Genomic DNA, 144,179 nt, shown 5'->3' on the forward strand with positions numbered 1-144,179 from the left:
TTTCCGGTCTCCAAACCAGACAATTCATATCGTCTAGTTTTGGATTACCGACACCTTAACTCATGTTGCAAAACTTTTGCAGTGCAAAACTCGCATAGTGCTGCACTAATGAATAACATAGTGCGCAAAAAATACAAAACAACATTAGACATCTCTAATGGATTCTTTTGTCAAAACATAGCACCAGAGAGCAGATATTTGTCTGCATTCTCAATAAATGGCACTCAAAAACAATTCTGTCGGTTAGCCCAGGGGTACAAGAATAGCCCAGGAGTATTCTCAGCCAGAGTAACAGAATTACTACAAACGTATGATGACGAAGCATTATCGTATGTCGACGACATATACTTAACAGATGATGACTTGGAGACTCACTTGAAGAGAGTGAACACCATAATACTTGGGTTCGCAGCAGAGGGTTACAAATTCAACTTTAAAAAATCCAGAATTGCCCATCTGACAGTCCTGTTCTTAGGATATGAATTATCAAGTGAAGGCAAAAGCCTGGCTGACAATTTCCTAGAGAAATGTGCCGTACTCCAAGCACCTAGAACACTAAAAAACCTACAGTCAATTCTAGGCTTCCTAAATTTCGGAAGAACTTACATTGCAAATTACGCAGAAAGGGTCAAACCCCTTTATGATCTGATAAAACCAGATTTTAAAAGAACCAATTGGACTCAAATACACACAGAAATTCTGAGATCCTTACAAACAGACATGTTAATTAAAACAAAATTAGAAACACGTGATAACACACGCAATCTTGTGATTCGAGTCATCCCAGGAAGATGCGGATTCACATACCTGACCTCTAATGAGGGAGAAAAGGTACCAATTGCATTCAAATCACACTTGTACACTAATGCTGAAATGAAATTTAGCCCAGCGGAAAAAATTCTAACTGCAACACAGACAGCTATAGCAAAAGAACGAGCCCTGGCACAAGGTAAACGAATAATAATCGTGACACCGATACCAGCCCTAGAGGCGGTAACAAAGGCAAGCATTCCGAATGCTAAAGCGCTACATCCAAGGTGGATACAGTGGGCTAATTCTCTTGCTGCAACAGACGTAGCATACGAATTTGATCCTAACTTAAAAACACAAGAATTTCTCCAATATGAATTTGAATGTCCTCCGCCGACCGAAATTCTGCCTCTAGAACATTACGGCTGTATAATATATACAGACGGATCAGCACAACCCGCAGTGGGGGGTAAGCAAGCTTACAGTGCTGCGTGCGCGATTGTTAAAGGTCGCTGGCACGAAGGGAAATTTAAACCAGCTAGTACTAAAACACAATCTCTAGGAGATTGTACAGCTCAGCGAGCTGAACTACTGGCGTTCAAGATGGCGCTTGAAAATACCGATCGAGAATTCCCCACACTCATAGTGTGCGATTCGTATTATTGCGTTCAATCTTATAATGAATACTTGCAGATCTGGCTTCAGAATGGCTTTAAAGATGCAAAAGGAGGCACAATCAAGCATAAAATGCTCTGGGAACAAGTAGTTCTATTACAAAAAGAACTACCAAAGACTCACGTGATACATACGCTGAGTCATCAACGTGATGGCGTTCACGTTGCAGGGAATTCATTGGCTGATGAGGCCGCGAAGGCAGCTGTGCAAACGGCTTCCGTAGCTGCCATCACCCGGTCAAAAACAAAAATAGACAGCGAAATATTACAGGCTGTAAGCGCTACAGAAAAGGATTCGATAGAAACACTCCCGAAAGGCTTTCCAGTAAAATACTCATACATAACTGATGCAAACAATGTTCCTTTTGCTCGAATCCCTGGAGTGGGGGATAGGGCAATTCCAAACATGGAACATAGGTTAGGACTGATAATAGCGGCACACGAAGGGCTTGCTTCTATACATGCTGGCGTCTCAGCCACAGTATCATTATTAAAACAGAGATACTGGTGGCCACAAATGAGAAGACAAACAAGGAACTATGGGGCAGATTTATGTTAACTGGCGCATCCCCAGGGATGCGCCAGTTAATGTGCGCCACAGTGCGCCACAGCTCCGCCACCCATGGTGCGCCGCATTTACAATGCGGCGCACCATGGGGCAAAAACGGCACAGATGCGTGACGCATCTGTGCCGTAAAGGCGGCGCATTGCTGGAGTTGCGTTGCAAGCGCGACGCAGCTCCAGCAAGGCTCGGGGGGTGCCCTATCTGACCAATGCTGCATCAAGACCTACGCCTGCTTCAAGCAGGCGCAGGCTTTTGACGCAGCATTGGCCTGAAAGTGACTGAGTGAAATCTTATAGATTTCACTCAGCCACTTTTGCGAGGCGCACCTGCCCCGGAACGCCCACCCTGCGCCGGAACGCCCACAAGCGGCGCAGGGCTTTACAACGTGACGCATCTGCCTAGATGCGTCATGTTGTAAATCGTTCGTAGGGATGCGCCACGTTTACGTCGCCTTGCGTGACGCAACAGCGGCGTAAACGTGGCGCAAGGGCCTCATAAATCTGCCCCTATGTTTTAGAATGTGAAATATGTCAAAGAATGAAAGTATCAACGGTGAGACGTCCAGCGCAGACGCCCCTTCTAATCTCGGATAAACCATTAGCCTGTGTTTACCTAGACCACTGTGGTCCCTTACAAAGGGATGGTAACTATAAATATATCTTGGTTGCAGTGGACTCATGCACGAGATTCATATGGATGTGGCCCCAGCGAACGGCTGACGCCAGAACTGTTATAAAAGATTTGCGAGTCTTTATCGGCACATACGCAATTGGAATGCTGCATTCGGACCATGGTCCTGCTTTTAGCTCTAGAGCTTATAAGGAGGCCATGGTCAGCATGGGCGTTACATTGCGGTACTCTTGTCCATTTCACCCTGAGGGGAACGGAATTGTTGAAAGAAAAAACCGTGACATAAAGCAATCTATAACGGCAAAGGTATTAGGTTCGGGAGCTGGGTGGCTCAAACATCTAATAAGTGTCCAACGTAGTCTAAATAACTTGCCAAGAAATTCTCTGAAGGGATTCAGTCCGTACGAATTATTATTTGGAACTAGGATGTTAATCTTAGACCTCGATAGTCAAACTTCAGTGGTGAAGGAAAAAAGCTTTGATATCAAAGATCGCTTGGCTATTTTGCAGGACTTAAATGAAACAAGAAAAGACCTGAGCAACATAAAGTTGAAACAGCAGCCAACAACCACTGAAGAACCACCACCTGTCCCAGCAAGACCTGTCTGGATTCCAAAAGTCGGGGATCTAGTCAGAGAAAAGATCGCGGTAAAGAAGGAATTTGGGCCTTCTTACAGAAAAGCAGTTCCTGTCTTGTCTGTCAACGGGACAAGATCAGTTGTACTACCGCCGCTTGCTGGTAAAAAGGAGAACCGAGTTGTATCCATCGACCTGGTAAAACCACAATCATGTGGCCGATAACAAATAGTAGGCCAAGTGGACTCCCGATAAGTAGGAGAACACCAAGATTTGCTACAAACACAGAGGTTCAATCTAAGAGGCTAATCACATTCGAAACGCCTACAGATCTACAACAAGGACTATGCAACACTGCAATGGAACTTAGACCTCTGAAAACCCAAATAAAAACATTTAGCAGAGACACACCAATCCATAATGAAGTAACAAACGACTATGCAAGAAACAGTAATCCTGAAGCAATTGGAACAATTGACAGAACTGCATCCGGCTACTTCATAAACTTCGATGATTCCTCTGAAGGCTTCACTGAACCAAAAACACAGCCATCAACAAAAACCTTTAAAGATAAAGTTAAAGTACTTTTGAAACAACTGAAAGAAACATATCTGATTTCTCCAAGGATTGAATTTTGGGTGGGTTTTGGTGCATTTATCCTCATACTTTGGCTCATCATGATACTAACTTTGGGACGCTTCATTGAGGGAAAATATGCTAAAATGGACACAGCAAGTCAGAAAATCAACTTGATCCTCAAACCACACACATCTTCACACGTCAAGAAAAGAGAACTTTCTTCAGTCAACTTCACAGCCAATCCTATACTGGGTGGGGTAGCATGGGACAACACTGACTACGAAATCTATGGTCCGGTCCGGTTGAAATCCTGAAATATCCACACCAAATTAAGATCTCGTTGAGTGACTTTGTAAAACCAAGCTCATTTGCTGATGATTGGGACTTTTAAAGTATAAATAATATGATGTCTGACCTAGTGATGTCTGCTAAATTTACCAAACATGATTATTTGCAGGGTTCTACAAATTATGATAGTATGTACTGCTACAACCACTATGGTAACCATTTTCTACATAGATCTGCACAACCTAGAAATGTTTTAAATTATAATCAATGGGAACATTGTGCAACCCCTCCAAAAGGAAGCTCAAGAACCGTTTACGACAAATATTCATACTTTTCAGGTTTTAACATAACTAATGCTGAAACATTTTATTTCAAATTGTCAAATAAGACAGGGACAAAGACCATGATAACAAACACGAAATTGATATATTCAGACTCATTCTTTGAACAAATGAATACTTTTGGTTTTGATTATTGGGACAAAAATGTTGAAGTAAAGAGTGTTTGGGGTACAAAAGAATGGCAAGTACAGGGTATAGAATCTTTGTTTAGAGCCTGCATGATCCCAGAACAAATTATATTTTTAAATGACACTGTTCAACAAACTACCTGTCTTGGCTTAGCCAAAATCAAAGACTTAAATAAACCGTCTATTCCAAAACCAACAATGAACAGCAATAGCTCTACAGATGAAGAGATAGACGTAAATTATGTATTAAACCAAAACAGAACACATCCTGATTGGAAAAAGTGGTTTATCTGGCCCACAGATACTAATAACTGTCAAGACAGATTCCTGAACAAAACACAGGGGTTCAAAATGACCAGGCCAGACCCTAGATATTCCCAAAGACAACACCCAGGAATAATAACCACCTACAGTGTGGGCAAATTATGCCTTCAATGGCTACAAAACTTCCACACTGGCAGAAATTAAGCAACACCTAACTTTACTTACTGATGGTGCTGACTTGCGTGATTTCATTATGGGACCGCGCAAACAGCGTCAAAAACGTTTCATAGCAGCCTCTGTATACGCAGCATACAACGAGGCCTGGAAGGTTACTCAAATTGAGACAGCAGAAAGTATACGGGAAATTGACCGTATTAATTTGGAAAAATCACTTTCTGTGGTGGACAATGGGTTAATGACTCTGTCCTCCAGAATTTTTACTCTGTACAGCATTGTGTCTTCAGCAATCGACATAATATCACAAGACTTACTGTTGTTACAACACGGTCAGTCCCAATTGCGTTCTATTGTACAGCTTGGCTGGACGTTACAAAATCTGCGTTCAGGCTATGTGCCTTGGCGTTTAATCAACACAACGTCACTATTCAATATCTTTAACCTTACTGATAAACAAATCAGTATGGCACAAAAGGGTGCTGATTATACAATCCTGAGCATTGAGAAACTCGAGAGATTACCAGTGACAATGTCAGAACGACATGTCAGTGAATGGATAATACATGGGATAATTAATATTCCAATATCAACCTTCAGGTTTCAATACTGCCAAAAATATATACAGGCTGGCATGTACGAAAAATTGGGAAAAGGGTACATTAAAACAACATGGAACTTGCCCTATTCGCATGCATGTGTCAGTAATAAAGGACAGAAAGTGTTTCTTAGTGGCAATAATTGTGCGATGTCACTAAGCGGTACACTTCTGTGTAACGGAATTAGTTTGCATGGAGCCTGTGAAGGGAACTCAAATAACCTTTCATGTCACCAGCTAGGCACACCTGCTACTGAGATAGAATCATTCTTTCAAAGACTCTATAATGGGAGTTACATTCTAATTGTGGACCGCAGATGCTGTAGTCTTATGCCCGGGACTCCTTATCTCGTAACTACGACTGCGAAGGTCAAGTGCTGTGGACGCTTATTGTTCCCCAGCTCCCTTCCAGACAGGGAGGCAAGGGCATGGCCCAACTTGAAAATTACTTCTATTCGAATAGATACTTTAAGCAGAATGAAAACAGTGCTTCTTCAGACGCCGACAAGGCTCACGTCATCAAAAGAAACGTATGATCTCCTAGTCGCAAGGACGACTGCAGAGATACATTCATTGTTATCAACTAATTCCCCCATACATTTCGCAGAAATCCTGAATGAAATCTTAAATATTTCTGATACCAGTGGAGTCTCAAAAGTATTTAAGACAGTATTTTCGATGGCATTAACACCATTCAAAGCCATACTGGGTATTTTTCCAGATTTCGTCCATTCGATTTTTGGCGGACTTCCCCTCATTTTAGGACTAATTGCAGGAATCCTATTCTTAGTCCTTATATTTCGTTATGGCAAACCATGTCACAGACAAAACACCTGCGACAAGGGAAGAAACAATCCTAGCCATTGGATACCGGGACCGGATATCAAACATCCTGGGACTATCCCGGCTTAGAGACCTGAACATGACTTGGTTTCTTTCATTTCGACCAATGTGGCATCGATGAGTTTTACCTGTATTAAGGTGCTTGCTATGCGGAGAAGAATGCGTGTTAGACACCTGTCTGACGCTACAATCAGATGCGCCAATGGATGCAGAAACATTGTTGAGTCCGATAAAGGCTCATGCTTTGTGCTGCCCTCAACGGCTACCAATCCTGATGACGGCATTCGTGGAAGCTTCACCAGTACGATTAAGGGGTAGTGAAGTTCAAGATGAAAGCAGCATCGATCAGGTACGACCTTCTGTCAGCGATATTAATCAAAATGTCAATGGAGACAATCATGCGCACGAATGCATGGTTACACCTATTTCTGAGTTAGTGGAACTCTCCCAGGAAGCTGTTGACAACTTTTTCGAGAGTCTAAATGATATGATGTTCTCACCAGAGCAGAAATAGAGACTTTTGAGCAAGCTCGTACATGGCGTTCCCTGAATTTGACCTTCAACTAGAAAAGCAAAATACCATGAACAATTTTCCCTCCAGTTCACGGACAGCTATTTTTTCAGCAGCCCCCAAATATTTTTGCATATTTTTCGGGATACTATCTTCTGCTTAAAGTAAGAACTATTCTTAGAGAACTAAAATTTCTAATTTTAGATAGCTTATAGACATTAGCTGCCCGCTGGTATGTTCATACTTATTTTATTCTGTGATGGAATGGTCTCGAACCTTTTTTTCTGTATTAAGAGCCATTTCATGTGTAAATTCTCATATACAAATTAGTGATAATGTATAGATATGCGTGATTACTTTAACATTATTCTGCAGCTTGAGTGCATATATTACATATGACTGTTTTTTCCGTATATTTGATAATTTCAAAATGCATTTATGTATTTTGGGGTGGTAAGGTATACACGATACTCTACAGTATGTTTTACTATGCATAGATTAGTAAATATGTCCATAGTTAGCGTGGAGTGGGTGTGATGTATTCCTATAGGTTCTGTATCGATCCCCCTATTCCTGACCCTATTCTGGTTAACAAACTAACAAGTTAACTAGCAGCCATCCCATGAGGCAGAAAACCCCCATGATGCAGGAACCGTTATCTGATAAAGCCACACTACGGCACAGGAACGTGTTATCTGATTAGGTCATAACGCTTGCCATCTAATTAGACAAGCGATATTCCTCCAGCCCCTGATAAGGCATACGGAGTTCTCAAAACAAATCAAACCTATGACAGACCTGGGAAAAACCCTGCAGCCATTGTTTTGATTTCCCCGAGAACTTCAGCAAAAGAATGTGCTAACGACCTGGTCGTATGACATCCTTATTGACGTATCTATGTCCATCCTTACGTCAATCTCTGCACCTTAAAGGTATAAATATTACCGATATTGCCCTATGCAAACACACGCGGTGGTGACGAGATCGGAGCAGCCAGACTTGCCGAAGCCCAGAGCAGAGCAGACCCCGCTGGCGCAGCCCCGCCTTCTTGACGCGCTGAGAACGTGAAGCTGCCTATTTCTCCTGCCGAGAAATCCAGCTCCGGCGCTTCCGGGTAGCCCTCGCAGGCAGCCTGGAATATCGAGACCAGAGACGAGAGATACCATCCCTCATTCATCCTAGATTCCAGGTACAGAACTGAATAACCCCTTGCAGAGAATTCTTTAGTCAGTCACTTGGCAAAAACAAACTTAACTTAAACTGTAACTTTCTATTCCCGCCCACGTATTAGACTTAGGTCAGGTACACGGGGTAGGCGCAGTTAGAAACACCAGTTGAGTACGATTAGTCAAATGTATATGTGTATGTAATATATTTTATTCATTTTAAACCTTCATATGGCTTAGAAACCATATCAATGTTTTTACAGTATTATTTTATACTTCTGCATTTAATGTATGCACTTTACTTAACCATAAGTATTGCAATAATATCGATCCATTTCTCTTGTATGAGAAAAGAGACTGATCAATAAATAACATCTTTTATTGAACACGCCCGTCTCTTCCTTTTCTCTACAATCTGATGAGACTAAGAATGCACGTACTGACTGAGTAAAATAAATTGCCTTTTGTTCACACGACTCTAGAGATACACTCTTGATTAGGGGAGAGCAAAGTTTTTTTTTTTGTTTTTTTTTAAAGTGCAAAACATTTATTGAGCATTACCAGGAGTACACAGCGTCTCACCAACAACCCGGAGGCCGGCCGCTATCAATGCAGACATAAATACAAAACATAACAAATGTGCATGAGTGCGATAACAATCGCGGCAACCAGTACAATTAAAGCGGTAATTGCAGCGTAGTTACAACGAAATCTGTGAGTCTTGCAATTTTGAAAGTATTCCTTAAACTTTATATGAACAGTAACATGTGCAATGTCCAAGTGAACTCATGTAGGAGAGGGGGGGGGGGTAAACAGGCATAATGGGTGTATCAGATCGTGAGGGGCACGTGGCAGGCAGAGCCATACAAATACAAGTGAAGGGAGAGGCGGGTCTCCGCATCAGAGGTGGTAGGTCGTGTGAGACCCGGGGGATGCCACTATGGCCTGGGCGTCACATAGAAAGCTATGAAATGGGGAGGCCGGGGGAGACAAAGAGGGGGGAGATGGGGAGGGGGGGGAACTGGGGAGGGGGGGGGAGGGGTGAGGGCAGGGGAGGGAAGCAGCGAACACAGCATACCATATACGTTAGTTCAGGAGCTGCAATGGGAAATCAGAAGAAAAAAAAAAAAAGCCTCACAGTACCTCTACATCCCAAACTCAACTGCTAGCACCTTCGTGTGGATCAGTTATCAAATAACATTGTAACGGGGCCCAGATGTCAGTAGGCCTAGAAGTAGGCGGCAGTAGCTCGGAATATGTTTGCAATTGTTCCTGGCAGTACACCATGTCACTCATCCAATCCTTAAACTTGGGCGCCCTTCCCCTCCCCCATCTACAGGCCACCCTGGGTTTAGCCAGAAGCATAGCCAGCGCCACATATTTGCGGTGAGCCGCCTGGAGAGGCGCAACGTACCCCAGAAGTGCTACCAATGGGGACGGATCAATCGTCATGTGAACCATTTTGGATAGTGCCTCAAACACTTGAGTCCAGTATATGGACACTTCGGCACAGCCCCATGCAAGGTGCAGGAAATCAGCCCCTGGGGCACCACACCTGTCACATGTATCAGTAGGCCTAAGCTGGAACCTGTGGAGGCGCGCTGGAGTGTGATATAGCCTGTGCAGGAATTTATAATGAATTATCCTATAACGGCTGTTAGAAGAGATGCGCTCGGTTTGTTGCAGGCAGAAATCCCATTGGGTGTCTGTTAGAGTTAAGGCTAGATCATGTTCCCATTTATGCCTAGCAGGCAGAGCAGTGTAGGTCATGTTAGCCCGGACAGATTTATATAGTGTGGATACCAGTTTAATAGGGTTGTCCTGAAGCAGCATGTTTTGCAGGGGAGGAAGCACTGGGGGCTCACAGGGGAAATCAGGCGTGACGGCCTGTAGCCCGTGTCGGAGTCTGATATAGTAAAATACGTCAAGAGGTGTGGGTTGTATGTTCCCGTAAAATTGATCTCTAGTCCGGAAGACGCCGTCCAGATACAGGTCCCCCCATGTATTGACGTTTAGTTTCCTAAGCAATTTTTGAAATCCAGCCTCCTGCAGGAGCGGAAGCTGCGGGTGGTAGGATAGCGGCAGCCGTGGCGCATAGAGGAAGTGCAAGTCAAGCTTAGTAACGATGGAGCGCCATGCCGTCACCGTGCTTGATACCGTGGAAGGAGTCTTGTCCCTACCTTCAATCCGGGAGTAGATTGCACCTTCGATGGGGACTGGGTGGGCCAACCAGTGTTCGGCTGCCAGTTGAGGCATATATCTCTGCTGGCGTATCCAGAAATACGCATAGTGGGCCTGAGCTGCTCGGTAATAAAGCTCAAAGTCAGGGACGCCGAAACCCCCCTGGTAGAACGGTCTGACCAGGATGTCCCATTTTAGTCTGGGTGTCTTACCACCCCATATTAGACGGAGCAATTCGGAGCGTAGTAATCGAAAGAAATGGGAGCCGGGGTGAAACGGAATGTTCAAAAAGAGGTACAAAAACTGAGGGAGTATAACCATTTTAATCAATGAGGCACGTCCCGCCATGCAGAGGGGGAGCGTGATCCATCTAGATATATTGTCACGTATCTTGTCCATTACGGTGCCATAGTTGGCACGAATTAGCTCCTCTCTATTCTTTTCTACATGTATGCCCAAGTATTTGAAGTCCCCTGTGCTCCAGGCTAGTGGGAACTCCAGCGGAAACTGACTTGTCGAGGCAGTAAGAGGGAAGATACATGACTTCCTCCAGTTAATTTGAACTCCCGAAAGGGCACCAAACCGTATGAACTCTCGAAGTATGGGATGCAAGTTATCGCTAGGGTGGCGAACATAAAGGGTGATGTCGTCTGCATACATAGAGACGAGTAGCTGTCTCTGATAACAACGCAAAGCACTATCCCGATGACGCTGCCGCAGTTTAGCAGCCAGAGGTTCAGTGGCTATGGCAAATAGAAGGGGGGACAGGGGACAACCTTGCCTCGTCCCTCTGGAAATCGGGAAGGCTGACGACAATTTCCCATTGATGAGGACTCTGGCCTCCGGACGTGTATACAGTAATTTAATCCAAGATATAAACACAGGTGGGAAGCCCATTCGTTCAAGAACCCCGAACACATAATCCCATTCGAGCGAATCGTACGCCTTGGTGGCGTCCAAAAAAATAGCCGCCATTGGGAGGTCTTCGTGTACGGAGTCATACACCGAGAAAAAGGTGCGGAGATTGTGTGACGTCGCCCTGCCAGGTACAAACCCAGCCTGATCAGGTAGTATCAGAGCTGGTAGGAGGAGGCTGATGCATGTTGCAATCAGTTTTGCGAGTATTTTAACGTCACAATTTAACAGGGACAACGGTCGGTAGGAGTCGCAGCTAGAAGCAGGTTTTCCAGGTTTAAGCAGTGACGTAATAAGGGCAATTCTCATGGAGGCAGGGGGATGGCCCACCTCCAGCGCATCCTCATAGACCTCCCGCAGTACTGGCGCCATGAAGTCAATAAACGTTTTGTAGAACTCAATGGGAATGCCATCTAACCCAGTGGCCTTACCCGATTTCATGCCCATGATAGCCTCTCTGACCTCATCAAGTTCAAAGGGGGCGCTCAAGAAGTGTCTCTGCGCATCGCTCAACCAACCTAAGGAGATATCTGCCAGATACTCGTCCAGTGTGAGCCCACCATTCCTGCTAGAGTTATACAGCGTACCATAATGCTGCACAAATTCGTTCAGGATTTGGGTGGTGTCCCTGAGCACCAGTCCCTCAGCCGTTTCCAGTTCTAGTATGACCGTCGGCGATCGCATCAGTTTGACCGTCGCCGCCAGCGCCTTTCCAGGTCTCTCGCCTTCTCCATATCGCCTGGCCACCCAGTACTTGTTCCTAAACTTCACCTCGCGAGCAGCCTCCTCAGAGAACTCCGACAATTTCACACGAATGGTAGCAAGGGTCGCACTATCAGGATTAGTTCTAAGGCGGCTCTCAGCACTACGCAGGTCATCCTCTATGGAGCGCAATCTAGCCAGTATGCTCTTGAGTACTCCCGAGCCTTTTGAAATACATAAGCCCCGGAGCGTGGCCTTAAAGGCGTCCCATATGGTCTCAACGTCTTGGACAGAGTCCTTATTGCGTTTAAAGAAATCCAAACATTCATCCCGGAGTTCCTCTTGGAATACCGAGTCCAATAACATAGAGGGTTGCATACGCCACGCCGTTACTGGGGGGCCAAGCTCAGAACCGGACAATGTAATAAGAACGGGGGAGTGGTCGGAATATGTCCTGGGGAGGTGTGACGCGTGTATAAGCGCTGTGTAGAGTTGTGAGGTTAGGAGGAAATAATCGAGCCGTGCCCACGACTTAGCTTTTGCCCTTAAAGTGTGTACCCTCCCCTCTTGTCCCGCAGTGTGAGCGCCAGGCATCAATGAGATTGTTATCGGCAATGGTCTCTCTAAGGACCTCTCGCCCATTGGTATAATGGTGTGGGGCAGGGTGCGACCTGTCCAGAGGGGGGTGTAGGGTCATGTTGAAATCCCCTCCCCATATGAGGTGTTGTGGCCCTGTCTCAACTATCGCAGCCCATAAAGACATGAAGAATTGCGGGTCATCCGAATTGGGTCCATAGCAACATGCTAGCGTTACTGACATATGCCCCAGTCTGCCCCATAACAAACAGTACCTCCCCTGTGGATCAGCCTTGGATCCAGCTAGCTGAAATGGTGTGGATCTCTTAACTAGAATGGCTGTACCTCTCGCATACGAGGAGTAATTGGCGAAGACCGAGTGAGAGGCCCACCTACTCCCAAATGCGCATGATTTGTGGGGTGCAAAGTGTGTTTCCTGGAGGAAAGCGATGTGGACGCTATGGCGATCAAGGTAGCTCAATATTTGTCTCCTCTTCCTATGGTCCCCCAGCCCTCTCACATTCCAAGTGACCACGTTTAGGCGCGTGTCATCCATGTAATAGCGTAAAAGAACAACTGTAGAAGTAAAGTGTGTAAGACGGCTAGGCAATCCCCAGCAACAGACATGTCATTGGTCAATCGGACCAGGCCATCGACACCCCACGGGACCATAGAATGGTACATCAATGAAACGCCTCCATCCCTCGTGCCACCCCCCAGCCATAACCAACGTGCAGCACATCCATCCCCTCCCCACAACCCCCAGTCATGACTAAGAAGCCCTCCATAGAGCAGACAATAGAGTTCAGAACACAGCATGCACATGTTAAAACTCGAATCCCAACAAAATTCCCAGCATCTTCCCCACCCCAGCCCCCCCTCAACAGTCCCAACGGCCAGCCGTATCTGGAAAAGGGACAAACAGTTCTTAGTACTGAAACATACAGTGCGAATGGTCCCGGCTCCTCTAACGGAGGCTATACTTCGCCTAGTGCAGGTTCGATTCTCCCGATAAACAGTCCACCACCCCCCACCCACTGAAGCCACCCCAACTAGCCAGCACCTTAGTCCCGCCCCCCACCCACAAACTAAGAAAAAACTAGAAAGCAACCAGTAAACAAGAATCCAAGTAAATGTCCTTGGGGAACACCCAGTAGGGGTCATCAGAGGTGCACGTTCCACCACCCCCAGCTATCCCACTCCGCACAAGTCCACCCTTGGGGTCTCCATCCGGAGCAGAGAGGGAGTAAGGGGGTGGGGGCCTGGCATACATTACCGCCTGCAGTTCAACACCCATCCGTGGCACCCCAGAGGCAGCTGCAGCCACCGCTGAGAAGCATGAGTCCCCCTCAGCAGATAGGGAAGTAAGGACAAACCAATGAAATGTAAGAACAGTAACCGCAGAGAGCCGGTAGTCGTCTACTCGGGTTCCGATGCATGTAGGTCTTCAGCATCCGCAGATCTTCTGGGCCGTTTGGGCAGAGTCTTAAGGTAGTCTTCAACCTGTTGCGGGTTGAGAAAGAAGTGTTGTGTACCCTGGTGCGTGACACGCAGCTTGGCCGGGTACAGGAGAGCATAGTCAATGTTCAAGTCCCGAAGTTTCCTCTTAACCGCAAGAAATTTCCGGCGCTGTTCCTGGACTACTGGGGTAAAGTCTGGGTAAATGGAGAAGGGCACGCCATCATATGTTAGGTTCTGGTTCGCTCTGGCGGCTCTGAGCGCCGCATCTCGATCGCGGTAGTTGAGCAGGCGCGCAATGATGGGCCGTGGTGGAGCTCCAGGTTTTGGCTGAGGACCAAGAGAACGATGTGCGCGTTCCACAATAAATTGACTCGATAGTGCGTCCGCCCCCACTGCTGCCGTTAGTAGTTTCTCGATGTAAAGCTCCATCTTCCCAGTGTTGGTCGATTCGGGAATGCCCGTGACGCGAACGTTGTTTCGCCGGCTCCTCGCCTCCAACTCCTCGTTCTTGGCAGCAATCACCCTCAGTACATTGTCCATCCTGGCAAGGCGAGTGTCATGTGCCGCAGTCGTATCATCATTTGCCGATATCCTGCGTTCTGCCTCAGTTATGCGTTCTTCATGGACGTCCATCTTCTGGGCTATTCCGTCCATCCTAGATGATAGCCGATCCACTTTGTCAACCACTGTTGCGAAGCCCTGGTGCATTTCTTGCAGTATGGTGGCCATATCCGGGGTCAGCGGGGCTGATGTCGAGGCCTCTGCGATCGGGCTTCTGGGTGGCGCTGCGTCCCCGGTGTGCCGTGTCACCTTCTTCTGCGCCGCGCTATCAAACTGCAGTTTGGGTTGGCGACTGTCAGGTTTGCCCATGGTGGCAGCGAATTGTGGGAACCCGCCGCGTCGAAGCGCCACCTGCACTGCTGCCGGAGGGGAGCTGGAAAGGAGATGTTAAGCCCACACTATGAGGCACAGCGGTGCCTCACCAGCAGCCGAGGCGCCAGACGTCGGCGGGCGGCACAGCAATACCCAGCGGTGTGGTCCGCAGCAACAAGAGGCGCAGTCCAGGAGTAGGCAGAGCACCAGTGAAATAGCGCGGGAAGTGCAGCCAGAGGCGCAGCGCCTAGAGGACCATAGGCAGTGAGTCCCACAGAGTTAGCCGCTTATCAGTATACCGGCAAAAGCAGTCTCAGAGGTTGTGCATAGGGTGGGACGTCAGCCTCCGGGCGGCCGGACCTCCCGCAGGTGTTTGCAGCTAGTCGTTAATGGCGCCAAAACAGCGTGCCCAGTACAGCAATTGCGGAGCGCTCCGGAGCGCGAGTCTCGCTGGAGTCCCACAACGTCTCCTCTCCCGTGTTACAAGCAGGACGTCTCGCCGGTAGCACGTCGCTTTCGCTTGTTGACGGCCCCAGCGCCAGTCTCAGTCGCACCGTGCATGAAGTGCCCGAGGCCTACCTGCATCGTGGGGATCCTCGGGCTCGCGCACGTTCAAGCGCCGGCTCCAGGCACCGTCACTGCAAGGCTCACGCTGGCCGAGGGACTCCGCAGGTCATAACTCCGGGGCACAAGGGAGTAGAGCCATAAAATTTTCACCGAGTGTAAAGAGTGGCCCGCCGCCCCTCCGTGGGGATTTTCAGGCGGGTGCGTGCAGGGAAAGCAGGATAAATGAACGGATCTTCATGCCAGGCAGCTGGAGCCTCACGTAAGTGCGGCCATTCAGCAAGTGCGCCCTCTAGCGCCCCCTAGGGGAGAGCAAAGTTGTCATGTTCTATGGTTGTCAGAAACTAAATCCCTTCTTGTCTATCCAGGGAGGTTCAACTCCTCCTTGCCTATTCGAGAAAGTTTCTAGTGAACTCTGAGCTAGCTGGCAAACCCAAAACTTTAAGTCTAATATCGACAGTAGTAGACCTAGTTAACGTCTGGTCTAGGCCTATACTATTGAAGGTATTATTCCAATGCGCAGAGCCTATTGGGATAATAGGAACTACACTACAAGAGGAAACAGAAATGTAGAAGGCATACAAGCATAAGAATTATCCTCAAATTAGCACCCCACCTTGTTCCTGGGTACTTCCATCCATAACTCACACAGCACACCTTGAATGTTCGATGAGCACCCTGAAGTCTCCACCAGACTGCTAGGTTGCAAAAGCAACAGGAACACTACTGCGGGGAAGTCAGGGTTCAGTAACATGCACTCTACTTCAGGAGAACCTGCTATTGTAAATAAAGTCAAGAACAACAGTGCAAAATACCCGCACTATGGAAAAGTAAAGGAAAAATCAGGAGTGAAGAAAACATGCTCCCACCACTTATCTGACCCTGAACATTACTCACTGTTACGTCACAAGAGCAAGAGTGAATCAAGACTTTGAAGGTTTACTTGGAACACATTGACTTTGGTTCCCCCGTAACATCCCCTATCACCGTCTGGCAGCTGGCAATGAAAAATGAAGCGGACAATAAGTTGTATTCGGCAACCGCATGTTACCAGGAGGCTTCAGCTGAATAAAAGGCTGGCAGACGCGGTACCAACTGCCGAGCCCAGGCATCGGAGACACAGCAAGGAAGGCAGCCATCTAGAAAACACACACACTTCTCATGCAACAGTAGAGTAAGGGTGTAAGGGACAGCCTATGTGTACCCCTTACTTGAAGGGCCCATCCTGCCTGATGCCACCATGACATGTACAGGTGTAGTTTATGTTTGTATTGTGTGACTATGTGTGTTAAAGGGGTGGGGGTGATGTTTAACATGTCTTTTATGTTAACTGTATAGCATAGAGCAAGCAAGGTTTAGGTAGGTTAAGGTAGTGTTACGATAAGTGAGTCTAAGATAGGTAGGTTAAGTTAGTTTAGGCTTAGTTTAGATAGTGTTAGTGCAGGGTAGGTAATTTTAGTCAGTGAGAATAACATTCATATATAAAGGCTTAAATAATTTATGATTAATTTAATAATTTACTGCGTAAGAGTTGTCATAATTGCTTAGGTTGATTTGAGTACATGATGTTGGAATTCCCCGCAGTGTTTATAGGTATGTGTAAGTTTGGAAGATGCCTATGAACAAGAAGTCAGTCAAAGTTGCAATGGAGTCACTTAAGGAATCTTTAACATTCTTTGGGCATTGTAAGTTGTCCTTCTTGTGTGAATGGACTCACAGCCCAACAAAGATAGTCACCTACTGTAGCACTGTGTGTGAATGTTATGCTACATCCATAGTAGGGATGGATGTCACCCCATATTACCCATTCATGGCTGTGTTGGAACACACACTGGTTCCTGCCACTTACGCACTCACCCTTGCATCATTGTACTAATACATCCTTGTTGTTTGTTGGTTAATAGCCATGAAACTGGCCAGACCTGGCCAGAAACGTAAATCATCTTTGGTATTGAGTACTTGCTAAGTGTGGCACTTCCTGCATGTGAATTTCTGCAACTACTTTCTAAGTTGGAAAATATGTAAATGTGACGCTTCCTCTTAGCCTAGCGATGTGTAGGTTGGCTCCAGGCTCAGTGCTCTGGCTCCTATATATTGTTATGTGTATGTAGTACAATTGATCTCATATGTGGTTACACTCACACTCAATGCGTGTGAGGCCTCTCAGAGGAAAAGGGATATAATGCCTATACATATCCCAGTCTGCCAACTACACCATTTATCATTTGACAGATTATCCCAAATATGTAGTAGTTGCAGGTCATGCTTAAAAACATCCAAGGTGTAGCACTGAGCTTCTACATCCTTGAGTGGCATAGGCATGATGCTATGCAGAAGCAGTCTCTGGTCATTAGTATCTGCATATTGTCACTCCATTCATAATGATAGTACTTATAGGCTATCTCGAATTTAAGCATTGAGGCTGACATGTGCAGGATGACATTATCATGATAAATGAGCAAGATATCTGTGGATGTGTGAAAATGTGTTAGTGTCTCACATGCCTCACAGGACCCAATTTGTGCAATTCTGCAATTGTGTGATTAGTTGGCCTTTCCATTGTGTGGCACTCAAGGTACAGATGCGTATTGTCACACCATGATGCTCAATAGTTCATAGAGATTTCCCACATGATGTCATGGCAATGGAGGTACATGATACCTGACCATGTCCAATAAGAGCATGTTAAAGGGACTGTAGCATAATTTCCTTGAGATTGTAAGAAGTGGTTTTGGATCTGCACATCCACCAATGTCTTTTGGATCTGCACATCCTCCATGGTCTAGTTAGTCCTATCTGCAACATGCATATAAATTGCTGGTGCAAGGTAGTACATTTTTTCACAGGTGTTTATAGGTTATTTAAAATTAGCATTTCTTGCAGCAACAACCCCAACATTGTTTGAGAGCCAATGGATATCCAGACAATGTCCATGGGGATACATGTCATGTGACATGTCAAGGAAAGAAGTATTTCAGTGACGAGGACATCCCAAGTGCCATTAGGGAAGGTAAGCCTCATCAACAGTTCACAAATGAAGTAGACACCTGGACACCTAGCTTGCCACTTGCCTGTGGCCTCCAGTTCCTGCTTGTTCCAGACTGATCCAGTGACACTACAGCTGTCTGGGTTATCCCTCTGCGGTTTTCCCAACTGGGTTTTTCCACTCACCATTCATCCCATCAACAGAAGCCTAGTCCAACCCATAACCTACTTAATTCAGGCTGCAGAGTCGTCAATCAATCAATCAGTAGTTTGAGTAGCGCTGCTACTCACTCGTGAGGGTCTCAAGACGCTGAGGGGAGGGGGGGCTGCTGATCTGTCTGGGTGTGGAGATTCAGTCGAAGAGCCAGGTCTTGAGGTCTTTCCTCAGTTGGGTCAATGACCCAGATTGCCTGAGGTGGAGGGGCAGTGTGTTCCAGGTTGTGGATCCATGGGAGAGAGGCCTGAGTGAGTTGGGTGGAGCGTAGATGTCTGGCAGGTGTGTGGAATGCGAGGCCCTGGTTCAGATATTCTGGTCCTGCATCGTGGAGAGCTTTGTAGGCATGTGTGAGAAGCTTGATGGTGATTCTGTTGTTGATTGGGAGTCAGTGGCGTTGTTGGAGGTGTTGTTTTATGTGACTGCGGCAGGGGATGTCGAGGAACAGTTTACCCGTGGCGTTTTGGACATTCTGTAGTTTCCAGAGTTGTTTCTGCGTGACTGGTGTAGAGTGCATTGCCGTAGTAAAGACTGATAATTATCGGTGCCTGGGTGACCGTCTTTGGGAGCAGGCAGAAAATGTGGAAGCAGGATGAGGATACTGCATTGATATGTCGGTTCATTGTTTTTTGTTTTTTTATAGATTTTCTTTTTATCCTCATTCACCTCAGGGTCTAGTGTCCATTACTACAGCCCTCTTACAAAAGTAAAAGCCAACCAGCTAAGGGCATCCGACAATAAACATATCCTTCCCTGCTGATATCTCTCTCTTAGGGTGATTGTTTCACACCAGCAACTGCTTTAAGTACAAACGGGGGCGCTGCAGCCAGAGTAGAGAGTTTTTCAGATGTAATCATTGGACAGATCTATATTTCATATTTCATGTATCCTCATTATCCCTTACCCCCCGACACCCTACATCCCCCAGCACCCCAAACTTGAAGGGGCTTCCAGAATATTTTCCTCTAAAAGTCATTCCCTAATAATTTCAAATTCAAATTTTATTTATTTATTTGATTTTGTGCTCTACTGAGAACAACAAATAGAATAATAAAACAATAGGATTACATTTAATAGCAAAATTGTGAACGCTTCTCCTAATACAAATTTTAAAAAGTTTTTAAAAATGTAAACAGTTTATAGCATACAAATTCATTGGGAGGGAATTTAAAAGTGGAAATCAAACTCTGTACATTTGTAGAGTTACACTTTGTTTGAACTGGTTTTAAAAATCGCTTTCTGGTGGCAACTACAGTAGGGTTAGGACAAACAAACAAAATATGCATCAGATATTGAACTCCTCCTTTACAGAGGTCACATAAGGTAGTGGCATTATTGTTATTTGTCCATTTGCAGGTAAGAGATTTAAGAGGAAGGATCCCAAACCGGAGTAACATCATACAACGCCGGGCACCGTGTCTCTGAGTGTACAAAAGATATTGTTGTCTTTGTTTGAATTCGATTGACTGAGCATATAACTTATAACAGTGTAGTTTTGTGCAGTGCTGGAAATCGAGATCATAGCTGATCCTTGGAGTCAAGTGTTTTAAAAAAAGTTTTAAATGTGCCGGGGTCCAGGTTTTCAGTAGGTCAACTGTACATTCTGACAACTTCAATGCAAATATTAAATTTCGATAGAAGACGTATTTAACAGATCCTTCATCAAAGATTTCCAGTTTTAGTAGAGCTCTTAAGGAGCCTTTTTCAGCATGTAAAATGTTATACGACCATCGGATGATACTAGTGATTCCTCGAGCGAATGTACTAGTTAGAGAAAACTCAAGGCGCAGGGCTTGCACAGGTACAGATTGAGACATTTTGGTTATTTTTCGAAGGATCTTGCTTTCTTTGAGTTGTATTGAATGCCTATGATTTATATGAATATGCTCATGGGCGTATGAAAGAACTGGAGGGATCGTAATGCTAAAAACCTGTAAAAGGGTTGAAAAGAGCCTATACCCGGTAGAAGAGTATAATCTCTGTAGTGCCCCAGCATGAACATCAGCTTTGTGAGCCAGGTGCTGAAGATGGGAGGGATTTTTTAGGGTTTGAGTAAAAATACGTCCTAAATAAGTGAATTCTTTCAGTATTTCTAACGATTGACCTCCCAAGGTCCAGTTATAGTTAACGGATCTCTTATTTCCTCGAAAAGGAACTATTTTTGTTTTTGTTATGTTAGGAACCAAAAAATGTTGTTCTGAATATGACTCAAGTGCGTGCAAGTTCCTTTGGAGGCCAAACGGAGTGAGATCGAGAACAGTATGAATTTTTTGTAGTGATATTTTCGGAGGAAAATTAGTTATCTGCAAAAAACAATCTGGGAGGTCACTAAGGTAAAGGGAAAATAATAGAGGAGCCAAAAGGCACCCTTGTCTTAGGCCATTTGATGTTTTAATTGGGGATGTGAGGCCCTTCTCTTTCCCCAATAATACTTGGCATCAAGTTTCAGAATGGAGCAATACAATTATATGCAATAAGTTATCTGGGATTCCCAATTTTTTTAGCTTGCACCACAATGTTGGTCTGTCCACTCTGTCATTCCTAATAAGTCCATCCTAGACATATAGAAGAGAGACTCCAACCACTCCAAATACTGAGGTGGGATACTTCCAACTCATTTACAACAAATTTCTCTTTTGGCCAGTAAAATTGCATAGAACAGCAGATCTCTAGAGATGCCCGTAAGACGTTCCATTTCACCAAAGATGATCAGTGATAGACTAACCTTGATTTGCAGACCAAAATACCTGATATTGTTATTTCCACTTCACCCAAAGCTTCCTGATTTCTGGGCATTGGTAGAACAGATGGACATCCGTCGCTTTTTTCCAGGCCACATTTGGCACACATGGTGGGTCTTCCTTTCCCCATCTTTGATAGCTTTTCAGGTGTTATATGTGCACTGTGAAGTGAGAAAAGGTGGTGCCTTCTTAAAAATCAGCTTGACAATGCGATACTTGCCGTCTATTTTCTAACTGCTCCCTCTGCAAGTATCTTCCCCACAACTCTTCTACCAAAGTGAAATCTCCATTCAAAGTATTGCGTATTTCCCAGTACCAGAATGAGAATTCCTTGTTTCCAGGTGGTTTTACAATCAGTTGATCTTCCAAATCATTTCCCACACCCAACAGCAGTTTTCTGCTTTGTTCCCAACGTTTCAATTGTATGTATTTAAACTTTGAAAAATTGCCATCCATCATCGCATTTAGTTTTCGCCATGGTATAAGACTACCGTCTCATGTCAAATCACCCCAGGCCCTTACACCTGCGTTTCTTACCGGTAATGCTAGTTTATCCTTAAGACACTCCGGGGTCCCTGGTGATTCCCAGATAGGGGCACACTGAGAATAGTAATCTAAATTTGAACGTCATCTGATGTAGTACCATATTTTCGCCATTGCTTGCAGTACCTTTAGTTAATTTTTTTTAAGTACTTCGGGTCTCCAAATTTAAAAAGGAAGCCATTTACATCCGCCTTACTTTCTTTTAGCATTGCCAGGAACATAGTTCCCATTTCTGTTCCGTCTGGTGTTTTCACAAGCATTCTAGAGTTTGTTAATTGCTTTTTAACATCTTTATGGCCCCTCTGGCGGTGGTGGCGGAATCCTTTGGCGCCCAGATCATATCCTATGCTGACGATACCCAGCTTCTGTTCACGTGTGACAGGGGCGGGGCGTCCGACGGCACACGGATTAGGGACTGTCTAGGTGCTGTCTTTGAGTGGTTCCGGCGGCACGGCCTAAAATGCAACTCCGACAAATCGGAGCTGCTCTTTTTTGGCTGTACACCTGATCCCAGCTGGAAGGCCTGGTGGCCACAGGATATGTTTCCCCCGGACAATGTCTCCTTCAAGGCGAAAAACCTTGGAATTCTGATTGACTGTGACCTATCTTTCAGATCCCATATCATTGGGCTTTCAGGGAAATGCTTTGGCATTCTCAGGATGCTTAGGAAGTTTCTTCCTTTGTTGTCACTCCACCACAAAAAAACCATCGTGCAGGCCCTGATAGGGTCGCGTTTGGATTATGCGAACGCCCTCTACTTGGGCCTACCTAAATATCTTTTGACCCGCCTGCAAGTGGTGCAGGATTCGGCGGCTCAAGCCATCTTTGGGCTCCCGAGACGGGCCAGCGCCGCTGAGTTACTCAAAGCATTACATTGGCTGCCCATCCCCAAGAGAATCCTATTTAAAAGCCTGACCTTGGCCTTTAAAGCCCTTCATGGTGTAGGCCCCAAGTACATTGGGAAACGCCTATCTTTCTACCTGCCTAGCAGGGCTTTGCGGTCAGCTTCTTTGGCCAAAGTGGTTGTGCCTGCCATCAAGCGTTCCAGAATAGGAGGCCAGTCATTCCGTTATCTGGCTCCGCGGGGCTGGAACGAGCTACCTCTGTCTCTAAGAAAGGCTAACAGCCTTCTCGTTTTCAGGAAAGAACTGAAAACTTGGCTCTTTGCTTAATAGTAGCTTTGGTTCTCCTCATTTTTTAGCTGCTGTGTTGTCACTCTGCACTTAGTTCTCTTCGCCAAAGCGCCGGGATGCTCTTGGGAGTAGCCGTGCGCTATAGAAGAAAATAAATAACATAACATAACAACATAATTGGAAGGCCCGGGCATTAAATTGTATATCCGGAATCGATAATCCTCCTTTCATTCTTTTTGTCCGCAGCTTTTTAAAGTAGATCCTGATCCCCTTATATGCCCAAATAAAGGCATTCAATGCCTGTTGGATTTTATCTATAGAAGATTTCTCAAACTGCAGGGGTATAGTGTTAAATAGGAAAGTTAGTTTTGGAAATATCACCATCTTAACTAGATTAACCCTCCCCAGAACTGTTAGGGGGAGATGTGCCCATCCCTTCATTAATTTCACAATCTCTCTAAATATTTTACTCAAATTTGTTTCTGGGATTTCATTTATATCTTGAACAATTTTTAACCCCAGGTATCGCATTTCCTTCTTGATCAACCGATTCTCCTTTCTCTGATTCCATACCATAACCTCTGTTTTTTCCTTGTTTACTAGGTAACATGACACCTTGCCAAATTCTAAAGCCAACCGTATAATAGCCGGCAGAGCTACCTCAAGATCCGAAGAGAAAACCATAAGGTTTATAATGCTAACTTTCTCCCCCATTCCCCCTGAGAAAAGGGAGGGATGTAGGTTGTCATTCTAAGTTTATGTGCAAAAGGCTCTATATACAATTTAAACAAAAGGGGGTAAAGGGGGCAGGCCTTTCTTGTACCTCTGAGTATTTTTTAAGATGAAGATAGGTTCCCATTCACTAAAACTCTTGTTGAGGGGTTTGATATATTAATTGGCTTGCTCTACAGAATTTACCTCCAAGCTCATACTGTTTCTGAACGGAGAACAAGTAAGACCACCTCACCCTATCAACGGCTTTAGAAGCATCTAATGTTGTTATTGCTAAAAGGGTTGCATAAGTTGATGCCAAATCAATAGCTCCTATTAACCCACATGTTAACTCATGTAGATACCATCCTTTTACGAACCCCTTCTGATCTTTGTGTATCACATCAACAGCTATCTTACTCTGTCTTCCTGCCATGATTTTTGTAAAGATTTTATAGTCCGAATTCAGGAGAGATATCGGTCTATATGATTCGCACCTGGCAGGGTCCTTTCCTGGTTTAAAATTAGGGTAATTATAGCCTCATTCCAAGAGTTAGGTAGTTGCACTCCTTGATCAAGAATCTCTCCTATCATTCCGGTCATGAATGGGTTTAACACCTCCTCTAAACGTTTATACAGCTCCACTGGTATACCAACCGCCCAGCAGCTTTACCCCCATTGCTGACTGAATGGCCATACTGACTTCGTCCTGTGTAATACCCTGGTTTAAGATCTTTTGCTGACTTACATCTTAGGGTTGGCTAGAGTCTGCTAACCATCCCTCAATCTCCTGTTCTAAAGGTATCTTCTCTTCAGTCTATAAAACCTGGAAATATTCCTTAAATGTCTCTTCTATCTCTGTCTCACTCCTCAGAATATCCCCAGACTGCTCCTCATTGATCTCCTTAATCTGGTTCCTATTCTGATCCATCTTGATTTTCCAAGCTAAAAGCTTCCCTGCCACTATTAATCTTAATGAAATCACTAACTTCTACCTTTAAACTTTCCATTATTTCCATCTCTGCCAGTATGGTACGATCTAGTGTCCACTTCTTTTCCATAAACATACTAGTATCTTTAAATGCCATTATTACTGCTGAATGATCTGATAGATGGGCGACCTTATACACAACATCAAAGATATCCTCTCTAAAACACCAATTTACTAGAAAATATTCAATGCTTGATCTGTGCCCATATTTCTTATTGTGGAATGAGGTGCCCTGCAGATTTCCAACTCTCCCTCTCCAGTGATCACACAGAGCATATTGGTTCATCATATCTTTAAAAAAGGCTTGTGATTTGGGTGTAGGTACAGCTCTACTTTTATTTGACTTATCTAACTTTAGATCCATTACCACGTGAAAGTCTTCTGCCACAATTACTGGGCCTCAAAACTCTAATAAGTTTGAAAACATGCTTTTCAGTGGCACACAGTCATCGTGATTTGGACCATATTATCCTACTAATGTTAGTGGTTTATCCCTTATTTTTATGCTTGCTATAATCCAATACCCCCCTTGTCCGTTCTCATATCTGATATGCATATTTTTGCTTGTTTTTTCACCACTATTGCAACCCCTCTTATGTTTGCACTCTGGTCTGTACATATTATCTGTTGTACCCATCTTTATTTTTTAAATAACTCAACACATTCCTTCTTTACCAGATGTGTCTCTTGTTAAATCAGAATCTGCGCAGGAGTCTCTAAGGTATTGTAATATCTTGTTCCTCCTCCCCTTAATGCATAGCCCATTAACATTCCATCTTCTAAATATTATATATCTTTCTGAGGTTTTTGAGGAAATTTGTATAATTTTTTACCATATGCTACCCACGCAGTGCTCCTCCCTCCACCCTTCCCTGGAGAACCCACCCATACTTCTTCCTGGGCCTGATGTTAGCCCAAATTTCTTTCCCCGCACTTCAAGCACCCAACACCAAGGACCATTGCCTGTCCGTATATGTCTATACATGTCATATATGTGTCCCCCTAACAGTGAAAAATCATCCTAAGCTGTAACTTTTTTTTTATATACATATCATTCAGCTTCCCACTCCTCCTGCTCCTCCCTTCTTAATGGCTTCTAATAAATCGTCTTGCCTCCCTTGGACTTCCTCTCATGTGCATTTTGTTGTATGCATTAGTCTCAGGGATGTGGGGAATTTAAGCTGCGCAGTTACCCCAACTTTTTTAATTCATCCAAACGGTTTCCCAACTTTCATTGTCTATCTAGGGTCACCCGTGATAGATCCAATCTATTTTCAAATGGGAAGTCTAACCCTCTTAGAATTTACGATTTTAATGCGCCTAGGAGGATTTTTTCCTTTAGGGCATATGTCTGAAAGTTAATGAGGATTTTCCTCGGCTTGACTCTATTTGGATTTTTCCTAAAGGGATCTCTGTCTACTCTCTGAATGTATTTTGCAATGTCAGCCTCACTTTCTTCGATCTGAACCAATGCCTTTATCAATGACACTACATACGTTTTCAAAATATCCCCCTCCTTCCCCTTAGGAACGTTCAAGACACACAAGCTGTTCCTTCTGGAGTTATTTTCCAGCTGTTCCACTTTCTCCTGCAGCCCTTGCTCATCCCGACGCAGCACCTGAAGCTCCATCTTATTAATATTTAAATCTTTTTTCAATTCCTCCACTGTAGTTTCAAGTGTTTGCGTCCTTTCAGATAGTGTGTCCATTTTTTTTCCAAGGTCTCACAGAAGCCACGTATCTCCCCTTGATTTGCTTCTGATACTGCAAACCATTTCTTAATATCCATAATGTGTGAAGAGAGCATTGCTTCTAGGGAGCTAACCGAGGTCTCTAAGTTGGTTTTTCCTTCTCCCCGCTCACCCCCTTGGTAGCTTGGCATGACCAGGCAGGCTTTTCTCAGAGGCAGTGTGTAAAGCATTTGTGAACACATACAGTAATACAGTGAAAACACTACAAAGGGACAACACAACAGTTTAGAAAAATAAGTAATCTTTATCTAAACCAAAACAGGACCAAAAAACAAAAAATCTACAATACAGTATTAAAAAATAAGGCTTTCAAATGGTAGAAATAGTTCAATTCAATGGCAGTTGTGAACTTTTCTCACAAAGTTCCTTGGATGCGTCATGCAGAACAAACAAAATGGTCGTAGGGAAGGTGCTGCATGGGTTCCTTACATTCAGGGGAGGTGATGCGTTGGTTCCTTACTGCAGCGCTGGGTAGATGCGTCGATTACTTACTGCGTGGGGAGTTGATGCGTCTGTTTCTGACTGCGGCCCCCAACGATGCGACAGTCTTGCCACCTCAATGCGATGCATCGATCCAGTACGATGCGTGGTTTTGTGCAGCCGCACAGCAAGCTTGCCTCGGAATCGGTGCGGCGATCTCAGACTTCGGAGATCGTTACACCTAATGTGTTGTGCTGCAGATTCTCGAGCCATGGCAGTACAATTTACTTCCAAAGAGATGTCTGATTTTCTGAGCCAGTCTGGCATTCTTCATCGGCGTGTGGCTTTGTATCACCTACAAGCCAATGGTTTCATTGAGTGCACTAACCGTATACTTGTTGAGTGTGTTCAGTATGCTGTTTCTTCTGGTGTTGATATCAAAGAAGCAGTACAGAGCATGTTGTGGGCACATCACACAACTCTTAGTGCCATCACTGGTTCCAGCCCCTTTGTTTTACTTAGGGGTAGGGAAGAATCTTTTCACATGTATCCTGCTTAGAGGAAGAAGTGGGGTTTGCTGTCAAGCTGTGGGAAGACTCAGAGGGATACTGGAATGCAGCCTCAACCTATGGACCCAGATGTGGCAAACTTCAAGTCTAGTGGGTGTGGGGGGGATTGGGTGAAGATTAAGTCCCCCCTAAATGTTCCCCAAGGGTTTGTCCAAATTTGGTCCCCCTGTTAAAGTGGATGCCACTTTCCATTTTGCTGTAAGGGTCAATGGGAAGAACTGGTGGAACGTGTCCAGGATTTACAAGATTCCCAAGAGGGTTGTGTTGCAGTTAGGTCTCATTCCCAGCCTGCTCGGAATAGACCAACTCTTGAAAAGAGTTCTCCGCAACCCTCACAACTTACCAAGTCTTTTTTTGAAATATGTCCCTCCACTCAGGAGTGGTAGGACAAGTGTTCCGCCAAATTATTTGAGTCTCTAGTCCTTACTATTGTGCTGACCCTGTGAACTTGTATCTTTGGTTCTGTTATCTGTTTTTAGCCAATGTTCTCTTCCTGGTTCTTGGTCATTTGTCATGTACTTTTGCTCTTTTTGTTTCTTGGTTATCTTCTTGTTTGTTTTTTGTTGTTGTTGTTTTTTGTTCATTCTTATTTTGTTGGTTCCCTGGGAAGAGAGGAGATGTTGTAGTAGTTTCTCGTGTACTTACTTTCTATCCACCCTGTTCCACCTATGATGTTACTGTCATGGTGATAGAATGTGATAGGTTGAATCCCAGGCTGTCAGTTCCTGGAAGCTGTGGAGATGAACAGTCAATAAAGTATGTGCTCTTTCAATTACCTAGTCTGGTGTAATCACTAAACATTGTTGATTTAATCAGCCAGCTATGTGGCCTTTTCGTGACTGACTCAATATATTGACCTGCTAAAATGACCTTCATTAAACATCTTCTTCATTGACCCTTTTCCAAGTATACAAATGTGTTGATGAATTTACAAAGTTCCTTCGCAGATGAGTCCCTAAATACAAACGTTCCATGATGTGACCACTTTCCAATGAGGCAAACTCTGATCAGAACTGACTGATGTCACTCTGAGGAAATGGTGCTGTCGGCATTCTCTAACTGGCAAATAGCCCTCTGTGCCTATTCAATCAACACATCTGGATTAAAGACCAATCCCTCCTCATTGGCTGGTAATGCTAAATTGAGAATCTTGTCTTGATACTCTCTCACTATTCTGTATATACTCTTCTTCAGGTCCCTCCAAAATTTCCATCTAGAACTTGACATTTTGGGGTCTATTTCTGGGGTTGCATACTTTTGCCAAAAAGAAAAATTTCAAATACACGCTGTGGTGTAAAGGCACAATCTCTGTCATTTTGAGTAACAAGAATGATGCAAAATGTGGGAACCACTCAAGATTGCATCAGCGTTCTGAGAACTATTGGGTCCTGTGATTTAGAGAAGAAGGCGACCCTAAGCTTCTGCAAGGCATTTATATGCAATGCGTTAAGACCTGGCCTTAGCTTTAGTGGACCATTGAGGGAATGGCTCCTCAGTTCCTGCCTTTCCAATTGGAAGGGTAGAACTGGCCACTTATGTTCAGAAACCCTATGGTCAGTAAGGTGCTCTGCCTTTAGGCGATCATCAATAGGCAACAGGAGGGATAAATGGTTTGATGTACTAAGGTTTGCAGCAAAGCATCATTTGTGTCATTTTACTGGCATAAAAAATGAGACATTTTACAGGATAGCCCAAACATTACTTTTCAGATCATAGTCATCTTTGCCTTCCCAAGATTTTTAAGCTACATAATTAGCACTGTGCTGTCTCTGGAGTAGCCAATATTGCACATCATTTTCTGGTTCGAGTTTAGTTAAGATAGGACCATTGTAGTGCACAAACAACAAGTTGTTTACTCTGTCAAGACCTAAAACATTAATCTTTTTGTAACTCAAGAGTGTGGATTAGTAAATTTATTGAACCATACCATGATCTGAATTTCCTATGCTAAAATCCTCGTAAATATTCTCAATCTCCTATAGTAGGTAAAAGTAGCACCATTAAAGTGGATACTGGTAATGTTTGATATTCACAGCACATTGATCCCAATACCTCCGGGTGCCCTTAATTGGCTCTTTAAATAATTAGGAGCTAATGCATGGTTCCACATAGCAACCAATGTGAACAAAAATGAGGGAGCAAAATATACAAAGAATTCACGCAGCGCAGGTACTATGCTATATTGAGTGAAAGGGTAGAAAGTTGTACAGCGCCATATTTATTAAGATATGGCACTGTACTGCTCTCTCCCAGGTCTGTCGTACTTTAGATTGCCTGGCACCAATGCACACATCCTTGCACCACAAAGCAAGGTTGTGTGTGTGATGTCAAGCATTTGTTTTGTACTGAAGGAAACCCTTCTTGTACAAACTATTACACTTTGACGTAGTTTAACACTTATCTAACTTTCTAACTTTGTATATGTTCTGAACAGTATAGCACACGTGGAGCTAGAAAGAATATGTGAAAAGAAAACTTGTCTATAATGTTACACCTGTTTCAGGAAGGCATCACGTTTTTCTACAAATCCCTGTCTACTGATGTTAGGACATGGGATTTGTATCAAAACCTAACGAGTGGTTGTATGGGAACGCTTATGTACCACCCATGGTACCTCCCCTTGATGCAACGGCAAGGCAGGGTAAATCGCTACTTGGAGTTACTTTGGGCTACTTTCCAGGGCAAAATTAATTTCACACTGAAAGGCAAATCCCAAAATCAACACTTTGCACCAGTTTGAATGAGTTTTTCAAAGTCTTGATTAATTTGCCCCAATTGTTAAATTGTGTCAGATTAAATCTAACCCGGTTTGAAGCTTTGATATATACGGCATTAATGGGTCAATCGCCTAATCTACAGTAATTAAAATACAGTTTACACATTGTGTTTAAAATTGTTGCATCCTTAAAGTTCCCACTTGTCCCCCCACCATTATCACTTGTCCTTTGGTGCACCTGTGAAAGCAATGAATAAAAAAACTATGGGGCTCATTTATGAGCCCTTGCGTCACTTTTGCACCACTGGTGCGTCACTTTTTGTGACTCACCAGCAGTGTAAAAAATGAACCTTGTTGCGCCATATTTACAAAGTGACGCATCTAGGTAGATGCGTCACTTTGTTAACCCCTGTGCTACATTATACCTGCTCGAGGTATAAAGTATGCAGGAGGGGTGTTCCCACGCAAGAAAGGGTCGTAGAAGTGACGCAGTGAAATCTACCAGATTTCACTGCGCCACTTCTAGGACTCAAATGGGTCAAAATCTTATGCCTGCCTCACAGCAGGCGTAAGACTGACGCAAGTCCTTTCACATGGGGCTTGCCCCATGTGAAAGGACACATTGCTGGAGTTGCGTCACTTTTGTGACACACTCCAGCAATGCATCACTTTTGCGCCATCCAGATACATCAGAAATACTGACGTATCTGTAACTCCTTGCGACATGATGCGTCATACAGTAAATATGACGCATCAATCATGTCTCAAGGAGGGTGCACTGAAAAGTGACGCATCGCTGCTTTCACTCAGCGATGCGTCACTTCTCATAAATGAGGCCCTTAGGGCCTCATTTATGAAGGCCTTGCGCCACTGGTGCGTCACTTTTTCCCATTTTAAAAGTGACGCACCGGCGGTGCAAGACCTTCATAAATAAGGCCCTAAATTGGGCGGAAAGTTTAAATCTAAACACATGCTAGGGCAATAGTAAAAGGAAAACTGGAAATTCAAATCACATCTTCTCTGTGACTTACAGGACTAAAGAGTGCAGCAACGTTTCAAATAATGAATGAACATTTTGAATTAAAAAAACGTGGCAACCGTTTTTTGTGTCCTACAGAACGAGCATCTGCAACCATGCTTCAAATATGAATGGACGCATTTACCCACAACCAAAACAAGATGGTGAAGTGAAAATGTAAGTTCTTAGAAAATCAGCAACGTGGTAAATGCTTTCACAAGTGCACCTAAGGGCAAGTTTTAATGATGTGGGAACAAGAGGCAACTTTAGGAACACAACAATTGTATACACAGCATGTAAACATTTTTTTTTTAAACAACTGCAACATTGTAACGGACGAATCCTTGTTAAACGGAAAACGCCTCGGAGCCCTGTACTCTCAATAAACTAAAGGAAAGGAGTAAGCTGACAACGCGCATTGCCATCCAAAAGAAATTGTGTGGGTATTTTAAGGTCCAAATTTAAATTATTTCTTATCACCATTATATCAAACAGAAAAGCGACTGAACACGTGGCTGCCCACTTCACAAAATGTGTTAATGAATCTAAAAACGAGTACCTCAGGCCCTTATGAACAAAAGCTGAGACTGGCAACAAGATCTTACAGTGTAAGTGAAATGGTCCCTGACAAAGTAAACAATTCATAATTCCAGCAACGAGCGCATGTTCATATTTCGATTCAGCGCTCTAAGATTCTTTTCACCGACTGAAAAGCTTAACTAAACAACATTGTAAAAACTCAAACCCAACAACCAAGTCCTTAAAAACAGGTATAACAGAAATAGGAACATAAGGAGGGACTATGAATTTTTTAATCCAATTATAAATAGTTCAATAAAAGTATTTTATTTTTTATTTTTTTGTGAAACAGGCCTTGGTCCTGAAGAGAGCCCAAATGTATGGAGTCAAAACACATTAACCATAACACAATCGGGAATTGTCCTATTTATTTCAAACTATGGACAGGCATACTAAAGATTTAAGATAGATGCCCTGGAATTAAATTAGCTGGCAAACCCCAGAAAATTGGGCAAAGTTGGGAGTCCAAAGAAGTAAAATTAAATATTGGACTCTTTTTTTTTATATAAAAAAAACTTAAAGCTGGTAAAAATGTTTTGTACAATGCATAGATTCACTTTTGTTTTTTTAAATGGAATTGTGCTATTGTGATGTATAAAATACATTATTTGTGCTATGTGAGTAAAATATGAATATGTCTAAACACTAGGGGCCAGATTCACAAAGGTAAACTGAGATGAAAGTCTAACTTTACGACTTTCAGTATTCACAAAGGGCATTTATGAGTAGTAAAGTCAGACTTTGTCTCAATTGTGGTCTCAGGTAAACTTAAGACCAAAAACTACGTTTAACTGAGCCAAAAGTCTAACTTTCCAACTCGTAAATGCCCTTGTGAATACTGAAAAGTCATAAAGATAGACTTTTGTCTCAGTTTACTTTTGTGAATCGGACCCAATACATTTTCATTTTATTGCAAGGCATCAACACTTTTTGATTTGATTAGTATCCCAGATGGCCTACACAACTTTTGGCCTATGTATTCCAATGTGTATGATAGATACAATGAATGGTATTTGAAAAAAAAGAAAACTTTTTTTGCCGAAACAGCAATAAATTACGGGCAAGGCAATTCATTTCCTTGACCTGAATAAATTAAGTTGTAGAAAAACATTTTCAGCCAAGGTACAATGTTCTCATCTTAAAATGTGTTCTAGCCTAGGCTGAGGTACATACCTAACCCCTTTATCTTTGAAGACTTTTAGAAAGTTGGCATGTTCTTGTCTTAGGGCCTGATCACGAGTTTGGCGGTCCATAGGACTGCTCAACACGTGATGGAGGACCACAGCCCGCTGCACTGCGGAACCGCCCGCAGTATTACGACTACGGTGGTCGGACTGTGACAGGACCACTGTGACTGTTAGGAATCCAGGATCCACCAGCATTCACTTAGCGATCAGAGGCAAAAATATGCTGGTGGCGCAGCAGCACCACAGAGCATATTCCGGGTTGCCTTACCACCACCCTTTTCATGGCAGTGAGCTTGCCATGAAAAGGATGGCGGTGAGGCAACTGAGCCCCCAGCTGCCTCTGGGCTCAAGGGGTGCATGCAGAGGGCACATGTAGTGTCTCTCTGGATTTACACCCCCAGTTCCTGCAAAGTGTGGCATGTATGCCACATGTTGCAGGAAGGTGCAGATGGCACTCTGAGAGCCGCAGTCTGCATGTTAGACTCTTCTATGAGCCTAACAGACCACCACTATCAGACAGCCACACGACTGCTTGCCAGATCAGGATTGTAGTCCTAATTTGGCAGGTGGTCGCACCACAGGTTCAGGGGTCCTACAGCGAATGGGGAATTGCACCCTCTGCTGTAGGACTGCCAAACTCATAATCAGCCCCACAACCATTTGGCGCATGTAGCCTGCCTGGGTCACATGACAGGGTGTAGTTGGCAGTTGAGATTTGTTTATTCATATGACAGCCACACACAATGGGATCTTAGGTGTGACTGTTAGCGCCATCACTGGCAGAATGGGAGGGAGGAGCCTGGCCAAGACACACTTACTTTTGAAAAGGCCGTGCCCTGTCTTAACAACCCTGCATTGCCACTTAAACGAACTTGGAGCCATGGTAGGGGAAGTAGGGAATCCCATGCACTTCAAAGTCACTGTCTAAAAGCTTCTTCCACCTTCAAGAACAAGGGCCCCAGAGTATTAAAGAAGAACCTCAGACACCAAGTCTTCAGTATATTTGTGGACTTGTGGATACTCTACCAGGAAAAAGGACTGCTGTGCTGCTGAATTGCCCCTCTGAGGGAGCTGCTTCCCTGTTGTGATGACCTACTACCTGCTGCCTTCTTGCCTGGGAAGGAAGAACTGGATCTATAACCCATTTTGAACCCAGGACCCCAAAGTGACTCAAAGGGATAGCCTGCTGGCATCCTGATCCGCGCCTCAGGATTAGAAAAGGCTCCCCAACAGTTCCTGGACCGATCTTCAGAGAGTTTGTGACCTTCAAAGTGTGCCTCTCAGATCTCAGAATGAGCTCATTTGCACCGGAACTGTGCCAATTGCACCAAAAATCAGCTCTTCACACAGCCAGCATCGATTGCCGAGGAAGACGTCAATGCGAGGCTCAGGCACACCGCCTGCTCTTTGTGCTATGCTGACCACCACAAGCAATACTCTCATTACTCCATGCAGCCCTTTCCATTGCGAGCGGGACTTTTGGCGCAAAACTTGAGAACTGTATACGATCCCTGCTCCATCGCTGTCGGCCTGAACTTTTGACTTTGACCCGGTCCAGTGGGCCCAGATAGCCTTGGTTGGCACTTTCTGCTTTTTGTGCTATAATGCAGTTTATTCTTTAAAAATTCATAACTTCGGTTTTACTGATGTGGATTTTTGTTGTCTTTGGTCTTGTTATATTTAATAAACCAAGCTCTATTTTTCTAACCTGGTGCACGATCATTTTGTGTTGTGTTTTTACTGTTTTACACTTTGAAGTGTTGTACAAATACTTTACACATTACCTCTAAGTTAAGCCTAACTGCTCTGTTCCAAGCTACCAGGGGGATGAGCACTTCTTAATTTGGGGTTTACTTGTGCCTTACTCTGAACTATGATCTGACCATGTAAAATGGGAAAATAGGGCATCAATGCATCAGACAATTGTGTCCAGGTGGAAGGTTAATGTTTTTATGAAATTACAGCCTTTTCAACAAACTATAAATGGAAAACCTGAAATTACCTGATTACTATCAAAAGCATTGGCTACAGTGGTCTTTTATGGTACTTTGTATTGTTTTAAAGAACATAGATCCAAAACCATTAATTAGAAGTAAGGAATTGGTTCTGAATTTATTTGACATTCCTTATTAACGGAAGTTAAGGAGTTGGAATAAATAACTGCTGTTGATATATAACGTAGATACCTATCACAAGATTTCTAATAAATGGGTGAATGTAGAATACATTGTTTTAACCTGAGAAATATGGAATAACTATAATGAATTTAACTTTTCTGCATTAAAAGGTGAAAACCTTCGCATAATGCAATTCTATTCCAAGGGGCATATTTATTCGAAAGTAACACAGCGCAGCAAGTCACATTGCTGTGCTGCGTTACAGGGAAAGGGGAGGAATGTGCCATATTTATTTCAATATGGCACATTCCTGACGCACAATAGGCTGCCTAGCATCAACTTGGGCATCTTTGCACCATCCTGCAAGGGTGCCTGCGCTGCATGCAGGATTGTTTTTGTGCAGCTACACATCGAAAAAGGAAGTAACAATGAGAAATTAAGATAGTTCTCCTCGTTATGCCTCACCTGGGAAGGTGTATCTTCCTGGTGCAGTCCTAGGTCTACCAGTGATGATAAATCTGTGAATGCAACAAAATCCAAGAGAGTTGCATGGAAACACTCATGCAATGCCCATGGAACTCCTTCCCCAAGCAGAGTATTGCAATGCAGAAATTTACGCTGCATTACTCCTGATTTATCAAGTCATGCAGGGCCATGCAAAGTGGCCTTGTGTGGCTTGATAAATTGCATTTTAGGGCTTGCGTTGTGCAAGCACCACGTTGCATGGTAGTAACACGATGGAAACCCTTGATAAATATGGCCTTGTGTCTAATATGCGGACCCCACAGTTCTTAAATAAAATTAACGCAGGGTGACCCAATCAATGTTTTAGTATGAATCCACAAATAGTGGAAACTGATCCCACATCTTCTGGCAATGTACTGAAATAGATAATTTTTGGATTCACATTTTTAAGTACTTAGAAGATCAGTTGAAGGTTCGAATCCCCCGTAATTCTATTCCTTCATTGTTGGGCTATTACCCAATGCAGGAAATATCATTAAGATGTTAAAAATATATTTGGTTTTCGTTGTTGGTGCCTTAATCCCTTTCATTGAACAAATAGAGGACTAAGTTAATTCCCTCTTTTGCTGAATGGTCTAGTAAAATGAAGAGTGTTAAACGAAGGGAGAATCTGTTTGCTGTACGGTCAGGCAATAGGACTAAATTTAGCAAACTATGGGATCACTTTGTGGATGCTATAGAATAAATCACCACCATTGCTGGTGATATGGGTGAACCGTATACTTTGTACTGTGGTGTTCTCGGGGTGTTTTGATTGTGGTAATAATGATACATCTATGTTTCATTATAGACATGCAAGGTTTCGTTTTCTTTGGGAATTTAAAAATCATGCAATATTTTTTTATTATTTATAGCTGTATTTATGTATTCAGATCGCCAGATATTTATGGACTTTTGAATTGATGGTTTTGGAAAAATTGTACCTTATATAACATATATTTAAATGTCTTTTTTCACTATTCCTACCGGAAGCAGGACAATTTTTGCCTGATAAGAATGGTCTGAAAATGATATAAGAAATGTTCAATAAAGAATCCAAGTTCCATCTTTTATGCCCATTTTGAGAGCAGTCCAACCTTGGATGACATCAAGCACTTGTCAATTTATCACTGAAAAGTATTAATGAATAACAATTATAAGTAAGGAATATATAAAGGAACATGTCAGTCAGGGAGTTTTTGTGATTGTGTACCTCTTTTAAAAACAAATATATTGAGGCGAGGGGGTGTGGCTTAATGTTGAAACAGCATGGCCGCCTACTAGGGATTCTCTGAGGCCACCTTTCCTGCCCTGCCAATCCACTACACAGATCCGAATCCTCAGGTGTCGGATTCTCGCACCGGAGATGAAGTGGTGCTTCTCCCTGCAACACCTATCGTGTTCTGACGTCGGGGCCGGAGATATATCATCCGGCATTTGAGGCCTCCAACTCTGCAGAAGCTGGGGCCTCGGTGGGTGCGCCTGGCGATCCAGAGGCTGTGCTTGCTGGCGAGGTTCCCTCCCCCATCCCCGGTGGGACCTCGGATCGCCGCCGCGGACTCCCTCAGCACCCGGTGGGTGCCCGCGCTCAGGGACACTGCATTCCCGCATTCCGGCCCACGACCTGGGGCAGCTGGCCGGGCCTACTGTGGTGGGACAGGACCCCCGGGGACCAGATCGAGAATTTCCAATTGGCACTCCACAGAAAGGTACTTCTACGCCCTGCAGTGACGGCCGCGCCACACCCCTCAGCCCCGCAACATCATGCATGCCTGGACCTGGAGCTGAAACACTTGTCAACTGGGGCCCCCACCACAGTGCACATCAAAGCCTGGCACAATAATATTCACCGCAACACAATTTACCTGCGACACTGGGCTCCCCATTGATTATAAATGAGTGGCAGCTAGCCCCCAGTGCGAGGTTTGCTGGTTTCATGTGCGGCCTGACCCAGAGACATTGCTGGCCCGTGCTCCTCCCGACTACATGGCCTCTGGTCCCTGGTCCTAAATTGAGTGGACACTTGAGCATGGCACAAGGGGACCCAGGAAGGGTCGGTAACGGTGGAAAGGAAGCAGACGACCTTGAGTCATACTGACTTTTCTGTACCCACTGTTGGCTTGAAATCTACGCCCCAAGGGCCCCCCGTCAAGTGCCCTTTACTTGTGGTACCGTTTTCACGCCCTGGCGTGACTGGTCCGATCCCGACGGTCCTAACAAGCAGTGCGCGGCCGGCCTACGGAGCGGAAAAAGCCCTCATCATGTCCAACGAGAAGGGAATGAAGACGACCCAGCAGAGCAGGCTGGACCGCTACACCTGTCCAAAAGAGGACTTGCCCGAGCGGAAGGGGCTTTGTGATAAACAGCAGAGTGGGGCAGAACACAATCCTACGGAACCCACGATGAAGGACTTAATGGCAGCTATCATTGTGGTGCGCACCTCCATAGACTCCCTATCCTCCGAGGTGACCCTGATTAGAGCTGATCTTACAAAGTACAGGGAGAAAGTCAAGCAGCTGGAGCTCACCACCACCAACCTCATGGAAGACACTTCACAACTACAGACAGACATTAGGGAACTCCAAGCATTCCGTAAGTTCGCAGAAGACAAGCTGGAAGACTGCAAGGGACGCTTGAGATGCAATAACATCCGCGTTCTCGGTGTGCCGGAGAAATCGGAGGGTCCCGCCAACGACCTGTTCGTCGAAAACCTGATCACAACAAAACTGCAACCAAAGGGCCTATCCAAGTTGTTCGTGGTTGAAATAGCACACAAGGTGCCAGGGCTCACCCCAAGCCAGGAGCCCCCCGTCCTATACTGGCCCGGCTGCTAAACTATGGAGACAGAGACACTATTCTGCAGGCTGCTAGAGTTGCTCCTTCGCTTACGATAGACAACTCAGAAATCGCTTTCTTCTCCGACTTCACCCAAGCGGTTCAGACTCGTCGACACTCAATCCTTGATGTCAAAAGAAGACTACATGAAAAAGGTCTCAAATACGCCATGCTGTTCCCTGCGCGTCTGCAGGTCGAGGCCGCTGGGAAAACCCGCTTCTTTGAACTACCAGAGGTTGCATCTGACTGGTTGGAGAGCTGGAGGCCCTCCCAAGAAAGAAGCCTGAACAATCCATGAAAGGGACAACCTGTCATCATTGGGCAAACTCTCCTTTGCTAAAGGCAGCCTGTTCTTTTCACATGCTGAACATCACTCATGGCCTCTGGTTGCTTGAGAACGTCGAACTGTAAACGAGTACATGGAAGTACTGTCCAGTTTGTGTTCTAACTCACGATTACAAAATGCACCTGTAACTTAGTAACGGTAGGAAAGGGGTCACCGGGGCGCTAAGGCCCTCCCCCCATTTTCTTCATTTAGTGCATTGTTGGGCAAAAGGCACTCTGCATTTGAGTATCATGTGCAGTTCTGAGCCCAGAGTGCAGGGGAGCAGGGTGGAGGGTTGTTGGGAGGGATTGTTTTCTCTTGTTTGTTATTTTTTGCATTATCTCGAAGGTACAGTTCCAGTCTGTAACAAAAGAAGCTGCTACGCTCCGCATATAGGTCAATGGGTGTGAAGTGCAACAAGGAAGTTAAAATTTTAAGTTGGAATGTTAATGGGTTGGGGGACAAAATTAAGAGATGTGTAGTATTGCAATATATAAAGAGATCATCATCAGACATTGTATTGCTTCAGGAAACGCACCTTATTGGTAACACATGCAAGGCTATGCATAGAAGGGGCTACTCAATGGTATCACATGCAGGTTTTACGTCTAATTCCAGAGGGGTGGGCATCATGCCAAAAAAGTAATTCCCCCTGTCAATTGCGTCCACCTGTGTGGATCACCATGGCAGATATGTCGGTATTACGGGCACCTGGGAGGGCCGAACCATTACCTTCATGTTGATATATGCACCTCCAGGGTTACAAGCCACACCATTTTCTGACCTCAGCACTGTGCTGCTAGCACTACCGGATGGGCACCTAGTGCTCGGCGGTGACTTCAACTCAATAATATCAGGCTCACTTGATGGACATCCCCCTTGCACAATCCCTCACACTGCACACTCCTTCTCAAGCTTCTTGGAAGCGATGGGGTTAGTAGATGGTTGGAGAACACATCACCCTGACAAAGTCCAGCACACCTCCGGGGCGCACAACAGCCTCTCCCGTCTGGACTATATAGTTGTCCCAGCCCCACAGGTTACAGATATCCACAAGATACGACATCTTGCCTGGGGCATTTCCGACCATTCCCCCCTTTGGGTCCATATTGTTCTCGACTACTCCCAGGTTGGACGCGTTGCCCCAATCAATCCTTGGTACCTCAAAAACCCGAAAATACGCAAAGACCTGATTAAATCCATTGACAGTTATTTCTTAGAGAATGAACACACCGTTGACTTCCCGCAAATATTATGGGAAGCCTTTAAAACAGTGGTCCGGGGCAAGCTCTTTCCCTAATAGTGGGATCCAAAAGACAAATTGAAAGACATCTCTGACGTAGAACAAGAGATTTATCGTCTTGCGCAAGAGGTCAATTCTGGTCCCTCACCTGATGCCCTTCATACACTCCACCTTCGCCAGGACAAATACAGGGCTCTGAACACTGACCGTGCCAAACTAATGGTGCAGGACAGACTGGGCCGACTTTATGACTGGGGAGAAAAGGCGGAAAAATTAATTGCCTGGTTAGATACAAAAGAGCATGCTAGTAGGCTTGTTCCAGAACTTAGGAGCACTGACGGTCCCCCATAACAGATCCCCAGGACATAGTCGACCAATTTGCATCACACTTTCACACAGTCTACAGCTCCATAGCGCCATACAGTGAGGAGGACTCTTCGGAACTCATAAGAGATATCTCCCTCCCAGCGATATCGGACGATGACCGAGCATTGATGGATAGGGCCCTCACCACTGACGAAATAGCGATCGCAATCCAAGCGCTTCACTCTGGCAAGGCCCTCGGCCCAAACGGTATCCCGATTGAGATTTACAAGCTCCATCTAGAAAAACTAGCCCCATATCTGAAATCTATGTTTGATGATAGCCTTGAACAGGGGTCACTGCCCCTAGACCAGAGGATCGCAACCATTGTCACAATTCACAAGGAAGGGAAATCCAAAACAGACTGCGCCTCAAACCGCCCTATTTCCTTGCTTAATGCAGAACCTAAAATCCTAGACAAAGTACTTGCAAATAGGCTGATTAAGGTAATAGGGGACTACACGCGGATCAATCGTGATTTATGCTGAGGAGGAACACTGCTCTGAATCTGTGCAGAGTGCAAGGGGTCTTGGGCAGGCTGCCGACCTTGCAGGAAGATGCAGTCATAGTCTCCCTAGATGCAACTATGGCTTTCGATACGATTGAATGGCCTTATCTCTTTGCTTTGCTCACAAAGTTGGGTTTTGGGCCGAGTTTCAGCCGGTGGGTGAACTTGTTGTACAGCACCCCTATGGCTCAAGTAGTCATAAACAACAAAAAATCTGAGACCTTCACACTTCGCCGAGGGACCCATCAGGGATGCCCCCTCTCTCCCTTATTATTTGCATTGGCAATTGACATCATATGTGGCGTACCCCAGGGCTCATCCCTCAGCCCGACGCTGTTCAATGTCTACATGGCCCCCCTCGCATAAGTGGCCCGCCAGCACGACCTCAACATCATCTCCTACGCAGACGACACCCAGCTCATCCTCTCCCTCACCAAGGACCTGCACTCCGCCAAAACCAACCTCCACGAGGGAATGAAGGCCATCGCAGAATGGATGAGGAGCAGCCACCTGAAACTAAACTCGGACAAGACAGAGGTCCTCATCTTTGGACCGACCCCCTCAGCCTGGGGCGACTCCTGGTGGCCGACCATGCTGGGAACAGCACCAACACCCACTGACCACGCACGCAACCTCAGAATCATCCTCGACTCCTCCCTCTCCATGTCGAAGCAGGTCAACACCGTCTCCTCATTCTGCTACAACACCCTCCGCAGGATCTACAAATGGATCCCTACCGGACCAAGAATAACGGTTACACAGGCCCTCGTCAGCAGCAGGCTGGACTACGGCAACGCACTCTATGCAGGAATCACAGCCAAACACCTGCGACGTCTACAACGCATCCAAAACGCCTCCGCCCGACTGATCCTCAACGTCGATCGCCGCAGCCACATCACCCCCCACCTGAGAGACCTACACTGGCTCCCCATAGACAAGAGGATCACCTTCAAGCTCCTCACCCAGGCACACAAGGCACTCCATAACACTGGACCAGCCTACCTGAACAGCAGACTAAACTTCTACACCCCTACCCGCCAGCTCCGATCCGCCAGCCTTGCCCTCACCGCTGTCCCCCGCATCTGACGAACGACCTCCGGTGGCAGATCCTTCTCCTTCCTCGCCGCCAAGACCTGGAACACCCTCCCTACCCAAATCCGGCAGACACAAGACCTGCTCACCTTTAGAAGACTCCTCAAGACCTTGCTCTTCGAACAGTAGCAGCACCTCCCCCCTTCAGCGCCTTGAGACCCTCACGGGTAAGTAGTGCGCTTTACAAGTTGCCTGATTGATTGATTGATTGGCCCTCAAGCCCCTCGTGGCATGGATCCGTATCTCCTTGTATGCGTACGACATCCTCCTATACCTCAAGTCCCCCAAAAGATCCCTTATTGCTGTTTTTGACATCTTAGCCATTTTTGGAAGATATTCCGGATTTCGTATCAACTGGCAGAAATCTCTCCTATATGTCCTCTGTGGGGGCCCTCCCCAGCTACCTCGAAACTGCCCCATACCGATAGTCTCAGAAGGCTTTAAATACCTAGGTATATTCATTTCTCTTGACTGCGCACTTGGATATGCCCATAACCTTGCTCCCCCACTGCAAAGACTCAAACGGGATATCACAAACTGGAAATTACTTCCACTCTCTCTACTGGGCAAGGCGGCCCTTTTTAAAATGATTTCCCTGCCCTGCATCCTTTATGTCCTACAAAACTCGGCCTTCCCTGTCCCAAATTCGTATTTTAAAGAAATAGAAGGGCTCCAGCGGGACCTTCTCTGGGGTGGGAGACCGCGCATTGCTTTACAAAAACTTACGCTCAGCTGGTACGATGGGAGAATCGGATTGCTCGACATTAAAAAATACTACTGGGCAACACATCTTATAGGAATAAATCACGGCACCTATGGTCGGCCCGATGACCCGGGGCTCACTATGGACAGATGGCTCGTTCCAAACAGGACCTTTACCCGAGCCCTATACTCCAAACCAAACAGATACCCACTTACGGGCCCTACCAACCACACAGTTAAAATCTGGCACTCGGCAACCAAATCGCTAGGCTTGAGCAATAGACTGACTCTCGCCACACCTTTGTGGGACTCACAGAAGCTAGGGGACCTGGGTAACTCCAAAGGCTTTGACAAATGGGATCTAATTGATATTTCCTACAATAGGGACCTTTGTGACAAAAATTATGTGAAGCCCTTTGACGCCCTCCAATGTAAATATGCTATGGCAGATTCAGAGCGTTTTCGTTATTAGCAAGTTCGACACACACTGCAAATGAATGTATGATCTTATTCCGCTATATTTCTCCCCGCAGGGAATCACAACGTGGTTGTTACAACAACCGCGTTGTGATTCTGCATATCATCACTCCACAAGTCGGAACAACTACTTGCGGGGGGGGGGGGCGCTGGATGTTGGAATAGTATAATTTACTATTCCAACTCCAGTCTGTGCAGACAATAGGGAAGGTGTTGGATTTTAAATCCAACACCTACCCCCCCTCCGCAAGTCGTTGTTCCGTCTTGCGGAGTAATGGTTTGCGGAATCACAACGCGGTTGTTGTAACAACCGCATTGTGATTCCCTGCGGGGAGAAAGATTCGTGGTAAACGTTGTTTTCCATTGCAAACAGGTTTGCCCCATAGCTCCTCCCCACCTGAATTTGCTCCACTTGAGGACAGGCTACCAAATGGTCACTTACCTGAAAAAGCTATCTCCCTGACTTACAGAAAACTCATCAATAACATGGACTATTCCCTGCTGTCACTGCGAGAAAAAAGATTCTGCACAGAATTTTTATTACAGGTCCCCAATTGATGCATATGGGTGGTCCGGCTGATGGGTCTTGCAGGAGGGGGTGCACCCAAATAGGCACGTTCATACACATAATATGGCACTGCGAACAAATCCAGGAATATTGGCGTAAGATACAGGAAGTAATGAGCGAAACACTGGAGGTCGAAATTAAGCCAGAAGCCCCTAGATGCATCCTCAACATCTGGGAACCCACAGACCTTAACACATATGCCACACAATGGGTCACACTGGGCTGCATGGTCGCCAAGAAAAACATCACTCAACTCTGGGGGGCATTGCATGCACCCACGGTCACGGATTGGAAGAAAGATCTCGATTGGTGTATGTTAAGGGAAAAGACCGTTTACGCAGCTCAGGGCTGCCCCCGAAAATGATCAAAGATCTGAGCTCCCTGGAATGATTACCATGGCAATATATGTACTCCTCCCTGTAATTTTGATTGGATGATCCCCCTGCCCGTGATTTCCAATGCATTACCCTACTGTACCTGTATGTATTTTGATTTCATGGTGCTCCCTATTATTGACTTATGTGGAACTGTACCTTTATGTCGAGTGTATTTAGTAAAAAGATTTAGAAATATATATATATATATATATATATATATATATATATATATATATATATATATATATATATATATATATATATATTACCTACTGGCGGTTGCCAGTAGGTATATATAGTTAGGATTGATTTCCATAGGGAAATCGCAACATTCTATTGGGAATATCTTTGGCGCCGGTTGAGGAATCTGCCTGAATTTTTCAGCAACTTTGCCTCGCGGCGCTCCGGTCCTTCCCTGAAAGTTTGGGGGGGATTCAGCAAGCAGGGGCTGAGATAAAAGGGGGGTCCCAAAACGTGTTTTCCCCATGTTAATTTCCATAGGGCGGTCTGTCGCACTTTTAGCTCGAACGGCTGAATGGATTTTCACCAAACTTGGCAAAATTGTAGGGACTGGTACCCCGATGTGCCTTTGCTATGTCTCAAGATATATGCTCCAGTGGTTTTTACGAAAATTAACTTTGAAAAAATATATATTGGGCTACATTGGCCTATATATATGTTAGAGCCCAAATGTAGCCCAATGTAGCCCAATGTAGCCCAATGTAGCCCAAAGATGGCCACCAGAGACAAAAAAAACAAATGTAGCCCAAATATCAGCCAGATGTAGCCCAACTATAGCCCAATGACAGAATATCCCAGAGTGTTCTAAAGAACAACTAGAGCGCTAACAGTCTTACTTATGACAAAAGTATGGCACACCTGAAGTCATCTTGATTGGAATAAAGTGTTAACACTTAAAACATTTAATTTGCAAAGGAACAAAATGAGGGGGTTCATTTTGCTATAGAAATTATGATTAGTGCTGAAGAAAGAAAAATTAGGGCACATTTTGAGTGACTTCTCAAATCCTCTTATATTTCATTAAAAAACATTCTGATATGCAGTCTCCCAAGATGGCCACCAGACACAAAAGAGCCCAAATGTAGCCCAAATATCAGCCAGATGTAGCCCAATGACAGAATGTCCCAGAGTGTTCTAAAGAACAACTAGAACGCTAACAGTCTTACTTATGACAAAAGTATGGCACACCTGAAGTCATCTTGATTGGAATAAAGTGGTAACACTTAATACATTTAATTTGAAAAGGAACAAAATGAGGGGTTTCATTTTGCCATAGAAATGTTATATATATACATATATATATATATATATATATATATATATTACCTACTGGAGACCGCCAGTAGGTAATATATATATATATATATATATATATATTACCTACTGGCAGTCGCCAGTAGGTATATATAGTTAGGATTTTTTCCCTATGGGATTTTTGAAAATTCTATGTCTAATAACTTTGGCGTTTGTGGACGGAATTGGCTGAAATTTTCTGGAAAATGGAACATTTTGTTTCTGAGCAGCCCCTGGAAATTTGGGGGGGGTTCGTCCAGGGGGGGTCGAGAAAAAAGGGGGGTCCCAAAACGTGTTTTTAACATTGAGTTTTCCATAGGGCGGTTGGCCTCACTTTTAGCCCGAACGGCTGAATGGATTTGCATGAAACTTGGCAAAATTGTAGGGACTGGTAGCCCGATGTGCCTTTTGTAGGTCTCAATGTATGTGCTCCAGTGGATTTTGAGAAATTAACGTTTAAAAAAAGATATATATCTGTAAGCGCGCTCTGGGCAGCGCTCCGGTCCGCGGATCTTAAGCGTACCGGAACTTCGCGTAGCTAAGCTGATTGGCTCTCCGGTGTCTGTCAACATTCTAAACAGTCCGCAGCGGCCGCCATCTTGTCTCTCGGTAGGATTGAGAGACAAGAGGAGGCCAAAACAAAGGGGGAAATAACCATAAGGGGGCATACTAGATCCTCCCTGACCCCCTAGGTTTAATGTGGAGGTTTTAAAAGGGCCCCGCGGGGCAAAAAAAACAAAAATAAATTTTGTTTTTTTTGCGTGGGGAGCGCCCGGTCCGCGAACCGGGAAGCGTTCTGGGCAGCGTACTGCAATGAAAAATGAATGATAGACTTTTCAAATGCTGTATGTTAATTGATTGTTGGTTTTGTTGATTATTTTTTATTTTCTTTATTTTTTAAGCATTTTTTTTATTGTTATTGTGTTTCATAATTTATTAAACTTTCTAACATTTCATTGTCAGAAATTTCATAATTATCATTGAATATACATTGTAGTCTCTGAGGGTGTAAAATGTCCTCATTTTCAAGGAGGTTATCTACTGCTTGTACACATTGCAGTAGTTCTTTGTCTAAAGTTTCATCGAAAAATTCAATATCATTTTCATCATTGATTTCTTGGCTGCTCTCTTGCAGGACAATTTGAAATTCAACTTTCTGTTCGCCTTCCATTTTGCCTGAAATTTAGATTAAAAAAATATATATTAGTAGAGATAGGGCACTGTTGGGATTAATTTTGGGCAGTGTATAGTATCAGAGTGGAAGTAGGAATATAAAAAAGTGTATGTGATTTAACGTAAGTAAATTCATAATTATACAAGAGAAGCCTAACTCCAGAAAAAGTTTACCATATTAACTTATAGTGCACAATATACTTCAGTTTTAAAAATAAAAACTTACCTTTAGAAAGAAGTTGAAGGAATTAGTGAAAATCCTATTGAAATGTACACCAAGAAGTAGTAGTCAAAATGGCTGTGTTTTCTTCTCTTCCTTTATATATATTCAGGTATATAACCAATCAAATGTCAGGTAAAAAAAGTAGAAAATGAAAGTAACATTTTAATTGGTTGTCAATTCCAACACTTCAGATGTGTTTTGTGAAGTAATTTACCTCACGGTATTTAGAGAGGTCTACAGGCTAAATGGCTAAATGGAATTCCAATCAAATTTGTGAAAATGGTAGGGATTGGTATGTAGTATGAGCTAGTCTATATTTGGTGAAATTGTCTCCAGTCGCTTTTCTGTGAACTACTTTCCCACCTTTTTTGATGGTGCGCTTCCCAGGGAGCGACCCGGTACGCGAACCGTTGAGCGCCCCGGTTCGCGAACCTTAAGCGTAACAGGAGTCCACCATTTTGTGTTTCGGTCGAATTAAGATACAAGATGGAGGGCAAATAATGTTCAGAATGGGTAGAAGGGGGCACGGTAGACTTATCTTGACCCCCTAGGTTTTGTGAGGGTGGCTGAGGAGGCCCATATGTGCGAAAAAAAAACATTTTTTTAAAAAAATTTGCGAGGTTAGCTCCCGGTTCGCGTACCGGGTAGCGCCCCAGGGAGCGTACTTTGTTGAAAATTAGTAAAAAATGTTAGAGTAAAATAATAATTGTGAGTGATCAGATGTAGGGTAGCTCTGAGAAGAGCTTTTGGGTTTATGGTACATTTAGGTACTTATAAGTAGGTACCAATGCACATTCTTAAATTCAGAGTGAAAATTCTGTTGCCCTCATCTGAGAAGTGAACTCCATCTCCTCTGTAGATATCTTGCATGTAGTAACGCAAGTTATTGTTGTACAGGGAGCCCATTCCATGGTCTCTCATGTAAGCTGAAACAGATTTGTTTACATGCTTCCTCGACTTCTCAATTTGTGGACAAAATTGGTTTGACCACCTCCATTTCTGTCTTTGGCATATATTTGAATATACCAAGGCAGTCTGAGGAAAAAGTGCCATTAATTGCTCAAAGGTGTCCTTTAAAAGCATTTCCAGACCTACACCAGTCAAAGTGCCCAAGTCATTACCTCCACAGTGCACAATTAACAGGTCAGGTTTGGGCAAATGCATAAAGGTTTTCACCAATGGTATCAATTGGTGACATTTTAATCCTCTGTGGCCAAACCACTTAATTTCCACATCTTGTAAATTGAGGTTAGGTAAATTCCTGTTTTCAGTGTACCTTTGAGCCCAGTGAATATAACTATGTCCAACAATCCAGACAGAAAACATGGTGAGAGAAGGTTCTCCTGCAGTCAGATGAAGTGTGGCAATGAAATGGCAGTTGAAAAAATGAGAGTTTAAAATGAAAAAAACTGTGGAGTTTCTGTGTTCATGAAGCAGTAACAGTGATTGGTGGATTTTGATTGCTGAAAACAGAAAGTTAGGGTGCACGGATGAGTTATTTGAAAGATGTATTTTGAATGGTCAATAAAAAATCATTAAATGAAAGAATGCACTGGATATGCAGGTGCACTGAGAGTTCAGAGTTCAATTGCAACATTGTTGTGTGAACTTGCAAACACCAGAAGTCTTCCAAGAGGTGGTTGCCATGCAGAAAAGGCAGAAAGGGCAGAGGGGGGAAGGGTTTTCATTTGAAAAAAAGTGAGGGAAGAGTTTTGATTGGGTGACATGAGAGATATGTGTGAAGAATTACAGCATTTCTGTGCTTTTGATAGCTGCAGACTCTGGAGTGCATACCTTTTGCTCTGCTGAAGACAAATTGGTGTGTTTCTGAGACTGTTTTCAAACTCAAAGTATTTGCTAAGGTGAGAAAATATTTCTTTAATTTAGATAGAGAATAGTGTGCTTTAAGGAGAAAATTATGAATTATGTGGCGCAAATTGCTTGTAAATATGCTCCCACCTGTGCAAGGAAAATTTAGATTTTTAATGTTTGTGTTATATAGCCATGTTAAAAGTGATACAAACATGCTGCAAAGGCAATTAAAAAACGCTTTTATGTGTCTTAAGGACATTTTAAGTAATTTTCCCATGTGCAGTGTTTTGAAATTATGATTTGAAAATCGTTTTTGGGGAAAAGGAATTGTTTTTAAATTTATGACAAGGACATAATGGTGTATGCTTCTTTATAAGGCAATTGACTGTCCCTGATGTTATTTTTCCCATTTTAATGTAAGACCTTTCTCTGTGGCGCAAATTGCTTGTAAATATGCTCCCACCTGTGCATGGCAAATTTAGATTTTAATTGTTTGTGTTACATAGCCATGTTAAAAGTGACCCAACCATGCTGGAAAGGCAATAAAAAAACACTTTCATGTGTCTTAAGGACATTTTAAGTAATTTCCCTGTGGGCAGTGTTTTCAAATTATGAATTGAAAATCGTTTTTGAGGTAAAGGAATGTTGTTAAAATTTATGTGCGCCATATGCCCCCAAATTTCTTTTTCAGGGGTGCAGCAGGGTGTTATTGAGACACCCCTACACCTTTGGAAAAATTCCTAATTTGCGATGAGCTAATTGCTAATTGCAAATTGCACCTTCTTTCATATGGGCATCCTGGCGCATGGAAATGAATGGGTAATTTGCAATTAGCAATTTGCTCATCGCAAATTTGGAATGGTAAAGAATCGCTATTTATTCCTTAAAATTCGCTATTTTGGAAATGCAAAATAGTTATATGATACATATGGCGGTTGATGTCTAACAAGATAAGAAGCTTAGGGATACATTTATGATGACTGGCGCAATGAAGTGGACATCACTTACTTCATTGGTAGAGCTTTACATGTATTATGTCCTCTGTATTCTTCATCAAGCGTAACTTTAATCTGCAATCCTGAGTAGGCCTCACCTTAAACAAACCTCTGGATAGGCCACATCTTATCGTCATCCTGAATTAATCATTTAAAATGCTAGGGACAGATTTATGATAGGTGTATGCCTCTTTTGCGCCACTTACAAAACACTGTCCATGGGGAAATGACTTAAAATGTCCTTAAGACACATGAATGTGTTTTTTTAAAGCGTTTGCAATTTTTTTGGGTCACTTTTAACATGGCTATGTGACTCAAACAGTCAAAATCTAAATTCACCATGCACAGGTGGGAGCATATTTACAAGGAATGTGCTCCATGGGGAAAGGTCTTATAATGTAATATGGGAAAAATGACATCAGAGACACTGAAATGCCTTATAGAGAAGCATACACCATGATGTCCTTGTCATAAATTTGCAAACCATTACTTTTCCCCAAAAACGATTTTCAAATCATAATTTGAAAACACTGCACATGTGGAAATGAGTTAAAATGTCCTTAATTCAAAATTTGCTATTCCTTATTTTGCGATTGCACTGAAGGATTTGCAAATTTTGCGATTCCTTAAATGCAATGTATCAAACAAAAAATATGTAAAAAATGACATTAAGGATTTGGAAACTACCACCAACTTCTAGTTTGTGGTAATTTGCGAATTCTTTTCAAAAAGCATTTTTTTCCAAAAAACAAAAGGTGCCATATGACGCCCATACATGCCCTTAGGGCATGTATGTGCGCCATATGCCCCCAAATTTCTTTTTCAGGGGTGCAGCAGGGTGTTCTTGAGATACCCCTGCACCCTTGAAAAAATTCCTATTTTGTGATGAGGTAATTGCTAATCGCAAATTGCAACCTTCATTCCTATGAGCCTCCTAGCCCATGGAAATGAATGGGTAATTTGCAATTAGCAATTTGCTCATTGCAAATTAGGAATGGTAAAGAATTGCTATTTATTCCTTAAAATTCACTATTTAGGAAATGCAAAATAGTTTGATGGTACATATGGTGGTTCATCTGTAACAAGATAAGAAGCTTAGGGATACATTTATGATGACTGGCAAAATAAAGTGCAAATCACTTACTTCATTGGTAGGCCTTTACATGTATTATCTCTTCTGTATTCTTCATCAAGCGTAACTTTAATCTGCAATCCTGAGTAGGCCTCACCTTAAACAACCCTCTGGATAGGCCACATCTTATCGTCATCCTGGATTAATCATTTAAAATGCTAGGGACAGATTTATGATAGGTGTATGCCTCTTTTGCGCCACTGTGCGTCACTTTTATGATGCAGCGGCGGTGCAAAAGATTTGCTATGAGGCGACAAAATTACAAATTGATGCTTTTAGGCAGATATGTCATGGTGTAAAAAAAACTTACCACATGAAACCGATGCAGCAGTGATGCAAAAGATGCACCATGTTGCAAGACAGGCCTCACTTGGGGCCATATGTATCAAGCTAATTAGCATTCGCAAAGATCAAAATTCTGCGAATTTCGGCCTTTGCGAATGCTAATTAGACAAATGGTATGTATCAAACAAGTTTGATGCAAAATAAGGAATAGCAAAATTTGCTATTCCTTATTTTGCGATTGCACTGAAGGATTTGCAAATTTTGCGATTACTTAAATGCAATGTATCAAACAAAAAATATGTAAAAAAATGACATTAAGGATTTGGAAACTACCACCAACTTCTAGTTGGTGGTAATTTGTGAATTCTTTTCAAAAAGCTTTTTTTCCAAAAAACAAAAGGTGCCATATGACGCCCATACATGCCCTTAGGGCATGTATGTGCGCCATATGCCCCCAAATTTCTTTTTCAGGGGGTGCAGCAGGGTGTTCTTGAGACACCCCTGCACCCTTGGAAAAATTCCTATTTTGTGATGAGCTAATTGCTAATCGCAAATTGCACCTTCATTCCTATGAGCCTCCTAGCCCATGGAAATGAATGGGTAATTTGCAATTAGCAAATTGCTCATTGCAAATTAGGAATGGTAAAGAATTGCTATTTATTCCTTAAAATTCGCTATTTAGGAAATGCAAAATATTTTGATGGTACATATGGTGGTTCATCTGTAACAAGATAAGAAGCTTAGGGATACATTTATGATGACTGGCAAAATAAAGTGCAAATCACTTACTTCATTGGTAGGCCTTTACATGTATTATCTCTTCTGTATTCTTCATCAAGCGTAACTTTAATCTGCAATCCTGAGTAGGCCTCACCTTAAACAAACCTCTGGATAGGCCACACCTTATCGTCATCCTGGATTAATCATTTAAAATGCTAGGGACAGATTTATGATAGGTGTATGCCTCTTTTGCGCCACTGTGCGTCACTTTTATGATGCAGCGGCGGTGCAAAAGATTTGCTATGAGGCGACAAAATTACAAATTGATGCTTTTAGGCAGATATGTCATGGTGTAAAAAAAACGTACCACATGAAACCGATGCAGCAGTGATGCAAAAGATGCACCATGTTGCAAGACAGGCCTCACTTGGGGCCATATGTATCAAGCTAATTAGCATTCGCAAAGATCAAAATTCTGCGAATTTCGGCCTTTGCGAATGCTAATTAGACAAATGGTATGTATCAAACAAGTTTGATGCAAAATAAGGAATAGCAAAATTTGCTATTACTTATTTTGCGATTGCACTGAAGGATTTGCAAATTTTGCGATTACTTAAATGCAATGTATCAAACAAAAAATATGTAAAAAAATGACATTAAGGATTTGGAAACTACCACCAACTTCTAGTTGGTGGTAATTTGTGAATTCTTTTCAAAAAGCTTTTTTTCCAAAAAACAAAAGGTGCCATATGACGCCCATACATGCCCTTAGGGCATGTATGTGCGCCATATGCCCCCAAATTTCTTTTTCAGGGGGTGCAGCAGGGTGTTCTTGAGACACCCCTGCACCCTTGGAAAAATTCCTATTTTGTGATGAGCTAATTGCTAATCGCAAATTGCACCTTCATTCCTATGAGCCTCCTAGCCCATGGAAATGAATGGGTAATTTGCAATTAGCAAATTGCTCATTGCAAATTAGGAATGGTAAAGAATTGCTATTTATTCCTTAAAATTCGCTATTTAGGAAATGCAAAATAGTTTGATGGTACATATGGTGGTTCATCTGTAACAAGATAAGAAGCTTAGGGATACATTTATGATGACTGGCGAAATAAAGTGCAAATCACTTACTTCATTGGTAGGCCTTTACATGTATTATCTCCTCTGTATTCTTCATCAAGCGTAACTTTAATCTGCAATCCTGAGTAGGCCTCACCTTAAACAAACCTTTGGGTAGGCCACACCTTATCGTCATCCTGGATTAATCATTTAAAATTCTAGGGACAGATTTATGATAGGTGTATGCCTCTTTTGCGCCACTGTGCGTCACTTTTATGATGCAGCAGCGGTGCAAAAGATTTGCTATGAGGCGACAAAATTACAAATTGATGCATTTAGGCAGATATGTCATGGTGTAAAAAAAAGTACCACATGAAACCGATGCAGCAGTGATGCAAAACATGCACCATGTTGCAAGACAGGCCTCACTTGGGGCCATATGTATCAAGCTAATTAGCATTCGCAAAGATCAAAATTCTGCGAATTTCGGCCTTTGCGAATGTTAATTAGACAAATGGTATGTATCAAACAAGTTTGATGCAAAATAAGGAGTAGCAAAATTTGCTATTCCTTATTTTGCGATTGCACTGAAGGATTTGCAAATTTTGCGATTACTTAAATGCAATGTATCAAACAAAAAATATGTAAAAAATGACATTAAGGATTTGGAAACTATTGTGGTAAATTGGTGGTAATTTGTGAATTCTTTTCAAAAAGCTTTTTTTCAAAAAAACAAAAGGTCCCATATGACGCCAACACATGCCCTTAGGGCATGTATGTGTGCCAAATGCCCCCAAATTTCTTTTTCAGGGGTGCAGCAGGGTGTTCTTGAGACACCCCTGCACCCTTGGAAAAATTCCTAATTTGTGATGAGCAAATTGCTAATCGCAAATTAAACCTTCATTCCTATGAGGCTCCTAGCCCATGGAAATGAATGGGTAACTTGCAATTAGCAATTTGCTCATTGCAAATTAGGAATGGTAAAGAATTGCTATTTATTCCTTAAAATTCGCTATTTAGGAAATGCAAAATAGTTTGATGGTACATATGGCGGTTCATCTGTAACAAGATAAGAAGATTAGGGATAGATTTATGATGACTGGTGCATCACCAGGGATGTGTCAGTCATCCTGCGCCGCTGTTCCGCCACCCATGGTGTGCTGCATTTACAATGCGGGGCATCATGGGGCAAAAATGGCACAGATGCGTGATGTATCTGTGCTGTAAAGGTAGTGATTGCTGGAGTTGTATCGCAAGTGCGATGCAGCTCAAGCAAGGCTCAGGGGTGCCCCATCTCCACAATGTTGCGTCAAGACCTATGCCTGCTTAAAGCAGGCGCAGGGTTTTGACGCAGCTTTCTCCTATCTGATTGTAAATACGGCACACCATGGGTGGCAGAGCAGCGGTGCACGTTAACTGGTGCATGCCTGGGGATGTGCCATTTAACATAAATCTGCCCCTTTACATTTAAGTATGTGCAGGACACACAGAGTCGGTGAGGCTTATCCAAGGTTAAGAAGAGATGAGTCCTGTTCACTGAAAAATTAGACATAGTCTTCACCTGATCAGCATTGCTGGACATGGCTAAATAATAGCTGCAAAATATTACTCTTGTTAAACAATTTTACTATTATAATCTCTGAGATTTGTCTCTTACTCTGCAACATCTCATTGTTGTTATCTTTCTTTAAAGATAAAGACAACATCAACATGAGTGACAATCTGCAATCAGTTGATTTTGACCTCATCATTGAACTTGTAATTGAAACATCAGTGGATGTTGATCCATTGGATGATTTAAATCCTGAGGATGAAGAAGAGCGTGATGAGGATGCAGATTTGTCCGAATTATATGACATAGGGTGGGAAGCTGACCTGCTTGAGCCTATGGAAATATAAACATTTATTTTTAAAATGTATAATTAATGAAAAGTAAAAATGTAAACCGTTTAATTTAAAAATAAAGACACCTTCAAAAACAGGTTATGTGTAGTGTCTTCAATAAAATATTAAAATATGCTCATAAAATTAGATCAGATTCACATATAAAATAGCACAGGTAACATGAATATAAATGTCATTTCTTTTCTGCTATTTCTGTATTGTAAATTTGCCAAGGACTAAAAAATCTTCTATTTAAAATGTCAAGTAGTGTGTTAAGTTTTTGATCATTGTTATTGATTTACTGTTTGGTAATAATGGTTAATAACACTTTTTATTATATTTTACCACAGATTCAACTGCAGATCATTTCAAGATTTCACCATGCCAACAATAGAAAGACAGAGAAAGGCTGCAAAACGTCAAAGACAGCAGGTGAAACAAAATAAGCAGCAGTCCTCTAACAAAAATATTTGTCAAGTCACGAAGAAAGCACCGGGTAAGAGCACAAAATATTTCATAAGAAATATGTGTAGTAAAAAAAATATTACTACAGAAAATGTTTCAGTCCATAAAAAGATAAGCAAATCAAATGGAAAGGAAAGGCCAATCAAAAATGTTACTGCTAGAGCAAGAGATAACTCTGTGCATGATAGTAGAAGGAAACAACAGTTTAGGGACATTCGTAAACGAATGTTCCGCAACAGGATAATTGGCAATTTGTTAAAAAATATTAAGAAAGGTCAACAGAAACTGGTTTTTTATAAGAGAAAAAAAAAAGTTGAGAAAGTTATTGATCAGGCATTTGAAATTAAACGTAAGTTATTTATTTTGATAATCAATAGAATTAGGAAGCTAAACAAGGCAATTTATGATTTCAAAAGAAATAGTAGAGGGAAGAGAATAGTTAATCGTAGTAATTTTTGTGAAGTTTTTTCTGGAGAATGGATGCATAGTTCAAGCTGTGAGGCATTTTTTAATGAGGAGAGTTATTTCCAGGATAATGATTTGGTGCATGCAGTTGACACCAGTGGTCGTGCTTATGAAGTGAAAGATGGTTGTCCAGTTGAAAAAGAAAAACTTGTGACAACAGAGACAGAAGAGGTGTTAGGTAATGAGGTTTTAGGAAGATGTGCTAAGGGTCCTGTGTACACCTGGAAGTGTAGTAGTATTTGCAGTGTGCGACAGGATTCCATCAATTTGCTTTGTGATTTTGTACGGTCATTTAATAAGAAAAGTTTGAAGCAGAAAATAAGGTTGTTGCAAGAATTAGATCCTTGCAGAGTGAGAGAAGTGACAGGTTTGCATGGTCATTCACTGGCTTGTCTTTCCAGGAGAGTATGCCAGAGTGTTTTTCATCATTTCAGGATGCTAGCAGTGCATCATAATAAAGTGAGGAAATTAGTTAGAATGTTGTATTATGCTAAGAGTCCAGCAATTATGCTTAAACAATTATGCGCTGCTCTTTTGCATGGTTCTGAAATAGATGTGAAGAACATATGTGAAGAAATTGAGTTTTGTTACTTTGGAAGTAAAGAGGAGAATGTTGAAATTGACCCAGAAGAAGAGGGTAATGTGGAAGATAGTGTACAGGTTTCCAGTACAGATAATTTCCAGAGGGAAATTGCGACGTTTCAGGTGAAATCAAGTGAGAGGCCTAATTTCACTTGTGTGTGTTGTCGACGCACTTATTATAAGAATCAGACTAAGTTAGTGGATTTATATGCAAAAAGTGAAAGGGAAAATAATAGTGAATGGAAGGATTTTGCAACATACTTGATGGTAGAAAATTGTTTTGATTTGGGATTTGATCAACGTGTGTGTACTTATTGTTGTTGCAAATTAAATCAAAACCAGATGCCTGCTAGAGCAGTTCATAATAATCTGGAATTGGTTGAGATTCCTTCTGAATTGAAGGATTTAAATACTTATGAATCTATTTTGATTCAAAGTATCCATCCCTTTCAGGCTATTGTAAGAATGGAGCCAAAGACAGGGAAATTGCCTCCATCAGATTTACAGAGAGGATTAAAGGGAAGAGTTTTTTATTTGCCTCTAGATTTGAAGAAAAACATTAACACAATTGGAGTAGAAAAAGTGGAAGAGGAACCTCTGGTTATCTTAGTTAATGGGGTTCCGACAAAGAATAAGAAAATATGGCAAGATTTAGTAGATGTTAGGAAAGTTAAAAAGGCAACATTGTATTTGAAAAAAAATAATAAATACTATAAGAATGTATATGTTGCAAAAGAGGAAGTAAGTGAGGAAGAGGATAGCGATTTGTGTGCTGGTCAAATTGAGAAAGTAGAACCCTCTACTAGTGAAGAAATATATGAACATTATAGTGTTCATCCTTTGCATTCCAAGGAAGTCATGGGGAATGCTATTGAGTTGTTTCAAATGAAACAAGCCAAAGGGAGTCCCATTAGTGTTTGGGAGGAAAGTTTGGAAGCTCGGTGTTTCCCACAGCTTTTTCCAACAGGTCAGGGAGGAAGATATGATGAGCGACCTCATCAAATTCCTGCTTCTGAATACCGGACTTTGCGATTGTATGCAGGAGATGCTAGGTTTCGACAATGCATTCCCTATTTGTTTCATCTCCTGTTTGAAAGCGATCTGTCTGGACTGTCATATGCAGTGAACCACATCTTGAAAAGTGGTATACACATGCAAAACATCTCGGCAAGTGACTTTATGGATAAAGTCAATGTCCAAGACAGTATTTTGGATTCTCACCTGATTAATCTCATGGCGTGTCAGCGTGGTACTAATGAGTACTGGTACCGTCGTCATGGTGATTTAAAATGTATGCTGAGGAACTTAGGTACTCCCACATGGTTCCTCACTCTGAGCTGTGCCGAGTATGGCTGGGAAGACTTACTTGAATTTCTACGAGAGGCAAATGCTAACGTAGATAACATTGAATTCAAGACACCCGGAGAACTGTGCTCTTTGGATCCATTCAATGTATGTAGGTACTTCAATCATAGATTTGAAGCTATGATGTCTTTCATCATGAATAAGAAGAATCCACCTCTTGGAGAGGTGTTGGATTTCTTCTGGAGAAAGGAGTACCAAGCAAGAGGTGCTCCTCATATACATATGTTGCTGTGGATCAAGGATGCACCTAAATTTGGAACGGATCCAGAAGACTCAGTGATGAGTTTCATCCAACAGTATTCTACGTGTGCTGTTCCAAACGCAAAGGAGAAGAAAAGCCTAAGAGAAAAAGTTCTGCGTTTCCAAAGCCATCGATGTGGAAAGTACTGCCGTCGTAAATTCCGAAACAAGGACAAGTTCTACACCAAATGTCGTTTCGGCTTTCCACGACCGGTGATTTCTAAAGGAAGAGTAAACAGTTTGATGTCTTCGCTGCGACATAATGTCATGAAGAAATCACCTAAAAACACATACAATTTGAAGAGGAACGAAGAGTCCAAGTACATCAACGACTACAACCCGGTGATTTTGTCCATGTGGAATGCTAACATGGATATACAGTTTGTGGCTGATAACTGTATGGCTGTGGCTCGGTATGTGACGTCTTACATCACCAAAAAAGAGAAGACAGAATTGAAGGATATGTGGGAGGACATTTCCCATGAAAAGAGCCTCAGTAAAAGTTTTACAGTTTCAGTCTGAAGATGTTGTCGCATCGAGAAATTGGAGCTTACGAATGCTCTGACCGGTTGTCTTCAGCAAGTCTCTATGCCAAGTCAAGGAGTATCGTTTGGGCGAGTCTTGGTCTTGCTGCAACGCGTAATCGAGTTCTGAAACCTGTGCGGGAAATTGAGTATTTGGCGGAAAAGGAGCCAAACAGTACCGACATTTTGAAGACCAACATGTTGGATACATATTATCCAAATAGAAGCAGTCACCTCGACAATGTTTGTCTGTATGAGGTTCTTCAAAATTACATATTCAAGAGGAACATCAAAGAAGATACTGAGAAAGGAGTGTATGCTGTAATAGGAAGTGAGGGATGTCTGGTCAAGCAAAGAAAATGCCACTTGGTAAACCATCGAAAATTGAGTGGCGAATCTCCTGAAAAAAAGGAGTTTTTCTATTTAGCACTTTTGCAACTTTTCAAGCCTTGGCGTGCAGAAGAGGAACTGCTTGGAGATTTCCTCTGTTACGAAGACTCTTTCAATGCCGCCAAGGAGACCATAGAATGTCCTGCTTTTCCCAAATATGCAGAAATGTTGAATGCGGAAATTGAGCAGGAAGCAACGATTGCAGCCGAGATTGCCAGAGACAGTTCTCAGGACAGTCAGAGTTCTGCTTCATTGAGTCAGGATCCACTAGGAGGACCTGTTATCGAAAATGAAGCTGCCACTGCCATGAATGAAGTGGAAAGAGCCATGGCACATGCTCAGGAGGATGCGGTTAACTTAGAAGAGTTGGAAAGACAACTCAACGTTGAGCAGAGGAAAATATATGACGAAGTTACCATGCAAATTGATCATGGATTAAGTCATGACAAGAAAGAGTGCTCATGTACGTCGTTGAAGCCTGTCCGACTGTACGTGAGTGGAGAAGCGGGAACTGGAAAAAGTTTCCTCATTAAAGCAATTTCATGCTATTTGCAGGAAAGGACAGAGTCATCGCTGTCTTGTGTTGTCACCGCTCCAACTGGACTGGCAGCACATAACATTAAAGGGATTACTTTACATCGTTTACTGATGCTGCCAGTGGAGCATGACAACAAATTACAATATCACAAGCTATCTGGAGATGCTTGTTTTGAAGTTTCAAGAATCTTGAGGAAAATGAAACTTCTTATCATTGACGAAGTAAGCATGGTTTCCAATGTCATGCTTGCCTTTGTGCATTTGAGAATGCAAGAAGTTCTCAAAACAGAGTATGATGTGTTATTTGGTGGCAAACACATCATTGTTTTCGGAGATCTTCTGCAGCTGACACCAGTGAAAGGGCAACCTGTGTTCAAAATGCTCACGCATGAAGATACCAGGAAGTGCCTAGGCAGCATTGGCAACGTCAATATATGGTTAAACTTCAATTATGCTGAACTGCATGAAAATATGCGTCAGGCGAAGGATGAAGTTTACAAGACTATTCTACAAGATGTTAGAATTGGAAAAGTGACCGAGCATGGGAAAGAAGCTTTACATGCACGATTACTGTCAAATTTATATCCAGAACAAGATGTTGTGCCTGAGAATATTTTTCAGAAAATTACTGATAAGAAATCTGGAATATGTTTGATGCCAACTCTTGCAGAATGTGCCAAATTCAACAACAAAATGTTGCATTTAGAAAAGCAAGAGATTGTGAAACTGGAAGCTATTGACAGAGTAGAGCATATGGGATCAACAATTATTTTGTCTGAGAATCTGAAAACAAAATTGGATTCATTAGAGAAGAGTATATCTAAAACTGCAGGTTTTGAAAAGACTCTGAATGTGTGCTTGAACTGCCGTATAATTTTAAGAAGGAATTTACATGTTGAAAGAGGTCTGGTAAATGGATCAATGGGTAATGTTGTTGATTTTGTAAAATACAGAAATAGAGATGGAATTGAATTTTTAAAAATTAAATTTGATGGCATTGAGGAAGTACAGCTAATTGGTCGTTGCTCTGCTAGATTTTTGCTTGTAAAAGACTTATATGTTCGCCGTAAGCAGTTTCCTGTTTGCTTGGCATATGCGGTGACAATCCATAAATCGCAAGGTTTAAGTGTAGACTGTGCATTGGTGAATATTGGCAGTTCTGTGTTCAAGGAGGGTATGGCATACGTGGCATTGTCACGAGTTAGAACTTTATCGGGATTGTACTTGATTGAGTGTGATGTCACAAACATTTGTGCGGATCTAGATTGTGTTAAGGAATACAATAGGTTAAGAAGAGAGTATGCGTCACATTTGCCTCAGTATCCTTTGTTTGAGAAACGTGTGGTAGGCCGGAAACGAAGAAATGTGACCAATACTGGGGAGGTTGTAGCAAAAAGACGAAAAGTCGATGAACCTAAAATTACAAGCAGAAACAAAAAGGATTCTGTTGAAGATGTTGTTGGTTTTCAATTTGAAAACAGTTCTGGTGTCAACTGCTATGCTAATGTAGTGGTTAATGTTTTGTTTTCTCTAGAAAATGTAAAAGAAGAGATTGTGGTCAATTCTGATCAAAGATTTTGCAGTTTGTTAAATTCTGTGTTAGAGAAATGTAGCACTGATAGAAGAAACATAGAAAGTGTGTCTGAAATTCGAAATCTGTTAGACAGATGTTCAGGCCAAACACAATTCTCTCAAAATATTCAGCAAGATTGTCAGGAGTTTTTAATGTATATGCTTGATGTATTGCATGCTGAAGGTGTAGATGTAGATCAGCTGTTTGGGCTTTCTTATCAATGGCAGCATGACTTTGTTCAGACACTTCTACATCCACTCATTCTTCAATATGTAAGACATATTTTAACTTTACAGAAACATATAGTCACTGGATGTTGTCACCAGTGATGTTATCAGTGATGTCATTTGAGATGTCATCAGTGATGTCATCAGTGATGTCACTGACCATGTCATGAATGATGTAATATGTGACATGATCAGCAGTGGATTGCGGGTGCGCGATATATAGTTAGTACAACTAACTATATATGGAATTTCAATGGTTTTGTGTGAGTAAAATAAGGTTTTTTAAATGCTAATTCCTAACTATATATGGTGTATAACCTATGGTTTTTTCAGTGAATTTTCAAGGTTTTGTAAATGCTAATTCCTAACTATATATGGTCTATAACCTATGGTTTTTTCAGTGAATATATATATATATATTACCTACTGGCGGTCGCCAGTAGGTATATATAGTTAGGATTTTTTCTCTATGGGATTTTTTGAAAATTCTATGTCGAATAACTTTAGCGTTTGAGGACGGAATTGGCTGTAATTTTCAGGAAAATGGAACATTTTGTTTCTGAGCAGCCCCTGAAAATTTGGGGGGGGGTTCGTCAAGGGGGGGCCGAGAAAAAAGGGGGGGTCCCAAAACGCGTTTTTCCCATGCAATTTTCCATAGGGCGGTTGGCCTCACTTTTAGCTCGAACGGCTGAATGGATTTCCACGAAACTTGGCAAAATTGTAGGGACTGGTAGCCCGATGTGCCTTTGCTAGGTCTCAATATATGTGCTCCAGTGGATTTTGAGAAATTAACGTTCAAAAAAATATATATATCTGTAAGCGCGCTCCGGGCAGCGCCCCGGTTCGCGTACCTGACGCGTAACGGAACTTCGCGAGGAGAAGCGGATTGGCTCTCCGGTGCCTGTCAACATTCCAAACAGTCCGGAGTGGCCGCCATCTTGTCTCTCGATAAGATCGAGAGACAAGAGGTGGCAATAACGAAAGGGGAAATGAATAAAAGGGGGCAGGGTAGACACCCCCTGACCCCCTAGATTTGAAGTGGGTGGCTGAAAAGGCCCATATAAAGCAAAAAAAAATAATACTTTTTTTATTTTCGCGGGTTAAGCGCCCGGTTTGCGCACCGGATAGCGAACCGGGAAGCGTGACCGGCATAGCTACGGGAGTCCACCATCTTGTGTTTCGATAGAATTTATACACAAGATGGAGGGCAAAGAATGTTGGGAATGGGTAAAAGGGGGCATGGTAGACACCCTCTGACCCCCTGGGTTTACTGAGGGTGGTTGAAAGGGCCCATATAAAGCAAAAACAAAATATATATATTTTCGCGGGTTAAGCGTCCGGTACGCGAACCGGGCAGCGCTCCGGGAAGCGCAACAAAGAGAAAAAAAAGAAAGACAGGGTATAAAATTTTTAGCAATTTTGTTATAAATGGAAGGTAGTTCTGAAAAGAACTGTTTTTTTATTCTTTTTCTTTTTTTAATTTTTTTAATTAATTTTCTGAACAATTTTTTGATTTTTTAGGATTTTTGAAAACTATTTTGTGTTTTTTTAGTGTTTTTTTAGGGGAAATAACAAAAAAGCAGGGTTTGAACATGTCTCAACAGGAGCAAAAAAAAATAAAAAGGATTCATTGTTTTCTCTTCTTGTTGCATTCATGATTTTCTCCAGCTCGGTTAATCAAAGTAATACTCTTCTCTCCATAACAAATAGTTCCTCCACAATATATCCAAACTATTTTGTAGTTTTCAAAAGGAGTTTGAATATTGTGGATCATTTCTCGGCCTTCTGGTCCGGCGAATGAGCTTTGTCCACCGGAGGTGCTGAGGATGACATTTGGGGGGTTGGCAGCAAGATCCCTTACTTGTGCTTGGGAAAGATTATTAGGATGCCACCGCTCCATGTGGCGAATCATTGTATGATTCCCAAAGCTGTATTTCTTGTTGGGGTTGCCACGAGAAAGTACATTTTTACATATCAAACAAGACACCTGGGGTGCATTGACCTTCTTTTGTCCAGGTGGAAATTAAAAAAATTGCCATATGTAGTGCTCTTTAATATGGCTCTGCCTTGGTGTTTCTGGCAGGAACTGCCTTACTTGTTCTTCCTCCTCCTCCTCCTCTTTGTCCTCATTATCTTCCTCTGCACCAAAGTCCAGTGTTGGAGGTGGTCCTTTTGGTGGTGGTGGTGGTTGCTGAGAAGCAGCAGCTGCAGCTATTACAGAAGCCATTGTCAAAAACAGGGCTTGCTCTCTGGAAGTAGAAAGTAAGAATGAGGTAAAAAGGTGGGGGCTTTCATCATTTTGAAAAAAAAATGTCTGAACCAATGAAAAGTGTTATTTTCAGGTCACATGACCTGTTACGCTTACGTTACGCGCCCCGCGCCGCGCCCCGGAGCGCTTCCGGGGCGCTGCGTGTCGCGCTCTGTAGCGCTCCGGAGCGCTTCCGGGTGCGCTAACGCAGCGCGTCATAAGACGCATCACGCAGCTACACGATAGGTCACACTTACGCGACGCGTCACGATGTTGTTTTCGATCGCGTCAGTTGCGCTAACGGAACGTTTCCCGGGGCGCGAACCGGGGCGCGATGCAAAGTTACGCTAACGGGGCGCTCCCCGGGGAGCGCACCGGAAGCGTACCGAAGCAAAAAAAATAAAAAAAATAAAATACTTTCATACATCCAAAAAAAAAATATTAAATACATAGAAAAAATAGTATTCACACAGTTTAGTCACTATCCAATATATTTAGTGACACACTACAAATTAGTCAAGTAAACAGTCAATCACACTGCTACTAAATCCTCCATCCAGACACTTATACATCCACTTATTCTTCAATGCGGATTGCTATATATATATATATATTCAATGAAAAAACCATAGGTTTTAGACCATATATAGTTAGGAATTAGCATTTAGAAAACCTTTAAAGTTGATATTTTACTCACACAAAACCATTGAAATATGCATAGAAAATATAGTCTTCATTATAAAGAAGAATATATTTTACAGCTATAGATATTTGCTATTAAAAAACCATTGAAATTCACTGAAAAAACCATAGGTTTGAGACCATATATAGTTAGTAATTTGCATTTACAAAACCTTGAAAATTCACTGAAAAAACCATAGGTTTGAAACCATATATAGTTAGCTGGATAATCTAATCATACAAAACCATTGAAATTCCCATATATAGTTAGTTGCACTAACTATATATTTCGCGCACCCGCAATCCACTGCTGATGATGTCACATATTACATCATTCATGACATGGTCAGTGACATCACTGATGATATCACTGATGACATCTCAAATGACATCACTGATGACATCACTGATGACATCATCGAGTCATTGTATGTTTCTGTAAAGTTTAAATATGTTTTACAGATGAGTGAATGTATAACTGTCTGGATGAAGGATTTAGTAGGTGCATGACTGACTGTATGAGTGAGTGATTTAATGTGTCTCACTGAATGCATGGGTTAGTGAATAAACTGTCTCAATTTGTGCATCAGTATGTCTGTTGTTGTGTAAACTGCTGCATGTGTTGAACAGTAGCTATATGAGTGACTATATGGGTTATTGATTGGTTGCCCAAGTAATTGTACGGGAGACTGAGTGTGTGTGTGGGTGGCTGGGAGGTGTGTGACTCTGTGCATAGATGTGTGAGCAGTTGATTCACTAGATGTATGGGTTCAAGAGTGCATGTAGAAACAGCTGTATTGGCGAATGACTGTGTGCATGAGTGTATTGATGAGTGAATGGATATCTCAATGCTACATGTCAAAGTAAGTACATAAGTAAAACACAGTACATGTGAGAGTTGGCATATATAAATAACTGTGCATGAGAGCCAGTGAATGTGTGAGTGGCTGTATGGATCATTGTGAACTTGTATCAGGGATTGTATAAGAGAGTAAGTATGTGTTAGTATATGTTTGAATAAGTAAGGTGTGTATAACTGTATAGTTGAGGAAATGGAGGTGTGATTGATTCTTTGCATGACTGACTAGGTGTGACAGTAACTCCATGGATGAGTGACAGTGTGCGAGTGTCTGTTTACACTGAGTGTTTCTAAGTTTATATTAGAGTCTGTAGAGGTTCATCGTATTATCACATGAATGATGTCATCAGTGATGTGATCAGTAATGTCAACTGAGATGTCATCAGTGATGTCATCAGTGATGTCATTTGAGATGTCATCAGTGATGTCATCAGTGATGTCATCAGTGATATCATCAGTGATGTCACTGACCATGTCATGAATGATGTAATATGTGACATCATCAGCAGTGGATTGCGGGTGCGCGATATATACTTAGTACAACTAACTATATAGGAGCAATTTCAATGGTTTTGTATGAGTAAAATGTCCAGCTAACTATAACACCACTAAAACTTATAGTTTTTTGAGTGAATTTCAAAGGTTTTGTAAAAGCTAATTCCTAACTATATAACTCCTGAAACCTATGGTTTTTTCAGTGAATTTCAAAGGTTTTTTTAAATGCTAATTCCTAACTATATAAGGCCTGAAACCTATGGTTTTTTCAGTGAATTTCAAAGGTTTTTTTTAAATGCTAATTCCTAACTATATAAGGTCTGAAACCTATGTTTTTTTCAGTGAATTTCAAAGGTTTTTTAAATGCTAATTCCTAACTATATAAGGCCTGAAACCTATGGTTTTTTCAGTGAATTTCAAAGGTTTTTTAAATGCTAATTCTATTAGCGGATAACGTTTAAATATATTAATATCCTAGTGGGACCACCTGAGCAGCCCTAGGGGGTCAGAGTGTTCCTACCCTGCCCCCTTTTTGTGTTCTACACGTTTGTTTTTCTGCTTTCTTGTGCCTAATTCCTAACTATATAAGGCCTGAAACCTTTGTTTTTTTTCAGTGAATTTGCAAGGTTTTTTAAATGCTAATTCCTAACTATATAAGGCCTGAAACCTATGGTTTTTTCATTGAATTTGCAAGGTTTTTAAAATGCTAATTCCTAACTATATAAGGCCTGAAACCTATGGTTTTTTCAGTGAATTTGCAAGGTTTTTTTAAATGCTAATTCCTAACTATATAAGGCCTGAAACCTATGGTTGTTTCTGTGAATTTCAAAGGTTTTTTAAATGCTAATTCCTAACTATATAAGGCCTGAAACCTATGGTTTTTTCAGTGAATTTCAAAAGGTTTTTTAAATGCTAATTCCTAACTAAATAAGGCCTGAAACCTATGTTTTTTTTTCAGTGAATTTCAAAGTTTTTTTAATGCTAGTTCCTAACTATATAAGACCTGAAAGCCCACCAGGAATCTCCAGTATGCACCAGGGGACTGCATTGCAGAGAGGTGTAATTAAGCCACGGCCCTTTTTACACCTCTCTGCAACGCAGCCCCCGTGCATGTTTGAAGAGGGGGAAGTCATTCCCCCTGCATACTGGGGGCCCCTGGGGGCCAACTAGCCCACCTGGAACCTGATGACATCTCAGTTGACATTACTGATCACATCACTGATGACATCATTCATGGGATAATACGATGAACCTCTACAGACTCTAATATAACCTTAGAAACACTCAGTGTAAACAGACACTCACACACTGTCACTCATCCATGGAGTTACATCATTCATGACATGACATCACTGATGACATCTCAAATGACATCACTGATGACATCACTGATGACATCATCCACGTGACAATCACATACACCTTTTCATACACTATTACAATTTTTCATCACTCTTTGTAAAATACAAAATACAGAGTATCATATTTTAATCCATTGTCACAGCAATACAAGTATCTAAAACTCCACTCAGTGATTCATACATGTATACACACATCTAATCCCTTACCTATGGATTCACTCATACATGCTGTCAATGAACAATAGAACACTATCAAAAATACTTATACATCTATATCGACATTAAACAACAGCACGCATCCTATTCACATATGAAGTCATCCTACTCACTTATGCAAACAATGGATCATACTTACATATAAATCACCGTGACGCGTTTTGCACTCCACAGAGTGCTTGATCAAGCACTCTGTGGAGTGCGAAACGCGTCACGGTGATTTATGAATTGAATAAATCAACCTTTTTGGACTTCTAAGTGGATTGTGGTCTGTTCGTCTTGTACCTGAGTGCTCGTAAGGAACGCCGTTTGTTCAGGGATATATATATATATATATATATATATATAGATATATATATATATATATCTAGATATATATATATATATATATATATATATATTACCTACTGGAGGTCGACAGTAGGTAGTTATAGTTAGGATTGATTTCCATAGGGAAATCGCAACATTCTATTGGGAATAACTTTGGCGCCGGTTGAGGAATCTGCCTGAATTTTTCAGCAACTTTGCCTCGCGTTTCTCCGCTCCTTCTCTGAAAGTTTGGGGGGATCCGTCAAGCGGGGGCCGATATAAAAGGGGGGTCCCAAAACGTGTTTTCCCCATGTTAATTTCCATAGGGCGGTCCGTCGCACTTTTAGCTCAAACGGCTGAATGGATTTTCACCAAACTTGGCAAATTTGTAGGGACTGGTAGCCCGATGTGCCTTTGCTATGTCTCAAGATATGTGCTCCAGAGGATTTTGAGTAATTTAGGTTCAAAAAAATGTATATATCTGTAAGCGCGCCCCGGTACGCGCACCGGGGCGCGCCCCGGTACGCGCACCGGGGCGCGCTCCGGTCGCGCCACGCGACGTGCGCACGGAAAGCTGATTGGCTCTTGGGTGTCTGTAAACATTCCAAACTGTTTGGAGCGGCCGCCATCTTGTGTCTCGGTAGGATCGAGACACAAGAGGTGGCAAAAACAAAGGGGGAAATAACCAAAAGGGGGCAGGGTAGACCCCCCCTGACCCCCTAGGTTTGATGTGGGGGCCATAAAAGGGTCCCGCGGGACAAAAAAAATTACTTTTTTTCGATTTTCGCAGGGGGAGCGCACGGTACGCGTACCGGGGAGCGTACCAGGGAGCGTACTTTGGTGAAAAATAGTGAAAATAGTAGTGAAAAATAATCATTTTGAGTGATTAGAGGTAGGGTAGCTCTGAAAAGAGCTTTTGGGTTCTGTGGCTGTTTTAGGTACCTACAAGTACGTCCCACACACACCCACATGCACACAACCCCACACCCCCACAGTCACACACTCCCCACACATACCTCACACACGCACACCTCCACCCACACCCAAACACCCCACACCCCCACACCGACACCTTATATAGCCACACCCACACACCCCACACACCCACACACACACCTCACTCCTCCCCACACACACACACACGCACACACAGATACCTCACAGACACACCCCACACATCCCACACACACACCTCCCTCCCCCCACAGACACACACACACCTCACAGACACACCCACACATCCCACACATACACACACATCCTACACACATATCCCCCACACACACACACACGCCACACACACTGCACACACTCACACCTCCACCTACACCCAAACACCCCACACACCCACACCCACACACACAGCTTACACAGCCACACCCCCACCCACACCAACATACCCCACACACTTACACACACCTATACACCTCACCCCCCCAGACACACACACACCTCACAGACACACCCCACACATCCCCCCCACACACCTCCCCCCTCCACACATGGGGAAAACTCAGTGAAACAGTAAAATAATAATTTAAAGTGCTTAGAGGTAGGGTAGCTCTGAATAGAGTTGTTGTGTTGTGTGGCGTATTTAAGTGCCAACATGTAGGTACCAATGCAGAGTTTTAAATTCAATGTAGACCGTCTCCTTTGTAGATAATTTGTATGTTGTTACAGAAGTTATTGTGGTATATGGAATGCATAGCATAGTCTGTAAGGAAAGTAGAAACAGATCCTTTAAGCACACCCTGAGAAGGTCTAGGGGATCAGAGGTAGTCTATCCTGCTCCCTTATGATGTTTTCCAGTATTACATTTAATCTCTTCTAAATGTATAGAAAATTGGCGGTGATATCGTGCATTAGAGACAGACTGTGAGAGAAAGGAGGCAGGAGATGAAAAACAGATGTCAAATACACTTTGGAGATAATATAGTGGGAGAAAGGAAGTAACTATGAGCAAACTTACTATGTATCACAAAAAAAAATTGCACAGTATACTATAAGTCTCACATTATATTATATTCATTTTGGTACTATTTCATTGATTACATATAAAAAAGAATAATGTCTGGAACAAGTTTTAATTATTAAATATAAATTTATTGCTCTGATTTTTCAAAATTTAATAAGACTTCCAACATTATGTCGTCGGGAATGTCCTCATTTGGATTACATGATTCCATTTCTTCCACATATTTGAGAAACTCTTCATCAAGAGACTGATCCAAAAAATCTGAATCGTTATTCTCTTCCTCTGGGTTGTCCTGAAGATCAAGTTCGAATGAAATATTACATTTATTTTGATCTCCTTCCATTATGTTGCTGTAAATTGCATAAAAAATAAATATATCAGTAGAGATAGGGCACTGTTGGGTTTAAGTTCAGAGAGGTACTTTTGAGTTTTTAACAGTCAAGTTATCTTTGGGCAGTGTATGGTATCAGGCAGGAAGTAGAAATATAAAAAAGTTCTTGTGAAGAAGCTTAAGTAAATTCATAAATATACTAGAGAAGCCTAAATCAATCCATAACTATAACAGAGAAGCCTATCTGAATCTATAACTATAACAGAGGGACAGTAAAAAACTATCATAAAACGTTTTTCCAATTTAACTTAAAGTGCAGAACATAGTTCCCCTTAAAAATTAACAAATTATCTTTCAGAAAGGAGTTGATGTTTTTAGAGGAAATCCTTTATAAATGTACTTCAGGTAGTAGTACTCAAAATGGCCGTGTTTCCCTCTCATTTTTCATATATATTCATGTTCATAACCAATGAAATGTCAGCACATAAAAATACAAAATGAAAGTAACATTTTCATTGGTTGCAAATTCTAACACTTTCATATGTGTTTTAGTCATGTAATTTACCTCAGGATATTTAGACAGTGCTACAGCTCAAATGGCTCAATGGAATTCCACCAAATTTGGGAAAATGGTAGGGACTGGTATGTAGTATGACCTATTCTATATTTGGTGAAAGTGTCTCCAGTGGTTTTTATATAAATTAACTTTTAACATTTTTGGGAGCGCTTCCCAGTGCGCGCCCCCGTACGCGTACCGGCAGCGCTACGGGAGTCCTCCATTTTGTGTTTTGGTAGATTTGAGACAGAAAATGGAGGACGACCAACGTTGGGAATGGGTATAAGGGGGCACGGTAGGCACTCCCTGACCCCCTAGGTTTTCTGAGGGGGTGTTAGGAGGCCCATATAGACAAAAAAAAACACATTATTTTCAAATTTTCGCGGGGGGAGCGCCCTGTACGCGCACCGGGAAGCGTACCGGGGAGCGTACTTTGGTGAAAAATAGTGAAAAAAAGTTAGAAAAAGATAATCATTTGGAGTGATCAGAGATAGGGTAGCCCTGAAAAGGGCTTTTGGGTTCTGTGGCTGATTTAGGTACCTACAAGTAGGTACCAATGCACAGTCTTAAATTCAGGAGGAATATTCTATTCCCCTCATCTGAAAAGTGCACACCATCTCCTCTGTAGATATCTTGCATGTTGTAACGCAAGTTATTATTGTATATTGAACCCATTCCATAGTCTCTCATGTAAGCAGAAACAGATTTATTCACATGTTTCCGTGCTCTCTCAAATTGTGGACAAAATTGATTGGACCACTTCCATTTCTGCCTTTGGCATATATTGGAATATACCAAGGCAGTTTGAGGAAAAAATGCCATCAATTGATCAAAGGTGTCCTTTAAAAGCATTTCCAGACCTACCCCAGTCAAAGTGCCCAAGTCATTTCCTCCACAGTGCACAATTAAAAGGTCAGGGTGTGGCAAATGCAAAAAGGTTTTCACCAATGGTATCAATTGGTGACATTTCAATCCTCTTTGGCCAATCCATTTAATCTTCACATTTGGTAAGTCAAGGTTGCGAAAATTTCTGGTAGCTGCATACCTTTGAGCCCAGTGGATATAGCTTTGTCCAATAATCCAGACAGAATACATGGTGAGAGGAGATTCTGATGCAGTCAGATGAAGTGTGGAAAAGAAATGGCAGTTGGAACAATAGGAGTTTGCAAAAAAAAACCTGTGGAGTTTCAGTGCTCTTGAATCACAAGCAATGATTGGTAGAATGAGATAGTTGAAAACTGAAAGTTAGGCTGCATGGTTGTGTTCTGTATAAGAAGTAATTTGAATGGTTAAAAAAAGTCATTTAAAGAAACCTTGCACCAGAAAAGCTGGTGTATTCGCAGGTCAAACATCCTTGCTGAGGTGATTTGCAACATTGTAGAATAAACTTTTAACCCTGGGAGCTCAGTGAGGAGGGAGTTGCTATGGTAACAGGTAGAAAGGGCTGAGGGGGGGAAGGGTGTTGGTTTGAAAATACAGAGGGAAGAGATTTGATTGGTTACCATGAGCAATTTGTGTGTAGAATTAGAGGGTTTCTGTGCCTTTATGGTTTGCAGTGCCTGGAGAACATACCTTTTGCTCTGCTAAAGAAATATTGGTGAGTGTGTCTGACACTGTTGTGAATCTCCTAAAATATTTGTAAAGGTGAGATGATTTGTTTAATATACATAGAGACTTGTATACTCTATGGAGAATATTTGGAAGCAAATTGTGGTTTTTTAATGTTGCTTTGTGTCATGCTTTTTGATAATGCTTGGTAAAAAGTTTTTACTGCATAGAGTAATTGTATTTTGTAAAATTGTGAAGTTTTAGTAGTGCCATGGAATGCTTCTACATAGGACCTGTGCTGTATTTTTTAAATGGGATGTCAAAAACGATTTTAGGAAAAATTAATGGCTTTTACATTTTTTAAAAGGAATAAAGAATGTGTGCATGTTTAAAGAAATACATTTGACTCTTTACAATGATGTTACCTGTGTTAACTCAGTGTAGGAAGCATATTGAGTTTGTTTGCATAGAGGAATTGTATTTTGTAAAATTGTGAAGCTTCATGTGAAAGCTTTTGCCTCAGTCTTATCCCTGGTTTTACATTTTTGAGTATAATGTGGCGCAGAGGTTTAAAAAGTGACGCATCTAACTACATGCGTCACTTTTTAAATATGGTGCAAAAAGGTACATGTTTGGGCTTTCCTGGGGAGCGTAGGTGGTGAGGCTTGTGTCTAAGAGTGCAGTGGACTAGGCTTCATGAAGCCTATGCCCAACTGCACTCTTAGACACAGGTGTCAATTTGACTCTTTACAATGATGTTACCTGTGTTAACTCAGTGTAGGAAGCATATTGAGTTTGTTTGCATAGAGAAATTGTATTTTGTAAAATTGTGAAGCTCTATGTGAAAGCTTTTGCCTCAGTCTTATCCCTGGTTTTTACATTTTTGAGTATAATGTGGCGCAGAGGTTTAAAAAGTGACGCATCTAACTACATGTGTCACTTTTTAAATATGGTGCAAAAAGGTACATGTTTGGGCTTTCCTGGGGAGCGTAGGTGGTGAGGCTTGTGTCTAAGAGTGCAGTGGACTAGGCTTCATGAAGCCTATCCCCGACTGCACTCTTAGACACAGGTGTCAATTTGACTCTTTACAATGATGTTACCTGTGTTAACTCAGTGTAGGAAGCATATTGAGTTTGTTTGCATAGAGGAATTGTATTTTGGAAAATTGTGAAGCTCCATGTGAAAGCATTTTCCCTTAGTCTTATCCCTGCTGTGAGGCAGATGTTTGTACATAGGATCTGTGCTATTTTGGGGAAAATTAATGGTTTTTAAATTTTTTAGTATAATGTGGCGCAGAGGTTTAAAAAGTGAAGCATCTAACTAAATGCGTCAATTTTTAAATATGGTGCAAAAAGGTACATGTTTGGGCTTTCCTGGGGAGCGTAGGTGGTGAGGCTTGTATCTAAGAGTGCAGTGGACTAGACTACATGAAGCCTATCCCCGTCTGCATTCTTAGACACAGGTGTCAATTTGACTCTTTACAATGATGTTACCTGTGTTAACTCAGTGTAGGAAGCATATTGAGTTTGTTTGCATAGAGGAATTCCATTTTGTAAAATTGTGAAGCTCTATGTGAAGGCTTTGCCTTGGTCTTATCCCTGCTGTGAGGCAGATGTTTGTACATAGGATCTGTGCTATTTTGGGGAAAATGAATGTTTTTTACATTTTTGAGTATAATGTGGCGCAGAGATATAAAAAGTGACGCATCTAAATACAAGTGTCACTTTTTAAATATGGTGCAAAAAGGTACATGTTTGGGCTTTCCTGGGCAGCGTAGGTGGTGAGGCTTGTGTCTAAGAGTGCAGTGGACTAGGCTTCATGAAGCCTATCCCCAACTGCACTCTTAGACATAGGTGTCAATTTGACTCTTTACAATGATGTTACCTGTGTTAACTGAGTGTAGGAAGCATATTGAGTTTGTTTGCATAGAGGAATTGTATTTTGTAAAATTGTGAAGCTCCATGTGAAAGCGTTTGCCTCAGTCTTATCCCTGCTGTGAGGCAGATGCTTGTACATAGGATCTGTGCTATTTTGGGGAAAATGAATGGTTTTTACATCTTTGAGTATATTGTGGCGCAGAGGTTTAAAAAGTGACGCATCTAACTACATGCGTCATTTTTTAAATATGGTGCAAAAAGGTACATGTTTGGGCTTTCCTGGGGAGCGTAGGATGTGAGGCTTGTATCTAAGAGTGCAGTGGACTAGGCTCCATGAAGCCTATCCCTGTCTGCACTCATAGACACAGGTGTCAATTTGACTCTTTACAATGATGTTACCTGTGTTAACTTAGTGTAGGAAGCATATTGAGTTTGTTTGCATAAAGGAATTGTATTTTGTAAAATTGTGAAGCTCTGTGTGAAAGCTTTTGCCTCAGTCTTATCCCTGGTTTTTACATTTTTGAGTATAATGTGGCGCAGAGGTTTAAAAAGTGACGCATCTAACTACATGCGTCACTTTTTAAATATGGTGCAAAAAGGTACATGTTTGGGCTTTCCTGGGGAGCGTAGGTGGTGAGGCTTGTGCCTAAGAGTGCAGTGGACTAGGCTTCATGAAGCCTATCCCCAACTGCACTCTTAGACACAGGTGTCAATTTGACTCTTTACAATGATGTTACCTGTGTTAACTCAGTGTAGGAAGCATATTGAGTTTGTTTGCATAGAGGAATTGTATTTTGTAAAATTGTGAAGCTCTATGTGAAAGCTTTTGCCTCAGTCTGATCCCTGGTTTTTACATTTTTGAGTATAATGTGGCGCAGAGGTTTAAAAAGTGACGCATCTAACTACATGTGTCACTTTTTAAATATGGTGCAAAAAGGTACATGTTTGGGCTTTCCTGGGGAGCGTAGGTGGTGAGGCTTGTGTCTAAGAGTGCAGTGGACTAGGCTTCATGAAGCCTATCCCCGACTGCACTCTTAGACACAGGTGTCAATTTGACTCTTTACAATGATGTTACCTGTGTTAACTCAGTGTAGGAAGCATATTGAGTTTGTTTGCATAGAGGAATTGTATTTTGGAAAATTGTGAAGCTCCATGTGAAAGCATTTTCCCTTAGTCTTATCCCTGCTGTGAGGCAGATGTTTGTAGATAGGATCTGTGCTATTTTGGAGAAAATGAATGGTTTTTAAATTTTTGAGTATAATGTGGCGCAGAGGTTTAAAAAGTGAAGCATCTAACTACATGCGTCAATTTTTAAATATGGTGCAAAAAGGTACATGTTTGGGCTTTCCTGGGGAGCGTAGGTGGTGAGGCTTGTATCTAAGAGTGCAGTGGACTAGACTACATGAAGCCTATCCCCGTCTGCATTCTTAGACACAGGTGTCAATTTGACTCTTTACAATGATGTTACCTGTGTTAACTCAGTGTAGGAAGCATATTGAGTTTGTTTGCATAGAGGAATTCCATTTTGTAAAATTGTGAAGCTCTATGTGAAGGCTTTGCCTTAGTCTTATCCCTGCTGTGAGGCAGATGTTTGTACATAGGATCTGTGCTATTTTGGGGAAAATTAATGGTTTTTACATTTTTGAGTATAATGTGGCGCAGAGATATAAAAAGTGACGCATCTAAATACAAGTGTCACTTTTTAAACATGGTGCAAAAAGGTACATGTTTGGGCTTTCCTGGGCAGCGTAGGTGGTGAGGCTTGTGTCTAAGAGTGCAGTGGACTAGGCTTCATGAAGCCTATCCCCGATTGCACTCTTAGACATAGGTGTCAATTTGACTCTTTACAATGATGTTACCTGTGTTAACTGAGTGTAGGAAGCATATTGAGTTTGTTTGCATAGAGGAATTGTATTTTGTAAAATTGTGAAGCTCCATGTGAAAGCGTTTGCCTCAGTCTTATCCCTGCTGTGAGGCAGATGCTTGTACATAGGATCTGTGCTATTTTGGGGAAAATGAATGGTTTTTACATCTTTGAGTATATTGTGGCGCAGAGGTTTAAAAAGTGACGCATCTAACTACATGCGTCATTTTTTAAATATGGTGCAAAAAGGTACATGTTTGGGCTTTCCTGGGGAGCGTAGGATGTGAGACTTGTATCTAAGAGTGCAGTGGACTAGGCTCCATGAAGCCTATCCCTGTCTGCACTCATAGACACAGGTGTCAATTTGACTCTTTACAATGATGTTACCTGTGTTAACTTAGTGTAGGAAGCATATTGAGTTTGTTTGCATAAAGGAATTGTATTTTGTAAAATTGTGAAGCTCTATGTGAAAGCTTTTGCCTCAGTCTTATCCCTGGTTTTTACATTTTTGAGTATAATGTGGCGCAGAGGTTTAAAAAGTGACGCATCTATCTACATGTGTCACTTTTTAAATATGGTGCAAAAAGGTACAGGTTTGGGCTTTCCTGGGGAGCGTAGGTGGTGAGGCTTGTGTCTAAGAGTGCAGTGGACTAGGCTTCATGAAGCCTATCCCCGACTGCACTCTTAGACACAGGTGTCAATTTGACTCTTTACAATGATGTTACCTGTGTTAACACAGTATAGGAAGCATATTGAGTTTGTTTGCATAGAGGAATTGTATTTTGTAAAATTGTGAAGCTCCATGTGAACGCTTTTGCCTTAGTCTTATCCCTGCTGTGAGGCAGATGTTTGTACATAGGATCTGTGCTATTTTGGGGAAAATGAATGGTTTTTACATCTTTGAGTATATTGTGGTGCAGAGGTTTAAAAAGTGACGCATCTAACTACATGCGTCATTTTTTAAATATGGTGCAAAAAGGTACATTTTTGGGCTTTCCTGGGGAGCGTAGGATGTGAGGCTTGTATCTAAGAGTGCAGTGGACTAGGCTCCATGAAGCCTATCCCTGTCTGCACTCATAGACACAGGTGTCAATTTGACTCTTTACAATGATGTTACCTGTGTTAACTCAGTGTAGGAAGCATATTGAGTTTGTTTGCATAGAGGAATTGCATTTTGTAAAATTGTGAAGCTCCATGTGAAAGCTTTTGCCTCAGTCTAATCCCTGTTGTGAGGCAGGTGCAAGATTTTGATGTAACAGTATCCTAAAAGTGACGCAGTGAAATCTCATAGATGTTACTGCGTCATTATTACGAGGCTTTTTGTGGAGAAATTACCCCTCTCTGTACATTACACTTGACAGAGGTATAATGTGGTGCAAAAGGTTTTAAAAATGACGCATCTACCTACATGCATCACTTTTTAAATATGGTGCAACAAGGCACATGTTTTATGACGCCAATGCGTCACAAAAAGTGATGCTTCAGTAGCGCAAAACTGACGCATGGCTTTATAAATGAGGATCAATTATGTCATCTGTGTTACCTGAGATTAGGAAGTAGATTGTGCAGATGAGGTGAGACATGTCCAGAGGGACAGAGGAGGTGAGGTTTATGATCAAGACTGTATTGGGAGAGAGGCCTTTCTCGGGAAGCATAGGTGGTGAAGCGTGTGTATAAGAGTGCAGTGGACTTATACACAGGTCTCATCTTCTTTGTACTTGTGAACAGAGCTGTCTTCCACTATAATCTTCAATACAGGCCTCACGTTTTGTGCACCCCTGGAGAATCCTCACCTGATCTGTAACCCTGAATAGATCGTTTGCTTTTTGTCATTGCTTTGTTGTTTGGTAATAGTGGTCTATAATGTGCTACTTTTTTCTTTAACACAGATTGAAATCGTTATTTGAAGAGTAAGCAAATATGCCCACAAGGGAAAGGACAAGAAAACAACGTAACCGGGAAAAATCAAAAACAGCAACGGAATTACAGCACTCTTCCACAACAAATACTTCAAAAAACAGGAACCAAGCTTCTGGTAAGACAACTAAGTCTTTTTTACGTAACATATGTACATCCCAAAAAAATGATGGACAGCATGTAGAAAAAGAAAATGAGAGAGTAAAATTGAAAAGGAAGGAGAGAACTTCAAAGAATCATAAAACTGGAGCAGGAGAGAATAATATGTATAGGAATAGAAGGCAGAATCAGTTTAGAGACATTCGTAGACGAATGTTTCGCAATAGAGTGGTTTTAAATTTGTTAAAAAACATTAGGAAAGGTAAACAGAGAGCTGCTTTTTATAAGAAAAAGAAAAGTGTAGAGAAGATTGTTGATCAGGCTTTTGAAGTTAAGTAAAAATTATTTATTTTAATAATCAATAGAATTAGGACACTTAACAAGACAATTGATGTTTTCAAATCAAACAGTAGATGGAAAAGAGTAATTAATCGGACTAATTTTTGTAAAGTTTTTTCTGGAGAATGGATGCACAGTTCAAGTTGTGAGCCATTTTTTAATGAGGAGAGTTACTTCCAGGAGAATGATTTAGTGCATGCAGTTGACACCAGTGGTCGAGCGTATGAAGTGAAAGACGGATGTCCGATTGAAAAAGAGAAACTTGTGCCTAGAGAACCAGAAGAGGTGTTATCTGATGGAGTTTTAGGGAGACGTACTAAGGGTCCAGTGTACACTTGGAAGTGTAGTCGTATTTGTAGTGTGCGACAGGAATCAATTGATTTGTTTTGTAATTTCTTACGTACATATAGTAAGAAAAGTCTAAAGCAAAAAATTAAGTTGTTGCAAGACTTAGATCCTTGCAGAGTGAGAGAAAAGACAGGTTTGCAAGGCCATTCACTGGCTTGTCTTTCTAGAAAAGTCTGTCAGAGTGTTTTTCATCATTTTAGGATGTTAGCAGTGCATCATACCAAAATGAGGAAATTAGTGAGAATGTTGTATTATGCAAAAAGTCCAGCACTTAAGCTTAAACAATTAAACAGTGCTCTTTTGCATGGAACTGAATTAGATGTGAAGAAGATTTGTAAAGAAATTGAGATTTGTTATTTTGATAAAAAAGAGGAGAGTGTAGAAATTGACACAGCAATTCAAGGTAATGTGGAAGACAATGTACAGATTTCAAGTACACAAAAGTTTGAGCAGGAAATTACCAGGTTTAAGGTGAAATCAAGTGAAAGGCCGAATTTTACTTGTGTGTGTTGTCGACGAAGTCATTATAAGCATCAAACTAGATTAGTTGATTTATACGTAAAAAGTGAAAAGGTGAATAATTATGAGTGGAAATATTTTGCACCTTATTTGTGGGTGGAGAATTGTTTTGATTTGAGTTCTGATCAGCGTATTTGTAAATATTGTTATGATAAATTAAATCAAAACAGAATGCCTGCTAGAGCTGTTCATAATAATCTGGAGTTGGTAGACATTCCCCTTGAATTGATGGATTTAAATACATATGAGTCTATTTTGATTCAATGTGTCCACCCTTTTCAGGCAATTGTTCGCATGGAGCCTAAGATAGGGAAATTGCCTCCTACAGATTTGCAGAGAGGATTAAAGGGAAGAGTTGTTTATTTGCCTCTAGATTTCAAAAAACATATTGATACAATTGGTATAGAAAAAGTAGAAGAGGAACCTTTAGTTATTCTAGTTAATGGGGTTCCGACAAAGAGTAAAAAAATCTGGCAAGATTTAGTGGATGTTAGGAAAGTCAAAAAGGCAACGTTGTATTTAGTCAAAAACAATGAGTTACAAACATGTTTATGTTGCAGCAGAGGAAACAGCTGCAGATGAAGACAGTGATTGTTCAGGTGGCCAAATTGAAAAAGTTGATGTCTCTAGAAGTGAAGAAATATATGAACATTATACTGTTCATCCTTTGCATTCCAAAGAAGTAATGGGTAATGCAATTGAATTGTTTCAAATGAAAGCAGCAAAAGGAAGTCCCGTTAGTGTATGGGAAGAAAGTTTGGAAGCTCGTTGTTTTCCACAGCTATTTCCAACAGGTCGAGGTGGACGATATGACGATCGACCACTTCAAATTCCTGCATCTGAATATCGAACTGTAAGATTATATGCTGAAGATCCAAGGTTTCGTCAATGCATTCCCTATTTGTTTCATCTACTGTATGAAAGTGACTTGTCTGGGCTTTCTTATGCAGTAAACCATATACTGAAAAGTGGAGCACATCTGCAAAATGTTTCGGCGAGGGACTTTATGGAGAAAGTGAATCTGCAAGATAATATTTTGGAATCTCATCTAATCAATCTCATGGCATGTCAGCGTGGTACAAACGAGTATTGGTACCATCGTCATGGGGAATTGAAATGTATGCTAAGAAACTTAGGAACTCCTACATGGTTCCTCACTCTTAGCTGTGCCGAGTATGCATGGGATGACTTACTCCAATTTCTACGAGAGGCAAATGCAAATATACAAAATATAGAATTCAAAACACCTGGAGAACTGTGTTCTTTGGATCCAGTGAATGTATGCAGATATTTCAATCATAGATTTGAAGCTATGATGTCTTTTATTACCAACAAAAAAATCCTCCCCTTGGAGAGGTTTTGGATTTCTTTTGGAGAAAGGAGAATCAAGCGAGAGGTGCTCCTCATATACATATGTTGTTGTGGATTAAAGATGCACCCAAATTTGGAACAGATTCGGATGAAACAGTGATGAGCTTCATTGAAGAGTATTCAACATGTGCTGTTCCGAAAACTACCGAAGAAAATAGTTTAAGGCAACAAGTTTTACGCTTTCAATCCCATCGTTGTGGAAAGTACTGTCGTCGAAAATTCAGAAACAAAGACAAGTTCTACACAAAATGTCGTTTCGCCTTTCCACGACCAGTGATTTCTAAAGGAAGAGTAAATAATTTGATGTCTTCTCTGCGACATAGTGTTATGAGGAAATCACAAAAATATACATACAATTTAAAAAGAAACAAAGAGTCCAAGTACATCAACGACTACAACCCAGTGATTTTGTCCATGTGGAATGCGAACATGGATATTCAATTTGTTGCAGACAACTCTATTGCTGTGGCTCGATATGTGACGTCTTACATCACAAAAAAAGAAAAGACAGAACTGAAGGAAATGTGGGAGGACATTTCACATGAAAAGAGTCTAAGCAAGAAATTATACAGTTACAGTCTGAAGATGTTGTCGCATCGAGAAATTGGAGCATATGAATGTTCTGATCAATTGTCATCAGCAAGTCTCTATGCCAAATCTAGAACCATCATTTGGGTGAGTCTAGGTCTTGCTGCAACACGAAATCGAGTTTTGAAATCTGTGCAAGAAATAGAGTATTTGGCGGAGAAAGAACCAGAAAGTACAGATATTTTGAAGACCAACATGTTGGATACATACTATCCAAATAGAAGTAGTCATCTTGAGAACGTTTGTTTGTATGAAGTTCTGCAAAACTATATTTATAAGAAAACCATCATAGAAGATATTAACAATGGAATATATGCTATCATTGGGTGTGAAGGATGTCTAGTGAGACAGAAAAAATGCCATTTGATTAATCATCGAAAATTGAGTTGCGAAAATCCAGAGAAACGGAAATTTTATGATTTGGCTCTTTTGCAACTCTTTAAGCCATGGCGTACAGAAGAAGAACTACTTGGAGATTTTCTCTGTTACGAAGATTCTTTTATTGCAACCAAGGATACCATAGAATGTCCTGTTTTTCCAAATTATCTGCAAATGTTGAACGAAGAAATAGAGCAAGAAGCCACAATTGCTGCAGAGATTGCTAGAGACAGTTCCCAAGACAGTCAGAGTTCTGCTTCATTGAGTCAGGATCCCTTGGAGGACCAATTATCCAAAATGAAGCTGCCACTGCCATGGATGAGGTGGAAAGAGCTATGGAACAAGCTCAAGATGATGAAGTTAACTTAGAAGATTTGGTAAAACAACTAAACTTTGAGCAGAAACAGATATATGACGAAGTCACAGAACAGATTGAACATGGATTCAGTCATGAGAAAAAAGAGTGCTCATGTACATCATTTAAGCCTGTCCAACTGTACGTGAGTGGAGAAGCGGGAACTGGAAAAAGTTTTCTGATTAAAGCAATTGCAACTTATTTGCAGAAAAGGACTTAATCACCGCTGTCTTGTGTTGTTACCGCTCCAACTGGGCTGGCAGCACATAACATTAAAGGGATTACTTTACATCGTTTACTGATGCTGCCAGTGGAGCATGATAACAAATTGGAGTATCACAAGCTATCTGGAGATGCGTGTTCCGAAGTTTCGAGAGTCCTGAAGAAAATGAAACTTCTTATCATTGATGAAGTAAGCATGGTGTCAAATATAATGCTTGCTTTTGTGCATTTGAGAATGCAAGAAATTCTTAGAACAGACTATGATGTCTTATTTGGAGGAAAACATATTATTGTTTTTGGAGATCTTCTGCAGTTGACTCCAGTGAAAGGACAACCTGTGTTCAAAATGCTCACACATGAAGATACCAGGAAGTGCTTAGGAAGCATTGGAAACGTTAATATATGGTTAAACTTCAAATATGCAGAACTGCTTCAAAATATGCGGCAGGCAAAGGATGAAGATTATAAAAATATTTTACAAGATGTAAGGATTGGAAAAGTAAGTCAGCAAGGGAAAGAAGCTTTACATGGACGGTTAATTTAAAATTTGTACCCAAATGAAAACATTCTTCCAGAGAATATTTTTAAGAAAATTAACGAGAGGAAATCTGCCATATGTTTGATGCCAACTCTGAAATAATGTTCCATGTTCAACAACAAAATGTTAAATTTAGAAAATTAAGAGATAGTGAAACTGGAAGCTACAGATAAAATAGAGCATATGGGAGCAACAATTGTTTTGTCTGAAAATTTGAAATCAAAATTGGATTCATTAGAGAAGAGTATATCTAAAACTGCTGGTTTTGAAAAGACTCTGAATGTGTGTTTGAATTGTCGTGTCATTTTGAGAAGGAATTTAAATGTTGAAAGAGGTCTGGTAAATGGAGCAATGGGTCATGTTGTTGGTTTTGTGAATTACAAAAATAGAGATGGAATTGAAATTTAAAAAATTAAATTTGATGGCATTGATGAAATAGAACAAATTTGTCGTTGTTCAGCTAGATTTTTGCTCGTGAAAGACTTATATGTTCGCCGAAAACAGTTTCCTATTTGTTTGGCATATGCGGTGACAATTCATAAATCTCAAGGTTTAAGTGTAGATAGTGCTTTGGTGAGCATTGGAAGTTCTGTGTTTAAAGAGGGTATGGCATATGTGGCTATATCACGAGTCAGAACTTTATCAGTGTTGTACTTGATTGAGTGTGATGAAACAAAGATTTGTGCTGATCTAGATTGTGTTAAAGAATACAATAGGTTAAGAAGAGAGTATGCTCCACATTTGCCTCAATATCCTCTGATTGAAAAACATGTGGTAGGCCGAAAAAGAAGAAATGAGAGTAATTGCAGTGAGGTAGTAGCAAAAAGACAAAAAGTAGATGAAACTGTAATTGTAAAGAGAAGGAAAAAGGATTCTGTTGAGGATGTTGTCGGATTTCAGTTTGAAAACAGTTCTGGTGTCAACTGCTATGCTAATGTAGTAGTTAATGTTGTTTTTTTTCTTCAAAATTTACAAAAACAGATTGTCGAAAATCAGGAACAAACATTGTGCTGTTTATTGAATTCTGTGTTAGAGAAATGTAGTAGTGATAGAGCAAAAATAGAAAGTGTTTCAGAAATTAGAAATCTTCTAGACATATGTTCAGGTCAAAATCAATTTTCACAGAATATTCAGCAGGATTGTCAGGAAATTTTAATGTATATGTTTGATGTATTGCAAGATGAAGGAGTAGATATAAAAAATCTTTTTAACCTTTCTTATCAATGGCAACATGACTGTGATAACTGTGCTTCATCAAGTACTACTAGAATAGACTCTGAAAGATTTATATATTTGACTTTACCAGACTGCAAATCAGTGCCTTTTAATAATCTAGTTAAAGCAGCGGATCACAATATGGTGTGTACCCAATGTAAGTCTGCAATGCTGTCCACATTATTTCTACAAAATTATGGTCACTATGTTATTTTAATATTCCAACGATGTAGACCTGATGGAACTAAATTGACAACTTCTATTATAAATTTCGTGGCTTCTCAGTTATCGATATCAGGAAGAACCTTTGCAACTGTAGCTATTATTTTTCATGACGGTCCTTCTACAACATCAGGGCATTACACATGCTATTTAAAAACTTCTAAAGGTTGGACCCAATGTAACGACACTCATTTGACTTTCAAACAACGTTTGCCTTTTGGCTTTATAAATTCATACCTAGTGTTTTTACAGCCAAAATTTAGGTAAAGGTAATTGGCCTATGAAGACGGGAGGAGTACTGATATATACTCATACATCTGACACTATTTGGCCAAATGGAAAGGTGCAGGAATGAGTAAAGATTCATGACTGAAAAAAAAGGAGTATATGAAAATATTGAAAATATTTCAGATGTTCTTGGAGTTTTCCTTCTAGAAAGTCGATGAAATGGATTTTTTACTGAACAGCAAAGTACTTTGCAATGAGAAAAGGACCTCCATGATATACTATTTGGCCTCAAGGAAAAGTAAGTCAATCAAAGATTAGTGTACATTTGTCATTTGTCAGTATCTAAGGTGTTTTTTAAAACACAATCTTTTAGATTGTGGTTTTTTTTCCCGCTGTCATATGATGAGTAATTTGAACTCACTGTTTTAAGTGAAATTCAATATATTCTGAGAACAGCAAAAATAAACTATGTAACATGTTGTACAAGTTATTCTATACTTTGGATTGTGTAAATTAAATTGTATTCCCATTCTCTGACACTCACTTTCCTTTTTCCATCCTCTTTGAGCTCTTTTAACTCACTTATAATGTATTTCTCTCACTCTCTGTAACCCCTGTTCTTTTACTCCACTTCTTTGACAAGCCCTCATTCTCATTTCAACTGTCTGCATCCCCTCTCTCCCTTGCATAACTTTTCAGCTTTCATTCTCTCTGCTTTACTTCCCTTTTCCGTATTTTCCTCCTTTGCTCTTTTAGTAATTCCTGTTTACTCACTCAGCAGTATTATCGCACTCTATCACTATAGATCACCCACTCTCCCTTGCTTATCTTTGTTTGCTCCTTACTTTTGACCTTTTCTATCTATTTTTCGTTCACTACTTCTATGTCCTCAGTGCCTCACTCTCCTTGTGTTATGTTCACTTGTGTTTATGTTTTCCGTCTCAGTCATTATCTTTTTACTTACTACTGTTTCCTGATTTAGTTTTGCTAAGTCACATTGTTTTAGTATCTTTCTTCCCTTCAGTTCATTTCTCTGTTCTTCTCTTCCTCTGTGTCAGTGAATCTATATGCCTTACTCTTAGTAATTTGCTCTCCTTCTATTTCTTTTTCTCTCTTTTTGTCCTTCTACCTTAGTTTATTTCCCTTTCTGTGTCCTTCACTCTAACTTTATTTGTAAATAGAGTGTTATGATTTTTAACCTCTTCATTTGTATCTTTTAATTTAAAATACATATTTTTCTACCTTAGTTTATTTCCCTTTCTGTGTCCTTCACTCTAACTTTATTTGTAAATAGAGTGTTATGATTTTTAACCTCTTCATTTGTATCTTTTAATTTAAAATACATATTTTACTAATTATAACTTATTTTTTCTTCTCTCTTTCACAGATACAAACTGTAGTAAAAAAAAAATGAAACTGACATTTATTATATGTAAGTATGACTAAAAAAATGTAGTTTGTCATCACCCTTTGCTTTAAGGTCACTAACATTTTCTCAATCTACCTCACTCCTGTGTCTTTACTCTGCTTCTCTCACTTATTCTTATTCTACATGTTTACTCCCCTTTCCCTATTTACACTCTCATATTCAACTTCATTCGATCCCTATTCTTTACTTCACTTACCATCTGTTCCCTTCCTTTACTTCTTCACTCATTCTCTTTTTCTTAATTATTTACCTTACTCCTACACATACGCCTCATCCCCCTCCCAACACATACACACACCTCTAACATACACCCCACACACACACCACACACACACCTCATACACACAAAAAACCTCCCACACATACTCCTCAAAAACACACACACATTCCATACACACACATACATCGAACACATATACACCCCACACTCATACACTTCTCACACATATTTCACACACCCTCACCTCCACCCACACCAAAACACTGCACACAACCACACCCACAGACACACCTTACACACCCACACTCCGACCTACACCCACTGACTCCCTATAAGTCACACACACTGCATTACTTATCTTTTTTTACTGTTTTACTCAAGCCCATTCAGGTACTGTTTCCTTTACTCTCTTTGTCCTCTCTCTTTGTCACTCCCCATGTGTTATCCTAATTCAATTTTTCTCCCTCTTTCATCCCTCTTTACTTATACTACCTGGTCTTTTCTCACTTTCCCTCATCGTTCTTCATTTATCGTGGTTCCGCCACTACCCTTCATTGTCCATTTTTTACTGTCCTTTTTTTTTCTTTTAACAGCCAATCACAGTCTCACACTATCTCTACTTTAGTGTTCTTCCTCTCTCTTCCTTTCTTTTGCTCCTTTACTCATTTTACTTTTCTCACTTTCATCCAATTACACCTTCTCTATTTTTTACTATGTAATAAATAATCCCTCTGTGGTCATCTTGTAGCTCATTTTCTCTTAACATAACTCTCTTTGTGTCCTTCCCTCATGCTAACTGCTTCATGAAATTTTTTTTTTCTATTTTTTTGCGGGGCGCGCCCCGGTACGCGTACCCTAAGGACAAAAAATTGAAAGAGATCCTTTAAAAATATAGGTTTAATTTTATAAATGAAAGGTAGTCCTGAAAATAACTTTTTTTTAAATTCTTTTTGTTGTTTTATATTTTTTTTAATGTTTTTTGAACATTTTGTACTTTTTTTGGCTTTTCAAAACAGTTTTATATTTTTTTTTGTATTTTTTATGGGAAGAAACAAAGAGAAAGGATATTGAAAATGGCTCAACTGGAGCAAAAAACAAAAAACAAAAAAAATTACTTCTTTTGTTTGGGGCAAATGTGATTCTGACCAGCAAGGACAATCAGCTTTACGCTCTTTTCACCATAGGCAATGAGCTTGCCACATTCAGTACAAGTGATTCTAAAAGTACCAAATTGTTGCTGAATGCAAGGCATCGTCTCTGTTGTTTCTGGATCCGATTGACTGGGTTGCTTTCTTTTTGAGCTGGTCCTTGAACACTGGGGGAGGTGACTGGCCAGTTCCCTGATCTCTGCACGAGAATAGTTAGCAGGATGCTTCCGGGTCATATGCCGAATCATGGTATGATTCCCAAATGAATATTTTTTATTTGGATTCCCCCTTGAGAGTTCTACACCACAGATTCGACACGTTACCTTGGCCGCATTAACTTTTTTCTTGCCCTCTGGAAGAGAAAAAAACTCCCATACAATGTGTTCTTTTGGCTTGTATGGGGTAATTTCTTCCGGCAGCCATCTGCTCCCCTTCTCCTCTTCCTCTTTCTCCTCCTCCTCTTCTCCACCAGCAATGTATTGTTGTGGTGGTCCTCTTGGTGGTTGTGGTGGTGGTGGTGGTGCAGATGCTCCAGCTGCTGCTACAGTAGCCATTTCAAAGTACAAAAGAACTGTCTCTGTAGATGAAACAGGTCTTCCTCAGTCAAAAGACAAAGTCAGAGTGAGGAAGAAAGGTGGGTTTTTTTATCATTTGGAAAAAAAAACTGTGCTGAACCAATCAGAAGTGTTATTTTCAGGTCACAAGACCCAGGCTTTACTCATTTGGAAACCAAAACTGTTCTGCACCAATAGAAAGTGTTATTTTCAGGTCACAAGACCCAGGCTGGTCACAAGACCCAGGCTATACTCATTTGGAAACCAAAACTGTTCTGCACCAATAGAAAGTGTTATTTTCAGGTCACATGACACGTCGCGCTTGCGCTACGCGCACCGGGGCGCGCCCGTAGTCGCGCTCCAGGGCGCGCCCGCGGGTGGGTAGCGTAAGCGTGTCAGGATGTTTCGCGATCGTATGCGATCTCGTGCTTTCGGTTGCAATTACGCTGTGCGTCATATGACGCATCACGCGGTTACACGAAACGTCACGATGTTGTTTTCGTTCGTGAGAATAGCGCTAACGGGATGCTCCCCGGTACGCACCCCGGGGCACGCCGTAACATTGCGCTTACTCGTGCGTTCACCGGTACGCGCCCCGGGAGCGCCCCCGGGTTACAAATATTAAAACATTTTTTTTTTTTTTTACATGTTTATACAATATAAAATTTGTTTTAAAATGTTTCACTTTCTATACCTATTAAGATTTGCTATTAAAAAACCATTGAAATTCACTGAAAAAACCATAGGTTTCACACCAGTTATAGTTAGGAATTAGCATTTAAAAAACCTATTAAATTCACTGAAAAAACCATAGGTTTTACACCAGTTATAGTTAGCTGGAAATTTTACTCACATAAAACCATTGAAATTCCCACGTTATAGTTAGTTGGACTCACTATAACTTGCGCGTGCAATGCACTGCTGATGACGTCACATATTACATCACTCATGACATGGTCAGTGACATCACTCATGACATCACTGATGACACCATCCTTGTGACAGAGTCAGAGACCTCCTTTCACTGTAATGTAACCCTTGAAACACATATTCAAAAATAGAAACTAAATTTTTCAAAAAAATGCAGATACCCATACCACTTACAACAACCAATTCAATAATTCCACCATCTATATACACATCCACTCATTCAGCAACAGTTCTATATAGTCATTCATACATATACTCACTCATCATATGTAGTAATACACCTATACATCCTGTTACACACTGACAGGCATCCAAAAGTTACTCACACACATACTCACACATGCAAATAAACTATTGAACATCCATTTATTTGCATATACAGCTATACACACACTACCACTTTACTTCTAAGGAAACTTACACATACTTACTCTCTTAAACAATCACTTATAGAAACACATACTAATTTAAACAGGAACTCTTACAATCCCTCACTCTCACATATACTCACTTATATACATCAATATTCACATATACTAGATTAAAACATATGTAGTTACTGATAAAGACACTAGTGAGACAGTCATTCACTCACTAACACACACATATACACACTCATCCACCCATACAGTCCTGCACATATGCTGTCTTCAAAACACATACAAAGAGAAAGTCAGTCATTCATGCATCTATGTGCTAAGTAATAAACCAAACCATACAAACACTCAAACTGATTCTAAGAAAAACATCTAATAACCCATATACATGCACATGTAGCTACTCACCAACCCATGCAGCCACTTATACACAAAGTGAAACAATAATACATATATTTAAAAATGTACACATTACTCACTAATATTTATTTTTCAGAAAGACACACATTCACTGGATGGTGTCATCAGTGATGTCATGAGTGATGTCACTGACCATGTCATGAGTGATGTAATATGTGACGTCATCAGCAGTGCATTGCACGCGCAAGTTATAGTGAGTCCAACTAACTATAACGTGGGAATTTCAATGGTTTTATGCGAGTAAAATTTCCAGCTAACTATAACTGGTGTAAAACCTATGGTTTTTTTCAGTGAATATATATATATATATATATATATATATATATATATATATGGTAAACAGTAAAAATATCGAGTAAAAAATATCGAACGGACATAATATCGAGTTTAAAATATAGAATGGACAAAATATCGAATGGACAGAATATAGACATCAAAAATATTGTTTTTAAGGTAAGTAATGTAATATCGAATGTTAAAAATATAGAAAGTTAAAATATCGAAGTATATAATAAAGGTTATTAAAATTATCGAATTTGTAATAATATCGAATTTTTTATAGTGTTTTTAATGTTATTATATGTGTGAAAAGTGTGTATTTATGTTATAATTTATTTTAATTAATGAATTTTGTTTTTTTAATTTTTGCATAATTTAATTCTGTAGCGGGTTGTGGGTTTATAGGGGAATAGGGTGGGAAGTAATTTAATTATAATTAATTAAATATGTAAATGTGTTTATTGGTATTTATTTTTAATTAATTGTTAATTAATTTATATTTGGTAATTAATTATATTTTAATTGGCAATTAATTTTAATTAATTGATTAATTGATAATTATGTTAATTTTACTAATTTATTTTCTGTAGCGGGTTGTGGGTTTATAGGGGAATAGGGTGGGAAGTAATTTAATTATAATTAATTAAATATGTAAATGTATTTATTGGTATTCATTTTTAATTAATTGTTAATTAATTTTTAATTGTTAATTAATTAATTGTTATTTTGTAATTAATTTGTATTGATAGGTAACTGATTGTAATAATTAATTTTAGTTTGTAATTTTAATTGATTAATTATTATATTATATTAAATTGGTAATTACTTTTATTTAATTTTTTATAGATATTAATTTCTATTTTTTTTAAATAATATATGAAGTATTTACTTTCCCTACTGTTGCACTCTCTGGAGTGGGAATAGTAATTGTTACCCCTCCGCTATCCAACGCTTTACCTACTGTTGCACCCACTGGAGTGGGAATAGTAATTTTTACCGCCAAGCTATCCAACGCTTTCCCTACTGTTGCACCCACTGGAGTGGGAATAGTAATTTTTACCCCTACGCTATCCAACGCTTTCCCTACTGTTGCACTCACAGGAGTGGGAATAGTCATTTTTGCCCCTACGCTATCCAACGCTTTCCCTACTGTTGCACTCTTTGAAGTGGGAATAGTAATTTTTACCCCTACGCTATCCAACGCTTTCACTACTGTTGCACTCACTGGAGTGGGAATAGTAATTTTTACCCCTACGCTATCCAACGCTTTCCCTACTGTTGCACTCTTTGGAGTGGGTATAGTAATTTTTACCCCTACGCTATCCAACGCTTTCCCTACTGTTGCACCCACTGGTGTGGGAATAGTAATTTTTACCCCTACGCTATCCAACGCTTTCCCTACTGTTGCACTCTTTGGAGTGGAAATAGTAATTTTACCTCTATGCTATCCAACGCTTCCCCTACTATTGCACTCTTTGGAGTGGGAATAGTAATTTTTACTCCTACGCTATCCAACGCTTTCCCGACTGTTGCACTCTTTGGAGTTGGAATAGTAATTTTTACCCCTATGCTATCCAACGCTTTCCCTACTGTTGCACCCACTGGAGTGGGAATAGTAATTTTTACCCCTACGCTATCCAACGCTTTCCCTCTGTTGCACTCACTGGAGTGGGAATAGTAATTTTAATACTCTTGCTATGCTACGGTAATAATATTGTATATTTTTTAATAATATTATGTTAATATATATATATATGTTTTAACAAATAAAATGTTATTATTTTTTTGTATAACTTAAATTAATTATTTAATAAGTCTAAGGTTATTTAAGTATTTTTAAGTATATTTTAGTGATTTATTATTAATATTTTTTTATTTTTACATTAATTTTAATAAATTCGATATTTTTGCAAAGTACATATTTTTAAACGATATTTTTGATTCGATATTTTTGTACTTACCTGTTTGAGATAGGACTTCGATATTTTTGTAGTCGATATTTTGGAGTCGATATTTTAAATGCCTATATTTTTGTAGTCGATATTATGTCAGTGATCCATATATATATTTGAAATGTTATGGCTTCCCTCAAAGCTTTGACTGATGTAAATGCCACAATGTATTTAGCAAGTGAACAGGAGGACCGTCACATTTTGCACTGTTAATGTCCCCCCTTGTACCTGTGGCTCTAACATGGTGATTGTCACAACTACTATGGTGAACTTGAAGCCCTCAGGAAAGTGTTCTTGATGGCATTCAACCACATTGATCAGGTCATCATTGTTCTTGTTGCACTGCCAATCAGCGTGGTGGATGCATCTTGTGAGATGTTTTACCATTTTTGTGTTTCCTGCCAATCATTGGCTCACTTCCACTTTGAAAAAGCAGCAGTGAAAAGCATCACATATTACTACTGTTGCTCAAATAGGCATATCTCTTTCCTGTAAGAGTTATTTGCAACAAGTATTGGACTTGACTCTCTCTGCAGGCTCACCCTTTAACCAGTTACCTTCACCCTCCTGTTTTCTGCCCTGTTTTTGATGGCTTTTAGGAAGCTGTGCACCTTTTCACCGCTAACCAATACTAAAATGCTTTCTCCCCAAGCATGGTAAAATTGGCTTACACCTTATTGCCACAGTTAATTTACTTATAAGTTCCCACAAAAGTTGTTACATACCCAAGGCATGTAAATTAAATGCTACTAGTAGGCCTGAAGAACTTACTGTGTCACGCAATTAAGAAGCCCCTTAAAACATGTCCTAGACCTTGTATGCAGTTTTGAACTGCCTATTCGATTTGGCAATATAACCTTTTTGCCAAGTCGTAAACTCACAGTTTTGGCATATAAGTCACTCCTAAGGTAGGGCCTAGATAGCTCATAGGGCAGCATGCATTGTAATTAAAAGGTTGGACATGTACTATTGACTTGATACATCTGTAAGGACTGTTGTGTTGCCTGAAGAATGCCTTTAACTCCTGGAGGCATGCGCTGCTGCTTGAGTCTTGCTTCTTTACTTCAACCCAGGACGACCAGAGTGACTTTAAGAGCTAATTTGCTGCTTCCTGTTCAGAGTCACTGGGACTTAATAGGATCCCACCATCTCGAATTCACACCAAGGGTCCAGGGCTGGTGTTGCCCCTCCTGTCCGGGACCCTTGGTAGTGATGCTAAAGTTGCCCAGATAGCCAAAATCCAAAACTTGTGACTTAGAATATTTTAAGTGTCTTGCTTTGGGGTATTAAACCCCCTAAGAAAAAGTGTTCTGTTGCTGTCTAGCTGTGGAGAAATGATAGTTCAAGCTGCCATCATGCCCCACCCGGACCACCATAATTCTCTCTACATTGGACTGCCAAAATACTAGCCCTTGCCTTCCCCTCCCCTCGCCTCCCCTCTCCTCCCATTCCCTCTCCTTCAATTCCCTCCCCTCTAAGACGTGGAATTGTAAGCAGTGTAGTTTCAGACAAACAAATCCGGCACTCTCACACAACCAATTGTGTGTCAAAAGTCTTTGCGTAGGCAACTTAAGAAATGTTTGCATGTAAAATGGCAGTGTTTCTTCCTGAGCCTAACCTAGCCATGTGACATTAGGTGCCACCACTATACTTTGATCATCTATGGAAAATTGCCATCATTCATCTTATATTACAGTCCTTCATGATATGATGGTGCTATTCCATGGTGCATAAATGTGGATCTGGGTTAACTGATAATTATTGGTGTTTGTGGCCACCCAGTGCATGTGATGGACCATCTGTGGCATCACTATGCATGTGTGGTAAAATGGTATAATTATGCCAGGTATTGACATTCGGTCATCCAAGATATGCTTCTGCTCACCCTCAGCCTAATATAGTAATTATTTCAGTAATCTTTGGCATAATGTGGTTGTATTTGACTTGATAGAGTCAACCCCGTTTTGAAATACTTAGCCCCCCTAATACATAGCCTCTTAATTCTGATGTCAACGATAACCAACTCCAATGGAATTTTAATATCCGTGAGAACACCACAGAACTCTTAACTTTCGGTGAAAGACTGGTCCAAAATGAGGAATCATCAAAGGAATCAGAACAGAAATACGGATTCCCCAGTTAATCCTTCATTTCTTAAACCATACTCATGGACCAACTCATAATGAGGCAAATTTTTCCCACACCTGGAGTTACAGTAACTCCCGGTACTAGCAACTCCAGGGGTAGGAAAACTCAAACCCATTTACTGGGCCACTTATAATGAGGGCCAGCCTATATAAAAGGCCTCTCTGCCATGTCATGACTATACATGAGAATGTAAGGCTACATCTGACCATGTGTAGTTGTAGTACATGTGTTTACTTGAAAACAGTGGCACACTGATATTTGAGGACTAACTGTGTATTTACTAAAAATTAAATCTAGTATTTATGAAAATAATATGTTTTCACAAAAATACCATGTTTTTGTTCGGAGGAATTCCAATTTATGTATCCAAAATAAAAAGGTTGTATTTGATGAAAAGTGTCTATATTTCCAGAAATCACAAAATAATGTTTGAGAAGAAAATATATTCCATTTCCAAAATATATCTAAATAATGTATTTGAGTGATGATTCAGGGTCTTAATGTTTGCACCTGCATCGATCCGTATTGATAAAGCTTTTGCATAATAGTATCACTTACAATGTCTGAGACCGCGAATTTAAGATAGTGTTATGTCTGCTGTTTGAACCTGTAAGGTCTCTGTAACCTACAACCTAAAATGTAGCTCTGTGGTATGGGCCTGGAAAATCGGTCTACTACTGCTGCTATGGTCTGGGAACTACTACTTAAACCTATTGTTGGAAATGACCCTCTTTTGTGTGGTATTCCCTTAGATCCTTGCCTTCTATTTTTGAAACTTTTTTTGTTGGCCATAGAACTCTGTGTTTTTCACCACTGTCAACCAGTTGTAAGGTGGTTGTGCTCTCCTTTTCAAACATGATGAAATTGGCCTACATCTCATTTCACATTTAATTTACACCAAACTCATAGTAAATGGTACTACGTGTTCCAGTGCTTCTAAATTAAATGCTACTAGTGGGCTGCAGTACTAATTGTGCCACCCACTAAAGTCAAGCTATAAAGCATGTTTCCAGGCTGGTCACTGCAGCCTGGGGGTGCGGTGTTAAACTGCCATTACGCTGATATGACGAAAGCGCTCCCAGGATGCTTGTTTTCCAGTCCAGGAAGGACCAGGCCAGGCAGATCGGGCTCAACTGTATCCATGGGGAGCAGGGTCAAGGGTGATTTGCAAATGACTAAGCCCAAAACTGGAATGGCCTGGCAACCAAAATAATGATGGAAGAAACCCAGATCTGCGACTGTCAGCATTCCCTCAATCATCTTTGTGTGTTGCAAACTGACATTTCAACCTGCCAAAATCACCTTTTGACAGGTCTAAACCTTCCTTTTTGGTACTTATAAGCATCCTTATAGTAGGACCTAAATGTCCATAGAGCAGGGCACATGATTTAAAAAAATTGTGTATATATATTTAACATTTTAATTGAAATGGCAGTGAAAAACTACCAACATCATTATTCACTGTGGCAAGCTGGTGCTCCCATAGCTTAATACTGGTTTACGCTATTATATTTAGGAAGTGCTAAATACAGTTTGGGAGAAGCCAGTAAAATGGTTCGCGGACTCATTTTGATAGTTCATTATAATCTAATTTAAAGGTGAAGTTGGATTTAAGATTACTATTTTGGAAATTACACTTTTACTAATTTGTCTGTTTTCTGTCTAAAACTCAGAAGGCTTTTCTGCCAGTGTCCAGCTGCCACCTGGCCGCTGATGGCTCCCCTTGGTGAGATGTGCATTGATCCCAGACAGTGGATAAGGGCACTGGATGTTGGGAGGGGAACTCCCCCCATGACCAGATTGCTTGGGGGCAGTGCCCAGCCCCTTCCTGAGCTTCAAATGATGCCTACCTTGTCACTGGCAAGCAAAGCTCACACCTAGGCCTGCCTCTCTTTTGTTTCCCTAGCGAGACTCGCTCTAAACCCAGAGGGAGGGGGAGGAACTGACCATAACAGCTTGAGGTGGTTGACAAAGGCTTGCCCCCACCTACACATTCGTCGAGAACAAGGGGGTCCCAGACTGTAGAGAAGAAATCAGTTTCAAGTAGGAGAAGTGTGGCTCACTGGTTAGAGGAGGCAGACCTGGAAGCAGAGGTCAGCTCGGGACCAGGGTTCAATTCCCGGCCCGGCGGGGTCTTGAGTCCTAAAATGTCCATGGACTCGACAATTCTCGCTCCGGTGCCTACTCGATTCACGGGTTCACACTCTGCAACTCTGGGCAATAGCTTGCTTAATCTCCACAACGGCCCCTCGCGGCGGGATGCCTGGCTTTCACCTTGTGGATACCCTGCCGGGGTTATCTCACAGGGGAATACCAGGACGGGTTCCCTAAGCAAGTGCTTAGAAACCGCTCGGTGATTTGCGCTATATAAATTCCTGTACATTTACATTTATACAAATATTCAAAAAGCTCGGATAACAAATCAAAAAAGTGTAGTGTTTTTATTCTCACCGCACTTGGATTGCCATTTTATGGTTATACGATATGTATCAAAAAGAAAACATTCCATACATTTCACAAGTCAGTGTGCCCATATAGGAAAAGGAAAAGGGGAGTGCAGGATACAGTTAGAGATAGTTGTGATTCACTATTCATTACTTCATAACATAAACAACATACATTCAAATTCATGTATATGTTCTACTGTCGGGTGGTCCCCATCAGGGAGGGGCCATACATACTTATGCAATAGTCAAAAAACTTTTCACAATCAAGCTCCTAACGGCTGTACAAATCATGCTGATGGTAGGAGTTGATATGGTAAGTGGCGGTCTACGTTTCGACACAAGGGTTGGTAGGATAATTGATCCTTACATCGCGGGTCTTCATCAGGACGTGCAGGGGAGGGGGGGAGGGCTAGAACTCCTACGGTTAAGAAGGAAAACTAATTTAATCACAATGGTCTCCGAATGAGTCCCAAAATAATCCGTAGTGGAAATAACCACTCGGTATGTTAGAAAAAACATTAAAAGACACTAAAAATTGAATGAAATACACTGAGGACTATACAGGTAGTGGAAGCCATGATTACCTGCCGCAAATTGTAGGTCGGGAGGTATCTGGTGCAACAGAATGATTTCGTGGGCAATCTGAGGGAGCGAGAGAAGTGCACGCTGGTCAGTACATGGCGAGACGAATGATCGTGCATTAATAAAGTGGATGATCGTCTCATTACATCAAAGATAGGAAAAGGATCATGCGGCAAGGTGGTTACCTGTTTCTTGGGGGGCGCAAGTCGGAAAATTTCTACAGCTGCCCGTGTCTACAAAAATAGAGAATATGAAAAGCCCAGTCAGTACTCGTAAAAGTACTTGGGAGCGGATGATGTGCTCGAGACACTCGCGAGTCTTACCCGTTCAATCAAGGTTTCTTGGAATCTTAGGAGGGCTTGTGGCTGCGGCCACATATGAGAGGTGCAGCTTGATTCTCGCAGTACATTGAGCATAGGCCACACATTTGGTCACACCTGTTCAAGTTAGGGTATGTCAGAGAAGAACATCCAAACAACAATGACCGGGTCCTCATAGGCAACTTTATATAGATTCAAACGTGTAAATCATATTGCAATTTTCTCCCCTTTCTTATATTGCACTTGGGGTAGAGAATACAGCGTCTATTTGCCATCTCGAAATGCCTCCATCCCAACTGCGACAATCTATATGAAAGCACCAGACAACAGTGTATATCTACTGTGAAAAAAGTGTGCAAAGGCGAGATGACCCCTCACGGGCGAACCACCATCGGGATACCTGACAGGTACTCACCAGATAAGCCCTGTTCTCATCATTGGCGGTCATCAAGCCAAAAATAAATGTGTTCAACAAAGGATAATAAGTGCAGTGAAAAAGTGAAAAACAATCAAAATGTGTAATTAAAATGTATAGGTATGCTCGTTACTGACACTTTTATTCTTTAACTTCGTGCAACCTATCAGGTTAAAAAACGAGGTAGGCTGCTAAACATGCATACCAGTACCGCAAGCCAACATGTTTCATTGCCTTTTCAACTTTTAGGTAATTTCTTCAGGGCTAAAGTGTAGGCAAAACCCCTCCTGTAAGTCGCCCTCTGCTCTTAGTCGATATCTGTATCAACCAAGTTTGAATAAAGGGTGTTGTCTCCGCCCATGCACTAATCCTTACGGCCGGTAGGAGACACCATGGCTCAGTAAAGTCTCGATGAATGGTGTGTTCAGCATTGATGCAGTGGCAAGAAAATTATAGCCCTGAAGAAATTGCCTAAAAGTTGAGAAGGCAATGAAACATGTTGGCTTGCGGTACTGGTATGCATGTTTAGCAGCCTACCTCGCTTTTTAACCTGATAGGTTGCACGAAGTTAAAGAATAAAAGTGTCAGTAACATGCATACCTATGCATTTTTAAATTTAAGAAATTCTTTATTGGGTATAAAAAGCAATGAAAAAGCAGGGTACAATATTGATGTCAAAAAACTAATTAAGCAAAAAATATAAGAATAAGAAAAGGAGTGAACGGGGAAGAGAGAGAGAAAGGAAAGAGAGAAAGAACGGGGGAAAAGATAGGAAAGGGAACTCAGCAAAGAAAATACAATATCAATATTTAAAAATGCAACTTGGTGAGATAAAACTTGCAACATTTCATAAAAAAGTTATATAAATGTAGGAAAAAATGCATACACAGAAAGAGGAGCAAAGAAGTAAACAAGAACATATCATGGGGGTTTGGGAACTTCTTCAGTACGTGGGGAGTGTAGCAAGGAGGATCTGGCAGAGGAATCCAGGAAAGTAGTAATAGGTTACCACAATAAATCTCGTTTGATAGCAATCGTAACAGGATAAACATATGCTCTATCCAATCTATGATTAAAGCAAACACCATACCACCAAGCCTGAAAGGAAATGGATGATGTATCCTTTCATGCTTTGGTAATTTGTTGAAACGCTATTGCCAGGAGGAGATCAACAATAGAAGTGTTAAAATCGGAAAGGCTGCCCAGGAAAATATGAGTAAAAGAAAGGGGAAAATCTCTTGCCCCCTCCGTCTCTTGTACTTCTTTCTCGTCTCCTCTTTCATTACCCTTCTTGATATCCTCTTCTTCTTCGCAGATTTATAAAAAATTACATGAGTCCTCTGCTACCAGAGATAAGTCGAAAGTGGAACAGGCGTGGGAACTGGATTTGGGAGAATCTTTTTCTATCTCTTTGTGGCATGATATATGGAATAAGTTACGGAGGTCTTCTAGAGCAGCCAGTACTACCCAAACGTTGCTTTTTATTTATAATCGTCTCATGCTCACCCCTGCCCGGTTGAATACAATAAATTCCTCTCTCCCCTCCAAATGTTGGTCCTGCTCGGAACTAAGGGCAGATCTCAAACACATGCTTTTCATCTGCCCCCTGGTTCATGTTTTTTGGTCTAAAGTTTGGCAACAACTTAATAACATTTTCTCTACTAATTTTCCCCTTTCTTTTACTCATACCTATGCATTTTAATTACACATTTTGATTGTTTTTCAGTTTTTCACTGCACTTATTATCCTTTGTTGAACACATTTATTTTTGGCTTGATGACCGCCAATGATGAGAACAGGGCATATCTGGTGAGTACATATCAGGTATCCCGATGGTGGTTCGCCCGTGAGGGGTCATCTCGCCTTTGCACACTTTTTTCATAGTAGATATACACTGTTGTCTGGTGCTTTCATATAGACTGTCGCAGTTGGGATGGAGGCTTTTTAAGTTGGCAAATAGACGCTGTATTCTCTACCCCAAGTGCAATATAAAAAAGGGGAGATAATTGTAAAATTGCAATATGATTTACACATTTGAATCTATATAATGTTGCCTATGAGGACCCGGTCATTGTTGTTTGGATGACTATATGAGTGGAGGACGACTCGGGTTCTGTCTTTACCCTCTTTGCTCCTTATTGGATATATATATATATCTCAGAGAAGAAAACAAACAAGTGATATATGGAATACTTGCAAAGGTCTCACCTGCTGGTGACCGCTCGGAGCTGCACTTTAGTGGATCATATTTTTGTACCCTCCATACAGAAACCAACCTCATGCAAATCGGTCTTGGTCATGCTCTTATAGCAGAAACTGCCAGATCTGGACAAAAACATGTTTCACTGATGGACATGTTCGTGGAGTGACTGTATAATACATTCTGAGCTTGAGTTTACCTAGGGCATATGGTACAATTACCCTACACTGTGAACGTCAGTTTTTATTTTACAGAATATACATTAGCATCAACATGTACCAAATTTTTCTTTAGGGAACCTCTGCAGTCCGTGTCAGTTTGCAGTACAATTTGTTCTATAAATGTGTCATGTCAGAAATAGTTTCAGCAACATGAATAGTATCAATCGCCTTCCCTTCCAAATTTAGAAGTTGTCCAGAAAATTGGAAAATATCCGGTGGAAAGAATGTTTCCACCAGTTAGTTCTGTGTGTCTCTTCTGACAGCAGGACATATTTCCATAAAGCAAGGGGATGTGCCTCAGAACAAGACCAGTGTGAGCTACACCCACTGTTGAAAATTAGTACGTTTTGGTGAACATTATCTGCGCCATCTTGCCTCTTCCCCTGATGCCACACATTTGTCGTGCGCGCCCGCCATTTTTAAGATGCCCCGATCAGAACGAACCCTTTTGCATGCCGCTGGCCCCTGGCATAGTCCTTCGCCTCCACTAAGCCTGCACGCTGACCACCCCCTGCTTGCACCTGCCTTGAGTCATAAACCCCTCTTCGGCGCTGCTCTGCCCCAGGCCCTCATCCTGTTCCCAGCGCGACAACTCCCTGCTTCCCTTTCATGATCTCCGGCCCTTAGACGCAAACCCCCTTTTTCTCTGTGTGCCCGTTTTGTCTTCCCCGTTCCCAGGCCGACACCCAGCTCTGCCGATACCATTCCTTGCCCCTCCCCGTACAATAGAAAGTTTCCCCCATCAAAGGATCCCCGGGTTGATCAAAGCCCCCACTCCATGAGATCCGATCAAACCCCCCACATTCCGTGAATCGGCGGAATATCCAGCTGCGTGATACTCATCACCTGTTGTGACTAGGGTGGGGACTTCTACTGTAGATATGTGTGGGAACGGGCCCAAAAGGGGGATTCCGGGAATGTCTTTCCGTATATCAAAGCTTTGTCATGTGTATGTAAACTGTAATAAAAACCACAAACACTGTATATAAGGGGCCAGGCCTCAAACGTAAGTTAGAGCACCTCAGAACGATACCTTCTGTCCGTTTCGTTGTGTTCTCCTCCGGAGAGAATAAAAACCTTGTTTCCTGCTTTCCAGTCTCCAGCGCCTGCCTCTTCATTGATTAAATAACTAGAGGGTCACAGAGGCAATACCGCCGGGCAAATATCGATTGTCCCCGACCCGACTCAGGTTTTAACAATTGGCGCCCAACGTGGGGCCCATCAGCGACTCGTGGATCCAGTGGGAGAGGTCCCGACGACAGAGTGAACGACTGCAACGATCGGGAGAGCTCTTGCCCAATAGACCCTCGTCTGGCAGCCGATCATCCGAACTTCACTAGTTCCGAACAGACCTCTCTCGAGTGATCTACGGTCCTGACTGGGGACCATCAGGAGTGCCGTGAGAAATACGAGAAAAAGAGGACGATCGGGCGCTGGATTCGGAAGACAAGAAACTGTCCACATGGTCCGGGTAAGGTCGTGTAATCACGACAAGTTGCGAAATGATTGCTTGATTGCTTGATTGTTTAAAAATACTAGTATTGCTCTTTATTTATTTGGAGATTCACTGTCTACAAACGGAGAAACAACGGGCTCTCTCTTTGCAAGCAGTGGAGGATAGGTAGGGCAGCAGCCGTGCTTATTTTTTCTCCCCCACTCAATAATTACTTGAAACTGAACTGTTGTTCGCAAAACTATTGTTTCCTGGAGATTCCCTGTCTGCAAACAGGGAAGAGACCACCCTTTTTGCAGATAGTGAAAAGGGTAGGTAACGCAGATCTTTGCGGACCTACTCATTCTCCCCATTGTTATTTATTGGTCTTTTTTTTTGTTATTTTTGATCCATGAGGTATTCACTGCCTGCAAACAACGGTGAATAGAAATATTCTGTCCAGTCTTTGCACCTAGTGATAAGATAGGCAGTGCTGACTTTTTAGTCCCTCGTTACGAGCCGTCATGTCTGTCTTCTCCCCACTGATTAATAGCCTGTTTAGCCCGGACCGTGTATTAGAGGTGGACCATATAGCTCCACTAGAAGGCACCCCTAATAAGGACATGTTCATAAACTATGGATTAGTCACCATAGCCTATAATAAATTGTGGCACAGGTATACCGAAGAGAGTCAAGACAAACAGTGGCCACTGGCAGGATCCTTTGACCTTGATAAAATAGAAACGTTAGAAATAGCCCTTCGAAATAATAAGACAACGCCAATTATGCTCGACAGTCTCGGTATGTGGCGCAGAGAGGCTATGCAACGACAGAGAAAAGACGAGGACAAACCAAGTAGAGAAATATACCGACAGGACAACCCCAAGACATCGCTACCCACGACTTATCCCCCGACACTATGCAAAAGACGACCAGACTTAGGGCCAGACCAATGCGCTTTTTGTAGGTATGTCGGACACTGGAAAGCCCAATGCCCGACTCTACTGAGCGTGAGTAAAGGCAAAGGGCCGACAGGAACGACAGACCGGCAGTACGAGAAAAAGCGCGAGACAAAGAAGAACCCGACTTACATAGACAGACCAGACAGAACCACCACGTTCGATTATGCCCGATGGCACAGATTTCGCCAGGACAATTTCAGCGGCATGCTCAAGTTCTCCTAGGTCGGGCAACATCAAGACGAGAACCCAGCCTCGTTTCAAATTCGCAGACGGAAAGAGATAATTATGACCAATAACTGTTTTATATTCGTCTTGGGTCTTTGTATGTCGTACTTGTACTGTCCCCCGTCTGAGTTTGTGTGTATGTAATGTACAAATCTGCGTCATCCCTCTACACGTGTTTCCGTGTTACTCAACCTCTGTTAGCAGAAACTTAGCATAAAAGCAACCTGGAAAGAAAGAAATGGTAAAACAAAATCCGTAGACCATTAATGAACTTGAACTTTTAATTTAGCACAACAAACAAGGAATAATAACGGTAAACTGTAGAAAATGAAAGTCAAACAGAACATTCGCCCCCCCCCATTCTGGAACCTTCCAAAGTAGGGCAGGGTTACGGCTACGCCCAACCAACGACAACCCATATAAGGCGGGCCCGGCCGCCAACTCTTGGTCAGGAAATGTTAACGTATGGGGGAGCCGGAGGAGAGGCAGGAGCCAGCAGCCGGGGCAGTTGTAGGTAGTCCCGCCACATGTCTCCTCGGCCAGCCGCAACGGGCCTGGATAGACTTAAGTAGTCCCGCCACATGTCCAGAGAAGAACGAGGCACCTCTTCCTTTTCTCTTCCGTAACAGCCGCAGCAGCTCTGGACGGCGGGATGTCCTGCACGTACCTCCACAACAATTTGTCCAAGTTGGGCTGGGAGGGAGAGGCGACGCGGACGAGCCTCTCCCACCTCCACCGATAGGAGGTCTCCCAGCCCCCGGCCCGACGCCGAACACCCCCAGTCAGGCGATGGTGCCAATACTTCCACAGCACCGAACACACCATGGTGGCACCCCAGTACTTGCGCAGCACCGAACGTGCAATGGTGGCCATATTTTCGGAACACCGAACCTGCAATGACTGCACTGATACTCGTGCCGCGCCGAATGGGCGCCACAGGTGGCCATACTCCCACAGCACTGAGCACAGGACTTGGGGAACACCGGATGTGGAGAGACCTTCATGCGGGGCGATGAAAAATAACAGCATGGAGTGCACCGGGAGAAGGAGACGGCGCGAACGAGTCTCCCTCGCCCCCCCCAGGTGGGGGCATCACAGCTGCACCCCAGCTGAACGTCCCGCTTTCACACAACAGGGACCTCTTCCGTTCACTCCGAAGGATCTCTCCCACTCTTGCAAACTCGACGAGAGTGGCCCCTGTAGGGCCTCAAAATGGCGTCTGGGTCCGCTGGAAGGCGGGCCCCGGCCACTAGAGTAACTTTGACCAGCAATACAACTCGAACATTTGCCCCCTGGAGCACGAGCCCCCATCTCCGACAGCATCTCCGCAGCCTTGAAGATCCTACAAAGGTCCCCGGCGGAACCTTCGGCCTTTGCAGACTTCCGGTAAGGGACGGCTGCCTTGATCGCCAACGAAACAAACATGACATTGCCACTCCTTCTGTTAGCATGAATTCTAGAACTGCCGAAAAGGACTCTGGTCCAAACTGCCAGTAATGGGAAACATTTCCCCCTGATGCTGCTTCCGGACTGAGCCGGCCCCGCCCAAAATGGCGCTGGTATCAATCGGAACTTACGAACACCTCGTGGTGTTCCTTCGCACTAATATAACCTTGATGTTCTGAGATTTTATATGATCCTTTGTACACTTGGCTAGAAAAGACAAGGAGAACTCACTCGACGAACAGTATGAAAGGATCCCCGTTACAAATGTTGATTACAAATGTACAATGTATTATATTTTTATAACTGATGTAAACCTCATTTACGACGCTCACGTACGGTATGCATATAGGAAATCTGATTACCACTATTATGATTATGCTTCTAAATTATGAAAATAAAATGCCCCCGAACCCCCAGCCAATTAATAGACGTTTTAGTTCCTTACAAATGAATGAGTAAAACTTTCCGATGTTTTTATTGCTGCGAACGACACCCCCCACTGTACGCACTTTAGCCATTGCCACGACCGGCCAAATACGACCGCACCCTCATAATCCACATGCTGAAATGATTTTGCAAAATAAAGTTTTTGAAACTATGGACGGGTATTGCATGCTTTATTTTAAAAAAAATGTGGGATCGGTGGGAAAGTTCTTTTCTGTGCACCCTACTCTGCTCTCTCTTTAAGGTTAAAAGAAGATGGTTGCCCAGCCCTGGAGGACGGATCGGATCGACAACACGACACTCCGCCTTCAAAGTACGCGACTGACTCATGAACTCTCGCGTAGAGGAAGACCTTGACTTCCAAGGATGGGTAAAACGAACGGTGTAAATGAGGGAATGTAAAAGGAGGGTGAAATGAAATAATGTAAATGTGATAAAGTACAACGTTCCAAAGTATCAGGGAACGGAGCTGACACTAGAACCTTAGAACGCCACAGCGTTGAAAGAGGTTTAAGGATCCCGATAGTGAGATACATCCTTTGACTAGATACCTCGCACTAAGCACCTCTGGTTTCCTTTTTACGTTTCCCCGCACACGACCTATATGGACACACTACCCCCCCTCGACTCCAGAAACTATATCCCCGGGGACCCTGCCCCGAGGAGGAAAGACGAGTAAGAGGTAAGTAAAGGACTTATGAATCCATGTATTTGAATATGCGCGAATGCTGTCTCCCCCACCCCCCTTTTTTCCTCCCTCTGCAGGTTACATCAGAGATTACAGCCGAAGTGTGGCGAAGATCTGAAGCCTTGCCATGTCTAATACACGAAGCGGACTAGCGCCGCAAGGTGGTGTCTAAGCGCGCCTGCAAACTACTCACGTATCGAACAAACCCGAAAAATTAGCACAATCTGATAAAAAGTGATCACCCTTAAACCAGACCGGACGAATGAACCCATGTCACGTATGATGCGAAACTATGAGGGAATGTGTGTGTGTGACTGAGGCGTCGACCCAACTGGTCGAAGGACCGAGAATGCGAGAAGTGCGACAAAATGGTACCTCCTTTCTTCTTTCCTTTTTCTCAAGGCACGTCCCCTCTACCCTGTCTAATGCTCAAACTGCATGATTACAAGATTCTAACGCAGACCCGTGAATGCCCTTTACTGTGTAATGCACTAAATAGCCTTTCTTGAATACACTGCCACCCTCTCTGTTGCACGTGTACTATTTAGCCTGCCGTTGCGCTCTCTCTCTCTCTCTCTCTCTCTCTCTCTCTCTCTCTCTCTCTCTCTCTCTCTCTCTCTCTCTCTCTCTCTCTCTCTCTCTCTCTCTCTCTCTCTCTCCCTCTATTGTTGCACTCCCACTCTTCCGAGTGATTAGCCCCGAAATTGGCAGACTGCCACCCCTAGCACACCACCTAATTGGCTTCAAATACCGTCAGTATTTGCACAAAAACGTGTCTTTAATACAATCACCCTGAGGCCGCGTCATTACCTCTCCTTTTCCGCTAGAAGTCAATGAACCGAGGTTGGGGCGTAAGGAAAAGGACAGGTAAGACGACAGAGGTTCCCTAATCTGGCCCGAAATAAGGGAACTACATGTCAACGGCTCCTATGGTATAAAACAAAGACCTCAGAATACGCGACCCTCCCCGCCCCGAATTGTCACAATACCCAAACCGGAAAAATGATCACCCCTGTTACCTCCCCTGTATCAGCCGCCCAAAAACTGGAATTATGAAACTACCCCTCATTTCCGGTTGTGAGAGATGGGTCGATTTATGCCCTTACCACAAGTTTCCTATGTCCCTGGTTGTTTCCCATAAAACCCCTGTCCTTCCTAATTAAGTAATCGGGCTGTAAAAGGTTACGTAGGATCCAGAATGATGTTTTACAAGGTTAACAGACTAGTCCAAGGTAAAGAAATCATCGAAATAAACCCAGTAGTAGTTGAAAAGCAGGATGCATCGATAAAAAGGAAATGTTTAGCCATGATCGTCTCTCAGCAAAATACCTGTGTAGTACCATGTTGACGACTCACAGTACCCTTTGTAAATGTAAAACTCTAGAGAACAGCATATCTTTGCCAGGTTCGTCTCACGAAGGTGGGTCACCATCAGATGAACTGTCGTGACTGTAATAAATAATTGTAAAGGAAAGTCATAGTAAATCCAACAGGCCCGTCACCGGTCATTCATATGCCAGTTGTGAACACTAATATAACGGGCATTTTTCATTCTTTGCCTGGAGCTGGGAGAGAAATAGACTTTTTGATTATCTTCATCTGCAAATTCTCTAAAGACTGTCTTTTCAAACTTGTTTAAGGGTACTGCTGTTGGAGGAGAGAAGGACCGGATGTGGGAGCACGAGGCCTGACTGCAGACTAAGGAACACCTGCGACATTAGCCAAGGCGAGACCACGACAGAAAAGAGCTGCAGGACGAGGCACTGTTTTCAACAACATGAGAAGAAAGGGTCGACCTGATGCCCCTGCTCGATGTCCAGTGTCTGTCGACAAGTCCCCGCTCTCTGAATTCGGTCACACGCCCGCCTATTTGAAGTCTCTCGTTCCCCTAGTTTGTTCCTAATTTGGCCTTGCTCCATCCCCCTTTTCCTCTGACCTACCCTATGGACTGTTTTGTACGCTCTTCTTCCATCTGAACTTTCTGACAATCACCTCAAAGGACACAGGGCGAAAAGGACCTTTCCGACCAGGAACGCGAGGAAAGGGTCGTGCCCTGCAACGCAGAACTTAGAACAGAGCTGGACTTGTAGCTCCACCGCCGGTGCTCAACAGCGCCAACGAAAGGCAACAAAGATTGATGAGAACTCGTTAATCTTCGAACATTTGACATCCCCAATCGCCGTTCCTGCTAGACCTCATTTCTCTCCCAGCCGCCATTGTATTGATCATGCTCCAATCCGAACCTGATATATATGTAATCACCTGCCAGTATGAAATCGCTACAGAATCGTTTTTGTATTACATTCCTATGACTTTCCTGCTAAACAAATTGATCAAAGTTTATCAAATAGGCCCACCTCCTAAAAACTAGAAATGTTAAAATGTATTGTTTACAACTCTTTTCATCTAGGGTTCCTACCGTTTTCTTTCTCATGCCCACCACAATAGAACCGAGTAGAAAATGAACCAGCAAGATGTCTTGAATATGTTAAAGGGAGGACTGTTGAAAATTAGTACGTTTTGGTGAACATTATCTGCGCCATCTTGCCTCTTCCCCTGATGCCACACTTTTGTCGTGCGCGCCCGCCATTTTTAAGATGCCCCGATCAGAACGAACCCTTTTGCATGCCGCTGGCCCCTGGCATAGTCCTTCGCCTCCACTAAGCCTGCACGCTGACCACCCCCTGCTTGCACCTGCCTTGAGTCATAAACCCCTCTTCGGCGCTGCTCTGCCCCAGGCCCTCATCCTGTTCCCAGCGCGACACCTCCCTGCTTCCCTTTCATGATCTCCGGCCCTTAGACGCAAACCCCCTTTTTCTCTGTGTGCCCGTTTTGTCTTCCCCGTTCCCAGGCCGACACCCAGCTCTGCCGATACCATTCCTTGCCCCTCCCCGTACAATAGAAAGTTTCCCCCATCAAAGGATCCCCGGGTTGATCAAAGCCCCCACTCCATGAGATCCGATCAAACCCCCCACATTCCGTGAATCGGCGGAATATCCAGCTGCGTGATACTCATCACCTGTTGTGACTAGGGTGGGGACTTCTACTGTAGATATGTGTGGGAACGGGCCCAAAAGGGGGATTCCGGGAATGTCTTTCCGTATATCAAAGCTTTGTCATGTGTATGTAAACTGTAATAAAAACCACAAACACTGTATATAAGGGGCCAGGCCTCAAACGTAAGTTAGAGCACCTCAGAACGATACCTTCTGTCCGTTTCGTTGTGTTCTCCTCCGGAGAGAATAAAAACCTTGTTTCCTGCTTTCCAGTCTCCAGCGCCTGCCTCTTCATTGATTAAATAACTAGAGGGTCACAGAGGCAATACCGCCGGGCAAATATCGATTGTCCCCGACCCGACTCAGGTTTTAACACCACTTGCCGTACATTTTCCCAGAGCTTCACCAAAAGTTCTGCATGACAAGCTTATACTGAAGCGAACCACCATATGTATGATTCGATTCTGGCTTCTCTGAAATCACCCAGCACATCCAAGGATGCTCACGAAACAATCGTAGATCATATATTCAGCACTTTTCATAGGTGCCTGGAAATCCGAGATGAGAATGGAGCTACAGAGTGGCCTTAAATTCACAGCATAGTTTATAAACCCTCTTCATGATCTAATAAATGTCATACTATTAAGACAGTAAAATAGGCTTCTGAAACACCTGTCTTCTGTCAGTGCATGCTGTATCATGAATCCCATAGCGTGCAATGCTACCAGGAATGAGAGAGATTTAATCATTATTTTATACAGCTCCTCTATCGATCAATCTCCAATTACAGCGCATGGTTCGTAATCTGCGCGTACTGCTCAAATTAGCTTTTTCTGCAGTCTGTGACATTAGTTCCTAAAATCAAATTGCATTTTTAATAAATTAATAAAACTATTTCTGTTATATGACACACATCTGGCCAACTGACGCTACAGGCCAGAAATGAAAAACTCAGGATTACACCAATTATGAAGGAAAAAAAATTGTATGTCAAAGACTGGTTCCATTACTTACCTCTAAACATCATTACAAGTCCAGGTCTTCCATGTACTGCAGGATTAGTCACTGATGGAGAGTTTCGACTCATCACAGAGACATTCAACTACTCTACTGCTTCTGAAACACCATGGAGCATATCAGCAAGACAATTATCGCCACTTTAGCGGCTGTTTTCGTCCGGAAAGCGTCGATAATTGTATCACCCTATTAGCAAGGTCACGCTATTGCGTGAATCCTTGCCTCAGCTCCCTTTCCCTTAATGCCTAGCTTTGCATCTCTAATGAGATGCAAAGTGGACGTTCCTCCCCAGAATAATGGGAGAAAAGTCGCTAAGCGACATTTCTCCTATTATCAAGCCTCACGCTAACCTGCAGAGCAATAAGAAAAGTAGCGCTAACCTCGGTTAGCACTACTTTACTTACGCCTGCTATTCATCTGACTTAGCCATGATATCCAATGGAAGGTGGATATCATGGCTAAGTATGCCCTGTCCTATCACCAACGTAGCACCAAACGTTGTGCGATTATCGCTGGAATCCCAGCGATAATTGCACATTTGGCAGCTAACTCGGTTGTTTTTATTGCTCTGGAGATAAGTGTCGCTGATAGCGCGCTATCTCCACGATAAAAGCAAGCGAAAGCTGGCGATGATTATCCTAGCGCTAAGTGCGCTTAGTGATAATTATCGCCAGTTGTTGGTGATATGCCCCATATACGTTAGCTTCATCCGTATGGCTACAAGGGGAGACTCCAACTCTCCCACATCCTGCACAACTGCAAATCAGATTATGCATGAAATGAGGACAACCAAGGAAATGGGTTAGTGGTTTGCAGGATCCGGACGAGAAAGACTCTGATGGCTTAGTATCATGCAAGTAATATGAGTAAAATTAAGTTGGCTAGGTGGCCTTGCGGGTTATGGCATGTAGCAAATCTGATTGGGTACCTTTTCTAGAACTCTGGGGCATATTACCAAGCAATAGCGATAATTATCGCTATTGCTTGGTTAGAGACAAAATTTTACCGCTGAGCTGCGGCGATTTTTACCGCAGATAAACCTTGGTATTACCAAGGTTTATCGCAAATGCAATAAAAAACGGCCGCAATGCTTGAATATCGCTGAAAAGTCAACGATATTCATGCATTACCGAGCTAATGCTCTTAGCCATGTTATCCACCTCCCATTGGATAACATGGCTAAGAACTGCTCAGAGCAGGTGTTAGCTTTTGGAGATATTCGCGCTTAGCGCGAATACCTCCAAAAGTTGGTAATAGGAGATAGCGATGTTAGCGACTGTTTCCAGTCGCTAACATCTTGGCATGCCCACTTTGCATGTCATTAGTGATAAATATCACTGCCATGCAAAGTGGGGCCCAAGATGGTCGCTATCTCCTACTAGCTGTCACTAACTGGTGTTAGCGACAGCTAGGTAATAGGGAGATAATTTTATCTCCGCTTTCTTGGCTTTTAAAGCCAAAAAAGCGGAGATAAACCCCCTTGATAATATGCCCCTCTGTCTTTGTCTCACCACCATAATGTATTTCCTGCACACTTTCACATCATATCACATCGGACAATAGGAGGTAAGCATGGAATATAGCCTCTATTTTAGATCCTCTTCCTAGGATGTAGATTGAAGAAGAAACGTCCCCTTGTCAGCCTTACACGAGAAGGCCTGCTCTAAAAGCTCATCAGTAGGAATACATTTGAAAAATAATAAAGGCGCCCAGACTTCTCTTCTTAGCTGAGGCCACATTGCCTTCTGCTCCTGAAGAACGAACCTCTACTGCATTGTGTACCATGGAGGAGTCTCTCTGCCTGTCAGAAGTCCTGGTGCTGTGTAATTGGCATTTGTTCTTTCATCCAAGGGTTCTGAACTGCATTGAGATGCTCTCGCCTCCCTCTTCAGTTCCTGCAGCCAACTGGGAATGCACATAGACTGCCACTTGGAGCCCTGCCAGTGGTGACTCAGCTTCCAGGCCATTCAACAGAAGTCATGTTTAAACAGAGCAGGTCTTCTCCTCTACACTAGCAAGGCCCTGCAATTGCATTCTTTAGCAGGAAGCAAGGATAATGATGGATGAAGGCTTAACAGAACATACATACACAATTAAACTTGATTAAGGATTCAGAAAGGGGAGATAAGAGGATAAATGCAAGGCAAAGCATGACAGTAGTGCACCTGACAGAAAGAAAGGATCTATATGGCCTATTATTAATGGTGTGTCACTAAAATAAAAGAAGTATTCAACATGGCAGACTCGTCAATCTAAGTTATGGAAAACCTCATTTGCGTGCCATGTTTGGATCAGACATCCTATGTTATGCACTGCTCATTCATTGTTGAACAACACATCAATTGAAAAACATGTTTTGATCAATTAAAGTAAATAACAAGTGGGGACTCTACCTACATAGGGCCTGATTCAGAGTTTGTTGGTAATATGTCGAAATTCTAAATAGGCAGTACAATCAGTCAGTCAGTCAGTCAAAATACTTTATTTCGATAAATCAATATCATAAAAAGACAATAGCACTATACAAATTTTCTCAACAAAAAATACATAATTAATTAATCCATAAATACAGAATAAAATCGTAATTCATTATTCATTAACACAACCAATATATTTACAGTTGAAATATAAAAATATTTTCTATTATAAAAACATGTTAAGATAGGTTAAAATACCATAAAAAGAGGTCAGTAAAAACAGTCATCATAATCTCATACAATTTACAAAAACACAAAAACAGTTCATAGAGTGGGCATTTCCTCTGATATAATTAATACATTTTTACATTCATTACAGTACCATGATGGGAAATCTATTACTCATATTCCTCTTCTTTATCCTGACAGCCCCCACTAGGAAATTAGCAACGTGGAACATGATCCTTGGGGTCTGCAATAGCTGTAAAAACAGGAGAGCTGGTTTGACCTGAATAAACCCTGCCTCCTTTAAAATAGGGATCAGGTATTTCGTTCTTACTGCCGTGTAGTGACCACAGAACATCAAGAAATGTAACGTGTTCTGGGTCAAGAAGTTATCACAAGTACACGGCACCGCATTTTCTGGAGTACTCCAGGTTGGAAACTGTCCGAGGAGCAAATGGATTATTAAAACGAAAACGGGTTAAAAGAAAACGGTGATAAGGTTTATTTGCAATCGTTAAATACTTTGTCTTTGTTGAATATCTTTATTCGGTAAAAATTTGCTCACCATAAAAGATTACATTATACACATTAAAAGAGAATACATTCACCAGTTAAAAGATAGTAACTATCATCAGAACAACCATGATTAAAAATATAAACACAACATAAGGCAATACAGTTGATATGGGCCACGGGCAGACATTCTCAGCAATTCATTTAATAGAAGGCCTTCAGTTACCTCCGAACTGGACAGATGGTAGCCTAGCATGCATCTTCAGTATTCTTGAGCGTGTAAGCCAGGCACTGCTCAAAAATGTTGCCACCCCGCAAATCAAGGTGGGGGATGATGAATCCGTTGAGAGTACTCGTAAGACCAATCTGTGACACCTCAGCCTCAGGCCCCTACAAACTGGTTTCAGCCAGATCTTCCGTGCCACTTTATAAGCGGGGCAGGCAAAGAATAAGTGAGCCACAGACTCCTTAGGAGCCGCACAACCCGGGCATGGTCGCGATGGGCCAGCATAGTTGGACCACCTTGCGGTAAATTCATGCACCGGGAGGGTCCCGTACCTTAGTTTTAAATATAGGGCTCTGTCTAACGGCTTGGTAATAAGGTCAAAAAAGGGTTCCAGTTTTCTAGCCCACTTGAACTCAAGAAAATGCTCAGTGAGTGAGCCCCCAGCCATGCTGCGTGTTGCCTCAGTCTGCACCCAATCCCAATATAGCTTCTTGATCACTAATTTGGGCGGGGGCATTTGGGACTCCCACACATCTCTCAGACCCATTTGCAAAACTAGGTGCCTTACATTATTCAGCCATCCAATTTTCTTACCGATATCAAGCGAGATTAAATCATCCAATCCTTCAGCATATTTTGCAAGCTCCTTAGTCCTTCTTAAACGAACCCAGAAGAGCAGTGGGCGCAGCCTCACTAGGTCCCTTAAGGCTCGTCTACCTAGATCTAACCGCAAGGGGATCAACGGACTGGAAACAGGAAGAGCCACCACATCTCTCAGAAACTTATTTTCTGCTAAGGTTAACTCAGAGACATTTTCGAACCCCCATAGTTCGGAGCCATACAATGCAGCTGGGAGAATCTGACCCTCATAAATGGCCATAACCGGTGACACTGGTTTACTGGATGATTCCCGATACTCCCGCAGGGTCACCCCAGATACTCTTTTGTGGCCCAATAACATTTTAGCCAGGTGGTCCTTCCAATTCATTCGGCTATTTATCCGAACCCCTAAATAGTCGAAGGCATCGACCAACTCCAAAGGAGCCCCATTAAGCGTAAAGTTGTTTTTACATTTTTTGGAGGGGGAAAAAGCCATCAATTTGGTTTTCAAGGTATTGATGGTTAGGCCTCTGTCTGTACAAAAGGAACTAAATCGATGCAAAAGATTTTGCAGTCCTATCGGGGATTTGTATATCAGTAAAGTGTCGTCGGCGAAGAGTAGAGTCGGGATCTTTTCCCCCGCCAGGGATGGAGCATCCGTCTCTTCTCCTCTCAGATGGTCCACCACTCCATTCACAAACAGGGAGAAGAGGGTCGGAGCCATGACACATCCCTGGCGGACTCCACTCCTCACGGGTACCCTGTCTGTCAACTGACCCTGGGCACCCCATCTGATCCTCACATAATTCCCCTCATGGAGCCTTACAATTAAACTCAAGAGTATACCGGGGAAGCCCATACTTTCCAGAATCTCCCACAGTTTAGCACGTGGGACCAGGTCAAAAGCCGTCTTGAGATCTATGAACGCCATATAAAGGCTGCCCTTTTTGATGGTAACTGTCTTCCAATAGATAACAAAAAAGCGAAAGACCTGGTCCATAGTGCCCACCTTCCGGCGAAATCCGGCTTGGAGGTGGGAGAGAATACTTTCCTCCTCCATCCAATCGCCAACCCTTGAGATGATGACCCTGCCGACCACTTTCTGGATTACATCTATCAAACTGATAGGTCTGTAGTTGGAAGGGTCATCTCTTGCCCCCTTCTTGTACACAGTGACCACCTCTGCCCCCTTACAAGAATCAGGCACGGGGTGATCCCTTGCTATCAGGTTCATTATAGTGGCGATTAAGTTGGCCCAGGCCATAGGTTCCGCAATCAGGAGGTCCCCTGGGATCCCATCCGGGCCGGCCGCCTTCTTTGGGGTCAAGTGTCTAATGGCCACTGCTACTTCTGGGGCCGTAAATAGATACTCAAACTCCCCTGGGGAATCCCCTCCCCCACCTCTAGCTGCCATGGGGCTAGTTGTATCATCACTACCACCATATAACACTGAGAAGTGGTTAAACCATTGTTGGCTAGTTATATGGACTGCTAGAGGCTGGGATTTCCCCTGCCTGGTTCTATTGATTAAATCCCAAAATAGCATTGTATTCCTCATGCTCACAGTATCTGTTAAATCCTTCCAATGCCGTTCCTCCCAATCACGTTTGGCCAGTGCTATTACTCTCAAATAATCCTTCCTGGCCGCTCTAACCAGTACTGGATTCTTTGTGAGTAGAGCAACTGTCAGATTGTTCCTTTTCCCCTTGCATTGGGCCGAGTACCAAGGGTTGCTAGAGATGGGCAGTGTGTTGTTCAGTCTGCAATTTTTCCCTTTTGAGATAAAATAATGACTCACTTGGTCTATCGTGGCTTTGTAAACAGAATCCAGGCTGAATGAAGGGTTCAGGGCACTACCATTCTCCCGTTCCCTTATCTCCAAAACCCGATACAAATCCTCGACAGAGGATTTAATGATCCCTAATTGGTCCTCATTCAAATGAGCCTTGTCCTATTTCAATCTACGATTATTATTGTAAGGGATGGTCTCCTTAGTTAGTTTCATTGGCGCGCTTGCCCCCCTCTCTTTACGTTTCCCCCATTTAAACTTGCTGCACAGAGGATTATGGTCACTATCCTGAGTGGGTACCACCTCCATATCAATTAGGTCAGACCACATACTAACGTCCATTAAGATGTAATCTATTCTGGACGGGCCTGTGAACCTATTAAAGGTCATTGCACCTGTCTTGTCAGACAAGGTCCTGCCATTAAGAGCTCTTAGTTTATGTTCCCTGGTAAGGGCATTGATTTGGATTGCCCTTGAAGACCATTTCCGAATGGGTGGTACTGACACAAGTGGTATAGACCATTTACAGTCTTCTTCCTCAGTGCCTAGGGGATCATCTCCAAGGAGGGGTTCAAACGTGCAATTGAAATCCTCTCCCACAATAATTTTAGCTGCAGGAGGGCAGTTAGCCAAAGCGGAGTCTAAACTCGTTATAGTTACAGAGGAGTTATCCCCCGAAGTCCCTCTAGCATACACATTGAATAGATCAAGCCTTTTCCCCTCAATATGACCCCTAGATGAGAGGTGCAGTATATCACTACACTCAGGGTCATAAATAGCCATGTCCCAGTCCAGATAAATTTTTATCCAAACAGTAAGGCCTCCTGCTGGTCTTCCCTTCCCTCTACTTACTGCTGGGGAAAGAAAAGCAGAATAACCCGATTTATTTATTGGTAGCAGACTCCAGGTTTCCTGAAACATACAGACATCGAACTTCTCGATGAATGTATGCCATTCCGGAATATCCATCTTCCTTTTTAGCCCTGCTACATTCCATGAAAGCAGGTGTATTACTCGGCGGCCCTTAGGTGCTGATAGAGGTGCCCCCTCGCACCCCCCTCCGGTTCCCACCTTGGTTATACCAGTGTCACCCACACAGCTAGATTGCATCGGGGATGCGATACAACCAACAGTGTTATACACACCGGAAGCTTCCGAGGGGGTCACATTCGAACAGATGCTAATCTTATTAGGAACTACAGGGGTACCCTCCTGGCATATGTCATCGGTTCCCACTGCTCGCGGGGACTCCAGACCTAGACGGCCACATCCCTCCTCCTTGGACTGTGAACATCAATCGCAGTCCTCCATACCAGAGAGCTGCGAAAACCTGTTACAAGTGTCAAGAGGGGTAAAGGGTCTTAAATGCTCCATCCTACTATTGTAACTTGGGTTATGTCTCTGGGGTACCTTAGTCCAGCCGAACTGATCATTGGCCTGAGAGGGGTACTGGCCATATAGAGGATAGATGTTACTATATGATAATTGTGGGTAAGACCATGAAGGGTAAGACTCATTCCGGTAGTTTGGGGGGTGCATAACTGACCTCGGGTAGAAATAGGTTAAGGCCCTAGGGGTGATACAATTTCCCCCACTTCCAGTGGGCCAGTTTAAAATATAGTATACTGCCCGGGGATCTCTAAAATTTACCACCACTAGATCCCCTTCGATATCTTTGCGTCTACTGCCCAACCAAGTGATCCGCCTAACATGCACTATATCTCCATCCAAATTTTGAGCTATGGGCCTATATGTCCTCAACCAATGAATTATTTTATTTTTCAGTTGGGCATATCCCTCCTTCTTATTCTCTGCTAATGTCGGAACCCCGGTCAAAACTACCACAAAAGGCACAGCTTGTGGGGGAATCTCCACTTGTGGGACCTTAGTTACTGGGCCCCTAGTGTATCTCCCTTCCCCCCGTTCTTCTCGTTTGTTTGCTACAGGTGACTTTAACGCTACCCTTTGGAAGTCACCCTCTGTCCCTACTGCTGAGGTGTTTGTATGTTTTGGGAGGTTTGGTTTTGAACTACCAGTCTCCACCCGACTGTGAGGCTGTGGCTTCTGTTTAGGCAGCTGGGGTGGAGCAGTTGGAGTTTTAGCTGGGGTTTTAACAGTCTGATTAGTCGGAAGCCTAACTGGAAGTTTGGGTTGAGCCCCCCCGCTCCCCTGGGCCTTAGTTAGTGTAACCATGCTATTTATAGCTGTCTCTATTAGTGTCAATCTGATTTCTACTTTTTTATTGCTCTCATTAATAGGTAAGAGCAAAGACCTCAATAGGAATTCCAAATTCCCCAATAGTGACGAGGGAGATAATCTATTTGGTAATGTAGGCCCCGGATTGATATCTGAACCCACTGTATTTGGGTCCGTAACGGGCGGAATATCCTCTGGCGGTGGTGCGTCAGGTGTTAATGATGCCGGCACCTCCACTGTTGCCCTTACATATCTAGTGGAAGGTTTTGGCCCTTTGCCAAAATCAGAGTGAGGGGTTTCTACTTTGCCTAACCCCGCCCTCAGTTTCCTCCTTCTTTTGCTCAGTGGTGGACCATGAATCTGGGCTACCACTAGTTGTTTAGGTTTCGTTTTCCTAGACTGCGAAGGAACGGTATTACCACAGAGATTAGGGGTGGGAGAAACAATTACAATGTGTTCTGAGGTCATACAAGGGGTGGGGGTACAGTCAACCTTCTTGGCTAACAATTTCCCTCCCGATATCAGTTAAATCCCCTTCCTGGGGCGTAGAAAAAGGAACAATATCAGTGAGGGATCTATTTTTCAAACTTTCGACTGAGCGTCGCCGCTCAGCCCTTCGCTCAGCCATGGTCAATTCCTTATCTCCCTCGCTCAAAACCTTAGGGAAAAATGTGTCCAATGACCCATTACGAAGTCTTCCCTTCTTCCCAGGAGTCCCCTCTTCAGATGGCATAGCCATTGGACTTGCCTATGAGAAAGGAGCGTCAATCTGCAGGCGTTGGAGAATAGGCCCAGCCCAGCCTACTCTGGCCTACGAGGGCCTCAGAGGGCCCGCCCTTTGCCCGGGCTTAGCCCCGGGAGCTCCCGCGCGCTCCCGCGCAGCGTGTGATGCTGATTATTATAGACGTCTTTTGAGGCGGGTTGGGCTGGGCGGGGCGGTCAGGGAGAGCGGGCCAGCTGACTCGGCCTGATTCAAACCGGGGCTCTTGGGAAACTGAGTCCCGGTTGATGCTCGCAGCCCTGTCTCGCTCCCAGCGCCCAGCAGTTGGCAACCCTTCACTCTCCCCCTCCAACGAAGCGGGACCCGCGGAGCGGGTTCCGCAAGGCGTAGGCTCTAGTCCGTGAAGAAGAACAGCCGGTGAAAAAGTCTCAATGGAATCCCAAGGGTAACAGGTAGCAGCGTCTTTTGAGGCGGGTTGGGCTGGGCGGGGCGGTCAGGGAGAGCGGGCCAGCTGACTCGGCCTGATTCAAACCGGGGCTCTTGGGAAACTGAGTCCCGGTTGATGCTCGCAGCCCTGTCTCGCTCCCAGCGCCCAGCAGTTGGCAACCCTTCACTCTCCCCCACCAACGAAGCGGGACCCGCGGAGCGGGTTCCGCAAGGCGTAGGCTCTAGTCCGTGAAGAAGAACAGCCGGTGAAAAAGTCTCAATGGAATCGTTAAATACAATTCTGGGCCAGCCTGGGTGCTCAAGATAATGCTAGCCCTCACCGTTGGTTTCTCTAGTTCCATTTGTTCCCTCTCTAGTCTTAGCAGATCACCCATCATACCTTTGATCAAAGCAATATCCCTAGTTGTTATGGAGGCCGGGGAAAAGAAGAGCTCTGGTCTCCCTAAGTTTACAAGACTGTCTTTTATATAGGCTATCCAGGGAATTTTAATGACTCTGTCTAGCTACAAACAGTCTTTTAATATGCTATGGTTGAGGGAAATTTCTTGGTTCAACCAAGTCTTTAACCATATTAAAACAGGAGCGACTTTTATCTGGTCTGTAATATATCCTACTCCTAATTCATTATGGATTGTATATGTTGGAGTGGACTGTGGAACTGAGAGAACAGCTCTTAAAAATTTATTCTCAGTAATCTGGATGGTATCGGGGGAACAGTATCCCCAAATTGCACTCCCATAAGTGGCCACAGCGAGACATTTTGCTTTGTATATTTGTATCAATGTTGCTATTGGCCTAGCTCCCAGTTTTTTCGCAAATCCCTGTAGAGCGGAGGCTGATCTAGCGAGGGAAATATTTCTATTTTTTAACTGGGGACCCCAGGTACCTCTCTCGTCAAAAGTTATCCCCAGATATGGAAAAGTGGCTACTCTACATAGCTCTTGCTTGCCACAGGTAAATGTTTTTGAAATCTTATTTTTATTTCCCTTACCCATTATCATAATTTGGGACTTCCTTACATTTATTTTTAAGTCCAACGAACCCATGAAATCTTCAAAGGCATCCAGAAGGCGTTGGAGTCCAACACCAGTCCGTGAAAGCAAAACGGCGTCATCCGCGTATAGGAGAACTGGAATTCCAAGTTCTCCCACACGAGGGACGTCAAGAGTTGCCTCCTTTAAGGCTGGTTCAAGGCCATTTATATAGATGGTGAATAGGAGGGGTGCCAAAATGCACCCCTGCCTGACCCCCCTTTCAGATTTAAAGTGGCTCGTACATCGTCCCTCTGAGGTAACTCTGACGGACGCTATGAGGTCAGTATGCAGCTCTGATAAAAGATTAACCAGTGCCCTATCTAGGCCCATCTTTATTAAAATTTGCCACAATTTTGTGCGATTTACTAGGTCAAACGCAGACGAGAGGTCCATGAACCCCAGGTACATGGACCCCTCCTTAGCCCTAGTATATTTATCTATCAATAAGTGTAGATTAAGACCTTGGTCTATCGTAATCCTTTTTGGTCTAAAACCATACTGAACATTTGATAAAACCCCTTTCTCATTTAACCAATCATTCAGTCTTGATAAAATAACCCGGCCCAATATTTTCACTGAAGAATCAATCAGGGAAATCGGTCTATAGCAGGAGGGGTCTTGCCTGTTACCTTTTTTGAAGACCGGTATGATGATTGATTTTTTCCAAGTGGCCGAGATATTGTCCTGTTTTAGAGCATTAAAAACATTACATAAGACTTTAGACCAAAATTTCGGGGCATATTTGAAGACGTCTCCAGGTACCCCATCAGGGCCCGGTGCCTTGTTTTTCGTAGTCAACTCTATTGCCCTTTCCACCTCTACTGCCTCAAAATTGATGGCAAGAGCCTCTGCGATTTGTAGTTCCCCCCTCTCTACTTCAGGGGTAACTACGGGGATGCCAGCACTACTAATTCCAGCATAGATCTGTTCAAAATGATGGATCCAGCCCTCATCTGAGATATTAGCATCAAGGGGAGTATTCTCATCCTCTGAAAAAAGTGGCTGATTTATAATTTTCCAAAATAAACCACTGTTTTTTAGTGTTCCAGGGTCAAGCAGTTGGTCCCATGCTGTATTTTTCAAAACCCTTTTTCTTTCAGAGATAGCTTTTTTGTATGCAGTCCTTGCTTCAATTATGTCAACACGATTTTTAGGCATGGCCTTCAGTGCTTTAAGTAAATCCCCATGCGCCTTCGTGCATCTTTTATCGAACCATCTTTTACCCATGAGTGGCCTCTGCCTAGTATCAATCTGTAGACTATGGTTTATTTCTGAGCAGATATTATCAAATGCCACTATAACCTCTTTGTTATCAATTCGGTTCGCTAAGCAAATTGCAACTTCATCCTCCACTCTTGACAAAACCTCTGGAAGAAATGTTTCAGGGATTATTTTTGTCCATTTCAACCTACGCTTTTGATCACTAATGGCAACATTGAATCCCCCTCTATGTGTCACCGTTATAAGTGAAAGTAGGTCTGTGTGCTTCATTTCAAGTAAAACAGGATTATGATCACTAAACACTGATACCTCTGTATAATAAATTATCACGTTATTCAACAAAAAAGAAGACATAAAAATATAATCTATGATGGTGCCATCATCATTTCCTTTAAAAGTAGGGGACCTTTTTGTGCCCTTCCCACAGCCTGTCTCGTATAGGTTCCATCTTGCAAGAAAGATTTCAAGTAACTCTCCTCGCCTAGTGTGTTCCATGTGAATTGGTAAGGAGAGGGGAGGACCTTCAACATCCTGACTCATACATGGCTGGGTACAAGGGTGAATATTAAAGTCCCCTAATAATATTAATTCAAAAGTATTTCCATTTACACTGTAGACTGACTGAAATGTATCTAGTACTTCCAAATTATGACTGGTACATTCATTTGGGTTAGCATTATAAAAATTAACAAAAAGAATCTTGGCCTTATCCTGAGTGGAAAGTTCGACAATCAAGCAATTTTCACAACCCGAAGGACACTCCACTAGTTTGCCTTTAACATCCAATTTGAAAAGTGTTAATAATCCTTCCTTGGCTCTTCCTGCAGTACTGGCAATTGCAGGGATATAAAAGTGACTGTAGCCATCCAAAGAGAAACTATTAAATTGATCCCATGTCTCTTGTAAGGCAATAATATCAAAAGATTTCATAGTCTTTAACCAATCGGCATTTCCTATTTTATTCTTAATACCCGCAACATTCATGTAGCAATTTTTAATGACGGAACCGGTATTTGGTCATTACTCCCCGTGGTAGCTGGTAGTCAATCGTTTTCCTCTAGAGAGGATAATGCTGTGTAACGATTGTGTAATGGTAGAGTATAATCAAATTGCCTGTTTGCTAACTGGTAACAGTACCTATCCCCCATGTTGTGACAATGTTGGACAATTGAAGCATTTAAAACATTTGAAACATTTGAAGCATTTGGAGCACAACCTGCCACCTCCCCTCTATGCCCATTTACAGGATACCTATGTAGAGGCGGTGTTGAACATTTCGTATTATCCAAATGGTTATAAAAAAAGCCCAGGGGTCTAGCACAAACAGAGTTGTCCTCAGTTGGTAAAGATGCTGCTCTGAGGAGAACTGTAGCCACGTGTTGGGGATGCTTAAAATTTACAATGATACAATCCCCTTTTGATCCCTTTCTTCTGTTGCCTATCCAGCTGACTCTACGAGTAGATATTATGTCGTTAGAAAATGCAAGAGGAAACCCACAATTCCTGTTTAGCCATGCAAGTGTTTTGTTTTTTAAGGCTGCGTGGGTTTCTAGCCTAGAGTCAGTCAAACAAGAGTCAACCTCTGGAACGTTTGTTAGTACCACTGTGTAAGGAACACACTCCGGTGGCAAATTTACTGGATTATTCGTCCTAGGCCTACTTCTCCCGCCCATTTCACCCCCAGCTACAAACTTCCGGCTGGCAGTATGTAATGTAGCTGGCTGTACTGGTAATTGTACTATTGGTTGTACTATTGGAGTTCCCCCCGAAGGTGTAGTGGAGGGTGGGATTTTCTTAGAACTGGAGGCTGGAGGATTCACTGGAGGGTTCTGTGCTGTGGCCACTAACCCTGACTCCCTGATGCTAATGGATGTTCCGGGCGTAGCCACAGGAGCAGGTACGATGGTGTTTCCAGTAAAAATAAAAGGGCCGGGGAGGGGGCTCGTAGATGTATGAGACCGAGCCATGTAAGAATCCAAGAGGCCCCCTAATCTAGAGACCTCTTTTGCGACCTGCTCTAGTTTAGCCACCAGTGGTCTAACCATTACTTCTAGTTTTGACTCAAAAATGGATGCCAGAAACTCTAACTGATCAGGATGTAAGAAATTTTCCTCAGCATTATTTGTGGGTTTTAATATACTTACACCACTATGTGATGTGATAGGGGGAGTACCTGCCTTTTTTGATTTCCGGCCCACCGCCTTTTTAGCAGGAACCTTCCTACATGCCCGCACCATTCTCCGAACCGGCAATTGGATTGGTGATTGTGCTGTGGAGGGTGTTGGGCTCAAAGTGAGAATAGGGTCAGTTGTAATTACCCGATCTTCTGGTGTCATCGTGATGGATACATCACTGATGGCAATCACGTTTGAGTTATTTACACTAATATCTGGCTGAGGCAATGGGGAAGTTGGCGCGCTCAATCCTATCTCTTCTTGATTGGTTTTGTTTAATGATAATCGCCTTTCTTTATTAATTTTATTAACTACCTTAACCAGGTAGTTATCTAAAGTCCTTGTATCATTGTCAGCTACCGGTTTAGCTACTCTGGACTTAGACATGTTATGGCCAAAGATTTGAAACACTAGTAAGGATGAGTAGCAGTGTCTCTATTACAGGGAATAAAGCTTGTATGTGGTTTAAGGCCAAGAAACAACAGGTCAATTAAGAACCATGCAATACTGTTAAATCTTACAGTTAGTCCTGAATCCTAGAACGAGAGCCAAAGTCCGTGGCCTGGCCCGGCCTCCTCTGGCCCCTGACGGCCACAGACGGCCCCGCCCTTGTCCCGGGCTTCTCCCGGGCGCGTCCCGTGGGACGAGGAGGCGTGCTCTCCTTTATGCGCCTCCCGGCGCTTCCTGCTTTCGAGGGCGGCGGCGTCCTTGCCGCGATGAGGCTGCTGGGGGCTGTAGTCACAAGTGTCCCCCGGCGGAGCCAAGCCCGGCCAGGAGCACCTGCAGCAAGGGACTGAAGATAGCGGAGCCAAGCCCGGCCGAAAACACACAGCGGAGCCGAGCCCGGCCGTGTGCAGCAACTGGTAGATGATTTACGCCAAGAACAATCAATAAGCTGAATTTCCTTTTTCTCATCGTGATAGAGGTGTGTATACTTGACTAGCAGTAGCATATTGTGTTGCTCCTATACATATAATTCCATTTATGATTGCTCTGTTTGATATGTTGAATAGAGGTTTTTGTGGTTGCTACATGAAAGAATGGAATTGCCCTCAAAGCACATCAATCCAATAGCAGCATTCTGTTTAGGTATGAGAATTAATACTACATTTCTTGACTAGTATAATTAAAATTAATTGGTTATATGTAGTGCCAAATAATTCCTCAATTCCTAAGTGCTTTAAATACCAAGTGCTGCAATTTTGAATTTACTGATCAAAAAACAATGAAAGGTTTAGCTGGTCTTGCCAGGATTCAAACGCATTACAGTTTTGCAGAATAGATGTCAGAAGTGAGTTTTTAGAAACACCTCACCAGTGGGTGGGAATCATTTTAAAAGAGGGACATTAAACAGTGTCCACATCCTTTGATCTCACTGACAACATAGGAAGTGACCTTTGACCCTGACGTTAAGAATCCCGCAATAAGTTCACGGTTATTATAACCCAGTAATTACTAACACAGATAAATGTCTTATATATATATAGCTGTATTCTAATTGGGATGCTGGCACAATGTGCCAAGGAAACTGTACACATTGCTTTACTTTTGAACAAAAAATGCTATTGCTAGTATTATAAACAATGTTATTTATGATCACCTGATGTCTCTAAGCACAGAGGTAAATGTGTGGTTCTAACATAACATGATTTTTCATCTATTCGCATTGAAGAAACGTGATGGGTTGTTCATCACTGTGTGCTTTTATTTCACTTTTTTCTTTATTCAGAAGAGTGCCATTCCTCTCTGTATTTATTATTTTAAAGACCCGGATCCCAGTGGGAGCAGCAGAACGTAAAGAGTGCTCATCATCAGACTTCTTGCCTTCTTTTTTGGGACTGCTTTTAGCAGCGCTGAGACCAGGGGTCGAAAACGAAGTGCTAGAACTAGCAGGGAGCAAGCCAGGGTTTGCAACTGCAACCTCAGGCGACCCCTAAATATCTCCATGTCCTACGTCCCTGTGCCTTCTAAAGGTATTTTTCTCATATATCGCTGCCAAAAAACCTTTAGTAGTTGGAGAGGAAGAGATAAGCTACAGTCTCCAGCCCCAACACAGACATCTATTAAATTACTGGGTCTGGGGTGGATGGAGTAGATGGTTTCTCATTACGTTTCATGGATGACAAGAAACCTAAAGCTGAATCCACTGTTCTCCCTCGCTGCCCCCTCCATTCAATTAGCAATTGTCTCTATTGGGACTGGAAACTGTAAGGGTATGTTTCCATGCAGGGGCAGGTAGCCATTCTCAGTAGCTATTTTGCATCAACACTGCAGACGCCTCTGTCAGTAATCTCCATTGCCAGACCCCTGAGACAAGGACCTGGAAATGGCATTTATAGACAGGGCACTATGAATCAGAGGAATTAGAACTGCAGGCGCATTTCGCCTACAGCTCTCTGTTTGCCTTTTTTTCTAAGGGCAGTAGCTACATGGAAATCCAGTGAATGTTTTCTTTTTGTTTCTGGGATTTCCGTCCACTTTACATGAACACAGATCAAGGACTATTCATATGTGGAAGATGTGTTGGTTCTCTTGAGGATCCTCAATGATATGGCATTGTTGGCCAGCTTCTGAATACAAACTTAATACTTTACAGCAAATGCCTTATGCGTGGTGCAAAATGTTTTTAATCTTGACCTTGACTAGGAGCAATTGGAACATTTGAAGATGGTTTGAATGGGATCATATTTTTGAGTTGCCACCTTCTGAGTTTGCACTGGTAGGCCCAGATTTGCTAAGATTTTGCATCTGTGTTGTGTCACTTTTGTGGCGCAGAACAGGTGCAAAATCCATTTTGGCAGTCAATTAGCAAGGCTTTGCGTGGTTTAGTAAATACAAAGTAATACAACGTTGCACACTGTGCTGCCTTACATTACTTTCTTTTGGGTAGGTGTTACATGGGTGCAGCATCAACCTTTCTATGCCTCTATCCATGGTATTTTGGTGCAAACCTAGATTTACAAAGACTTGTTAACATGGATTTGCATCAAAATTACGCACCTACACACAAAGAGGTAGCAAGTACCTTTATTTCTCTTAGTCACGTCCCCTTTTTATGCCTGATACATTTTGAATTGCACTCAGAAAGATGATTTTGCCTTTTAGGATTGTTTCTATAAAGGAAAGTATCCCTTCCTGCAGAAAAAAATTCTGCTCGTAATGCAGGCATCTTTTCAACATAGCATAAGGGTGCCTGGGTTGGGGCTCGGCAGTACACCAGCACTAGGAGAGAGCAAATGATGCCATACCTTGGTAGATATGGCACTTTTCTGCCTTCTCCCTTTCAACCACCACAACACAGCATGTTGCTTGCTGCTTTGCATTTAGGGAAAAATTAGTAAATCTGATCTGCAGAGTTTTGGAAAGGACTATACTTACAATATTGCTAAAACCCAGACATTCCATAATTGATACGCTGGTACTGTCCTTAGAGTAATGTTTATTTTTATAGATCAGAAACAGTTTGCATTTAATCATTCAAACCACATTTTTTGGTCTGTAGGGTAAAGGATAGTTCACAGTTAAAAAGTTCAGCCAAGTTTCTGACACTGTAGCTGATGGGCTTGTGGGGACAGTGGAATGGCCTTACCCGCCAGCACCAACAATTCTCTTATCTAGTGACAGATCTGGTTCAGGCTCTTTGTGATGCTGATTTGATCCCTAGTTTTGCTATACATCTTGAGATGTATTTAGGAATCATTCAAGTGCAAGTGACATTCTAGATATTTTTCTGCATTGTAGTTCTTTTCTGTGGTGTACATTTTTTCCTGAGGCTGCTGAAAAATTGAGAAGAATCGAGTGAGTCAACCAGTGGAGAGAAAGGCACTCTAATTGATTTAGGATTTTTCATTCATTATGAAATATGTAAATTAAAAAGTGTGCTCATAGCATCTTTTCTTTTCTTCTATGACTAAACGCATTTCCTGTGTGGCAGATGAGGAACAACCAACATAAACAGGCAGATATCACACTCTGCCACACTTGTGGTTCACCCTGCCTCATCTACAGATAGATGCAGAGTTGCTTCTGGTGGAACCTCGGAAATGACCCACCAGTTGTAAATCCACCACAGGACTGCTGCCACATGAACGTGAATAAAGTTTAATGAATAAAATTACACCAAAATTACAAATTTACAATCAGTAGAACTGGAGTACTGAAAAAAGCTCCCCTCAATGATCTGGTCACACTGGACAGGGTCAAAGTAAAATTTCAGGCCACCTGTGATGCTGTCCCCATGTGTATGTCATGAGTACAACAATTTGTGAGCTCTGGTATTAGTGTGAACAGAGACGAACTCCCCTAGCAAGTGGCGACAGTCCCTCTCTTGCGCTTTGGAAAGCAGTAGGTTGGGGAGGAGCTTGCTCTCCTCAGCTCCACCATCATCTGTCACTGGGAGCATAGTTAATTCATACTTCTGAAGCGGGACTTGAGGCAATTTACATGTAGGACCCTTAAGGGGTTCTTAGATCTGTTGTGGTCCACCAGGCAGGTGGCCTCCTCCTTCCGGACTTTAATCTCATACAGCCTGGACCACCTGTCTTTTAAGGCCTGGTGCTCCACAGGCTCCATCACCCACACACATAAATACGCTACTGGAATGGCCTTCTGGTCGTACCAATGCTTCATTACTTCCTGGCTGGCTAGCAGGTTCTCAGTGACCTCTTTCCATAAGTATTTCACCTGAGACCATAGGGCCAAGATTTAGCTCACTACATCCTGAGGGGGTTTCTTGTGCGCTTGCTCCCACCCCTTCTTGACACAACTGAAAGGCCAACACATAGGGAGCAAAAATAGACTTTCAAGATGCCTGAATACCCATTCCCTTCTGAGCCACTTCCCTGTATGAGAAAAGACAAGGCTGGCAAGGAGATGTCCTAATTACACTTTGTAGGTTTTGCTAGGGCCGTAATCATGACCTTCAGGGGATATTTGAACCTTTCAACAAGCCAATTGGTCTGGGGGTGGTATGGAGAGGAGAACTTGTATATTACCCCACACTCCTCCCACATAGACTTCATGTAGGCGGACATGAAGTTGGCTTCCTGGTCAGACACAACCTCCTTGAGGAAATCCACATGGGTAAGTATTCCCATCAGAGCCGTGGCCTAATGCAGGTACAATCCCCTGGCTCAGAGGAATGACCTGCAGGTACTGTGTGGCATGGTCCATTAACCCCTTGCATGCTGCCGTCGGCCAACGGCCGACGCGGCCCTGCCCTTTTTGCGGAAGTGCCACACTGCCGTGAAATCACGGCCGCGGCAAAGGGGTTAAGACAAGGATGAACCTGTTGCCTAGGGCATTTCTGGGGTCCAGAGGCCCAACAATGTCTATGCCTACCTTTTTAAAGGGTTTTCCTACTACCGTGAGTGGAAGCAGGGGAGTCTTGTGCTTTGCCCATGACTTTCCTCTGGCCTTATAGGTTACACAGAACTTGCAGAATGCATCTGACTGCATTCTCATCTGGGACCAAAACAATTGGGTGACCAGTCATTTAAAGGTTTTGCCTTGCCCCAGATGTCATACTATAGATGCCATACTATAGGAATGTCATGAGTCAACTCAAGTGAGAAAGTCACATAGCACTTGGGGACTACCAACACATGGGTTTGGCCAGGGTCAGAGGCCTTTGGCTAGCTATACAGGCGACCATTCTCCCAATAGGTAAGATGATCACAAAAGGAGTCTCTAGCTGCCTGGGCTCAGTCTGCCTCAATACTCTCTCAAGGGTGGGGCACTTCCGCTGCACTTTGCAGACTCTGCCTGGTTCTGCCTCCTTTCAGTTTGCCACCCAGTCAACTCAGGTAGGTTGCCAGGGCAGCAATATTCCCTTTTAGGTTCTGGGGCATCACCCTTGGGAATAGCCTACTCCTGGACTATGGGAATCTCAACGACAAGTTTCCCATGCCCCCTGCCTTTACCCTTCTGATAAGGTGCCTGAAAGTTTCAGAAAGGAACTGTCTGTCTGCCCAAACCGATGCACTGACCTATAGGGGAACGGCAACTTCATCCCTGGGCATTGTCTTCGAGACACCTTGTTTCTAAAAGATTCCAAATCCCAAACACACAGCAATCTCACAGCAAAATCACATTCCAGTGGGAGCAGGAGCTGAGTTTTACAATAAACACAGCAATCCAATCTTTTAGAGAGGGAACGATTTTGCCAGACATGCTCAGGGTAAAAGAACAATATCAAAGGTTTTATATAAAGATTACTGTAAACACCTACTAGACTGAATGCAATAGATCAGGCTAAATCAGACACCTGCTGGAGAGGGTGTGGCGTATTGGGCATAGCATCACATATTCTTCAGAACTTCCTAAAATTAACTAGCATTGGGTTTGATATTCTGTAGAGAAATAAACAGGTAAAGGGTAAAGTGGTGGAACCATTTACCCAGATGCTCATCATGGAGGAACTTTCCACTGCACTCGTTAGAGGGTAATCTATGGCTCACCTCCAAAAGGTGGCCAAACAAGTAACTCTTTCTATATGAGAAAAAGACCAGCTCTTTGCGATAGATCTCTGGTTAGAAAGAATGCGGTTGCTGTCGATTTTCAAGAAACTAACATTCAGTGCCCTAGCAATGTTCTGTAATTTGTGGTGCCCATTGGTTTCATAGCTGAACCAAAATTACAGTATATTTTTGTGCCCAATACAATTGAGAGTTCTGGGGCTCTGTGACAGCAACAAATACCTATGCCTCAGTGATGGTTAAGAGGGGAGTGAAGGAGGACAAGGCTTGAGTTTGAGGAGACTTTTGTGGGAAATTATAGGTGGGTTTACCTCACCTTAAGCTGCCTTTTTTAATTAAAAAATTTAATAAAGAGGAACTGAAATCTGCACACCCCTCTTAAAGGGGTTGTTTCTGTGAAGTAAAATGTAGAGTGGGTTGTTGTGATATGCAGCTGCCCTGCATTGCGTTTCGGTTTAATAATCCCGGCTGAGAAAATAGAGTGCTCTTGGCGCCCATAGGTCTATAGAAGTAAAACCTCTGGTGCTTCAGTGGCTTAGTGGCCCTTCTGCCTCATTCTAAATTATACCTTAATCATATAAATTATAATGGAATGTTAATTTTCCACATTGCAATTCGAGATTTACAACATGTGAAGTTTGAAGGTATAGCAGAAAGTTCTCAAAAGTTCTTCTTCTTCTTGATGGAGCATTTTAAATCTCAAAATCGTGAGCAAGGAGTCTTTCATGGTCAATGCAAGTGTCTTGTAAACTGCAGATCTGGCTGCCAATTTTGCCCTCAATCTTTGGTGTTTACCAAAGAAACAATGACTGTGAAATCAAAAGGATACATCAAACGCATTGGTAAGGTATCCTTGGTGGTTACCATGATGTTTTTTACCCAGGGGCATACCAGCAGTCACCTTCCAGACTGTGACCATGTGGTGGGTGTTACTTATTATACCATTAAGTAGGGACTTAGCTCAGTGGGTGCGGAGCATGAAAAAACGACCAGGCACAATAAATGTAGCTTGACAACAGCGCCTAAATACTGTGACCCTCACAGGAGAACACTCAGGAGCTTAATTACAAGACCCTTGTGCCGCCAGTGCGTCACATTTTATGTGTTAAAAAGTGACGTACAGGCGGCGCAAAAGCCTTGTAAATAAGCCCCTCAGCTTTTAGGAAACGTGATGTTTCATGCTACGGTGATTGCTCCTAATGGTACTTATATTTCACCAAAAATTATTAGTGGGCGAGGCACACCTTAAATATACCAAATCTCAATGAAAACGTGTATATGAACTTCTTGAAGCGTGCTACGGAGGATGGCGCAATGCCCAAACTGCGCCAATCAACAATGAATATTATAATCAAGCGAAACCGCTTGCCCTCTGTGCACAGTTGCAAATCCTAGTTGGACATACAAATATTCATCAAATATATTCCATGATTTTATAAAGAAACATGAACAAAAATTATTCAGTCAATGCATTTTTTACTGAAATTTCTTAGTTCATCAGAACATTATTTTATGTCATAACATTCCTTGTTACTCAATAATACAATGATTTCTTAGATTCCATTTTTTCTCACAAGATGCCCATGCCCAATGCATTTCGGGCCACATGGCCCTTTGTCAGGGGCTGTACCTGAAAAACATAAACAAATTCATACATTCACCACATTGAGAGACCTCCAGCGTCATAGGTTACAGTTTGTTACAGCAATATGTTATCAACCACATCGTGTCAACAAGTGTTTACCAAATAAACTTTATGAGACTAGAACTATTCATAATCATAAACCAACCAATGTTGTAAACAATAGAAAAAAATATAACATCATATCGCTTGATGTTAATGACACATTATCCATGGGGTTAACTCACTTGAGTAGTTTAAAACAACAGGAAAGAGACGTGTGCGGAATCCAGACGGTTCCCGGATGATGATACAAATGACGTACCGGTATCCTAAAAGCAAACGTAAACCGACCCAAGATTACCAAACTGTCTTGTTACGTGATGAAATAGTGCACATTATTCTAAGGGTTAACTCACTTGAGAATGTGGAATCGACTGTGTTCACGGTGGCGGAGAAAACGGGTGCAAGATCCGAATCCTTCTCAAAGGGACATATGGCGGTTTACCGATCTTCTAGAAACAGAAAGAAATGATTGGCTACGCTGTTCCCGGCACAACTGGGAATAGACTGACATGAAAAAGATCGCATAACTAACCTTAACAAAAAACACGGCATGAAAATCAACACAATCTGAACCTTGTGTCTTCCGTCATGTTAGGTGCCTGAAAAGCACACAAATATAATGAGCCACTTCAGAAATAATTGAGAAAGAAGTTACTTAAACCGAACTCGTTCAACCAAAAACAAACCTTCCGTGTTGTGATAAGCTCTGTTCTTTGTTCAAAACAGCCTGTCCCTGCGTGACTACACTACGGCATAACCGTCTTTGTTGTTTCTGAAATTAACAACATGGTCTTGTATAGTTACACGATTAGAATCACGACCTATTACACGCTGAACATATCCACCAATTTACGACACTCTATCGTACCTCTTAAAAAAAAATTCCGACAGTGCACGCTGGAACGGCCCGTTGTGTTTCTCGCCAGATTCTAACGTCCGAGGGGTTCAGTAACCCTTGAGTCGCGCATGCGTATAAGAGGAGAAGGGATCGAAAACGGACTGGCCCCACAAAAGGTGGAGTCATGAAACTGTGTGAATGTGCACGCCATTTTGGAACGGGTAAACACTCGTGGTTACCTGCAATTGTGTAATGTAAATACCAAATAATGAAGAACTATAATGTACTAAATATCAACAAATTATAGTATCATGCATCATGACTAAATACGTAAAACAATGTAAATAACAAACCTAAATCAAACACATATTGACGTCATCATGTGGTTTTCAAGATAAAATGACAATGTTCAAGCCCTATTGCGCACTCACATCGTGCAGGGATCACAGGTAACATGCTAAATCAACTCTGTCATTGATCCCTTTAGGATCTTGTGTATCTAGTCTTTTGATCCAGAATACCTCCCTCTGTAATAGAGTCTTTGTTAGGCTCTTCCCGGGTGTGGGGGTAACCACTTCAAGGACCTGGAATTTAACTTGGGCAATAGAATGTCTATTAGCCTCCCAATGTACTGCCAAACTACTATTTGGATTTTTGTTGCGAATTGTACTCTTGTGCTCAGATATGCGAGTCTTGATTTTACATTCTGTCTTCCCTATGTACAACAGCCCACAGTGACATTTAATCGCATAAATGACATTCATAGTATTACAGTCAGCACTATGCCTAGTTGAAATTGTTTCTCCTGTATAAGGATGCTTCACCGTGTTGGTCACTATGACGTTGTTGCACTGAACACAATTCTGACATCTTCTCATTCCTTTGTACGTTAATTTGCACGTTCGTGATTTAGGTTTCAATAGCTCCTTGATGTTCAATGATCTTTTGTAGGCAAAAATGGGTTTTCTTGCAAAGAGTTCTTTAAAATCGGTCTCATAACTCAATAGATCCCAGTGACGATAAATGCTCCTTTTAATTTTATTTGAACTTGTAGAGTATTTGGAAACAAATACCTGTCGTTGTTCTACAGCTTTTGTCTTGTTTACTAACAAAGAATCTCTAATTTGTTTTTGTACTTTCTCTCTTGCCGTCTCCAACAGAATTTTGGGGTACTTTTTTGATACATATTTTGTAACAATGGAGATCAGGTTCGTTTGTAGTGAGTCATTCTCTGAACAAATTCTTTTCGCCCGTAGCATTTGTGAATATGGTAAATTGTTGATGAGATTTCTAGAGTGAAAACTATTATACATTAATGCAGTGTTCTTATCAGTTGCCTTATGATACACTTCCGTATGGATAACATCATCGTCTATTTTCACCAGTACATCTAGAAATGGAATTACTTTAGTGTCAATGTTTTTTGTAAACTGAATGTTCTCGTCATAGGTGTTCAATTGGGATATTTTTTGTTCCAGCATTGTTCTTGAATTTTGCCATATTAAAAAAATATCGTCAATATTGCGACAATATAAGATTATATTGTCGACCCAATCTCTGTCCGTCAAAAGAAACGTTTCTTCGTACCTGGCCATGTAAGTATTGGTATATGCCGGGGCTCCAGAAAAACCCATTGATGTTCCATTGTTCTGTAAATAAAAATCGTCACCCCATTTGAAATAACTGTGATGCAAACAAAAATGAAGAAGTTCCAACAAAAATATTTTGTCTACTGGTAGTTCGTCTTGTTTCAGAAGTCCCCATTCCACAGCCTCTATCCCGGCTACATGGGGGATAGAGGTGTACTAGGCCTTGACATCTAGGGTGCACATTATCATTCCTGGTTTCACTGGAATATTCATCAATTTCTGCAAGAAATGTGTGGTGTCTTTTGTATAAGAGTACCATGATTGAACAAAGGGTTGTAAAAATTGATCAATGTATTGACCCAGAGGCTCAAAGATGGTGCCACACCCAGTGACAATAGGTCTGAAAGGAGGGTTTGAAAGATCCTTATGGATTTTTGGCAGCATGTATATTCCTGGCTGTTTAGGAAACAAAACTGTCAAAAATTGTCGAGTCTTGGCCGTGATCCACTTCATGTTCTCAGCTTGTTCTAGGATGCTATCCAGAGTGCTTTTCAGTTCTTTGATGGGATCCTGATCCAGTTTAAGATATGTGTCTGTGTCAGATATGTGATCCACCACTTTAGATTCATAGAATTGCCTGTCCATGACAACAATAGCGCCACCTTTATCTGCTTGTTGAATGTGTATCATGGGGTCCTCTGCTAGTTCTTTAAGCACCAATCTGTCGTGTTTAGAAAAGTTCCAATTGCACTTTTTCCATGTTTTAATCTGTTTAATGTCGTTGAGTACTAGATTTTCAAAAGCATCCAATATTTTATGTGAAGTGGGTGCCTGGAATGTTGATTTTGGTCTGAACTCTTGGTAATCAATGGTAGTTGAACCAACAGTTTGATCAGGAAGGTTTGAGAAGAAATATTTCAAGCGCAAAATCCTCATAAATTTAAAGAAATCAATTTCAGTCTCCAATAGATTAGTATGGTAAGTGGGTACGAAATTCATTCCTTTATTAAGAACCTTGAGTTGCTGGACAGTTAGTTCCCGTGAGGAAATATTGATCACTAAGTTTGTTTCGTGCTCCTCAGGTTTGGTTTTACTACCTCTTTGGCTTCTCCTGGTTTTCCTTTTTGTTTCCCTGGTGGTTGGGTTGTATCCGCGTCCTGGGCGGAAAAAGACGCCTTACTAGAGGATGCACTTTCAGCTTGCGCTACATTACTTGCACCAGTGGTTTTTTCTACTCGTGGTGGTGCTCTGTTTACATTGGTATCTCCATCAGAAGCTACACTTTCCTGTGAAGACGGAATTTTCTTTTAAAAGGTACGATAGAGTGTCGTAAATTGGTGGATATGTTCAGCGTGTAATAGGTTGTGATTCTAATCGTGTAACTATACGAGACCATGTTGTTAATTTCAGAAACAACAAAGACGGTTATGCCGTAGTGTAGTCACGCAGGGACAGGCTGTTTTGAACAAAGAACAGAGCTTATCACAACACGGAAGGTTTCTTTTTGGTTGAACGAGTTCGGTTTAAGTAACTGCTTTCTCAATTATTTCTGAAGTGGCTCATTATATTTGTGTGCTTTTCAGGCACCTAACATGACGGAAGACACAAGGTTCAGATTGTGTTGATTTTCACGCCGTGTTTTCTGTTAAGGTTAGTTATGCGATCTTTTTCATGTCAGTCTATTCCCAGTTGTGCCGGGAACAGCGTAGCCAATCATTTCTTTCTGTTTCTAGAAGATCGGTAAACCGCCATATGTCCCTTTGAGAAGGATTCGGATCTTGCACCCGTTTTCTCCGCCACCGTGAACACAGTCGATTCCACATTCTCAAGTGAGTTAACCCTTAGAATAATGTGCACTATTTCATCACGTAACAAGACAGTTTGGTAATCTTGGGTCGGTTTACCTTTGCTTTTAGGATACCGGTACGTCATTTGTATCATCATCCGGGAACCGTCTGGATTCCGCACACGTCTCTTTCCTGTTGTTTTAAACTACACAAGTGAGTTAACCCCATGGATAATGTGTCATTAACATCAAGCGATATGATGTTATATTTTTTTCTATTGTTTACAACATTGGTTGGTTTATGATTATGAATAGTTCTAGTCTCATAACGTTTATTTGGTAAACACTTGTTGACACGATGTGGTTGATAACATATTGCTGTAACAAACTGTAACCTATGACGCTGGAGGTCTCTCAATGTGGTGAATGTATGAATTTGTTTATGTTTTTCAGGTACAGCCCCTGACGAAGGGCCGTGTGGCCCGAAATGCATTGGGCATGGGCATCTTGTGAGAAAAAATGGAATCTAAGAAATCATTGTATTATTGAGTAACGAGGAATGTTATGACATAAAATAATGTTCTGATGAACTAAGAAATTTCAGTAAAAAATGCATTGACTGAATAATTTTTGTTCATGTTTCTTTATAAAATCATGGAATATATTTGATGAATATTTGTATGTCCAACTAGGATTTGCAACAGTGCACATAGGGCAAGTGGTTTCGCTTGATTACATTACTTATATTTCACCACACAAACTATTTACAGAAAATTTTAAAAGCTCAGTTAAGTTTAAATCGAGGTTACAACATCAAAAAATGCCTAATTCTAATATTCAGGGGACATTTTAATGTAATGACATCGTAATTACAGGTCTGGTAAAGCCCCGCAAATGGCAGCATAAGTTCCCATATAATGCCTCACTTTTTCAACTTGATCTATATGAATGTGCCCCGTCCTTGGTTGTGGACACTGTAAGTGACGAGTAAATAAATGATGGTCTTAAGTTTATACTATTCCCTTAGCACTCTTAAAGGTGCCAATCAGTGTTTTTGTTACCAATGATGACACATCCATCACTGCAGAGGAGCACATTTGATCAGATTGATCGAGCTATTAAACACATTATCTCGTGACTAACGCCTTCATTCGCCATAGAGGGAATTAGACTTTCAATTTTCAATGAGTGGAAATAAATAGAAGTAAGAGTTAAACAATCCAAATAATTTTCTCGGTTTCTTATCCAGTAGCAATCAAAACAGAACGGCTGCAGAGCACCACAATAACATCAGATTCCAAAAATGCAGCAAACAAATGCAGCACCACAAAAACAAAAGAACATCTGTCACCACAACAAAATACCACACAGCAAATGTGCACAAACGTTCTTGTCAAACCTTACCTCCTCAAAATCCTATTTTCATAATACAGTTGCTTCTTTTTTCAAATGCAAACAATCAATTTTCGGAAGTCAGGATCAGATCAATGGTTTGCAGCCTCAATTGGAGATGCAATCCCTTAACATTGCACTTCATTCCAATTTGCAAGAAGGAGAGGGGACACCCCTTCCATGCTCACGCCACCTTCCGAACCTCATGGATCACAAACTGTATTTCGGAAAAAGTGTTGAAAAAAGTAGGATTTTAAAAATCGCAGGATTTTTAACCAGAAATCAATATAGAACAGTGCTTATAAATCTTTTTAGAACCACAACCCAATTTTCAGACCTTTTGCTACTTACCTAGCTTTAACGAACATGAGACAACCATTTTATTAATGTACCTAAAGCATCATGTGGTAGCACACTGTCAATTACAGACAGCACATTTTCCATTGAAATGACAACTAAATTTGCATAGACATTCAGTTTTACTGATAAAACAATATTGCACACAAATGATAATGCGTACATCGGGTTTCAGTGAATATCTATCATTTGTGCATCACCAAGTAAAGTGTCTTCATTTGTTTTGAGTCTATTACATTTTTTGTTTCCATCACACTTGAGAATTACGAAAAAATTTGCTTCTTTTTTTGCTTTCTTAACTGTTGAATGTGTACATTTCATTTGCAGGTGTTTAAGTTTTATTAAAAAACAATTGCATCTTACAGACTATCCTTTCATGCTCAATTTATCAGAAGACATAGCCTGACATTTGGTCTCTTCTTTGAAGAGCAGCAAATTAAAAAAGATAGAAACAGAATTTAAAGGAATCTCTTTTTCTTGGACTTTCACGACCCACCAAAAATTAGATTGGGACCCGCTATTTGGGACCCGCTATTTGACAAATATCGATATAGAACATTTGGACCAAGGTACTCAAAATTGTTAAAACAATAATGATTTATTGTTGAACTTTGGTCCCTTGCTTTACAAACTAGAAAAACACCAATATTAAAGTCTGGAAAAAGAAGTCACTCCTCTTCCTCAGAAAAATATGGAAACATCCCCCTCATCCATTTACACCTGAATTAACATGTTTGCCACTGATTCCTTACCTTGTCCTCAGACACCTGAGGCAGTATTACACACAGTGCCCCTGGGGCGTAACGGGCATTTGTGCCTGCTTTGCAAGCCCCCTGGGCACTTTGGTATTACAGAAGGGGCTGCAGATGCTTGTGAAGCCACTTCTGTAATACCGATAGCACTGGTGCACATAAAGTGCAAGTGCTATCTTCAGGGGGCATTCCCTCATTGGCAAAGAAGATGTCAGGAGGCACACTGACAAAGGATCAGCATTTTCATATCCTGTGGTGCAGCATCGGCTGGAATACTTTGTTAACAGCTACATACACTCCAGGGTGTCAAATGCACCGAGCTAATGAATCACAGGAAGCCAGATCTGGGAGCAGCACCCAGCTACATGCTTCAGAAACAGATTGAAAACAGAGGGCCCAAATCATATCTTGGTGGATGCTGACTGACCTTCCAATGTAGACAGTCAATTCGTCTGCTAAAGGAATGGTATCGATATGTGGCCGATTTGCCAGACCAAAGTCTGTCAGGGCCCCACAATCACCGCTGCAAGCAGACTCCTCAATTGACAGAGTGAAGATCCAAAAAACAACAGCAGGATAACAGTCATAACACCGCCTTCTTAATCATGCTATTGCTTTCCGTTGGTGTTACCATGGCAGCCATACCTCGACACCTGAGCTGGCGGTCTCACTACAGTAAAAGGGAATAAGCAACCTCTATAAACGTTGAGCATTATTCAAGGAACAATGAGCCTGCTATTGGGAGGTGCAGCATATCTGCTCATCGATCACGACTACCCAGCAGATCGGCAACATCATAGCAGGTATTTCCATATAAATGAATGCAATAAGAGTAGTCAGCATACTGTGGTCGTCAAGCTATGACTACAAAAAAGTAAGAGGAACCCCTTTTCGCCAAAGGAATAGGGTACTATACAATTGTATCACTGAAAGGGTTTCTTTTGGACAGTTTTGTGAAGTGTAAGCAACATAGGCTTTATGTACTCAATTCTATCAAGATCTCACTCATTCAACTTAACTCCATACATGCGCAGGAAGTATTAATTAATTGTGGGTTTCTAACGCGCTAGAATCGGCTCCCGAAGGAGTATCTCTGCGCTATAGACCGCTGGGGAACCCGTCCTGGCTTTCCCTGTGAGATGGTCCCTACTGGGTATCTCCAAGGTGAAACCAGGCATCCCCGGTGTATGTGGGGGGCCGTTGTGGAGATGAGACAAGCTAATGCCCAGAGTTGCCGAGTGTGATCCCTGGTTAGAGTAGGCACCGAGGCGAGAATTATCGAGTCCGCTGACCCTGGTCCACGACCCTGCCGCGTCGGGAATTGAACCTTGGTCCCGGGCCGTCCTCTGCTTCTGGGTCTGCTGCCTCTAACCAGTGAGCCAAACCACACCACTATACAGCCATATATCCCAGATAGACAATCTAGACAACGTTATTTATAGAAAGTATAAATCTATTTATTGATTAAAAAAAGCTCATACGGTGCACAATCTTAAAAATATAGACTTTGTGCCAGATGTAGGTAGGCTATTACCAGTCGGTAAAGGCCGAAATCGGCCGTTACCGACCGGTAATAGGCTTTCCAGATGTAGGAGGCTAAAAAAGAAGAATTCGGTAATTTACCGAATCGGTAATTTAAGGAACCGGTAAATTACCGAATTCTTAAATACCGATTCGGTAAATTACCGAATCCTGATATGTAGGGAGCACTCAAATGAGTGATTTTCCCATTTTAGGATTCGTTATTTACCCTCCAACTACAAGTTGGTGGTAAATAATGAAAACCTTTGAAAAAGCATTTTGTTTGCTTTTCCAACAGTGTCATGTTGCAGACATACATGCCCTTAGGACATGTCTGTCTGCAACATGTGCACCCATACACAATTGAGGGGTGCAACAGGGTGTCAAAGTGACACCCTGCCGCCCTTCAATGTTTCCCCCAATTTCTGAATCGGTATTTACCGATTCGGTAATTGACATTCATTCCTATGGGCCTCCAGGCCCATAGGAATGAATGGCAATTACCGAATCGGTAAATACCGATTCGGTAATTACCGAAACTTACAGATTCGGTAATTTTTTAAGAAAAATTACCTACATCCCATTTGCCTGTTCTTAAATACCGAATCGGTATGATTCGGTATTTAAGAATCGGTAATCTGGGATTACCCACGTCTGGCCCATAGTCACTAGAACTGTGGTTCACCTAACATCTATAGTAAATACGGATATCACAGATACTTTCTATACCTACATATAAAAATACAAGGCAAGTTAAAAAGATAGTACATATTGTAGACAAAACAATATGTCATTTAAGTAGCACACATACGTGATTGCAACATTTCTCAGGCTGAAACTCAGTACTTTACTATTTAATAGGGACAATGGCCCCAGTCTTTTCACGGATTGTGTTTTTCTCAAAAGGTCGTCAACGCGTTTCGATGGATAGCTTACAGCACCATCTTTGTCAAGACTAGAATTGTGACTCTCATTCTAAATAGATTTGTACTGGAACCGTTAAAAACACCTGTATAATAGAACACAAATATCAATAAGTGTACCTAGGAAGTATTATAACGTATATTCACATAGTACTGCAAGACATTTACATTGTATCTCATGTACTCACATTATACTACAAGACATTTAAATCGTATCTAGCCATCTTTCCTAGTAGTGAATTGCGCCATTGTATAAAAAACATACAAAAATGTCCTGAAACTGTCATGAGTATGTGACCAGGAGCGCCTACTTAACCCACAGAACTACAAGTCTCAGGAGCCATGGATTTGGGGGTGGAGTCAGCGTCTACAAGATGACGTGGTGCGCACCAGTTAGTGTGCGTAATTCTGAATTCAGCTTTATTTCAAAGTTCCACAGCGGCAGGAGTGCAGTGTGCATGAAGTCGCAGTTGCTAGCTCGGCTGATCTAGAGTTCAACGTCCTGAAGTGATTCGGAGGAATTGGGGGCTTTGCACCGGATGGGTGAGTCCTCAAAGTTGGCAAAGTCTTGGACGGCGTTTACACCGGACGGTGAACGCACCCCTGTTTTCAAGCAAACATTTGGGCAGCTGTGAATTTCTGCGGAGTTAGTTCTTGTTCTAATTTTCCCCAAAACAGTCAGCTACAATATTTCTGTGCACCGCGGTGGAGTTAACCGCATTTTCTGAAATAGGTAGGGAGAGCGACATTGTAGCTTGTTATCGTTTCTTTTCTTGGGAGTTGTTTTTACAGATGCACATACTTTGGGATTCCAGCGTGTTGCTAACGCTCTATACTGATCGGACTTTCAACATTCCTTGTGCTAACATTTTTCCCCTGGTTTTGTTTGATAGGCTTTGACGATTTGTTTGTTTCCACCAAGACTGTATTGCTATTACTATTTGGATGCCCATAACAAGAACTGGTGAGCAGGCTTGCCAAGTAAAGAATAAAGGGAGTGTGGGGGACACATCTATCTGGGGATGTATGATCGGAAGTGAGTCGAAATGTAATCTGTATGCTTTGTTTTTGTAGGGATTATTCACCAAAACCAGGATTGGTTGTTATCATTTGGAAATATGCACGGACGTGCAAGGCAATGGTGGATAAGGTAGTTATGGAATTTAGCGAGGCCTTACAGAGAGTAGACATATATGTGTACATATGTTTTAATCTATATTGTTTTGTTTTATAGGTGCTCATCCCTGCTGTTCCCTACCTACCCTTCCCTCACTTGATCACCCTAACGCTCTGTGTTTTTTTATATGCGGAGATTGGGGATATCAAGGGGTGGACCCCTTATAGCATCATCCGGATCCTGAGGAGTACAGAACCTGACAGAAACAATACATAGCGTACATAATACAATACTCCCTATTACCTCTGAATATTCGCTATTGAAACTGTGCTTGCAATAGGAAATAGTAACTAAAATCGATTATCCCTTGGTTTAAAAAAGTCCACATATTATCTTCTTACTCAACATACATTCACTTCTGCATATCAATCCAGCGCACACAACTTCAACGTGTGACGTTGGGTTTATCATATAGTTCAGTTCAATAATAGCTGTCAGCAACATTTTGTGCAAAGCAGTGAATACATTAAAAGTTACAGGGATGTGATAGTTTGGAAACAGAATTAAAAAAAAAGTAGAAATTCACTGAAAAACAAAGGTTGCAGGGATGTTATAGTTAGGAAATAGAATTAAAAGAAAATGTAGAAATTCATTGAAAAAAATAAATGTTGCAGGGACATTATAGTTAGGCTCAGATTTCACTCATACAAAACCATTGAAATTCAGCAGTTATAGTTGCCTGAGCGAACTATAAATTACGCCCCAAAAATGTACTGCTTATGACCTCACATATGACATCACTGTGTCATTTCATCACGAGTGAAATCTGAGCCTAAGTATAACGTCTCCGTAACCTTTGTTCTTTTCACTGAATTTCCAAGGTTTTTTAAATTCTATTTCCTAACTATAACACCCCTGTAACCTTTATTTTTTTGGGGGAATATGTATATGCAAAAAAAGGGGATCCCAAAACACATTTTCCCATGCAATTTCCCACAGGGATTTTAGACATGATTAGTGCCCAAATTTAGCAGAAATGTAACTGCTGGTCCAGAAAACAACCTTTTTGTAAATTGGTGTAAATTAAGGTGGGCGGTAAACTCCGCACCACTGGCAGTGCTTGAGAAGTTTTCCCCACTCTGCGCTCCACTTGGAGCACACAGTTCAGCAAAAACTCTACCTCCCACATAGCGTAGCGGAGTTTACCAGCACCGCTGCCGACCCCCCTAGTTTTACTGTGATGTTTCCACCGGTGTCCGATTGCTCCAGATCTGGAGCTTGTCTCTGCCTTTGCCCACATACATACTATTCGTCATGTAGAAAAACACCCACCAATGAATGGTGTGCTTTCTAAGAGTTGAATAGATGCATGAATGTCTTATGCACACATTATTTAAGAAGCCCTCCGTTGTTTAGAAAGTCTGGATATTTTATATATACGTGGCTTCATTTTAAACATTTGGCAGGTATTACTCGCGCACAAACAGAGGTGGTTTACACATGCCATTAGCTGGAAGCATGATAGACCTGCCGGTTAATATACAGAATTCATATGAAGATGACCAATCCCAGTAACTGTGTTTGTTATTTGTTGTACATAAAGTAGCATGTCATCCTGACCAGAGAATGTTGAAGCTCCGCAAGAAAACAGTGCAAGCACGGCTCTCACGCAGCCCTACCAGTTGTAACTCATGACCACTTAGCCGAAGCAGAGGGGAAGCCCAAGATCAGGGTTCCCACATACCCATCACCAAAGTGTAGTGCAACATGCCCCCACACTCCCTCAAGAAATCCTTGCCGTCTTCCCCAAAGGAACAGTGAAGATCCACCCCACACAATGTACACGTGGCTGTCACACACCCTGGGGCAACCTCTACCCTTCATCCATAGAACAGGCGATGACAGGTGCTGCAAATGTGTTTACCAACATTAAAAACGGATTTAATACTACCTCTTCATGAAAAAAACAAATTCATATATGAATGAAGTGAAATTGAAAATAACTATGCCATGCCAGTGAATGATATGCTAATGAACACACAGCCACAGCAAATCTCTTTTTATCAGGGCCTCTCTCGACTCCCTCCCCTGTAGTCCAGTGCTCCCCCCTTACTCCTGCCTGGGCTGTGTCCCACTCCAGCTGTCCTTCACTCCCAGCTTTCTTGTTGTCCTGCTTTGCACTGGGCTTGGGCTGATGGGCTATGAGGAGGAGCAGCAGAAACCGCGGACCGCACCTCGGGCTGAGCTAACGGTCCAGACATGAACTTGGACTGGAGACCCTACTGGAGGCAGCCATGTTCGGGAATTGCAATGGCAGGCCCAGCAGCAAGCACAACTGGTAAGGGGGGCTCTGTGGGCAATGGGGCAGTGCCAGTGGGGGTAGGGAGGGGTCTCTGGGTTCAGCATCTATCAACCCTCAGGTCTAGACTGATCCCCCGCACATGCCAGGAATGCAGGCTGCAAGGATCTGACTGCAGACACTGCAACAGTGACTTGGTGAGGCATGCTTATTGCTTTCACTGTGTTAATCCTTAGGGGTCATACTCATTTCTAGGATGGAGTGGAACTCCATGGAATTCCACCGAGTTTATATGCAACTCCACAGATATCTACATAGTGCAACTCCGCAAGCTCAACCCACTCCCAGTGTAAATCCATTCAGTAGTTGCAGAGCGATTAAAGAAAAACAAATAGGGATATCTAAGGACGCGAAGGCTTAACAAACCCTCTCAATCTCGTGCTGTCATCTAATTGGCTGCGAACACTTCAACCATGAAGTTGTGGCCGCCTTTTTGGGACTCAAACTCAGCCTAGTCCCAAAAAATGATTAAATAAAGGAGAAGGGTGCAGGGTAGGAATTACCTTACCCCCTAGGCCTGGTGGTAGGGTTCCAGAATTTTGTTTTACATTTTTGCCACAAAAATCGCAGCAGGTCCATAAATCTCTGCAAGCCTTTTTTTTTTAAAGAAAAAAACAAGCACAGTATTCCACTCTTATTTATACTGTAGCCCCCAGGTCCTGGGGGAAAATGTAAATATGTTTATTAGGTAGGGGAAGCACACACAAGCCCTCTCCCCATGGGCATTTTAAGGCCCCAGGGACTGCTACTTTCCTGGGGCCAAGTTAATTCATTGGTGTATAAATATGATGTATGGGCCATTTGGTACATTGTCTCCTTCATTGACTGTAACGTAGGTATATCCTGATGCACCCGCAATGATACAGATCACAAGGTTTGTGGTGTTGACATGCATGTATAAGTGTTTTGAAGCTAGCATGTCAGCTTGAACTGAATGTTAGATCTGTGTGTGTTCAGTGGTTCAGTGTGTAGATTGGTTTAATCCTTTCTGCACAATCTGGATGTATGTTCTGCCAAAATGTAGGAATCCCAAGTTGGACTGAAGTTTTTTCAATGTGTTTGGTGGTTGTAGGAGTGCACATTTCTCTAAGAAATGTATCGCCAGACGATTGCCTTCACCAGACAGCTCGTATCCCAGAAACAGGGCATTAAAGTGGGCATTATTTGATTTTCTGAAGTTGAATTTGCAGCCCATGTGAGCAAATCCCAGAACTATACAATCTATTCTTGTCAAGTGTACAGAAAGGTCATCACCTGTCAAATAAATGTTGTCGACATAGGACAATGCCTGGCCATCAAATTGTTGTAGAAGTTTT

Source organism: Lissotriton helveticus, chromosome 8, assembly GCF_964261635.1.
Source record: "Lissotriton helveticus chromosome 8, aLisHel1.1, whole genome shotgun sequence".
Lineage (NCBI taxonomy): Eukaryota > Metazoa > Chordata > Amphibia > Caudata > Salamandridae > Lissotriton > Lissotriton helveticus.